The sequence below is a fragment of the Simochromis diagramma genome, unplaced genomic scaffold (genome assembly GCF_900408965.1).
Source record: "Simochromis diagramma unplaced genomic scaffold, fSimDia1.1 OVJJ01000565.1, whole genome shotgun sequence".
Classification (NCBI taxonomy): Eukaryota; Metazoa; Chordata; class Actinopteri; order Cichliformes; family Cichlidae; genus Simochromis; species Simochromis diagramma.
The window spans coordinates 1,625,952-1,770,130 of NW_024387304.1; the positions used below are offsets into that span (position 1 = coordinate 1,625,952).

Below are 144,179 nucleotides of genomic sequence, written 5' to 3' on the forward strand. Positions count from 1 at the left end.
AGTTAATTAATGCTTAGTTGCTTAATCTAGATCAGAGAATAACCAGGTATAGATTTAACAGATATAACAAAAAAGAGAAATACAGTAATGACTCTATGACAGGCCTCACACTGAGTCTGTGTGAAGACGGCCTTGGAAGGATGGGCGGGGTGATTGAGCGACACCAAGGAGCCACTAATCTAAAACAATGTATGACTTTTTAAATGTATGTATTTTAATAAAAGAAATTGTATTGAGCATATTGTGATCAACAAACTCAGTTTCAAAGACAAGTAAAAGAAAGTATTGTTATATAACTAGATTAAAAGGAGATTATGTAGAAATTGATTTTCATGTGAGAATGAACTGAGGATAGATCTAATTGAAGATAAATTGTATGAGCTTAATGAAACATGAAGTAAAATATAATATTATGTGACTGAATGTTCATATGTAACGGAATTTTCTATGTTAAGAAAAACATAGAAAAGAAGAAAATGTGATTAAGTGATTTTAAAATGTAAACTTTGTTTTAAATTATGCATGCGGAAAAGTCAGATAGTCAGATTATAAGGTGTGGCTGGAAATCAGGTGATTAGGTGTGACTGGATGTCATCATAGGTGAGGTGTCAACTCAGAGGATGTGACATCCAGTTAGAAAGCAGGGAGAAAAGATGACCAGGTATAAAACTTTGTGCAGAAGAGATAAGTGTATGGGCAGAAATCTGTGCCATCAGAAACTGAATTTGAATAAGTTCAATTTGAATTTGAATTGCTCAGATTGAATCTGAATTGTAACTTGAATAAATGCTTTTGAAAACTGAATTTGAATTAGTCTAAATTGAAATTGAATTTATACTTTGAAAATGAATTGATTTGCTTTGAAACTGCATTTTATCCTTTAAAAATTCAGCTCTCGAATAATTTCAGTTTCACTTCTCACCATTCAGTTTCAGTTCTACAATTCAATTTCAGTTCCAAAATTCAGTTTTTTGGAACTTACATCCGGTTCCGGTTCAAGCGCAGATTAATAGAACTACGTTTTACTAGCGGACCGAAAGTGTTACTGACGGGAATCTACAGCGTCTTGAGCTGAATTAAGACTTCAGAAGTCATTCGTCATGTCGAATGACCAGCAGATAAACTCTCAGGTTGGTAATAAATGTATTACATGTATAAGAACAAGCGTCATGTTAACAAATGATAGCCGTAAGGTAACTTTTATGCTTATTGTAGCTGTTAGCTCAAAACGCTAATTTAGCATAGTTTGCCCTGAATTCAGCTTTGACAAACAAATATGATCGACTGTTTCTAGTAGAATTCCAAAGTTGTCATCTTGGACCCTCTCAGAGTACCCCCTCTGTATGCTTGCAGAGACCCCTACAGTAGGGAAACATGCAAAACGGTGTCCAAACCTCTGTATTTTCGCTTTATTTATGTCTTACACAGCATCCCAACTCTTTAGCTAACTTAATAACTTTAGCTAAAGTGAATAGTTAGTCTAATTCATTAGTGCAGCATTACTGGATCACCTCTGTTTGAAATGATATAATGTGATATACAACTATCACTGAAACAGCAAACTTTGTAAATAAGCAAACAACACTTCTCATTCTCTAAACGTTTGGCCACAGCTGTAGATTACACTATCAGTGCTTGTTCACTCTTGACAATAATTACATTTCTAAATTCTCTTTGTGCATTTACAGGTGAAGTGATATAATATGATATACAACTATCAGTGTTTAACTACCATAATAATTCTTAGGGTACTGAGTGCATGCTTAATTTTTTATTTTTTATTTTAAACACACTGCTCCATTAATATGTTTGACAGGCTGAAGTTGTCGGGTCACCTCCTAAATCGACCATCTTTTACAGGTGTTTTGTGCCAGAAATGGAGTGTCCACTGAAGACTGAAGATACTGAATCTCTACGCCTTGCCATTGATCCCTCTTGTGCCTTCATCTAGACAAGAGACATTAACTTAACCACTCTCATATGCTCTGTACCTACATCACCTTCCCTGACAGTCGTAGCTTGGCTCATCTGAGGGTGAAATTATAAGAATGTGTTATTTTGCAAAGTGCTCTCTCGGGTTCCTAAATAAAATATGGCATTGAGGTCATTTCTTTTGAATTAATCCCTTCTTCTGAAATATAAGAACATCTCCTGGTTTTAATGGCACTTTGGATTTCTTTACTTTCTGTTCCACTTCCAAACCCAAATAGATGCTGACAAGCTGACACAGTAACATGGAAGAGGGAAAGACGTTGGAAAGGACTACTACAAATAAACCTAATGCCTAACAATGAAAAATGTAAAATAAGAACAATAATAATAATAATAATAATAATAAAGATAAAAGATGAAGTAACAAGTTTTTAGTTTTTTGTTTATTCCAAATGATCATCCAGATGTCTGTGACATGTGATGACAAACACCATAATGGAAGGCCTTAGTCATCACATGCTTAAACTCATCATATATTTTTGCATATGCTGAACAGGCAGTCAGACATGCTGTAACTGTGTGGTAGAAAACAGCATGAACACCATACGGCAGAGGTCTCAAACTCCAGTCCTCGAGGGCATGGAAAAGTTGCATGACACCGGCCCTCGAGGACTGGAGTTTGAGACCCCTGTCATATGGAATATGACAGGTGTGGTTGAACTGCATGAAGACTCTGAAGTTTCTCTTCTCTTCTGGCAGGACAGGAATGTGGCCTTGTCCTGTGAGCCACTGTAAGGATGTACTTAGAGTAGAACTGGACTGTCACTGGCCTCAGGCTCTTCACCCTTTTCAAAGACAAAGCAGTCATTTAGATAAAATATTAGATATTGTTTACCTGTAAATGCACAAAGAGAATTTAGAAATGTAATTATTGTCAAGAGTGAACAAGCACTGATAGTGTAATCTACAGCTGTGGCCAAACGTTTAGAGAATGAGAAGTGTTGTTTGCTTATTTACAAAGTTTGCTGTTTCAGTGATAGTTGTATATCACATTATATCATTTCAAACAGAGGTGATCCAGTAATGCTGCACTAATGAATTAGACTAACTATTCACTTTAGCTAAAGTTATTAAGTTAGCTAATGAGTTGGGATGCTGTACAAGACATAAATAAAGCGAAAATACAGAGGTTTGGACACCGTTTTGCATGTTTCCCTACTGTAGGGGTCTCTGCAAGCATACAGAGGGGGTACTCTGAGAGGGTCCAAGATGACAACTTTGGAATTCTACTAGAAACAGTCGATCATATTTGTTTGTCAAAGCTGAATTCAGGGCAAACTATGCTAAATTAGCGTTTTGAGCTAACAGCTACAATAAGCATAAAAGTTACCTTACGGCTATCATTTGTTAACATGACGCTTGTTCTTATACATGTAATACATTTATTACCAACCTGAGAGTTTATCTGCTGGTCATTCGACATGACGAATGACTTCTGAAGTCTTAATTCAGCTCAAGACGCTGTAGATTCCCGTCAGTAACACTTTCGGTCCGCTAGTAAAACGTAGTTCTATTAATCTGCGCTTGAACCGGAACCGGATGTAAGTTCCAAAAAACTGAATTTTGGAACTGAAATTGAATTGTAGAACTGAAACTGAATGGTGAGAAGTGAAACTGAAATTATTCGAGAGCTGAATTTTTAAAGGATAAAATGCAGTTTCAAAGCAAATCAATTCATTTTCAAAGTATAAATTCAATTTCAATTTAGACTAATTCAAATTCAGTTTTCAAAAGCATTTATTCAAGTTACAATTCAGATTCAATCTGAGCAATTCAAATTCAAATTGAACTTATTCAAATTCAGTTTCTGATGGCACAGATTTCTGCCCATATAAGTCGTTCTTCCCTTCATTTTCTGTAAAATGAGCATTTCAGACGATTGGACCTAATATGTTGACAGTTTGAAATGAAAGCCGAGCCCCAGAGGCAATCCCTGCCCAAACTGTGAACCTGCAAATTGGCTTTTTCTCTGCTCATTTTTTATATAATCAAGAGGATTTGGATTTCTAAATAACAGAAAAGACAGAGATAAGTGTGATCCTCCTCACAAGATCTACTCAGAGTTAGAGATGGCACGATACCACTTTTTTATGTCCGATACCGATACCGATATCATAAATTTGGATATCTGCCGATACCGATATGAATCCGATATAGTGTTTTTTAATCAACAAAACTGTTTTTTAAATATCTTGCTGCATTTTGTATAAGTTCATACTCAAGTTTAAAACAACAACTACACTAAAGCTATTCTGTTATACCTGTATGCAAAAAAAAATATTTCATAGTTCAGCAATACTGATCAATCTAATAAACTTAAACCTACACCATCCTCCCTATTCTGGTATTTTAAAGAGTACTTAGCATAAATATTAAGCAACCTAACTAATAGGGTTCCAACTCCCAGCAACAAAAATAAATAAATAAAAAATAGGGAACCACCCCTCACGCTCCACCTCATGATGCTTAATCGACGTAATCAACCTTAATTTGATGCAGTGTGAAAAAAAATGCACAGAAATCAATTATTTTTCAAGAAATATTAAATAGATTCAACATCTTTCTTCAACAAAATTGCAGACTGCACAGATGGTACCTTCCCAAAGGAAAAAGTACTATAGCTTACTAGGGTATATTAGACTTAATAGTTACTATATACAGTAATGGACTTCTATTCATTTTACATCAAATTAAAACTTTGGGTGTCAGATAATTATTTATTAAAAGCTAGACATTTTAAATGAGAATAAGAAAGAAAAGTATGTCTTTGTGCCCCTTTTTCCCTGTTAATGCCCTATCGGCCCCCCTGGCTAAACTTTGCTAGATCCGCCCCTGCACAGTTACCAGCGTGAGCTACATAGAAAAAGATCCTCGAGTAGAAAGTAATATTAAATACATTCTAACAACAGCTGATCAAGCTTAAACGTGCTGCTGTTGTTCAGCCGCTGATTTCCTCTTTCTGGTGCAAAGTGGGCCAAAAGCAAACTAGAGACACGGACTCGTGACAGAAAAGCCAATCAGCTGATCGTTAAGCAGTTTCAGGATTGAAGTAGCAGTAAGAAGAGGCAGTCGTTTGTTAAGCTTAACGCAGGAATGCTTTACAAACATTCAGAGATGGACTTACACACTTGCTTTACTTCTCTCGGGATAACTTTGTCGGAGATGAAATGCCGGGTTGCTAGCGAAGCTCCAAATGCTATCCAGACCACCGACAGGTCCTGCATGCCACAGCCGCTCTATCACGTGATGCATACTGCTCGACGTGCTAACGTTCTGAGGTGAGTTACGGCGTGTTGCAAGTTTTGTGAGGTGCTTTCGTGATATTTAATGGATCGGATTACATTTTTTATTTTTCTCCGATATCCGATCCAGTAATTTAGGTCAGTATCGGACCGATACCGATACGTAATATCGGATCGGTCCATCTCTACTCAGAGTACATTGATTAGATACGGGCAGAATAAATGCCATTGCCAGAGTATACAGTTTACATTTCATTTCAGTGTAAAAGGCTCAAACAACTTCTCTGTAAAATATCTACGTAATATCTATCAAACATGCCTTGCATCCTCAGAGTCACTAGCTGCAGCTATTGTAATTGGAAAAACATGGTTCTTGATCATAATGTCTGTGTTTAGACATTGTAACAATAACACAGCGCTGCCACTATGGTTTGCCAGAGATCTTATTTGTGGAGTTTGAGTGTTCTCACTGGAACAGTGTGGACTTCTTCCAGGTATCCTCCCATAGGACGTTCATGCTCTGTAATTTAAAATTACCAGTTACTATGAACATTTAAGGCTGTCTGTCTGCTTGTGTTAGCCCAGCAATAAACTGGTGATCTGTTCTGCTGTGAAAGCTGTGATAACAGACTGGATAACAACCTAAATTAACAATATATAACATTCAGTATACTTTATTTCACAAATATATTTTATATGATACAAAAATACTGATCGGTGTATTTTTATGAAAAATACAGAAATTGCAAGAAAGTTGAAAAATAACCTTTAATAAATTATATAATCAATATCTGACATAAGAATACTGCGACATAATTGATACAAAAACCCCTCAAATATTTTAAGAGAAATTACTTAGACAGTATCTTAGAAAAAGTGTCTTTCCTTCCAATGTTCATCTCAGATCAGTCTCCCATAAAAATATCTTTATATCAAAATCAGTGCATTTATCACCTTCAACTCATCAGTTTCCCATATCTTCATCCTAATCACTAAGGTTTCCCCACATTTTTTAGGGCCCACACACATAGCTGCCCCCACATCTAATAGGGATACTTATGACCAGCAGATCTGAGGAGAATGGGTGATAATTTTTTTTTTTTTTTTTTAAGTTTAATATAATCTTGTTAATGTCCCATAGCATGGAGGTTAGTCTAGCCTTCTCCAGTGGGATGGAACACAGCGACATACTTCATCACTGAAGAAGAAACCTGGTTCACACCTTCGCCTTCTTACTTCACAGGAAGGCCTGACGCAACTGCAATGAAAAAAAAAAAAGACAGGACAGGATTAGCTTCAAAACCACTAACAGTCCAGTGTAGGTCAGGATATGTATTGTACAGTTTTAGTTAGCTGTTTACATACACTCATAGGCATATATCATGCCTATATATACAGATACATACAACAGGGCTCGCAAAATCGCTAGCCCGACGTCCCGGGGCTAGCGATTTTTCCAGTCAGACTACCAAAATCTATCTCTGCCCTGCCCGTCGGGCTATCATAGAAAGGAAAAATATATGTCAATGATTTTGCATTCTTTCGGAAATGTAGCTGGGTAATTATGTCATTGGCATCGGTGAGCCACTGTCAATATGTGACATATTGAAATCGCGTTTGAATTTGCGCTTGTTTATTGCTTCCACTTTGCAATCGCATGAACTGTGTATAGAGAGCGACAGTACTGATTGGTGAGTGATGATAATTTGTGCACCAATTCCTCTGACATTGTCTTATCAATCGTTAGCTTACTATGCAAACATGACAAGTGAAATCTCCCACAGCAAGCTTAAACATGTGAGAGGTTGATCGTGCAGAGAATCGCTGAGCTTATGTGAGTGCGTGTGTAAAAGCAGCAGGATATATATTTTAGTTCTGCTGAGCCAAATAAGACAGGTCAGGGTGAAGAAGTGACAGCCAAAGAAAAGCTTACCACAAAACGGAAAAGTTATGACAAATCAGACTATAAGGCAAAAAGAAAGTGCAGCGTTATGGTTTCATGGACAAAAGAATTTCTGTGGCTGCAATATGACGAGCTAAATAACCAGGGCTGCACATAAGTGGTCCGCAGGTGCGCATTCGCTGTCAAAATAAAAAATGCGCACAAGATAAGAAGTTGCAGCGCGTGTTTGCGTACATAGGATTTTCTGGAGGAGGACAGACAATTGTTTAGAACTCTTAAAGATGTCGAAGAAGCAAGCTCCTCTAAGCAATTACTTTGGTGTTCCTCCACCTCCAAAGAAATGTCAGAAGGAGTCCGAACCGCAAAAGAAGCGCGTATTCTCGGAAAAGTGGTTGCAGGAGGTGAGCTGGCTTCAAACAAATGATGAACGCACAGAGATTTGGTGCAGAATGTGCCGTGAAAATCCCACTCTAGCGGACAAAAACAGTGCTTTTTATATGGACGCAAACGCGCGTTGCAACTTCTTATCTGGTGCACGTCTTTTATTTTGACAGCAAATGTGCACATGCGGACCACTTATGTGCACCCGTGTAAATAACATAATGTTCTGCCGGGTGTGTTGTTGGTTTTCCCTCGATTTCTCGATATTTCATTTTCTTATCGTTGCCCAACATTATACCGGTATTACCGTGAACTGTACGATATGGCCCAGCCCTACTGACTACGGATACTGACTACAGAATGGAGCAGTTGTCAGCCAGCTCCTCTACATGAATGACATCGAGCTGTATACCAAGAGTGAACATCGATTCAGTGATATAACCTACTAGGATCTACAGCAATAAAATTGGAATGTTGGACTGAAGAATTGTAGTCAGATGGTAACGAAGAGAGGGAACATAGTCTGAGGGGATTGCACTACCAGACTGAAGGATTGGAAACATCGAGGACAGCTACAAGTACCTGGGAATACCACAGGCAAATGGGAACCACAAAGAGGCTACTAAGAAAGCCACAACCACCAAGTACCTGCAGAGGGTTAGGCAAGTCCTGAGGAGTCAGTTGAACGGGAAGAAAAAGATCTGGGCAATCAACACCTGCGTCCTGCTGGTGATCAGGTACCCTGCTGGGATGATAGCCTGGCCGAAGGAGGAGATAGAAGCCACTGACATCAAGAGAAGGAAGTTCCTTACCACCCATGGAGAGTGTCACCCCATAGGAGATGGAAGGACTAGTGAGTCTCAGAACCAATGTTCAGGATGAGACAACAAACATCCATGAAGATCACCATAATCGGCTGTGTGCTTAGTAAATACCTCAGGCAGCAGAAACCTGAGAAATAAGAGAAGCAAGGAGAAGAATCATCATGGAAGGACAGGCTTCTGCACGGTATGTACCACCGGCTGATATAGGAAATGACTGACATCCAGAAATCCTACCAGTGGCTGAACAAAGCTGGACTGAAAGATAGCGCGTAGGGACTAACTATGGTAGAACAGGAACAAGCTCTGAGCACAAGATCCATCGACACTGGGATCCACCCAGCAGGGCGCAAGATGCTTGCAGGCAGGGAATACATGGAATGCCATAACCAAGTGGCTGGCATAACATCTGTGCCGAATACGGCCTGGAAGTCCCGAGTTCAAAATGGGAGACACCCCAACGGGTGGTCGAGAATGACCATGCTAAGATCCTATGGGACTTCCAGATACAGATGGACAAAATGGTGATGGTTAACCAATCATATCGGGAGATATGTGACACACATAGTGGGTAAAATTAAATAACTGTATGGCATGCTCAAAGTAACTAATGAGCATGTCAACTTTTTTCTATTGACATGACATGTTTTCCTAATGTCAATAACAACCCATCCAATCCGCACGTAACAAAATCAAACCATAGATGTCCATAAATTCAGATGCCCATAAATTATGTGTAATAATTAGAAATGACATAGGGAAAAGGTACTGAACACACAAAGAAAGGGAGGTGCAAAAAAGCACAGAAAATCATGGCACCGGCTGAAATTTATTATCAGAACTAAAATCAGCTGGTTCTGTCTAATGGCCTCCAAATAATGGCCTATAAAAAGTGCCTCTTTACCAAGACACAAGAAACAGCTCATGATGGGTAAAATCAAGGCCATCTCTTAAGACCTTTTCAAACTTAGTTTTGCAAAGCATACTGATGGCAATGTTTACACAAGAATTTCTCTTTCCATAAAACTATTAAAAGAGCCATAATTCAGAAGTGGTAAGAACATAATTTTACTATAAACCGGCAACAACCAGGTACTCACTGCAAGATTTCAGACAAAGGGTTTAAAAGGAATTATCAGAAGAGTTGTCCAAGAACTAAGGATCACTTGTGGTGAGCAACATAAAATCCTGGAATCAGCAGGTACAATTGTTTCAAAGAAAACAATAAGTAATATGCTAGTTGCTATGGCCTGTATGCACGCTCACTATGCAAGGCTCCATTGCTAAAGAGCAAAAGGGATGTGGAAGGGGGTTTAAATTTAGCTGAACAACATTTAGATAGGCCTGTGAAATACTGGGAGAATACAGTCTGGTAGGATGTGACCAAAACTAAACTCTTTGGATGCCATAATACTCACCATGTTTGGAGTTCACAATATACTGCATATCTACAAATATACTTGGGCTCATACAGTCCCAATCAAAAGTTTAAGACCACTTGAAAAATGGCAAAAAAAAAAAAATCATATTTTGCATGGTTGCATCTTAACAAGGTTTTAAGTAGAGCTTCTACATGCAACAAGAAGAAATGGGAGTGAGACAAAACATTTTTTAACAACCCCCCCCAAAACAGAAATCAAAGTTCCAAACATGACCTCAGTAATGAGTAGCTCCACCGTTATTGTTGATCTCTTCAAAAATTTGTTGCAGCATGCTTGATGCAAGCGTTTCCATGAGGTGAGTGGGGACATTTCTCCAAGTGGTGAAGACAGTCGCATGAAGGGCATTTACTGTCTGGAACTGTTGTCTATTTTTGCAAACTTCCATTGTCATCCATCCCCTAAGGTTCTCAATTGGATTTACATCAGGGGAACATGCAGAATGGTCCAAAAGAGTGATTATTCTCCTGGAAGAAGTCCCTTGTCCTGCAGGCATTGTGTACTGTAGCGTTGTCTTGTTTAAAAACCCAGTCGTTACCACACAGTCATGACGGATGCTCTCTGCAACATCTGCAACATCAGCAGCCGTTTGATGCTCCCGCACCTCCTGAAGCTCTATTGCTCCATTGAAAGAAAAAACACCTCCACTGTGGTGTGTGCAAAACATCTCAGGTGGGATCTGCATGTCATGCAAGTAACACTGGAAACCATCAGTACCATCAAGGTTAAATTTTTTTCTCATCAGAGAATAAAACTTTCCTTCACCTTTCAGTGTCCCATGTTTGGTGCTCTCTTGCAAAGTCCAAACGGTCAGTTCAGTGGCACATTTTTGCACAGATTTGACATTTTAAAGGTATGTGGTCCTAAACTTTTGATCAGCTGTTAGACAGCCTGTTTCAGTTTAAGCATTGTTTTAAATAAATTGCATGCTCAAAAAAATGTTTTGTTGCACTCCCATTTCTTCTTGTTGCAGGTTAAGATCCAACCATACGATTTATTTATTTTTTTTGTCTTTTTTCAAGTGGTCTTAAACTTTTGATTGGGACTGTATATATCCCTGTACATATGTGTAATAAATGTTCTGTGTTCTGTATCCCACAAGCCTGCAAGTTCTCACTTCAGCCAACACAGCTTTAAGACAAACACTTTCCTGTATGTTAAAAAGGTCAAAGGTTACAAATAGTAGCCCAAACTACTCCCTTTAGAGTTACCAAATGATTTATAGCCAATGCCAGATTTACCAGAGCTTTCAACACAACAGAACAATGTGAATGTTTAAATTTCTTACTTTCCATCTTGATGCAATTAATCTTCTTTGAAATTATCTGGATTTTTTTAGCCTAATAAGAAAAAAGTCAAATAACTGACTACTTAGCTATTTTGGATATAAAAAAAATGTTCATTTCTCAGTCATAATTGGCAACAGAAAAAGAGCTTACATATCTTAAAATGATATGTCCTAGCTCATGTTTGGTTGACTATAACCTAAAACGTAGGCCTCATTGTCCAAACAGACAGACAAGCCTTGTAGCCAAGGAAGTTTAAGGAACAAACAATGATCTAATCCTTTATTATACATACTTTATCATTATAAATTCTGCAATCGCCCATGCTTTTTCAGCTGCACAGGGTCTCACGTGGTGAATGACAGAATATTTAGTTGCTGTTACTTAATATGACCAATAAAGCCCCTTTGAAATACACAGATGAGTTCAAATGGACAAGCATAATTTCTTTTAGACACATGTTCATAGTTACATATGCATAATGATCAGATCCCAGACACTAGATTCCTACTGTTATGTGCTACTCATAAATCACACTCAGACAGGGTCACAGTGGGTTGAAAGTGGACCAGATGGAAGGATGTGTGTGTATGTGTGCACGTTTCCTCCTGTGCCATAGAGGAAATGGTTAACTGACAGCTAGGAGAAGTCATTAGCACACTAGGGTCTTGTGTTACACACAGTTGTACTGCAACAAACCCCTACATACAGGTGTGGGATCAGTGCCTTACACAGTGCCACTAACATCCTGAAGGTTTGAGTGTGTGCATTTATGTGTAGCTGTAGAGATCTTTTCCATAAAAGTGAAAAAAAAAATGAATTGCAAAGTACATCATTAATTAAAAAATACTTGGTACATACAGTAAATCTGCTAAAATGTTTATACCAGCATGCTTCACCTACCAAGTCAGTAAGGTAAGGAGTGAGGAGTCACAAAACACTGACCAGAAAATAGAAAAGAAAGCTTTTATTATTGCATGTAGAGGGCTGGGCATTCCTCGCTACACTGTACAGCATACACTACATTGTTAAGTTTCTAAACACAAACTTAACAATGTAGACATAGAAGAGCCACCTCCACAGGACAAGACTCAGTCCATCTGCATCTAAAGGACAAAGGTCACTCTTTCGAGGATGCCAATATTCACATTTTGGACAGAGAGGACAGATGAGTTCGAAAGAGGAGTGAAAGAAGCCATTTACGTCCACTGTGAGCGACCATCTTTGGTGGTTTACAACACCAGCTGTCTGCCATCTACCATCAGCTATAATCCAGTTTTAAGATCCCTTCCCAGACGCCTTAACGCCCACTCACATCCTGGGCCATCTGACCTCAGGAAATCACATGATAGGGTGGAGCTAGGTTTCACAATGAGCTCACCTGAAACCTTGGCTGACTGTGACCTACACCCATTTTCACACCTTGGCTCATGTGATTAGGTAGAGGATCATTAGGGGGTCCTTTTGTCCCTCTCAGGGGGATTATCCCACAGGGCTTAAATCTGGGACTCTACACCATTTGACCCTAGAACTGAAGAAGCTTCTCGGATGAGAGGTGAAACGTCTTCAAGCAACTTAAAGAAGTCCAGACGCTTTTCTTTCCAAGCTCCTCAGACAACAGGGTAACACAGCTGGGCCTAATCTGACATAACAAGACAGGGAAGAAGCAATACACTAACACAGGACACAGCTCTATCAAAATAAAACAGGAAACATGAGACAGAGACTAAGACGCAAACTTGACACTGTGATCAGTGAAGAACAGACATGAGAACACAACTAACTTGACATGACACATGGAACACAGGGGAGGCACAGTAACAAAACTAACAAATATAACCGGGGCATAACTAAGGAACCTCGAAATACAAATGACCGTAAGAAAAATGATACCAAATCAAAGTTTATTCAAAATCAGAAACTGTCATAAACACTGGGTCCCCAGACTCAGGACCATGACACAGCCACTATAAAACTTATGATTTTATAAAATATGATGCAATGCTGTCGATTAAATCAAGTATTAAGTGCTTAAAATAAACTCAATCTAAACATCTGCAACAGTAATATTAATCCATATAACACTGATGGTAACACCTTGCTGCAAAATAATAAAGATAGAAAATAAATACTTTTACTTTTGATCATTTATGGAAAATAAATTTATTGTAGCCATTATCTAACTCTCTGTGAATAGTACTCATGGTCATTGATCAATGGTCATATTAATAATAATGAAAGTGAGCTTGAAACTCATTGTTAGCTAGTGATCTGATCCTAGTTTTAGTCATTGTGCATCTGGACCATGTATAAATCCAGGCATTTTTCCTACTGAAAATGCAAATGATTTTTTGTGATTTGGCACTATATAAATAAAACTGAATCAAACTGAACTGAAAACACTGCATCCAGAACAACAAAAACAACTTTCTAGGAAACCCTTCCCTAGTTTATTGACCATGCATCAAAACTAATAACCTGATGTTTTCTTTGAAGTTATTTTGGTCCCTGTTGGTTTCTTCTTCAGTGTGCATCACCCGTCCCTGAAGCAATAAATCATTCCAACTTATACTGCTACCTCAAGCCTCAACCATAGGTACAATATCCTATTTTTGGACATCTGTGTTTGGTTTATGCCTCATGTAAAAGAGCTTTCTGTCATACTGTTAGGTTATCTGAACATAAATCTTGTCCAAATGTATATAAAGTCTCTGAATGTTGATCTAGGAAAACCTGTAGGCTTATAATAACTTTACAAACCTTTCCAAAATGATCTATTTTCTATCTATTTTTGAATATTTTGCATCTGGTGATCTCTTTTAGTCAAATCTGTCATGATCCTGGGTCTTTTGACCCAGCATTTTGAGTTTTAGTTTATGTTTAAGCCCTTCAGGTTTTCTAAGTTCATTTTTTATCATGCCTAGGTTGTTATAGTTCTTTGTTATTAGATTCCCCTTGTGTCTTCCACCCATGTTAAGTCTCCCTTGCCCTTCATGTGTTTCATGTCTGTGTCTTACGTTGTCTAGTTCAGGTTGTCATGTCTGCGTCTTATGTTTCCTGTTTTATTTTGAAGAGGTCTGGTGTTCCTGTGTTCATCGTGTTTAGTTTTACTCTTCCACTGTGACGTCGTTATGTTCATGTGTGTCAGCTGTCCCCCATGTGTTCCCACTTCTCTCATTAGCCTCCTGTGTGTATTTAGTCTGTGCGTTCTCATTCAGTCTTTGTCGGATCGTCTGTGTTGTTCCCATACCAAGTCCTGTGTTCAGGTTTTCATATATATATGCCCACCCAGCAGTCCTCCCTGTGTTCCAGAGGCTCAGGAGAGTTCAGTCCACAACCATCATCTCCACCATCACTACTGCATGCATTTCAGTCTATAGCTCAGTCATTAGCTCTGTTAGCAGCCCAGTCCAGAGTTCATTTTCCTGTGTTTCCGTTAGCTCAGCCCTTTGCCCACTGTGCAGCTCAGCCATCTCCCCAGTGTTCAGCTCCGTCATCTGTTCCACCACCCGCTCAGCCTTCTGTTCAGCCAGTGGTCTCTGCCCTTACTGGTCCTGCATCTGCGTCAGCTGGAGGGCCCTCGGAGCCTGTCTAGCCACCTGCCACGTCAGCTGGAGGGCCCAAGGAGCCCATCCAGCCACCTGCAGGGCCCGAGGAGCCCGTCCAGCCACCTGCCATGCCACCTGCGGCTCCGTCGCCTGGTCCAGCTTCTGCACCGCCTGGTCCAGCTTCTGCACCTCGGAATCGCCGGCCACTTTCCGGGCCACCAGCTGGATGTCGCTGCCGTCCGCACGGTCGGCCGCCAGAACTGTTTCCACGCCGCTGCCGCTCGCACGGTCGGCCGCCAGAACTGTTTCCACACCGCTGCCATCCGCACGGTCGGCCGCCAGAACTGTTTAGACTCTGGTGCTGCTGTCCTCCGGGTTGGCCCACTGAACTGAGCTTTGGACTGTCCCCTGTGCTTCTGGTGGACATTTTGTTTTGGACTTTGTTTGGAATTTAGTCTGTGCGTTCTCATTCAGTCTTTGTCGGGTCATCTGTGTTGTTCCCATGCCAAGTCCTGCGTTCAGGTTTTCATATATATATGCTCATCATCATTGCCATGTTTAGAGTTTTGTTTGTTTTTCTGTTTGCCAGGGTTTTTCATAGTCCGTGCTTCCTTTCTAGTTTACCCAGTTTAGGTTATTGCTTAGTTTGCATTGTTTTTGCCCTTTTATTTTGTACTGTTCTGTCTGCCTTAATAAACAGCTAATCATCAGTTAAGTTTGAGTTTTAGAATGTCTGTACCTGGGTCCATTCTTCACATTCCACGCAGTTTGCCTCGGCAGACTGTGACAAAATCTATGCGTCTAAAACTTTAAAAGACGTTGATTTAACGTGGCTGATAACAGTCTTTGGTGTATCTAATCGGTTATGTATAAGCTTAGATTTAATATTCACGCTGTTGATTGAAGACAAGGTTCTATCTATTCCAATCCCATTATTCTTGCCAACAATGTTATTTTAAATGAGTAAACGGCAGATGGAAGGTAGTGAACTTCTGACATCTTTCCTTACCTGCATGTGGCTTGGTGGAACCTCCTTCCTTTCAGGAAGCACTTATTTGGCGACTCATTGCATTCACAGGAGCACTTTGTCTTGTTGAGAGGCTGATGTCTTGGGCATGTCTTGCTGCATGTGCACTGACAGGTCTCCTTGTTGAATACATAGCTCTGTGGGCAGGATAGGCTAGGTGGCAAGTTGCAAACACACTGGCAGGTATTGCGATTCAAGTGATGGTTAGGACCACAGTCTTGAGTTTGGTGGCACACACACTGACAACTTTCCACGTCCAGTTTCTTATTGGGGCCGCATAAATCTGCTGAGAATATGTCTGTAGAGTTGGAAGAAAGAGAGACACTGATGAAGTTGGTTACTTAAACTTAGCATGAACTACATAGATCAGCACAAACTGATGGCCAAACATTCTACTTCAGGATTTTCTGGTACAGAGCAGAATTACTTTCTCACACAGATCCAGGTAGAATAGAATAGATTGAATAGAATTTTTTTTTCCATTAATAGATTTCCATTAAATACACTGCAGAGTCCTGGCCTGACGAGGTAGCTCTTCTGTGTTGTGCCATCCGCTTCGCCAGAGGTTGTTTGGTTTCCCCGCTGTATAAATCCTGGCAATCCTCCTGGCAATTAACAGTGTACACTATATTACTCTGTTTGTGTCGGGGGACCCGATCCTTGGGGTGGACCAATTTTTGGCGCAGCGTGCTTTGGGGTTTAAAAGCCACAGAAACCCGGTGTTTAGAAAAAATGCGTCTCAACTGTTCCGATACTCCTGACACATACAGGATCACTACAGGTTTTCTCTTAGGCAACGGCTGTCCATTTTTACAAGAAAAGGGAAAAGCCATCTCTGAATCGAGGAGGGGGCTTAAGGGTACATCTTTCTAGTGATGGGATTTCCGGCTCTTTTTAGAGAACCGGCTCTTTCGGCTCGGCTCACTAAAAAGAGCCGGCTCTTTCGGCTCCGAACCGGCTCTTCAGGTTGTTTTGTTGCTTTAATTAATTTATTATTAACAATAATATAAAATTATGCACAAAAGGAATTACTGATGTAAAAAAAAAGTGGTTTTATTTATATATGCTTAAATATAAATATATGCGGTGGCCCGTAGAGACAAAGCACGTACAAACTCCAAAACACATTTCTAGCGTTAACTGAACTTCCAAAACAGAGCTACCTAGATCACTTAAATTATACAATTGAAAGCATATGTGTATTGTTTGTATATTTATACACAAGCACTCATATATATATTCAAATGATTTAAAAAAAATTTTAATTTACCTGTTACTACCACACACCAAATCCGGTCGTTGGTACTTCCTGGCTTGTGTAGCCACTAGGTAACAAATGCTCAACACTGCGCCCTAGCATCCTGGAGCACTTCTGTTGTCTTTTGTACGTGTTTTGGAGTTTGTACGTGCTTTGACTCTAGGGTACCGTAAATATACTGTTAAATTATAATATTATTTTATGCCATGTTATACCCCTAATTAAACATTGTGAATTATTATGTAGTTTTAGTTTGCATTATTCTCCTGAATTAGAAGAAGCTGATAACTATTGCATTTGTTAAACTGATTTGCATTACATTAGACTGCTGATTTATTGTGGATGAATGATATTGTTTTATGATGTTATAAGAAATACTGTTTGCAGAAAGTCATCGCCTTATTTGTCTGATTAGAAGAGAACAGAGCATGCTGGAGTTTTCTGCCCCATCTCAGCAGGAGCAGATAAACGGGGAGCCAAGGTCGTAGCTTAGGCGGCGTGTGAGAGAAAAGCATGTGAATGTTTAGGCTTTTATGATAAGGTGGAGGCACCAGAGGCTATAAGAGTTTGATCAATGCTCCACCATTTTGAGATCTGAGGCTGTCTGCATAAAGTGTCCATCTCCCACGCGTGTGACTATTAAAATCATCGTTTGACTTAACCCGGCCGGACCAGTGTTGTTATTGTGGTTTTTCTCTTGTCTCCATCCCCAATTTTTGAACTCGTAACAGCTTGGGGGCTCGTCCTGTGGTATTGGGGTGAAAGTTAGAGGATTGGACGGTCCGAGGTTGTCGAACGGACAGGCACAAGCCAGTGGTCTGACATGAGTGGGCATAAGCCGGCTTATCCAAAGGTAAGGCACTACCTGTTGAATTATTTCCAAAGTGTGCCAAATTGGACATGATTAAATTAAAAGTCTACTCACTGAAATTACTGGTAGAGTGTCTGTTTTGATTTTGATGAGGATCCGCGTGTGTCTAATGCAGTTAAAGTCGGTTAAGAGTATTTAATGAAGTTGAAAAAGTATGAAAGAAATGCTGGGTTACAGTCCCAAGGAATTGAGTTAGAGTCTCAAGTAGTTTGGTAGGGAATTGGTCATGTCGTTGGTTAAAGTCCAAATTGGTTATAAGTGTGGACCTGTGTGATTATAAGTGAGGGAAACGGCTCCATTGACCTCTAGGTTGCACTTGCCTTAGTCAGACTCTTGTTTTAGGGTGTTGACTGTTGTTTCAAATTGTTATAAATTATTATAGGACGGCAGTCGGAAACTGCTAAGAAGCGCATTGCTCAGAGGTAACGCTTGCCGGGGTTGGGGACGCCCAATGCCTGTCCTCTTTGAGGGATAGTCAGTTGGTTACTGTGGAACCTGGGGCACTCCAGAACAACTAAGTGGTTTCACCACTTCACCGTCGGAAACGGTGTTATGTGCTTTTTTGGACACAGTTAAATTGAGCTAGGTTTTTTAGAAATTAGGCCAGAGACTGTTCCAGAAGTAACAGATACTGGTTGATTGATTACAAAAAAGTTATCTTTCTTCGGTTGGACCCGTTATGGTAAAATTTGTCGAAATTTGGTAGGCGCTAAATCTGTCAGGCCTGTCAGTGTTTGTAAATATAAGCCGTCTTTGTAATATAGAATGATAGAGCTTTGGGTGGCTGTGAGACTGTGTGTGACGTGCAGCTTCAGCGCTGCGAGCTATTTTTAGATGGTGTGTGAACATGCAAATGCTGCTGTGAAGCACACAGAGGACTTTTGCTTCCTGTTTAGCGTGTTTTTGAGTTTTATAATTATGATTTGCAAACAATGATACATGCCTGTAATTAAAACGCTGATTTTGCTGATTATAATTGTTGTGGATAGGCGTAGCTTTGGGTCACGTGGTGTCAGTAATAGTGATTGCTATATCACCTGTTCACGGCCCGAGGGAAATTTTTGTGAATGAGTGGGTGATGGGGGAAGTCGACTTTTGCTGACCGCTCAAGCTTAGAATGTTTTTGTTCACTGTTTTCTACGGATTTTAAGGATTTGACAACAAATAAAGGAGTTTTAACTTGGAACTTTGACTAACGTTTTAGACAGCGGGCGCGTCAACATTATTCCCCTATTCAGCTGCTCGGCGACTCAAAGGCTTGACAGTCGCCAATAATAATATTATAAATAAGGTTTTGAATGACTACGCTGAATGTTTGATGTTTGGCTGGGTTTTGATATAGAAGAGACAAATCGTGCATGATTTAGACCGGCACTTTAGTCGGCAGAGTAAGATTGTGATGAAAATGATATTAAATAAATCTCTTAGTGTGTTGATACAGGTGGCTACGGGCCTGGACCAACTGCCCCCACAAGCACAGCGGCCAAAGCAAAATTATAGTAATGGAAACCACACTCAGCAAGAATCAGCAGCTGTGGAAAAGACAGCAGCTAGCAGAGAATTAGAGGAGAAATTAAGAGAAGTTTTAACACATAAAATTGGGGCCAACAGACTTGTGGAGGTTGGGAAGGCGTCCGGAGCATCACAACAAAAAGGTGAAACAAAAACACACACAAGCAGAGTAATGTGAGAGAGAGGCACGTGCTAGAGGAATGCCTTGTTTGAGAAAAAAAAGTTAAATTAACCCACCTACAAACGCACATACACGCAATGAAGAAACAGCTTACATTCATGAACACGTGAAGATTTTCCAATAAGGTTAAAGCAGCGAAACTTAATATACACCTGTTGTTAAATAATAAAGTTTATCCACTACTAACAAATAAACTTTCTGGGTTGCAGGACAACAACTTAACTACAAAAAAAAAAAAAAGACACTGGTCTGAGCAACCAGTGAAGACACAACAAATTTAGTGGTAAAAAGATTCAAATTGTGACATGTTTTCTGCTGATTGATTAATACAAGTGATTACTGAATGAAAGAAAAGTCCATTTTTGGGCTTTTAAACATGATCTTAAGAATTTTAACATGTACCTGTGTTGTCCTGTCAGCTTGGCGGGTCATGAGTGGATTATATGGTGAGAAAAAACAAAAAAAGGGGGAGAGAAGGCTGACACAGGGCCTGGCCCCGTTGTTTCTCCCCTCTCTGAATAACACAGCCAACACAACATCATTTTCCTGTTTGTCTGTTTTTGTTTTGTGTTTGTTTTGTTTTTCCTCTTTATGTTTGATTACAGGCTGCTTTGTCGGCCCGGAAAGCCGAGGCTGACCCTGGACTCCTGCTCTCCCCTCTACCATCTTTGATGTGACCCTGACCAAATGCTATAGCAGCTGGACCCACAACAACAACTTGAAGATGTCAACAGTGCTGCAGGAAAACGATCTCATGCAGCGGAGACGGAGAGCGTTAAACCCAAGGCCCGTTTCACTACACGGGGGAGATTTCCAGACAGCTTCAGCTGACAGAGCTGTGACGAGACGCCCATTAAGCCCAGAGGAAAAGTGAGGCCGAGCAAGACAATGCTGACCTTAACAACTCTGCATTAAAACTGTGCAGGACAGTGACGGACCAACACTGATGATCGGGCAGCAAAAAAGGCGTGCCAGAGACAGGAGGAGTAACTGAGGTCAGGAGGCACCTCGGAATGAACAAAGGCACCAGGAGAAAATAAGCTGAAGGCACAGGTGTCGGGGCTCGGCCAGGAGCTGACCTCTGAGAAGAGCCGAACAGCAGAGCTGTAGAAGGCCGTGGAGCAAAGCAAGGCTCAGGAGGAGCTGGCTGATAATTAAACCCATCAGGCTTGGAGTCCCAGACACAGGACTTGAAATCAGGCCGGAGCTTGCTGGAGCAGGAGGTCGCCAAACCTGACGAAAAAGCTCCAACAGCAGGAGCAAGCCCTGAAGGAGCTACAGAAGCAAAAGGGTCAAGTTAAGGAGGAGCGGAACAAGGAGAAGATCCAGGGCACTGGAGAAAAGCACTGCCTCAATTGGGGCCAGAACCAGCATGGACAGAACTTTGAGCAGCAGCACCAACGGATGCAAACGGACTGAAAAGGAGGAGGGCAGGACCCCAGGGCACGCTTCAGGCCGTGGTTTACCCAGAACACCAGAACAGGAAAGTGATGAACACAAACACCCACACAAACACACACATCCACATGCACTGACTCAGAATGAAGAGAAACACACATATGCACATATGCACTCGTTGATTGAGTGAGAAATGACACACACACACGTGCAAAAAAATCGAAATGCTGATTCAATTCACTGAGAAATGACACACACACATTCACAAGCTTGTTCAATGAAGAGTGATACACACACACACGCTGATGCAATGAAGAATGCTTTACTAACAAATGTTGCACACAAACATCCAAATACGGAGTCGGTTACAACAACAAGAACCCATTGATTGTTTATTGGTTAAATGCATTTCATGCCACACAGAATGTGCAGAAAATAGGTTTAAATATTAAACAAATTTCTTTCAGTCAGAGAATGTTGCATATAATTAAATTTTTGCTTGATGCATAAAGTTAAAAGATTAAAACTAATAAAACAAGTTTTAAAAGGAGACTTTTCCATTTGATTACATTTTGTATGATGGATTATGCAGAAAAAGTAGAATTGGGCTGAAAGATCTATCACTTTATCACCTGTTCAGGTTGTAAATTGTGTTTTTAAAAAGTAACTAAGTAACTAAGTAATTAATTACTTTTGAAAATAAGTAATCAGTAAAGTAACTGGATTACTTTTTTGGGAAAGTAATCACTAATTAGTTACTGATTACTTTTTTCAAGTAACTTGACCAACACTGTTTAGCACTATATAATTTTTTTTTAATTTGAACTGAATTACACTGTGTATGTATCTGACTGAAGATAGATGGTAGATATTAATAACAATGACAACATGTTTAAGGCAATAATAAAAGAATTCAAAATGAACTGATTATCTGATTGTACAAATTTCAAATCATATAAGGGAAATAATTTTTTGAGAAGAATAAGTCAGCTAGGAGTGGCATGGTGGTTAGGACTGTTTCCTCACCAGAGATGGGCAGTAACGCGTTACTGTAATCTGATTACTTTTTTCAAGTAACAAGTAAAGTAAGGGATTACTATTGCAAAAACGGTAATTAGATTACCGTTACTTTCCCGTAGGAACGCTGCGTTACTAAAACCGTGATTTTTTGAGAGAATGTCTCATGACAGTGACGTAAGCGAGTGCGACGTTAGTGACAACAGCTGTGTGCAGATCAACAGTGGATAATATATCGAGTGCGGGAGAGAGTATGAGCGTGCAGCATTTAAAGCGTGGAAGTACTGACCTTACTTTGAGTTTGATTCCATAAAAAGTGACAAAAAATATTAGCGTCTGCTGTGCGTGGGAAGAAAACTTCTTTTTACAGCGAAAAAAAGCCCTAAACAAGCACCGAGTGCGCAACGACTTAATGGGAAATTCACAGAGAAACTTGCGGATTCTTCAACTGACCGCTACGCACACCTGCACCAGGGCAAACCACTCTGCACACATACATAAAAAAGACATCCTCATTATTATGAGTGAATAGTGTTATCATGTAAGGTTACTCTGAATTTCCTCTAATAGTTATATCTAATCTAATTGAATCTCTCTACTCTAACCTTAAATACCAACAATAATATTTCACAGCCCACAGGCTTCATTATAGTCATTAGATTTCTAAACAAGGCTACAATACAGTCAACTCACAATAACTTACATGACATGAAAGAGGTTGTATAGGAATTTTGGTGTTGTAGTTTACCTGCACTATAAAGCCTAGCTTTCTGCCATGAACCTGGCTGCAGATGAAAATGAAACTTGTCTTTTCGATTCTAGAACTTTGCAACTGGTCTCACAGAAACTGCTAATTTGTCCTTTTTTCAGTTTATTGAGTTTGTTGAATTTTTTGGTCTCAGTTGAATTTGCTTGTGTTGTTGTACATGTAGTGTTTTGTCAGTGACACCACTTTTGTAATTTTGCTCCGTACCCTGTGTCCAATTATTATGTGATTAAAATACATGCTTTCAATAGATATTTTCAAAAGTACTGCATGAACTGTTTAGATATTACAGCTGTATTTACATATTGTTCCCATTTTTAAAGGTTCAACAGTCACTGCACAACATATTGTTCAATGTAAGGATTGTTATTGATGCTTGGATGAAAATCTATTTCACTTATTGTTTGGCTGAAGTCTACAACCCTGTGCCATCACAAATGCAGTATCTCCTCCATTGAGACACTGCCAGGCCTTTGCAGTCTGCCATAGTGTCAAGTACTACCCAGTGGGGTCCAAACCCTTTTCTAGGTCTCCGCAAAATAAACTGGACAAGCTGAGAGCCAGGATTACAACACAATGAGAAATAAGAGAGCTCTAATTTTCACTGAGACCTGGCTTTCAGAAAAAGTTCCAAGACTGCTGTTCAGATACAAATTCACTCCGTAACTTAAGTACATGCCACACAGAAACAACTATTGTCACGGCTGTGGCAGCAGTCGTGTGGTGTAGTGAAGGAAGGACCCAAACTGCTGGCACTGGCTGTGATGCGAGTAAGCTTTATTGCAGAAAGTGAACACAACAAAAGTGAGGGCAAAACTAAAACGTAACCTAAACTGGGAACAGCTAAAGAACAAACCTAAAATCATACAAACACGGGATGAAGAGCAGAAATGGCACAGAGGATGTTGGGCAGAGAGACACAGAAATTACACTAGGCTACACAGACGACTTGGCTGAGGTGTCCTGTGGGAGCAACACCAGAGCTGGTGATACCACAAAGTAAACAAACTGATCAGGAAGACTTTATTGTTGGCTGCAAACTGGAAACCTTTGGAGATGTTTCCAAAGGTTCTGGCTCTGTTTCCTCAAGGACAGATTCTTTTAGATCATGTTCAATAGTTTTTTACAATATATTTATCATATAATGCTTCATCATATATATATTGTATATATATCATATATCATATATATATGTTATATATCATATAACACTTTTGTTATTGTGACGAAAGAATTTCCCAAATATTTGATAAATGAATTATTTTCTATCTCATCTTAAAGTCCTGGCAGAGTATCTCAACGGAGGAGATACGCATTTGTGATAGCACAGGGTTGTAGACTTCAGTCAAACAATGAATGAAAAAGATTTTCATCCAAGACTCGTGGCTCAGGGGGTTGGGAAGCGTATCTGTAACCGGAAGGTCGCCGGTTCGATCCCTGGGCTTTCTGTCCTGGTCGTTGTGTCCTTGGGCAAGACACTTTACCCTACTGGTGTTGACCAGAGGGGCCAATGGTGCAATAGGGCAGCCTTGCCTCTGTCAGTCTGCCCCAGGGCAGCTGTGGCTACAACTGTAGCTTGCCTCCACCAGTGTGTGAATGCAAAAGTTAATGAATAGTGGCATTGTAAAGTCAAAGTCAACTTTATTTGTCAATTCTGCCACATGTACAGGACATACAGAGAATAGAAATTTCGTTACTCTCAAACCCTAGATGAAATAGCAAATGAACATTTAAATATAAGAGTGATTTAAAAAATGCAAATAAAATAATTAAAAAAGTAAAAATTTAAATAAATACAATACAATTTAACAAGAAATCTATGCAATATACAATATACAATATTCAGGTAAGGGTAAATGACATTGAGTGTAAACCAGGCAGAGTAGTGCAAATAGGCAAATAGTGCAAATGGAGATTTAGTAATATACGGTAAGAGATAGTGTAACAACAAAGTCTTATGAGGTAATGGCAGTCCAATGCTCCACAAAGTGACTGGTAACTGGTGCAGGCCAGTGAGTGAGTCAGAGAGAGTGTGTGTGTGTGTGTGTGTATGTGACAGAGTTCAGTGAGATCATGGAGGAGAAGAGGGGAGAGGGGGCAGAATCGGGAGGGAGTTAAGCTTCCTGACAGCCTGATGGATGAAGCTGTCCTTCAGTCTGCTGGTCCTGGCCTGGAGACTCCGCAGTCTCCTCCCTGACGGCAGCAGCTTGAAGAAGCTTTGCATTGGGTGCGTGGGATCAGCCGCTATGCAAAGGGATTTTTTAGTGAGACGGGTGCTGTAAATGTCCTGGAGGGAGGGGAGAGAGACACCAATGATCCTCTCTGCAGCTCTCACTATGCGTTGGAGGGTTCTATGACAGGACGCATTGCAGGCTCCAAACCACACAGTGATGCAGCTCGACAGGATGCTCTCGATGGTGCCTCTGTAGAAAGTGTACATGATGGGGGCTGGTGCTCCTGCTCTTCTTAGTTTGCGGAGAAAGAAGAGACGCTGCTGTGATTTCTTGGCCAGTGCTGTGGTGTTGTACGTCCAGGAGAGATCCTCTGTGATGTGCACACCCAAGAACTTGGTGCTGCTCACTCTCTCCACAGACGCTCCGTCAATGGTCAGAGGAGCATGTTGGGTGTGCACTCTCCTGAAGTCCACAACAATCTCCTTCGTCTTCTCCACATTCAGAGAGAGATTGTTGTCAGCACACCACGTGGCCAGGCGTCTCACCTCACTTCTGTAGTCGGTCTCATCCCTGTTGCTAATGAGACCCACCACCGTTGTGTCGTCCGCAAACTTGATGAAGAGGTTGGAGCTATATGATGGAGTGCAGTCATGGGTCAGCAGAGTGAAGAGGAGGGGTTCAGCACACATCCCTGCGGGGCCCCCGTGTTTAAAATGATGGTGCTGGATGTATTACTGCCGACCCGTACTGCTTGAGGTCTTCCGGTGAGGAAATCCAACAGCCAGTTGCACAGTGAGGTGTTGAGCCCCAGCTGGACCAGTTTTTGAGTGAGCTGTTGGGGGATTATAGTGTTGAATGCTGAACTGAAATCTATGAACAGCATTCGAACATATGAGTCTTTTTTGTCCAGGTGTGTGAGTGCTGAGTGGAGTGCAGTGGAGATGGCATCATCGGTTGAGCGGTTGGGCCGATACGCAAACTGGAAGGGATCCAGGGAGGGGGGCAGGACAGTCTTGATGTGTTGCATGACTAGTCGTTCGAAGCACTTCATCAGGATGGGAGTAAGTGCAACAGGACGGTAGTCATTAAAGCAGGAGGGAGATGACTTTTTTGGAACCGGAATGATTGTGGTGGCTTTAAAACATGTGGGGACGACAGCCTGGATGAGTGATATGTTGAAGATGTCTGTGAAGACATCAGTGAGTTCCACTGCACAGTCTCTCAGTACACGACCAGGAATGTTGTCAGGACCCGGAGCTTTACGTGCATTGATCCTGCTGAGGGATCTCCTCACGCTGTCCGGGGACAGAGTCATCACCTGGTCACCAGGAGGGGGTGGGGTCTTCTGTGCAGTGGTGCTGTTTTGGGCTTCAAAGCGAGCAAAGAAAGTATTCAGCTCGTTCAGCAGGGGGATAGTGCTATCACAGGTCTGTGGTGGGGGCTTGTAATCTGTGATGGTCTGAATGCCCCGCCACAGGCTCCGTGAGTCTCTGCTGTCTTTGAAGTGATGAGATATTTTCCTGGAGTACTGTCTCTTAGCCTCTCTGATGCCACGGGAAAGGTTGGCCCTAGCTGTCCTCAGGCTCGCCTCGTCTCCATCTCTGAAGGCAACATTCCGAGCTTTCAGCAGCCTGTAGACCTCTCCTGTCATCCATGGTTTTTGATTTGCCCGGACAGTTATGGTTTTCGTGACTGTTACATCCTCAATACACTTGTTGATGTAGGCAGTAACAGTCTCTGCGTACTCCTGGAGGTCAGTGGTGTTGTTATAGGTGGCAGCCTGCTTAAACATGTTCCAGTCTGTGGTGTAAAGCGCTTTGGGTGCCTTGAAAAGCGCTATATAAATCCAATCCATTATTATTAAAAACCTTTAAAATGGGAACAATGTGTAAATAACTGTAATTCCTAAACAGTTCATGCTGTACTTTTGAAAATACCCTTAAGCCTCTGTGGGCATGTAGCTCTTGTAGCCTTTTGAAAAAGGCTACAACAAGGCTAACAAGGCTTTATCTATCCATGATGCCAGATGACTCACAACAATTAGTTTTACTGTAGGTATATGTTAAAGACATAAATTCTAAATTCAGATAAAAATTAGGTTATTGTACTTGGTACTAAACATTTTAAAAACATGGTATCTAACTAGATCCTTACTCTGGATGGCATTACGGTCTTTTTTGACCAGCATATGTCCTTCAATGTACACAACAAATATGCATATCTCTAAAATTAGAAACATTTTCTTCAGAGCCATAATGAAAAACTAGTTTATGCATTTATTACTTCTAGGCTGGACTGTTGAACAGTAGCTGATTTAATTAGAGTACTTTAATTTCTCATGAATTCGGTGATGAGGTTTGATTTTAAGTAGTGCAACTACATGCAAAAGTAAGAACCACACAGTACCATTAACACTGCTTAGTACTGCAGATTTAACTTTGTGGAAGCAGATGATAATCTTATGCCTACTGCATGCCTGTCACCAGCTATAATTGTTGTTTTTCTTACTCTCTCTTTTTTTTTTTTTTTTCAAAATTGCTTGGGTAAAATAACCAACTGTAACTTTGCAGTATTTTCTTAAAAAATGAAAAAAAAGATACACTCACCAGTGTGCTGCTGGGAGGGCTTTGTAGGGAACACTAGTGGAGGAAGAGGATTGACATGCATACTGGCAGTGATACTGATGCACCTACATTGCCTGTTGCTCCAGGTCTGACCAAGAGGACACGTCCTGTTGGCTAATGGACACCTTCAATAGACGGAGACAAAAAGATTGATAATACTTAGTTAATCCACATGTTCTGAAATTTTGTTTCCTTTTTTCTGTGTTAGGCAATATAGATGTGCTCACTGGTTCACTCAGAATGCAGCAAAATGCAGCATCAAAAGAAAAGCCCATCACACAAACCATTGTGCAAGGTCTTTCTGCACCTTTGTGCTAGCAATATGCAAGAAAATCCTGAATTTAATTTTCTTGAATATATTAAATGCTTTAATTCAACCTTATGTATTTTATATGATCATCGGTGATGAGCAGTCCTAAAACATTTGTAATGAGAGTGCCTTTGTTTATTTGTTCTCCCAAGTCTGGGTAATTGGTCAAGAGGAAAATAATAATTTGGACACGCATTATGTGTATATATGGACAGAGAAGAGACAGATTATGATGGAAACGTCATGGATTTAATTATTATAACAAATACATTCCTCCTAATAGATGGTTTATGCTTTTTCAGTGCTGGGAAAAAGTATTTGTATATTTATCACTCTAATAAATGTGTAAGATCACCAAAAACATCTTACTATTAGATTGAGATAACCCAAGTAAATATGAAATACAGTTTGTAAATGATGAAATACACCTTGACTTGGTCCCTAATGCTCAATGTAGCTCCTCTGTCGTAATTCCACCCCCTTCTCACTTCCTCTCTGTTTTTCAACTTCTGTCTTTAATTGATATTGCTGATCTCATCCACAAATCAAAGCCTTCTACCTGCCAGTTTGATCCTATCCCCACTGTCCTTGTCAAAGCCAGTTTACCCTCTCTCCTTCCCCTCATATCTGCTATTATTCACTCTTCACTCACAACTGGAACTGTTCCTGTTTCTTTCAAAGTTGCCGCCATTACCCCAATCCTGAAAAAAACAGGTCTAGATCCCAACAACTTTAACAATTTTTGTCCTATCTCCAATCTACCATTCCTCTCAAAAATTCTTGAAAAAATAGTTGCTTCACAAGTCCATCTACACCTAACTGATAATAACCTTTACGAACAGTTCCAGTCTGGTTTCCGTCCTCTGCATAGCACCGAAACTGCTCTTATAAAAATAACAAACAATCTTCTTATGGCAGCTGATTCTGGTCTCCTCTCCATCCTTATTCTCCTTGATCTGAGTGAAGCCTTTGAAACCATCTCTCATCCCATTCTTCTTAGTAGATTAGCTTCTATTGGTCTCTCTCATACTCCATTAGCCTGGTTTAAATCATACCTGTCTGACCGCACTCAGTTCATTCAATTAAAATCCTTCACTTCTAAGCCTTCTCCTCTATCTACTGGGGTGCCCCAGGGATCTGTCCTCGGGCCCCTCCTTTTCATCCTTTACCTTCTTCCACTCTGACACATTTTTCGTAAATATAACATGCAGTTCCACTGCTATGCCGATGACACCCAGATTTACCTCTCTAAGTTTCCCATCCATTTTAAAATAATCCTTTATACATTTAAGGCTATTCATTCTCTCTCTCCACCATACCTCTCTGATTTAGTACAGATGAACTTCACATCCCGGTGCCTCACATCTTCATCTTCTCTTTCTCTCTCTGTTCCTTCCGCTCATCTGATTACAATGGGGGGCGGGGCTTTTAGTTGCTCTGCCCCTCAACTTTGGAATTCCTTACCCCCTGACCTCAGAAATATTAGTTCATTCCCTCATTTTAAATCCACCCTCAAAACTCATCTGTTTAAAATTGCTTATGTTTAAACCTCTGTATGCTCTTAACTTTTATCTGTTATTCTTATTATTGTGTATATTTCCAGTTTTTGTGTTTTTATTTGTTGTACAGTGTCCTTGGGTGCTTTGAAAGGTGCTATTTTTAAATAAAATGTGTTGTTGTTGTTGTTGTTGTTGTTGTTGTGTGGATGCTTTAAGGCATCCAAACTATTGAGTTCCTGTTTGTCTTTATTCTTTATCCTTTATTCTTCAAGTTGCTGCTTTCCTTGCCGCTTAACTACTCCCTCAGTTTTCAGCCGTTTTTCACCGTTCAAACTCAACTGTTCTGCTCTTTCTGCTAATGCTTGCTATGACTTTTGGTAATTATTACTATTATACTTTTTTAACTTTTTAACTTCCAAAATTCTGCTAAAACTTGCTTGATTTTGAAACTCAACTACATCCTCATACTTTCACGTAGAAACACCATTCAAACTTTAAAACGTTCTCAAATTATTGGGCTATCCATGTACGATTCAGCTTTTTCATATCTGTTACCGTTTTAATTTAATGCCTCTTCAAGTTTTCAGTTGCAGCTTTGTGATTTTTCAGAAAATACATGCGTCGTTATGGTTGCTATGCAATTAACTTAGAGTGGACATTTGAGCTTTTTGAATTTTCTCTTCATGTCCGAACAACTTCTTGCTACTCGCTCAATTTCTACTCAAACCCCACAAATTATGCATCAAAACGTAGGTATTTTTGCTGGCTTTCAGAAAATGTCACTATCATTGTTGTGGGAGTTACAGGTTTTTGCAAATCTCCTCAGAGCAACACGAAGTCTGAATACTCTCCATAGACGGTCAATGGAGAGCTTGTTCAAAATCAGCGCTGGAATTCTCTAATGAGACGCATTTTCAAATCGTCATATCTCCTTAACGAAGCAAAGTTAAGACATGAGGCTTGTCTTGTGCCAATATATCTTCAGACACTTCTGAAGACACTCACAATTCAAGAATTTTTCATTAACCTTTTATCATTTGGCCATGAGCTCTCTCTGTGCCTGTGTGTGTGTAAAGGGCTGCACCAGGTGCAGCTGTTTAGGGGGGAAACAGGCAGCCTCTCTGATCGGTGGATTCAAATTGAGCAGCTCCAGGCTGTTTGACTGACCTGGAAACGTAGGTCGTGTCCAAATTCATGGGCTGCATCCTCCTGAGGACCCGGCCTTCGCGGTCTACGTGGGCCGGGTCCTCAGAAGGTCGGGTAGGCCGGAAGTAAACGGCTGGCAAAATTGGATGGTCTAGCCTTCTGATTAGCGTCACAGCTGTCTCGGTGGAGTTTAATAAACTCGGTCGTCTGCTCCTTGCTATCTAAAATATAACAGGACACTGGCGTAAATTCTCGACCGTCTCATACTTCTGTTTAATCAGTTTTCTGTTTGACGTTTAGTCAGCTGTGTAAAAACCAAGGAGGAACCCACCTAAAGTTTTATTTTATCTAATCTAATCTAATAATCTGCAGTGATCTGAAAATGATGTGCCGGGAGTTGTGCCGTTCTCGGCGGCTTCAGTGACTTTCGGGCTCCCGGCTAGCTATCGAGCTGGTGGGTAGCAGACATCTCCGAAAACGTCGAAGCACTTTTGCTAATATGCGATATCTTGATAAACCGAGCAGATATTTGATGTTTACACAGCTACTTTCTACCCTGAAAATATGTTAAAAGTTTATTTTGTGACCCAGAAATATTAGTATCAGTAATTTTAAAACTTAGTAGTGGCCGCCATTGTTGGAAACTAGAGTTTGGCTGGGCCGCGCTATGAATTCTGGGATATGGTAGGCCACGAAGGACACACCCGACCATCCTTCAAATTCGGGGAAAAGGAGGACGCATTTGTCGGCTGCATTCGGAGGAGTCGATGAATTGGGACAGCCTTTGAATAGAATAGAATAGCCTTTATTGTCATTGTACAGAGTACAACGAAATTGGAGTGCCACTCCCTTGGTGCAAGTTTCAATAATAAATATAAATGTAAAATATAAAAAGTACAAAAAAAACAATCCTAAGTACTCAAACAATAGTATGTACAATATATACAGGATAGCAGCATTAATATAATGACAGTATGAATAGCAGCATAATATAATGACAGTGACGGTATGGAATAGGTTCAATTGTTTTTGTGCTTATTTACTACGGTGATAGCTCTGGGAAAGAAGCTATCCCTGAATCTATTTGTCCTGGTTTTATGTGACCTGTACCGTCGGCCTGACGGTAATAGCTCAAACAGTTGGTTGCTGGGGTGAGAGTGGTCCTTGATGATATTGCCAGCTCTGCTGAGGTACCGAGAGTTTGCAGTGACCTCCAGGCTGGGCAGAGAGCAGCCAGTGATCTTCTGGGCTGTGTTGATGACCCTCTGCAGTACTTTCCTGTCTGTAGCTGAGCACCCTGCATACCATGTTGTTATGCCGTACGTTAGGATGCTCTCTATGGTGGCTCTGTAAAATGTCACCAGCAGCCTCTCCTCCAGGTTGTTCCTCCTGAGCACTCTCAGAAAGTGGAGACGCTGCTGGGCCTTTTTAACCACCGCTGTAGTATTTGCAGTCCAGGAGAGGTCATCAGATATCTGCACGCCCAGAAACCTCATGGAGTGTACCCTCTCCACACAGCTCCCGTGAATGTAAAGTGGGGCCGGGTCTGCTCTGCCCTTCCTGAAGTCCAAGATAAGTTCTTTAGTTTTCGTGGTGTTCAGTTGGACACCACTCAGTCAGTCTGTTGACCTCATCTCTGTAGTCCGACTCATCCCCCCTTGAGATGAGTCCAACCACTGTGGTGTCATCCGCGAACTTTATGATGGTGTTTGAGAGATGGGTAGGGGAGCAGTCGGATGTGTAGAGCGTAAACAGGAGGGGACTCAAAACACATCCTTGTGGAGACCCGGTGCTGAGTGTGATGGTGCTGGACCGGTGGGGGCCGAGTCTGACAGACTGTGGTCTATTTGTCAGGAAGTCCTTGATCCAGAGGCAGATGGGGGTGGAGAGTCCCAGGTGAGACAGTTTCTGGACCAGGATCTCCGGGATGATATGATTGAATGCTGAGCTGAAGTCCAGAAAGAGCATTCTCACATAGCTTCCTCGGTGCTCCAGGTGACTCAGCGCAGTGTGGAGCGCTATGGTGATAGCGTCCTCGGTGGAACGATTTGTCCTGTAGGCAAATTGGTGGGGGTCCAGAGTGGGAGGCAGACCGGCCCTGATGTGCTGACAGACCAGTCTCTCAAAGCACTTCATCACTACAGGCGTAAGTGCAACAGGCCTGTAGTCATTTGGGCTGGCCACAGCTGTCTTCTTGGCGATGGGGATGATGGTGGAGGTTTTGAGGCAGGGCGGGACGGTGTTTGATGACAAGGAAAGGTTGAAGATTTTAGTGAAGACTCCGGTCAGTTCGTCAGCACATGCTCTGAGAACCTTTCCATGTATTCCATCAGGACCTGCCGCCTTCCTGGGATTCACTGACCTTAGAACACACCTCACTTGGTGCTCCCTAAGTGTTAGTGTGCCAGTGCTGGGGGCGGGTGGAAGTGGTGTGGCAGCTGAGGGCTTGGTCGTCTCAAAGCGGGCGCGTCGCTGTGACGTCGGTTTACAAATGCGGCCTCAGGAGGATGCAGCCCATGAATTTGGACACGACATTAGAAGAAACACTATTAACAGCCCCTGCTCACTTTCTGCTCTCTCTCTCTGTGTGTTTGCGTGTGTGTGTGTGAGTGTGAGAGTGAGAGAGAGAGAGACCGTTTTTAGGCCGCATCTCATTAGTGGATTCAAATTAAATATATCCAGACTGGTTGACTGGCATAGATCCTGTATGTGTGTGTGTCTCTCTGTACATGTATTTCCATATGTGCCCATAGCTCTAATTTTGCGTATCTGCTGGCTGTTCTTTCCTGTTTTTCTAAAGTTTGTTAAAATTTGTTTTAGTTAAACAATAAGTAGTTTTGAGGAAAATTCACCTTGTTAAGCTGGTAATATTTGTTTTCCAATATTTCTATTTAAGTTATTAATATTCTGCTAACTCATAGTATTTCTGCTATCACATAGTATTTCGGGTATTTTTTAGTATTTATGGTAAATCATAGTGTTTTTTCTAAATCATAGTATTTCTGCTAAATATAGTATTTCTACTAAATATAGTATTTCTGCCAAATCATAGTATTTCTGCCAAATTATAGTTTTTCTGTTAAAATATCACGTCTCTCTTAAGTCACAATATTTTTGCTAATATGTTATGTTAATGCTCCATGTCAGAAATATTTTGCAGAAAGCCCATGTCTCTGTCTATGTTAGGAAGGGGTGCAGCTGTATTGACAGGAACAACTACACAGCCTGACAAAGCAGACAGAAGCAGCATCTCTGACTGGTGGATTCAAATTGGGCAGATCCAAGCTGTTTGACTGTCATAGATACAGTTGAAAATATAAAGCTGAAAAAAGCTGATGTCAGCATTTGAAAAAGGTTTTAAACTTGTAATAACTTCACAGAAGCACTGTGTGTGTGTGTGTGTGTGTGTGTGTGTGTGTGTGTGTGTGTGTGTGTGTGTGTGTGTGTGTGTGTGTGTGTGTGTGTGTGTGAGAGAGAGAGAGAGAGAGAGAGACCCTTTCTTGGCAAAATCTCATTGTAGGATTCAAATTGAATATATTCAGACTGGTTGACTGGCAGACATCCTGTGTGTGTGTGTCTCTCTGTGCACTTGCTTTTCCATATATGTCCATATTTGTAATTGTGTGTATTTGTTGGCTGTTCTTTCTTGTTTTTGTTTTTTTTGTTTGTTTTGTTTGTTTTTTTATTTCTGCCCATTTCTCACAGGTGAACAACAATTAGTTTTGAGGGAATTTAACCATGTTCAGCTTTTTTCAGCTGGTCATTTTGCTTTTCCAATATTTCCAAGTGAGTTATTACTATTCTGCTAAATCATAGTATTTGTTCTAAATCATATTAATTCAGCTATATCATAGTATTTCTGCCAAATCATAGTGTTTCTACTAAATTATAGTTGTTGTTTTTTTTACTAAATATAGTATTTCTGCTAAATCATGGTATGTTATAATATTTGTGCCAAATCATAGTTTGTCTGCCAAATTGCAGCATTTCTGCTAAATCACAGTATTTCTGCTGAATCAGAGTATTTCAGCTATATTGTAGTATTTTCCTAAATCATAGTATTTCTGTAATGTTTAAGTATTTTTGCTAAATATAGTATTTCTGTTATCTTATAGTATTTCTCCTAAATTCTTGTATTTCTGAGAAGTTACCATGTTCCTGCTAAGTTACAATATTTACAATATAAGTTCTGCTCTTTTATTATATATCTGCCAAGAATCACGTTTCTTTTAAGTTATTGCAGTTCTGCTAAGTCATTACATTTTTTGCAAATTTCTTATGCTTCTGCAAAGTTTTTACAGTTTTTGCAACTTTTCAGCTTTTTCAGCTAGTTTTAGCAAACAGCTTCAGCTTTACAGCATCCACACAGCATTTTCACAGGAAATGCCAATTTTTCTATTTTTTTTAATTCAATATTCTACACAGAATACTCCATAATGACAATGTGGAAAAAGCTTGCTTGAATTTCTTTCAAAGTTATTGCAAATAAAAACAAAATATATCATAAATAGGTAACAGTCTTTGCCATGACTCTCAAAATTGAGCATTATGTTTCCGCAGATCATCTACAACTTGATTTCAGTCTATCTGTGCTAAATTCAGTTAATTAGACATGATTTGGAAAGGCACACACCTGTCTTTAAAAGGTCCCATAGTTGACAGTGGATGTCAGAGCATAACCCAAACCATCAAGCTCAAAGACCTGTCAAAATACAATCTGAGATAACATTTTATAAAGCTCTTCTTTCAGCCCTTGGTACTTCTCGAGCTTCTTACTTTTCTTTTTTCTCATGTTGCTTTCACTTGGTATAGCTACATCTATTACTGTGGCTATCTTCTTCTGCTTATCCAACACTAGGTTAGCCATCACCACTTTGCCCATGTGTATCTGGAAGTCCCACAGGATCTTAGCTCAGTCATTCTACACCACTCTGGGGGGCATGTCCCACCTTGGCCTTGGGACTTCCAGGCCATACTCGACATAAATGTTCCTGTATACTATGGCGGCCACTTGATTATGGCATTCCATGTATGCCCTGGTTGCTTGCACCTTACTGTTATCTGCTGGATTGTCTCAGAGGCATCTTTACACAATCTGCACCTTCATCTTATTATCCCATCTGATCACTGGGAGGGCGTAGGTGTTGATTGCCCAGATCTCGTTCTTCCCGTTCAGCTGACTCTTCAGGACTTGCCTTACTCTTTGCAAGTATTTGGTGGTTGCAGCTTTCCTATCAGCCTTGCCATGGTTCTCATTTGCCTGTGGGATTCCCAGGTACTTGTAGCTGTCCTCGAAGTCGTACAATCCCCTAAGTTCTGACTACTTTCCCTCTCTTTGTTACCAGCCGACTACACTTCAACAGTCTGAATGACATTCCAATGTCATTGCTATAGATCCTAGTGGTTTGAATCAGTGAATCAATGTCTCATCCACGACTGGCATACAGTTTGAGGTCATCCATGTACAGGAGGCGGCTAATGCATGCTCAATTCCATAGTCGGTATCTGTAGCCAGTCTTGTCGATGATCTCACTTAAGGGGGTTCATCCCTATGCAGAACAGCAGTACGGACAGAACACCTCCTTGGTAAATCCAGCACTTGATGGTGACTTGTGCAGTTGGCTTGAAGTTGGCCTTAAGTGTTGTTCGCCACATCCCTATTGAGTTCTTGAGTAAGGTTCTTAACGTCCTGTTGATCTTGTGTAGTTCTAGGCATTCCAGGATCCATGGGTGGGGCATTGAGCCATAGGCCTTCTTCTAGTCAATGCAGGTGACGCACAGGTTGGTGAGCCTGGACTGCTCTGTCTACCGGGAGCTGGTGGCCCCTTCTGGTGTTCCTGCCAGTTCCTTTCTGTGGCCTGCTCATGTATTGAGCCATGTCCCTGTTCATCTTAGCTGCTATGATGCCTGATCATGTGGTACTGAGGCAGGTTATTGGCTGCTAGTGGGATGCGACCGGTCCCTGCTGGGGATCCTTGGGTAGTAGGACTGTCTGGCCTTCAGTTAGCTATTCCAGGTGTGTCTCATCTACTAGCAGCTGTTCCATTTGGCACAGCTGCCACTGTGATGGTTACTGAATCCTGTCAGTCCTGTTATCAGCTCACCTTGTGTGGTAAACAGGCCAGTTTGTTTGCTCTTTCCTTGCTACTTGTTCCCGTGTGATACCATACCTTTTTTTGTCTCCAGTGTTAACCCTGTCTGCCTCAGAAACTATTTCCATGTGCATTCACCAACCTCTGCTGGATGCCATTTATCTCCTGTTGCCTGGCATCCCAACTAAACTGTATGTTTAGTTAGGAGCCACTCCACACAGCCTTCCTGCTCTCACAGGAAGCCTGTGGAAAATGTTGCTAAACTCACCTCCCTCTCCTCCCTCCCAGATCTTGCCCAGCTTCTCACTGCCAGTTTCCATTTTCCCTGCTAGCACAGTCTCTCGTTCTAGTTAATGTAATCCTTGTGTTAAGTCAATCTCTGACTCTTGCCTAAGTAAAGGCTCATTCATGAGTTTTTGTTTGTTTGTTCATCTCTGTAAACATTTGTATCATTGTTTGTAAACATATCATGATTGAATAAAGTCTTTAACTGATTCATGTGCCTAATTTTTTTGCCTGGGTTCTGCATTTGTTTGCAATACCACAGTAATAAACATTACCCTGTATCACAGTATTTCATCAAATTCAAAATAATAATTAAAATAAATTGTACTTCTTCTCAGTTTGACTGTTGGATATGTTTTCTGTGTTCTATTGTGAATAAAACATTTGTTCGTGACATTCAGAACTCTATGCATTCTGTTTTTATTTACATTTTAACACAGCATCCCAATTTCTTTGGGATTGGGGTTGTAAATTATTGTATAATAAGAGACTAAATGGCAAACAGATGCAGAGGCGTTAAGACTTGTGGCAAAGGTAACCTTTTTCTGGCTGTAAGGGAAGGTATCAATTTATAATGATGCTACTCCTACATATAATGTAGAACACTTGTAAGCCATTATGTTATAAGTAACTACATATTGTTATTAATCTTTTAATATTTATGTAACTGAAAATAAACTGAACTGTGAATTACTCTGGAAATCAGATACCTAGTTTGGATTTTTAGAAAATGCCAACAAAAAAATATATTACCCTTGAAAATATTGTACATAGAAACACACATGATCAATTATAAACCACCTGAATGTAAAAACTGTTGATCTGAAATGCCATATTTAGGGGAACCATTGACTTAGACACAGAGATGGACAACAGTTGGTGTGTTTGCAGACAGAGAAATTGTTTGAAGTCATGAAAGCGTCTGGCAGTGAAAAAAGAACCAACATGGTTTCAATTAGAGCTGCAGTGGTTTGGATACGCAAGCACACATACAAAGTATTAGAGGGTGAAGTGGAAAGGGAAAGGAAAAGTTTAAGAGAGTGATAGAAAGAGAGAGATAGCTTTCTGGCGTGAGCAGAGGGGAATGGCTCGGGTGCATTCTTGCACTTCACCTAATGTGAAACATATCTGTGTGCTTCATGTTGATGCATGAGTTTTTGCAGCTATAACCTGTTTAACTTCACTGTCTGCGTTTGTGCACATATATGTGTCTCCATATTTGTACAGAAGAGTTACAACAACCTCCAGACATGAAAACAAATTCACCATCTACTGTTCAAATATTTATGGACTAAATGTAAAAAGTTGGTTAATGGGTTTGAAGTCTAAATATACGTGATTTATATTTTGTTAGTAGATCTTTGGGCAGATCATCATATTATACACTTACTACTTTTTACCTACAAACATAATCTTAACTGTCTTACTTTCCCGAATTTAAATCTAGTCTTGAGGTCTAGGAGACATAACTTCGCCTTCCATATCTGAGCAAGTCATTACTCTCCAATTTGTAGTGTATTAGTGTATTTCAAGCAGACACACACCTGAAGAGGGCTTCTTCCATTTCCTATTTCAATTTCATTCTCACAAGTCCCAGGAAAACTGTTGGCCATCACAAAATGTGTACGCAAGCCAGTTCTGTTCCTATGACCTCATAAATATAAGTGAACAATAATCATTCTAATTCAAAAAATTGAAGGAAAAAAGAAAGAAAAAGAAACGAAAGAAGAACAAGTTTTCAGACCATTAGAGCAAATATTAGAAAAACTGTGCCATCCATTCATCTATCCATCCACCCAATCCAGGCTTGGGTTGGGATAGAGGTACCTAAACCTTTGCCACGCCTGCAGTTGTTCTGGAGGGATACTGAGGCACTCCCAAGCCAGCCAAGAGATTTAATCCCTCTTTCCTGGGTCTCCTCCTCCTCCAGACCATATCTGAAACACCTCACCTACTAGGTGCTCAGGAGTAGTGATATGCGAATCATATCGTTCAATACTCGAGAATCACTTTACTGACTCGTGAATCATGATTCACAAGCCCAACTGACTCATTCACTGACTCATCCCTGTTGCTGTTAGCAAACTAATTTCAATAGTAGAAATATATCTAGCTTGTAATTAAAATTGTGCGGAAAAAAACAACAGCCAGTTTCTTAACAGAAACATTTCTGCTCTGAACTGGAAGAAAAAACCCTGAGTAGAAAGCTCACATCAAGACAATAGCTCTTCAGTTCACAGTAGCATCGCTCTGCTAACAGCACATTTGAGTTACTCACCCCCTCCCTTCCTGTGTGGAATGGTAGCATAAGCGAATCACTCACTCACTCACTCATCCCCTTCCTCTGCTGTGCTGAATCGTAGCATGAAAGAATCACTCAGTCACTCACCCACCCCCTTCCCTTGCTGTGCTGAATCGTAGCATGAACGAATCACTCACTCACTCACCCACCCCCTTCCCTTGCTGTGCTGAATCGTAGCATAAGCAAATCTCTCACTCACTCCCCCCCCACCCCCTCCTTTGCTCACAGCTTCTTCTTCTTGGTGTTAAGTGACGGCTGTGTGCAGACAGGAATAGGACCCAAGGTGCAGACTCCAGAGACAAACTTAAACCGAAACAGCTTTAATGCTGAACTCAAACATAACATAACTGGGAAAAAATCAAAATAAACTAACACCGGCAGACTGACAAAACACACAGCAAAATAAACGGTAGATCGCAACCCAGACACAGAGAAACACAGGGCTTAAATACACAGAGGGAGCAATCAGGGAATGGATAACAGGAGGGAAACACAGCTGGGGCAAATCAGGCCTAACGAGACAAGGGGAAGCGAAACCAAATACCTTAACATCAGACATGGACTTTCAAAATAAAACAGGAAACATGACACAGACTGAACTAAAGACACAGACTCGCACGCACTGCAACAGAGGGAACAGAGACGTGGGACTAGGGCAGACACAGACACTGACTGGACACGGGGATATAGCAACTAAGGATACACAGAGACGCGAACTAGACAAGGGAATACAGCTGACAGGGGAGACAGAGCAACTAGAAAAGACAGAGACATAAACCATAAGACAGAACTCAAAGAAACCAAAGACTAGAAATGATAAATAATATAACTCAAAAACCCTGGGTCAACGACCCAGGCATCCTAACAGTACCCCCCCCCCCCCTAAAGGGCTGGCTCCCAGACAGCCCAAACCCGAACACCAAAACAAAAAAACAACCCAACCAGGGTGGGCGGTGGGGGAAACAGGATGGAGGGCTCGAAACAAACCAAACAAGGAGCCAGAAACAAAAAAAGTGCAAACACCGGAGCCCAGAAAGCAACATAACAAAACACAGGCTCACGACAGGCGCAGGCGGCCAGGAAAAACAGTCCACACAAAGTTCAGGGGGGCGGCCCGGAGGCTGACGGCCCAAGAGCCCAGAAAAGAGTTCAGGGGGCCTGCCGGGCGGGAGGCACCGGCGGCGACGGAGCAGATCAGGAGGCTGGCCGGGCGGGAGGCACCGGCGACGACCGAGCAGGTCAGGAGGCCGGCCGGGCGGGAGGCACCGGCGACGACCGAGCAGGTCAGGAGGCCGGCCGGGCGGGAGGCACCAGCGACGACCGAGCAGGTCAGGAGGCCGGCCGGGCGGGAGGCAGGAGGCACCGGCGGCGGCGTAGTTCAGGGGGCCGTCCATGACGGCAACAACGTCCAGTACGAGCAGGCTGGACAGGACGTGCAGGACGAGCAGGCCAGACAGGACGTGCAGGACGAGCAGGACGAGCAGGCCGGACAGGACGAGCAGGCCGAGCAGGCCGGACAGGACGAGCAGGACCAGACGGCATGGGGACCTCAGGCGCAGACGAAGCTGAACACTCGGAGGCCGGACCAGGTGGAGCTGCAGAGGCCGGACCAGGCGGAGCTGCAGAGGCTGCAGGCGGAGTGGATGTTGAGGTTGCAGGCGGTGGAGCCGGTGGTGGCTGAATGGCCTCGCCAGAACCATCAGCAGACACTGGGATGTGCTGGCTGGGTCCGCCAGAACCGTCAGCAGATACTGGGATGTGCTGGCTGGGTCCTCCGGGACCCCCAGCTGACGATGCAAGAGGGTGAACGGGCCCCTCGGACCCTCCAGCGAAGACAGGAGGCTGAACGGGCCCCTCGGACCCTCCAGCGGAGACAGGAGGCTGAACGGGCCCCTCGGACCCTCCAGCGGAGACAGGAGACGGCTGGAGCGGTTCCTCGGACCCTCCAGCGGGAACAGACGGCTGAAGCGGTCCCTCGGACCCTCCAGCGGAGGCAGGTTGCTGGACGGGCCTCTCGGACGCTCCAGCGGAGGCAGGTTGCTGGACGGGCCTCTCGGACCCTCCAGCGGAGGCAGGTTGCTGGAGGGGCCCCTCGGACCCTCCAGCGGAGGCAGGTTGCTGGACGGATGACCGAGGAGAGGAGTGACGGTGGCGTTGCTTCCTTCTAGACGAGGGAAAAGGAACCGGTGGAGAAATGGAGACCTCCTCCTCATCCTCCGACCACACAGCCGCCAGGAAAAAGGCAGGCGAATGGACAGGCGAGCAAGGTCCCGGCTGGTGTGAGGAAGGAGAGGAAGCCTGTAGTGGCGATGAGGCAGAGTGTGCGTTGTCCTGGGGCGGCGGTGGGGAAGATGTAGTGAGTGAGAGAGCAAGCTCACCAGCCCTGACTTGCTCTCTCCAGGCAGTTATGGTGTTCCCCAACTCAGTGTCCTTAGCAAACTGGCTAAGCCGGGGGTTATATCGAATGATGGCCTCCACCGCACTCAGCCCAACTGCCATGGTCCTTAAATCCGGGCACTGGGTGATGCGGTCGAGCAGGCTCACCATCCGCTCCATCTCAGTGTTGTACTCCGAGGAAAAAGAGTCTGCGGGGTCCATGTTCTGGTCGCGATCTTCTGTTATGAGTGGCTGTGTGCAGACAGGAATAGGACCCAAGGTGCAGACTCCAGAGACAAACTTAAACCGAAACAGCTTTAATGCTGAACTCAAACATAACATAACTGGAAAAAATCCAGGCATCCTAACACTTGGTTGTTAAGGTGCATTACCACCCCCTGGCTCACAGCTCAGTGGACATTTAGATGAGAAAATATATATTTGACACATTTGAGGAAAATACTAATAAAATAAAAATAAAAATAAATAAAATACATTTTCCCTGTAGAAATCTAAATTTTTTTTGCTCTTTTTTGCTCTATAAAAATAGTTGTTTTTCTTTTTCAATCATCTTAGCAGTAGGATATACATGAAAAGAGAACCAAATTAAGTTTGAGTGAAAATGTAAATTTTTTGCACTCTCTGGGCAACTGACTCAGTGACTCAAGTGACTCAAAAAACACGATTCATTTTGGTGAGTGACTTATTCAAACTTGCTTCAGTAAAAAGAATCGAATTTATCATCACTACTCAGGAGGTCTCCAGGAGGTCTCAAATGCCTAAACCACCTCTACTGGCTCCTGTTTGACATTGAGGAGTAGCGGCTTTACTGAGTATCTTTTCTTATTTTTTTTCAACAAAAATAAGCACATTATAACAAGAATTAGGCAAGACAAAGTCAAGATAGTCGTTTACCAGCTCATATTTTAAAAAGCCTCGTAAGGCTATGTTAATGCAATTGGGTGATTTTCTCTCATTTCTGCATTGTAATTTGGAATCAAATGGATTTAAGGAAATGGCATTTCTTTATTTCTAAGCCAGAGCTGCTGAAAGTTCATCAAATTTTTTCACGCCAATGGACCATTGTTTTTACAGCAATGGTGGATCATGGAGCTTAGCAATATTTTTTATAAGCCAAGCTGTCTTGTTGGCTGTCTTGAGCCAATCTCTCTTTCGGCTTTGTCATGTGACAAAGTAAAAATACAGATTCAAACGGATGAAGAAAGACACAGGTGAAATGACCATGGAATGTACCAAAAACTGATCCTACACTATCTTTTGGTCTTTAGATAGAGATAAACAATGGCTTAGGTTTTGTCTGAAAATATACCCCTAATTTCCTTCGGGATTAATAAAGTATTCTGATTCTGATTCTCCTGATTATGAGAGTGATCTTGTTTTTATGGGGTTGTAAAAGAAACATAGTCCACCAATCTCCACTGTTTGGGCTGTTTGAATGGGTGCAAATACATTGAGATTTTTGCACATTACATGTAGCACATTAGAGCCTCTGTTGTGGTGGTTCATTGTCTTAGATTCTGGCATTAACACAATTACTATTTATTCCCTCTAAATAAACTAATTTGTAAGTATTGTTTCAGCACAGGAAATGTGGTTGCAGGATATGGAATTCAAGAGGCTAGAGTTCATATTTTGAGGCAGGAGGTAGTCAGTGGGGCAAACTTTTGACCAAAGGCTTCCTAGCAGGTAAATTTTCATGCTGGTTTCTGTCATCTAGTCACTTCTATGACTAGAAGTGACTGTCTTTTAAAAAACATACTCATGACAATCATAGATACTTTTTTTTTTTACCGTAGCAGGATAAAGAATAAAAATGGTACAGTGTACAATAAATAAACGCCACATTCCAAGTGCTATAGGCCTTATACTATGAGAATTTTTTCCTGAGTGAGTAAAAGGTAGGAGTGCAACCGAGCAGTGCAAATTGCATTAACACATAATATGTATACCATAAAGAAGAAACAACTGCAAAAGGGTATAATGCAGAAATACATGGGGGCAGGGATACCTCAGTAGGTAGAGTGGTCGCCCCATGATCGGAAAGTCGGGGGTTCGAATCCACTGAACGGCTACCCTGAGGGACCCCTGAGCAAGGTACCGTCCCTACATACTGCGCCCTGGGTGCCTGCTTAGTGGCTGCCCACTGCTTCACTGAGTGAATGGGTCAAATGCAGAGAAAAACAAGTAATTTCCCCATGGGGATCAATAAAGTATACATTATTATTATTATTATTATTACATGTATGAAAAAGTATGTGTGAAAACATTTGCCTAACAGGTGTGTTCTGTCGGGCATACGTTTCTGTGGCATGCCTGTCACAGAAAGAAGAATTATGTTACAGCTTTACAGAGAATGGTGGGAATGATTTCCTGGGGTGTTCTTTTTAGTAGCAGGGTTAAATCACAAGTGGGAAGGATTTCTGATGGCTCAGTAGTGTTGAATGGAGTGGTTGAGATGGATTGTCCATGAGGGAGAGCAGTTTGTTCAGTGAACAATGATAGTTTGCATGTGACTGGACATATGCAGACTGCACAAGTAACTTACCCCACCTTTTAGTGGTCATAATTTTGGCTTATATGTGTGCATTTAGCCAATTTATTATATAATATAATATGTAAACAAATAACAACATGTAATGAACATTAAATAAAAAGTTCTGATATAATGTTCTCCAGGAGAACTTTAAAATGATTTTGAGGGAGGCTGGGGACATTGAGTCCAAATGAACTATGTTCTGCACCTCTGTTTGAGGCTGCTGCGAACGAGTTGGGGCTACAAGGTGGTTGGTGCCTGTCATGGTGGTAATTCCTAAATGAGATGTGGACCAGCAGGCCAAGCGGAATGCAGCTAAAGTAATAGTTTAACCAAACCCCAGGTGAGGGAGGAGTTTGGTGAGACAAGGAAAAAGACTTTCAGCCTGCCTCAAAACAATTTTGGGCAAACCATCAGGAGACTCAGGATGGGAAAGGGGTGTTCTACTCACATGGTGCATAGTGTAGGTGGGATGTTGCTGACTTCAACTGACAAGACAGTCGGGCGGTGGAAGGGAGTATGGGGATGAGGGGGAAGACTTGCCCATCACTAGGGCAAAATCATTGAGGCAGTTAAACAACTCATTGGTGTTTGGGTTTCTGGGGTGAATGAGGTTTCTGCCAATACAGTTTCTGAAGGCCCAGAATGTTGCAGGGTTGTCCTGGTTGACGCAACTCTACTCCATCATGTGGCACTCTGGAGTGGTTCCTCTGGATTATCAGACTGCTGTGGTGGTCACCATCTTTAGGATGGGGTATCAGAGGGTTAACTACAGGGAAATTATACTCTTCAGCCTCCCTGGGACGGTCTATGGCAGGGTACTGGAGAGGAATGTTAATCCATCTTTCGAACCTCAAATAAAGGGGGAACAATGCGATTTTTGTTCGCTGGTTGCTGAACATTTGATTAGTTCTTTATCCTCTCAAGGATATATAAGACTGTGTGTGAATTTGCCCAACCACTCTACATGTCTTTTGTTGATTTGGAGAAGGCACTCAACTTGGTCCCATGGAGTATCCTGTGGGAGGAGCATGGGAAGCATGGGGTGTCTGGCCTGTTGCTATTAGCCATTTGAGCTCTGTAATTGTTGCAGGAGCTTGGTCCACATTGTCAGCAATAACTCATTCCTGGTGGGTGTTGGACCGAGTGAGGGCTGCGCTTTGACACCAGTTCTGTTCATAGAGAATTTCTAGGCATATCCAGGTAGATGGCCAAGTGGCTTCAGAATATTGTCTTTGATTTTGCAGATAATGTGGTTCTGCTGGGCTCATCAGCTGGTGGCCTCCAGCTCGCACTGATTAAGGGGAGAAAGGAAGAGGAGATTGACAGGTGGATTGGGGCTACGGCTGCAGTGATGAGGACATTGCATCAGGTTATTGTAATTAAGGGAAGAGATGAGTGTAAAAAAGCAAAACCCTACCCTAGCCTAGCTTATTATCACAAGATCTGAGTACTGAGATCTGGTGAACACAATAAATGAGATCCTGGATACAAGCGGTGGTAAATAAGCTATCTCCGAAGGGTGGCTCTCCCTTAAAGAAGGTGAGGAATTCAGCCATCCAAGAGTGGTTTAGAGCAAATTCACAACTCCTACACATGGAAAGGTGCCAGTCAAGGTGGTTCAGGGATCTGACTAGAATCCCTCCTGGATGAGGTGCTTCGAGCATGCCCCACCAAAGGAGGCCATGGGACAGACCCACGACACGCTGAAGAGATTACCTTTCTCAGCTGGCCTGGGAATGCCTGGAGGTGTCTGGGGAGAGGGAGGTCCTTGCTTAGGCTGCTGCCCCCACGACCCAGCCCTGGATAAGCAGCAGAAAATAGATGGATGGATTGATGGAAGAAATCTTAGTTCTCACCGTCAATCGTTTGACGAAAAGTACACCTCTGTTTCAGGTAATGCTCCACAGCGTAAGCGACTTTGTCTGCACCTAAGTAGATCACATTTGGCTGAACAAAGTAAAAAACATTTGTCACTATAAATATGCGGATTTGTGTTAAATTATTTGCCATTTTATTCCATTCTATAACAGCAGTGTTTTCAGAGGACACAAACTGGCAAGAAGAACTTGCTAAGAGAATTCCAAGGGTCAGCTGGTCATAAATCCCAGCATGCATCATGCAGGTATAAGCACAGGAACATACAAATGCCATAGTTAACCTAGAAAAGGTTAAAGGTCTTAAATAATCAGGCCCCATCTTATCTTAATGACCTTGTAGTACCATATCACCCTATTAGAGCACTTCGCTCTCGCTCTGCAGGCTTACTTGTTGTTCCTAGAGTATTTAAAAGTAGAATGGGAGGGAGAGCCTTCAGTTTTCAGGCCCCTCTTCTGTGGAACCAGCTTCCAGTTTGGATTCGGGAGACAGACACTATGTTTACTTTCAAGATTAGGCTTAAAACTTTCCTTTTTGCTAAAGCATATAGTTAGGGCTGGACCAGGTGACCCTGAATCCTCCATTAGTTATGCTGCAATAGACGTAGGCTGCCGGAGATTCCCATGATGCATTGAGTTTTTCCTTTCCCGTCACCTTTCTCACTCAGTATGTGTTAATAGACCTCTCTGCATTGAATCATATCTGTTATTAACCTCTGTTTCTCTTCCACAGCATGTCTTTCATCCTGTTTTCCTTCTCTCACCCCAACCGGTCGCAGCAGATGGCCCCGCCCCTCCCTGAGCCTGGTTCTGCCGGAGGTTTCTTCCTGTTATATAGGAGTTTTTCCTTCCCACTGTTGCCAAAGTGCTTGCTCATAGGGGGTCATATGATTGTTGGGTTTTTCTCTGTACCTATGAAGCGCCTTGAGGCGACTTTTGTTGTGATTTGGTGCTATATAAATAAAATTGAATTGAAAAATTTGCAATGTGTTGAATTGCAACACCTGCTGTAGATACACACAGTCCAGGAACCAATCTGTCACAGGCTGGGTCTCTGACCCAGCGCTCTGAGTCCATGTTTGTATTTGTCTCATTTTGTTATGTGATTAGTTTTGTGTCATTTCCTATCTGTCTTTAGTTTGGGCAGTTATTGTTTATTGTTCTTCTGGTTTTCTATGTTTTGGGTTCTTGTATTATTCATCACGCATTAGGTTTGTTAAGTTTGTGTTGTCATGTCTAGTTTTAGTATTTCCTGTTTTATTCTGACAGTGTCATGTGTTCTTTGTTCATTGTATTTAGCTTTTCTCTCCTGGTCCTGCCATTAGGTTTATGTCAGTCAGCTGTTCCCCCATGTGTCTCCACTTCCCCTGATCACCTCATGTATGTATTTAAGCCCTTTGTTTTCTGCATGCCATTGTCGGGTTGTCTGTTTACTCTGCCCTAGTTCTAGCCTGGTTCTGTTTATTTGACCTCGGTCTTAGTTATGATTTTCATCTGTTATTTATCATTAGTCTTAGTCATAGTATTTGCTGGTTATTTTCCATCACAGTCATAGTTTAGGTTTTGGTCTCAGTACCGTTTAGTGTTTTGTTTCTTAGTGTTTTGTCAGTTTATTTTGGTTTCCTGGTTTATTCCCTGCCGTCATCTTAATAAAGCATCACCTTTCTGTTAAAATCTTACTACTCCTCGTCGTCATCTGCTTTTGGGTCCTGTTTCCACGCACATCGGCGCACCCCGCCGTGACAGAACGACCCGACCCAGTATGGACCCAGCGGATGTCTGCGGGGATTTTTTTGAGTTCAGCGCACGTGTGACCATCCTCCAGGGACAATGGAACATCTATTCTGTATGCAGACAGGAGAGTGAGGCGGAGTCAGTGAAAGTTTGGCTTCGCCAGATCCTGTCTGCTTACCCTGTCTACACGGCAGAATTGTCGGAGGATGTGCAGGATTTCGTTCGCACTGTTTTTTCACTTCAACAACATCAGGACTGCGAACAGGAATCACTGCCGCTGCCTTGCGAGCCTGAGACAGTTCGTGTCGGCTCGCTGAGACTCGCTGCAGCGTCCCCACCTCACAGCTCACCAGTTTCCACGCCCTCATCACAGTCTCGCCATACTCCTGTCACAGTTCAGCGCGAGGTAGCACTGGACACCATAGACTTAGACCACGACGAGCGCCAGTCAATATTCTGCGCTCTGTTGGAGGAGGAGCTCCGGTGGAAGCCATGGCTCATTCCGGAGCACGAGCCCTCTTTCCGGGGAACTCGACTGGCTCTCGGGGGACCTCGGAGTTATCAGGGACTTCCACCCATCGCTCCGCCGTCTGCCACTTCAAAGAAGAAACGGCGCGCGCGCCACCGACGCTCCGCATCACGAACGCAAGGGAGTGACTATGTTTTGGCTCCTCATGTTTTTTCTCCGGAGGTTATGGAAACTGACACTGCTTTTCCGGTTCATGAGCCCGGCTGTAAAGAGACTGTTTGCACAGGAAATGCTAGCCATCAGGCTCAGCTAAGCTGTTGTGGGACTGCTATCCAGGCCGTTTTGGAGCCGGGGACGGAGGTGCAGCTTGTGCAGCCTTTTTCAGTGTTAGCTGGAGGGCCCGAGGAGCCCGTCCGGCCTCATGTTTCGTCTGCTGGAGGTTCGGGAGAACCGAGCCAGCTTCATGTTCCGTCTGCTGGAGGTTCGGGAGAACCCAGCCAGCTTTATGTTTCGTCTGCTGGAGGTTTGGGAGAACCCAGCCAGCTTTATGTTTCGTCTGCTGGAGGTTCAGGAGAACCCAGCCAGCTTCAAGCTTCGTCTGCTGGAGGTTCAGGAGAACCCAGCCAGCTTCTAGCTTCGTCTGCTGGAGGTTCAGGAGAACCCAGCCAGCTTCAAGCTTCGTCTGCTGGAGGGCCCGAGGAGCCCGTCCGGACTCACGCCACGCCAGCTGGAGGGCCCGAGGAGCCCGTCCAGCCTCCTGCCACGTCAGTTGGAGGGCCCGAGGAGCCCGTCCAGCCGCACGCCACGTCAGTTGGAGGGCCCGAGGAGCCCGTCCAGCCTCCTGCCACGTCAGCTGGAGGGCCCGAGGAGCCCGTCCAGCCTCCTGCCACGTCAGCTGGAGGGCCCGAGGAGCCCGTCCAGCCTCCTGCCACGTCAGCTGGAGGGCCCGAGGAGCCCGTCCGGCCTCACAGCTCGTTAGCTGGCGGGCCCGAGGAGCCCGTCCAGCTTCACAGCTCGTTAGCTGGAGGGCCTGAGGAGCCCGTTCAGCCACCTTCTGCTTCACCACCTGTGGCTGCAGCGCCACCTCCTGCGGCTCTCGTGCCGCCACCTGCAGGACCACCACCTGCTGCACTACTGCTTGCTGCTTCTATGCCTCAGCCTGAGGATGACGCCTCGCCTGGTTCTGCCACACCTCAGTCTGAGAACACATATAAACTCATTTCACCCAATATAGGCTGTGTGTTGCTGCAACTTACACAGCCTCCTGCCATGTCGGCTGGGGGGCCTGAGGAGCCCGTCCAGCCACCACCTGTGGCTGCCTCACTGTCACCTGGTTCTGCCTCTGCTAAGCCAGGACCAGCTCCGGTCTGTGCTTCGCCTGGTCCAGCTTCAGCCTCTGCTTCTGCTTCGCCTGGACCAGCCCCAGTTTGTGCTTCGTCTGCTGCAGCTCCGGCCTGTGCTTCGTCTGCTGCAGCTCCGGCCTGTGCTTCGTCTGCTGCAGCTCCGGCCTGTGCTTCGCCTGGTCCGGCTTCCGTGTCTTCATCTTTGCCTGGTCCGGCTTCCGTGTCTTCATCTTTGCCTGGTCCGGCTTCCGTGTCTTCATCTTCGCCTGGTCCGGCTTCGTCAGGGTCTTCATCTTCGCCTGGTCCGGCTTCTGCTTCTGCTTCACCTGTTCCAGCTTCAGCCTCTGCTTCGCCTGGTCCAGTTTCAGCCTCAGCCTGTGCTTTGCCTGGTCCAGCTTCAGCCTCTGCTTTGCCTGGTCCAGCTTCAGCCTCTGCTACGCCTGGTCCAGCCTCTGCTACGCCTGGTCCAGCCTCTGCCTCGCCTGGTCCAGCCTCTGCCTCTGCTTCGCCTGGTCCAGCCTCTGCCTCTGCTTCGCCTGGTCCAGCTTCAGCCTCTGCTTCGCCTGGTCCAGCCTCAGCATCAGCTCCTGCTTCGCCATCGTCAGGTCCGGCGTTGGCCTCTGCTTCTGCCTCGTCTGGTCCGGCTTCTGCCTGTGCTTCGCCTGGTCCGGCTTCGGCCTCAGCTTCTGCTTCGCCTGGTCCGGCTTCGGCCTCAGCTTCACCTGGTCCGCCGTCGTCGGGTCCGGCTTCGGCCTCTGTTCCTGCTTCGCCTCCGGGTCCGGCTTCGGCCTCGGCTTCTGCTTCGCCCTCGCCTGGTCCGGCTTCAGCCTCTGTTTTTGTGTCGGCCTCGCCTGGTCCCGCGGCTGTGTTACCGCCACCCAAGCCACGTTTTGCCCCTCGGAATCGCCGGCCGCTTTCCGGGCCGTCGGCTGGACTTCGTTGCCATCAGGGTCGGCCGCCTGAACTGATGAACTGTAACCTGCTGTGCTCTCGACCTCCGGGTCGGCCCCCTGAGCTCATGGATTTTGGACTGCTGGACCGTTGGCCTCCTGGTCGGCCACCTGAACTTTTGAACTTTCTTTTGTTTTGCTGTCAACCTCCGGGGCGGCCACCTGAACTGCTTCGCCATTCGCTCCTGTTTTGCCGGGTTCATGGTCGCCCTCCTGAAGACGGGTCTCGGCCTTTTTGTGCCTTTGTTGTGTTTGCTCTGTGTGTTTTCGCTTCTTTGTTTTTTGTGGTTTTGTTTCCGGCCCTCCGTCCTGGTCCCCCTCCGCCCGCCCTGGGTGGGTTGTTGTGGTTTTGTTTTGTGTTTGTTTTCTGGTTGTTTTCGGGCGTCTGGAATCCGCCCTTGAGGGGGGGGCTCTGTCACAGGCTGGGTCTCTGACCCAGCGCTCTGAGTCCATGTTTGTATTTGTCTCATTTTGTTATGTGATTAGTTTTGTGTCATTTCCTATCTGTCTTTAGTTTGGGCAGTTATTGTTTATTGTTCTTCTGGTTTTCTATGTTTTGGGTTCTTGTATTATTCATCACGCATTAGGTTTGTTAAGTTTGTGTTGTCATGTCTAGTTTTAGTATTTCCTGTTTTATTCTGACAGTGTCATGTGTTCTTTGTTCATTGTATTTAGCTTTTCTCTCCTGGTCCTGCCATTAGGTTTATGTCAGTCAGCTGTTCCCCCATGTGTCTCCACTTCCCCTGATCACCTCATGTATGTATTTAAGCCCTTTGTTTTCTGCATGCCATTGTCGGGTCGTCTGTTTACTCTGCCCTAGTTCTAGCCTGGTTCTGTTTATTTGACCTCGGTCTTAGTTATGATTTTCATCTGTTATTTATCATTAGTCTTAGTCATAGTATTTGCTGGTTATTTTCCATCACAGTCATAGTTTAGGTTTTGGTCTCAGTACCGTTTAGTGTTTTGTTTCTTAGTGTTTTGTCAGTTTATTTTGGTTTCCTGGTTTATTCCCTGCCGTCATCTTAATAAAGCATCACCTTTCTGTTAAAATCTTACTACTCCTCGTCGTCATCTGCTTTTGGGTCCTGTTTCCACGCACATCGGCGCACCCCGCCGTGACACAATCATCGTCATAATAGAATGAAACCACCACTGGAAAAGCAAAGGCTGTTTTATTCCTTTTCACACACAAACACACACACACACATATGCGCGTGCGCTGGGTTATTAAGTCAGATCTTGTGATAATTAGCACATACAGCTAATCTGTGTATGTACATTGACAGAGACTTACTCAGGCAATGCTCTTCTGATGATGCTGTGAACTTGCTTGTAGATATCCAGTTTGGACAGACAGCTGCACTGGGTGTGGTTGGCCACACTGATGGTCACTGGTTTCGTCCCTTGGGTGATTGGCACTCTGATCTCAAACAGCTGCAAAGAGTTGTAAAGAAGCAACGTGAATTAAAAGAATGTATATTGATGTGCACTGTAAAGAATAGCAATGCACATCCTATCAATTTGTCAAGGAGAGTATCTCAAAAAAGTCAATACAATGGTACATTACAATCTGAAATAGCTACTATGGTAATGGTCTATACTCATTCAGAAGATAAGGGCCTTCTCTAAACAACTATTCAGGAATGGAAACATAGTCTAAGGCCTAAAACCTATTAGCTTTATTTTTCTTTTACTAGTTTGGGGATCACAATATAACTAGAGAATAACTAGCCTGTGTTACATGTGGTTTATGTGTTTTGAAAATGAATTAAAAGAAAGAGAAAAAGTCTAAAGCCCCATACACTTATAAAATAATTTGCTTGCCAGACATCACTTGGTAGCTAGTGAACATTCAAGGCTCCAGTGGCGTAGGTAACCCTCAAATGGATTTACCACCCAGTCAAATGTCAATCAGTGCCATCCTTCACTCCCAAATATAGTCTGTTCAGCTGCTCCATCACACTTAAACTTGCACATCAAAGGTTCAGTGTGTAAAATATCACAGCTAGATCCTAGTAGGTTGCAGATCACAGTTAACTGAATTCTTTTTTCATACACCTCAGATTTCAAGTGCATTAATGCTGAGCACATTGGGCACTGTAAGACAAACACATTTCAGTCAGCCAAGAGAGATCAAGAACATTACATTTAGACTGTAACACCTGCGGTTGGCCACTTTGGATTTCCCTATAGCAGTGCTTCTACTGCTTCTACAAAGATCACCAAAAAAAATTTGGCTTCAATTCATTACCAGTACTTTGGTTTGGATCACTTTTTTCTCAGTATATAGTAGTATATCATATATATCATGTATCAAATCACAGAGTACAAATGAGTAGAACTGTCCAAACTTTGACTGGCACTGCATTTGCATCACCTTATCCCCAATCTCCTCTAAACTTCCTTTCATTGTGGCATTGTGTGATTCTGAGTGAGGCAGTTTAGCCAGCTTTACTTTGCTAAACAGTCAATCTGGTGAGCATTCTGGTACAGCATACCCAGTTACCAGTAAGTACTTTTCTACACTACCAGTTGTAGTGTTGTAAAAAAAAAATAAAAAAAAATATGATTCAGTGAATACAGTGAAGTATCTGTATAACATCTTTTGCCTGGTCAATGCACAAAGTTGCAATTTGACCGAGAGAGGACAACAGCAATAAGATGTTAGTTTTCACTGGCTGAAAGAGGGGCCAAGTGCAAATTATACTGCCATTTTAAAATAAGATTTGCTCTGATTATGCAGTATGAAAGCTCAATGTGTGGAGAAGGGCGTAGTGGACAATTTTAAGATACCAATTCCACAGCCACAATTTGTACAGCGGGAATGGCTTCTTAATTTTTTACAAGAGAGCAAAAAAGAGCAAAAAAAATGTTTTCTGTAAAGGAAACATTTTGTTCTCTCAGCTTTTGAACAATGACATTTTTTATTAAATTGTGCCTTTTGTATCAAAACAGTGGATTTTAATCCAATCAAAGATGTGCAGATTCTGCAAACAAGTGCAGAATTTCAGCTTTAGTTCAAAGGTTTAACAAAGCATTTGCATTATTTAGAATTTTTTATACATCTTTAATCACAAAAAAAGTATTTTTGATTGCAGACTCTGACAATGTAAACAAGGAATCTGAATTTGTGTTATTTCAGTTATTACATTATATATAGTATAGTCTGATGATGTCTAAGGCAGGAGAAGGAGGGGAAAAGAGGGGTAGGGGTACAATAAAATGATAGAGTGCAAATAGAAATACACAATATATTGCCAACTGGTCCTGTAAGAAAAGAAAACAAAGAAAGATACAGCACCAGGACCACAGAAATTAGAAAATACACAGATACATAAATCAAGAGTCTTGTTGTAGTGTGAGTGGGAGAGAGTTTGTGTTAGAATGCCTGTCTTTGTCACAAATGTACTTAATAACAAGGGTGGGAAGCCTCAACAATGCCCCCCAGAAGCCAGAGGCAGACAGACATGGAACCAGGACAACTGCACACCTCCAAGAGTACTGAAGACTCAAGGCCACACATCTTGGTGACAACCGCACACCCATTCCAGCAGAAGAAGGAGGGAGGCCCCGATGGGCTTCCCACGGCCAAAGGGCGAGAATCCCAGAGAGTCAGGGGTAACGGGCAGTCAACCCTGCTAGAGCCTAGCCACCCTGGTACGAGTCGGAAAGGACCACCCAGCACCCGGCAGCGTCAGAAGGTGATTTTTTTTCAGGGGCTCCTCCATTGTGTTTCTCTGAGTAGACCTGCAAGTTACATGCATAAGATGAAGCAGCATCAGAGGCAGCCCAAATCTTTATACCATACTTGGCAGGCTTAAATGGTATATACTGCCGAAATGGGCAGTGGCCCCGAAATGGCATCAGCTGCTCATCAACGGTGACATTGAGGCCAGGGTTGTAAAACAGTTGAGACCGGCCGCTCATTTGCCTCACACCATCCTGATGGCAGCTAGCTTGTCTCTTGAACGCCGTCAAGCTGTTCTATCATCACGGTCATCAAAACAGATGGTCCTGGAAATCATTTTGAAAGTTGTCAGAGACATCCTGGTCCAAAAAAGATCTCTGCCAGTTTCTTCATCCTGCAGGGATTCTGTGGTCTCCCATTTGGACCTGAAAACACCAGCAAGGATAAGAACCCCAAAGTAAGCATCCAAATCGGTTTTGTCCAAGACTTTCCATGTCTTTCCAAAAACTCTGCTTCCTTTAAATTGGTGCAATCCAGGATGATTTTCTTGATAGGGTATTGCATGCAAAGGTCAAAAGAAGACTTGATGTTTTTTGCATGACTGCCCAGCGTGTAGGTTCTGGTATCATTCGAATCACATTGGTTCATTTCGTAAGCAGGAAGACCATTCAATTTTGCCATCTTTTACCATCCATACGGTGTTATTTGCAAGCTGCTGACAGTCTGCTCACTGGTCTTGGGGCTGGCTGCTCCCTGCTGGTCTTGGGGCTGGCTGCTGGCGGGCTGGTCCTGAGGTTTGAAGCTTGCTAAACTTTAGAGCTGGCCGATGCTCATCGTCCTCTTCAATCCTCGCATTCTGAAACTTATTCCTTTGCATCACCATCAAAACCATCTGTCTCTTCCAATATCAACTATAAGGCAGTCTGAACAGAGAATTGCTTTACCATCTTGATCAGTTATGGTATGGAACCACAATGACAGTGATATTTATAGTGTCAGGTCCCCGAGATTTGTTCCCTCAAGACAGAGGGTGAAATGTGTGGGAATGTGGGTGCAGACAGGGTTTGGGTGCTCCAATTTTGCAACCTTGTGCGGGAACAGCACTGCTGGGTCACACCTGGGTCAATTCACAATGCTTTACTTTCTCCTTCTCTCTCTCTCTTTCTCACACACACACACACACGCACACACACACACACACACACACACGCACACACACACACACAGGCCCAGAGAGGAGGAAGAAGGGAAAATGAGGGTACACAGGACCTAAGATTTCCACACTTCCACTAGCCATGGGTCCAGTGGACCTGAAGACCTTGCCTGTTTCTTTCTGACTGCCCAGACTCATTCATGGCCAATTTACAGTACCATGCATCAGCTGCACATGCTCGCAGGTGCTGGAGCTCAAGCAGATATCAAAGACATTTAACAGGAACGACTACTCGGTCACTGAATCCCCAGGTGTCCGTGTCCATGTCTGAGTATAATCTAGGGTTAAGTGTTTTAAAGTATGTGTGCTCATATGTGATGCATCAGAAACTACAACACAGTTTCTCTATATGGTTAGTGGTAATGTCTTGAATGAGTTTTAAAACCTGCCAGTGTAGAGTGTCACATTTTAAATCAAATTGTGTTTACAGGTTCTGAAAAAACAAGTCTTATTTGAAGCATAGGGATTCTTTGAAATATCTTCTAGTGATTTATGACAGCATTAAATTTAGCACACTGGCAGCACCGTGGCACGGTGGTTAGCACTGTTGCCTCAGAGCAACAAGGTCCTGACTTTGACTCCACCATCTGGCTGCGGCCTTTTTGCGTGGAGTTTGCATGTTTTCCTCGTGTTTTTGTGGGTTCTCTTTGGGTACTCTAGCTTTCTCCCACAGTCCAAAGACATGAAATTCAATCCATCAATCAGTCTTTATTAACAGACCTTATGTCCATAGTTAAAACCATAATATACATAAAATTAATTTTGGTTTAATCAATTTAACCAAAAATCTATTTCAATATAACCTAACCCCAATTTTAAAATAAATGGGGTTAGGTTAAATGATGATTCTAAATTGCCCATAGATGTGAATGTGAGTGCAAACTGTTATTTGTTTCTATGTGCTAGACCTGTTCAGGGTGTACCCCCCTCCCTCTCGCCCTAGGACAGCTGGGATAGGCTCCACCCCACTCCACCTCTCAGACCCTGATAAGTAAAAGCGGAAGAGAATGAATAAATGATTTATGTCAACATGAAATTTATCATACTTGCAGTGATAACAGAGAAGCAATTTACTTTCATATTTATGACAGCTATTCATTAATCTGGGCTTAAAATAAACTAATGAAAAGTTGCATGAAAAAATGGCATACAATATACACCCAAATACAGTGAGCAACAGTTACATTCACATTCTTCTGTGGCATAGTTAACTTCCTGTGCTGAGTGAATCCACTAAAACAGTTCATCTGACAAAAACCTATCACCTCAGAATGCTACCCCCCGTTCATTCAAGCAGTTATAGGAAATGAATAACACAGCTGACTTAAAACAATAAGCCATCCTACAATTCATAACTGAGTCCATATAAACAGCTATGTGACAATTAGAAGGTGAGGGAATATACTCTTTGTTTCAAGGTGAGTGAAAATCCAATGAACCACTTGGTGCCTCTGCTTTAACACAAACTGTGTGACTTTTGATCAGCTGCAAGCCCTCTGTTTTATTTGGGGTTTTTTGCCCTTCCATGTCTGCATACAAACCCACTGCACCCACTTTGCTATGGTTAAGGAGAAACAAGTTCAGGTAAACTTTTGCAATTCTGGCACATTTTTTAAATATAAAACTCTTCTTGACTTTTCAGAATCTTAGAATCTGAAGGAAGGAACGCCTCAAAATTACAACATCAGAAACATATTTATGCTATGCTTCTTTCGGTTTGCAAAGTGCAATTAATCAATGGACATTTAAGTATCATACAAAAGTCCAATTTTTGTTGTGATTAATTCAGTCCCAACGGAGGAACAACAGAAGTCCTAAATAAGTTGATTGAATACATCAGTTAGAATGATATGTGCAATGTTTCATTTAAGAAATACTAAACATGTGCTTATACCAGATGTTTGTCTTAATCAGTTCGTTTTTAAATAAAACTTAGGTAAAAGTTTACAAGCAACTTAGTTATTTCTTATTCATCACTGGTATGTTGGAGACAGATACCATGAATATGAATATGAGTATAACTTTATAAAACAAAATGCATTTGAAACAAAATGTCTCTTGTGGCCAGTGAACTAAAATGTCAGCTAATCTTGCATTTAGGTCATTTTGAAACCTACACTCAAGATTATGTTTTTCTACTGCTGCTGTTGTTATGATGATAACCTCTCCAACTGTGCTCATTGCCACATAGTTTCTAATAGAAATATGAAACCAAAAATCAAAGCCTGGCTACAGTGTTTATTGCATCCCACAAAATGAAAAGGCTACAATAAAACAGAAAAAATATATTATTTGTGATTTTGTAGGAATTGAAGTACAGAGCAGCAGTCTTAAAATCACTGAACATCTAAGAAATGTGTCTAATTAGATACAACATGCATATATAAGTAAAAATGTAGTGAAAGCTGGGCCGCTAATGATGCCTGCTGAAAGCTTTAGGATAACAAACTCAACAACACAGTGCTATATACAACATTTGAATGTACATTTTGTGTTCTGTGCTAATTCAGTGGTGACGTCTGATTCAGTAGTTTGAGGCGTTGTTGTTATCTAAACAAGTTTAACTTTTGTTGCATATGGTACACAAATAGAACACAACAAAATACCCTGTTAAGAAATATAACATACAGGGAGTGCAGAATTATTAGGCAAATGAGTATTTTGTCCACATCATCCTCTTCATGCATGTTTTCTTACTCCAAGCTGTATAGGCTCGAAAGACTACTAGCAATTAAGCATATTAGGTGATGTGCAGCTCTGTAATGAGAAGGGGTGTGGTCTAATGACATCAACACCCTATATCAGGTGTGCATAATTATTAGGCAACGTCCTTTCCTTTGGCAAAATGGGTCAAAAGAAGGACTTGACAGGCTCAGAAAAGTCAAAAATAGTGAGATATCTTGCAGAGGGATGCAGCAGTCTCAAAATTGCAAAGCTTCTGAAGCGTGATCATCGAACAATCAAGCGTTTCATTCAAAATAGTCAACAGGGTCGCAAGAAGCGTGTGGAAAAACCAAGGCGCAAAATAACTGCCCATGAACTGAGAAAAGTCAAGCATGCAGCTGCCAAGATGCCACTTGCCACCAGTTTGGCCATATTTCAGAGCTGCAACATCACTGGAGTGCCCAAAAGCACAAGGTGTGCAATACTCAGAGACATGGCCAAGGTAAGAAAGGCTGAAAGACGACCACCACTGAACAAGACACACAAGCTGAAACGTCAAGACTGGGCCAAGAAATATCTCAAGACTGGTTTTTCTAAGGTTTTATGGACTGATGAAATGAGAGTGAGTCTTGATGGGCCAGATGGATGGGCCCGTGGCTGGATTGGTAAAGGGCAGAGAGCTCCAGTCCGACTCAGACGCCAGCAAGGTGGAGGTGGAGTACTGGTTTGGGCTGGTATCATCAAAGATGAGCTTGTGGGGCCTTTTCGGGTTGAGGATGGAGTCAAGCTCAACTCCCAGTCCTACTGCCAGTTTCTGGAAGACACCTTCTTCAAGCAGTGGTACAAGAAGAAGTCTGCATCCTTCAAGAAAAACATGATTTTCATGCAGGACAATGCTCCATCACACGCGTCCAAGTACTCCACAGCGTGGCTGGCAAGAAAGGGTATAAAAGAAGAAAAACTAATGACATGGCCTCCTTGTTCACCTGATCTGAACCCCATTGAGAACCTGTGATCCATCATCAAATGTGAGATTTACAAGGAGGGAAAACAGTACACCTCTCTGAACAGTGTCTGGGAGGCTGTGGTTGCTGCTGCACGCAATGTTGATGGTGAACAGATCAAAACACTGACAGAATCCATGGATGGCAGGCTTTTGAGTGTCCTTGCAAAGAAAGGTGGCTATATTGGTCGCTGATTTGTTTTTGTTTTGTTTTTGAATGTCAGAAATGTATATTTGTGAATGTGGAGATGTTATATTGGTTTCACTGGTAAAAATAAATAATTGAAATGGGTATATATTTGTTTTTTGTTAAGTTGCCTAATAATTATGCACAGTAATAGTCACCTGCACACACAGATATCCCCCTAAAATAGCTAAAACTAAAAACAAACTAAAAACTACTTCCAAAAACATTCAGCTTTGATATTAATGAGTTTTTTGGGTTCATTGAGAACATGGTTGTTGTTCAATAATAAAATTATTCCTCAAAAATACAACTTGCCTAATAATTCTGCACTCCCTGTATATTTGAGGCCTATTAGCAATGTAGTGTAGTGACTTCAGCAAGATAAATAGGAGAACCTCAAAGTGGCTTTGTACTAAATAATGGCCAATTATACTCATTTAATAATGTCAATTAGAATAAAAATCCTAATTCTAATAAAGGTCTGCTACCTCCTCCAGTTAAAGTATAAAGATACATCAATAAGTATTTAAAGAAGCAGAGTAGAATTTCCTCTGAGAGGCATTGCAGAGTGTGAACGTGCAAAAAAATCATCATACTTTAACACAAAATGTGTTATACAGGGTGGGCCATTTATATGGATACACCATAATAACATGGGAATGGTTGGTGATATTAAAGTCCTGTTTGTGGCACATTAGTATATGTGAGGGGGCAAACTCCTCAAGATGGGTGGTGACCACGGTGGCCATTTAGAAGTCGGCCATCTTGGATACAACTTTTGTTTTTTCAATAGGTAGAGGGCCATGTGACACATCAAATGCTAGCACAGGCATCCAGTATCCGTAGTTTCAGGTGCTGCACATCTCGTATCTTCACACCACAGACAATTGCCTTCAGATGACCCCAAAGATAAAAGTCTAAGGGGGTCAGATCGGGAGACCCTGGGGGCCATTCAACTGGCCCACGACGACCAATCCACTTTCCAGGAAACTGTTCATCTAGGAATGCTCGGACCTGGCACCCATAATGTGGTGGTGCACCATCTTGCTGGAAAAACTCAGGGAATGTGCCAGCTTCAGTGCATAAAGAGGGAAACACATCATCATGTAGCAATTTCAAATATCCAGTGGCCTGGAGGTTTCCATTGATGAAGAATGGACCCACAGCCATTGACATGTCAATGGCTGTGAACAAAGAGAAACTTGTAAATAACTCATGAAAGAATAAAGTTACGTTGAAACCAAGCACACCATTGTTTTTCTTGTGACATTACCAATAAGTTTGATGTGTCACATGGCCCTCTTCCTATTGAAAAAACAAAAGTTGTATCCAAGATGGCCGACTTCTAAATGGCCACCATGGTCACCACCCATCTTGAGGAGTTTGCCCCCTCACATATATTAATGTGCCACAAACAGGACTTTAATATCACCAACCATTCCCATGTTATTACTGTGTATCCATATAAATGGCCCACCCTGTACAGTCTCATTGTGTGCTTAGCTGTGCATGTCCTCATGGTGTTCTAATGTTTTGCACTCTGCTCCTTGTCCAGCTGCTAGAGAACTACATACTGCATGATCTGCCTCTTCAGGAAATGTTTAAAGACAACATAATCTAATCTGTACAACTTCCACATTTTTGAAACACTGGCCTGGATCAGCAGCAAGCAGTAACATTTACTTTACTCCAAATGAAACATTATCATGTTATATGAGACATCAGCCTCGAACGACTGCTTGCATGCCTCGGCTCCTTGTGTGCATTCTCCATGCGAAACATCATTGTTATCTGTCACAGCTGTCTGTGTTCTGAGCAGTGTCGGTCAAGTTACTTGAAAATAGTAATTAGTTACTAATTACTGATTTCTTATTTTCAAAAGTAACTAGTTACTTAGTTTTAAAAAGCATGATACAAAACCTGAATACGTAATAAAGGAATAGACCTTTCAACCCAGTTCTATTTTTTCTGCATATTTGAGTATATAAAACTGAATCAAATGAAAAAGCCTCTTTAAAAAAAAATTGTTAATTTGAATCTTTTAACTTTATGCACATTGCATCAAGCAAAAAATAACTTATATGCAACAGTCTCTGACTTGAAGAAATGTGTTTAACATTTAAACCTATGTTCTGCATATTCCAGCATATAAAATAAAATAATGTTTTTTTGTTTACACTCACTCTTTCAAATAGATGCAAGTAAAACACAGCAAAAAAATAAATAAAATCAAAGACTCAGCGGCACTGAGTCCTGTCACTCTTAAATCTATTGTCACCTGTTTAGCAGGAGTGGGGCCGGTGGAGGTTTGCCCTTTGTGGTCATGTCAGTGGGGGGATCCGGGGGTTTCTCTGTGAACGTCACATTCCCGTGGCAGCGTGCAGGGTGCTCGCTCAGATTTGAAGTTTAATTTTTCACTTTAGAAACAAGTTTTATTCCCACGCAGAGTGTACAGCAGACACTAATGTTTTTGTCACTTTTTACAGACTAAAACTCAGTAACCCGTTGCTGCCCATATCTGGTCCTGAGTGTCTTTTAATTTAACAGTGGTACTGAATAATTAAGCAAGTCACTTTGTCCCAAAAGGCTGGTTGACATCTTCCACCTACCCTACCATAATCAATGCATAATCGATTTCTATAATAATCAATAAGAACCACAACCAAAGCAGACGTGACGCCAGACCACCAACCTCTGACTCTCTCCCCTACCGATGTAGGAGCGGTGCTGAGCAGGATCAATGTCCACAAGGCTGCAGGTCCTGATGGCATCCCCGGGCGTGTTCTCAGAGCGTGTTCTGGGGAGCTTGCAGGAGTGCTCACAGACATATTCAATCTGTCCTTGGCCCACGCTGTGGTACCGGCCTGCTTCAAATCCACCTCCATCGTCCCGATACCCAAAAACTCCAACCCATCTTGCCTCAATGACTACCGCCCAGTAGCACTCACCCCCATCATCACTAAGTGCTTAGAGCAGCTGGTCCTAGCACACTTCAAATCCTGTCTCCCCCCCACCCTGGACCCCCACCAATTCGCATACCGCCAGAACAGGAGCACAGAGGATGCAGTCTCCATCGCACTGCACTCTGTCCTCTCACACCTGGACAACAACAACACCTACGCCAGAATGCTGTTTATAGACTTCAGTTCAGCATTCAATACAATCCACCCCTCACAACTCATCAGGAAACTGACAGACCTGGGCATCAGTTCCCTCATCTGCAAATGGTTACTGGACTTCCTGACCAACCGCCCCCAACATGTCCGGCTGGATAACCGCTGCTCATCTACAATCACAATGAACACCGGTGTACCACAAGGCTGTGTGATGAGCCCTTTCCTCTACTCCCTCTTCACCCACGACTGCAGACCTGCTGATGGTTCAAACACCATCATTAAGTTTGCAGATGACACCACGGTGATTGGCCTCATCAGTGACAACGATGAGGCCGCCTACAGGGAGGAGGTGGATTGTCTGGCTGAGTGGTGCGACACAAACAACCTGCTGCTTAACACCGAGAAGACCAAGGAGCTCATCGTGGACTACAGGAGGAATGCTGACCCACATCCACCCATCCACATTAAGGGGACGGCTGTGGAGCGTGTGAGCAGCTTCAAATTCCTGGAAGTCCACATCTCCAAGGATCTCATCTGGATGACCAACTGCTCCAAGCTGGTCAAGAAGGCTCACCAGCACCTCTTCTTCTTGAGGACTCTGAGGAAGAACCACCTGTCCTCAGACATCCTGGTGAACTTCTATCGTTGCACCATCGAGAGCATCCTGACCAACTGTATAACAGTCTGGTACGGGAACTGCTCTGCCTCGGACCGGAAGGCGTTGCAGAGGGTCGTGAAAACTGCCCAGCGCATCGCCGGAGCACCACTTCCTGCCATGAAAGACATCTACAGGAAGTGGTGTCTGAAAAGGGCTGGGAAAATCATCAAAGACCCCAGTCACCCATCACATGGACTCTTCACTCTCCTGCCCTCTGGGAGGCGCTACAGGAACCTCCGGACTAAGACCACCAGGTACCGGAACAGCTTCTTCCCCACAGCTGTCAGACTCCTGAACTCTGCCTCCTGACATCTGACCCACGTTAACACATGGACTGAACATACACACACCCACAATGGACAACCGTACCCTCAAACACACAATAATAACATGGACTGAACCACCACTCACAACCACTAGCACTTTATATAGCCTCTGTAGGAATTATATCTCACTTATCTTAACTGCACTACTGTATAGCTCTGTGTAAATAATCATTCTGTACATTCGATAATTTTTAACCCTACAACTGTTTACAACTTGCATAGTTCCCATTTCTGTATAGCTGTATATCTCAGATTTCTGTAAAGTTATCTATTTCATATTCTGTATAGTTTTTCATATTTATATCCTGTTCATATCCTGTACATACAGTGGGGCAAAAAAGTATTTAGTCAGCCACCGATTGTGCAAGTTCCCCCACTTAAAATGATGACAGAGGTCAGTAATATGCACCAGAGGTACACTTCAACTGTGAGAGACAGAATGTGAAAAAAAAATCCATGAATTCACATGGTAGGATTTGTAAAGAATTTATTCGTAAATTAGGGTGGAAAATAAGTATTTGGTCACCTCAAACAAGGAAAATCTCTGGCTCTCACAGACCTGTAACGTCTTCTGTAAGAAGCTTTTCTGTCCCCCACTTGTTACCTGTATGAATGGCACCTGTTTGAACTCATCATCTGTATAAAAGACACCTGTCCACAGCCTCAAACAGTCAGACTCCAAACTCCGCCATGGCCAAGACCAAAGAGCTTTCGAAGGACACCAGGAAAAGTATTGTAGACCTGCACCAGACTGGGAAGAGTGAATCTACAATAGGCAAGCAGCTTGGTGTGAAAAAATCAACTGTGGGAGCAATCATCAGAAAATGGAAGACATACAAGACCACTGATAATCTCCCTCGATCTGGGGCTCCACGCAAGATCTCATCCCGTGGGGTCAAAATGATCATGAGAACGGTGAGCAAAGATCCCAGAACCACACGGGGGGACCTGGTGAATGACCTGCAGAGAGCTGGGACCAAAGTAACAAAGGTCACCATCAGTAACACACTACAACGGCAGGGAATCAAATCCCGCAGTGCCAGACGTGTTCCGCTGCTGAAGCCAGTGCATGTCCAGGCCCGTCTGAAGTTTGCCAGAGAGCACATGGATGATACAGCAGAGGATTGGGAGAATGTCATGTGGTCAGATGAAACCAAAGTAGAACTTTTTGGTATAAACTCAACTCGTCGTGTTTGGAGGAAGAAGAATACTGAGTTGCATCCCAAGAACACCATACCTACTGTGAAGCATGGGGGTGGAAACATCATGCTATGGGGCTGTTTTTCTGCCAAGGGGACAGGACGACTGATCCGTGTTAAGGACAGAATGAATGGGGCCATGTATCGTGAGATTTTGAGCCAAAACCTCCTTCCATCAGTGAGAACTTTGAAGATGAAACGAGGCTGGGTCTTCCAACATGACAATGATCCAAAACACACCGCCCGGGCAACAAAGGAGTGGCTCCGTAAGAAGCATTTGAAAGTCCTGGAGTGGCCTAGCCAGTCTCCAGACCTCAACCCCATAGAAAATCTGTGGCGGGAGTTGAAAGTCCGTGTTGCTCGGCGACAGCCCCAAAACATCACTGCTCTCGAGAAGATCTGCATGGAGGAATGGGCCAAAATACCAGCTACTGTGTGTGCAAACCTGGTAAAGACCTATAGTAAACGTTTGACCTCTGTTATTGCCAACAAAGGTTATGTTACAAAGTATTGAGTTGTATTTTTGTTATTGACCAAATACTTATTTTCCACCCTGGTTTACGAATAAATTCTTTACAAATCCTACCATGTGAATTCATGGATTTTTTTTTCACATTCTGTCTCTCACAGTTGAAGTGTACCTCTGGTGCAAATTACTGACCTCTGTCATCATTTTAAGTGGGGGAACTTGCACAATCGGTGGCTGACTAAATACTTTTTTGCCCCACTGTAGCTTGTACTCACTACAGCCTGTACATACTTATAGTTATAGAATATTCACAACATACTTCATACCGTGTACATTATAACATACCATAATAGACCCATTTCTGTAATATACTCACATATCTATATTATTGCTAATATATATTGTAATATATCTATATCACTAAAGCACTTCTGGATGGATGCAAACTGCATTTCGTTGCCCTGTACCTGTGTATGTGCAATGACAATAAAGTTGAATTCTATATTCTTTTCTATTAATCTGAGAAAATATCTTATGCTGACCCAAGCCACTCTGGATGTCATTCTAAGAAGATGGAAGAAATGAGATCCACAGGTTTAGTGCCCTCGATGGGGAAATGCAGAATAGAAAACATTTGTCTGCTACGCACAAGAGATAGAGAGAGAGATGCAACAGCTGGCTATGAAAGCTTGTTTCCTACGCACTCCTGGCATATGCAATGAAAACAGTTCTCCAGTCTTTTTGAGGGATATTTGAAAGCTCTTCTTTGGATGTTGGCTGACTTTTGGTTTCGATCCCTGTCAGGATGATCCTGCACTGCTTAAATAACGTTAAGGTCCATCAATATGCTTTTAATGTATTGGCAGTATGTTTGGGATCACTGTCACGTTACAAAAGAACAAAAAAAAACAAATCACACACTTTCCAGATGGAAGTGGATCCAAATATGACAATACTCAGTTTTGACAAGATCCCCAACACTGCTGGCTGAAATGTAGCCCTAAACCACAAGTGAGTGGCTGGAATATTTTTCAGTCATTACTCCATACAACCTGCTGCCACTGATTTTAAGTCCAGTTCTTCTTTGGCATACCTCAGTTTCTTCTCCTTGTTGTTTTCCTGTAAATATGAGATTCTCGGTTTCAGATTCCCAGATTTCTCCGTTCCTATGTAAGGTTTTTGCTGGAGTTTTTCCTTTTTACTAAGACCATGACTTTCAGATACTATTCATCTAATTTAGATATTTTTTAGGCCTACCACGTTTTTGCATTTTTTCAATTTCCTCACTATTTTTAAATTCACACCTTATACCATGCTGGCAAGGTTTGGGGTAACAGCGCTTTGAATATGACTATTTTATGCCTATCAAGCTGTGTTATGTTTTGCATTTTTCCTAGATTCAATTAAAGAAATGGGAACAAATGTGTTTTAGTGAGAGGCCTGTTAGGTTTTGTATTGTTGATTGTGATTTATGCTTAGAAATATCTACTTATATATGCTTAGAGTTTTATAATTAGTTGTAGATTGGTAGAGGTTTGATCCTTGATAGTCTGCAAACTTTGTGTGCATTAGAGAGCACTCTGGGAGCATGGGAGAGGTCGTACCTTCTCTTATTGTTTTATGGTAGGATAAACGTAGCTATATCTGTTTTAGTCTAAGTGCCTTTTGTTTAGATGAACTGCTGGACTTCCAGACCAGCAGGTTTAGGGAAGTCTTTATGGGGTCACACTCTGACCACACACACACACACACAGAGTATTTTTTGTTCACATGTATACCTATGTAAGATGTTATATGTTAATGACCCTATGCATATTCATGTAACCACAATAAAAGGAGTGCTATGGGGAACCTGGCTGAGAGTCTGATGGAGGTCAAGTGGTGGAACGAGGCAGGTCTCCCTCATGCATGAGTAACACGAAGAACTTTGCCTACTTGGTGTTCAATGCTTTTGCTGTGTTTTTAAATTGTCTCGTTCCAGCGGTGGGCCTGTGCTAGACAGACCCAACATTAATTCAAAGCCGGATCCCTAGAATTGACATTCACCGAGGGGAAAAAGAGACACGCCGAAAGACGTCAGCCAAGACGTATAGAAGTTCCTGTAGTAAAGTCCCGAGACGTGAGAATTTGTCATCGGGCCGGTGGATTAGCTGTCTGTTTTTTCTCCTCACTGGATGGTGATTGACGGGATTCGAGATTAATGCAAGAACAGCACCAAGTAAGTACTGTACAAAGAAGAGCGCTGTAGCTGCGCGGGTTCACGCGAGCACGGTCGCGCGGGTTTCACGCGGACCTGAGCCGTGCGGTTAATCGCAGGCTTATAAACAAAAGAGAGCGACGCCTATGCCGTGCGGTTTCACGCAGGCAGGTGCAGCTCAGTGACTGCGCGGATACACTCGAGTCCAGGAGCTCAACGGCCGTGCGGGTTCACGCAGGCTGGGGAAAGTTATAGGCCTATTTGTGTTGTTTGTGTACGTCTGTGTCAGTTGTTAAAAGTAATCTGCATTAAGCTTAGGGTTGCTCAAATTCAGTACAATGACATATGAGGTGAAGTGATATAGGTAAATATTTTAACTAAGGATGTGCATAGAGGCACTTGACCTGTTTGAAAGACTGTCGTCTTATTATGAGCCATTGTTGAGATATAGAGCACACCTGCGAAAACAACTAATATGCTGAACCCTGTATAAAACAGCTAAAACTACTTGATGGAGAAGCTGAATTGAATATGAAAGTGCAAGTCTTTGCCACTGTGTGGGGCAAAGCACGCAACCACTGTGTGAGGTTGCGTTGCGGTCTCTTCTGAGCTGATGAGCAAGCTACACATTATCAGATCAAGAGCTGGCTGAGAACTCCTCAAAGAGAGGGAAACAGAACTATGATAACTGTGATAACTGGAGTGTGCAGCGTTTCCGTGAGCAGTTTTTCTGCATCTTGACTCATGTGTGTAGAGTGTTCATAGCATCAGCATCATGTTTTTGTTATTTGTTTTGTTGGGTTGAAAATAATTAAATAAACTTGTGATCATATTTATGGATCACCATGGCACATATCATCAGTCATATGATTTATTTACGCAGATGAAAAAATTGTGAATGTGTCTGACGTCACAGTGTTTTTGTGCGCTGTGTAAAAGTAATTGCCTCCAATTGTGAGAGCGGTGATTCTGCAGGTCACCAGCTATTGTAAAGAAGAAAAAAAAGAGTGAAAAAGAGACAGAATTTACATTGTAGATGAAAAATAATCATAGGAAAAAGGTTTTGTGTTGATCAGCCAAGAACAACTACAATCTCATTTTCTGCTTTTAAGAAAGGACTGTTCACAAAAACAGAGAGAGAGAGATGTGTGTTGATTAAGCAGTGATGATAATAATGAAAATGTCTTAGTTTGTCACTTTCAGGTGAAAAGCAGACCTGAATCAATTTTCCACATGCAGCAGTCGGAAGAAAGTTATAGTTTAACATCATTGGAAACATTCAGGCCAAGTTTCTGGCTGACTTATTTACAGCACCATGTGTCTCTCAACCTCACAAGCGAGCTCTCACTCCTCCCTGAAGACAAGGAATGCAGCTCCAAAGAGCAATAACATGGCAGATAAAGAGACAGCAGCAAAGTCCTGAGCAAAGAGACCCAGCAAGCAGCAGCAGTGTGGACAAACAGCATCAGAGAAGAAGAGCAAACCCACCATCCTGCCTGATTGGATGAATGGCACTGTGTTTCCAACAAGCTGCACCTTCACTGTGCATGTGACAAGAACATTTGAGGAGAACTGAGGAGACTGTTGGAGTTTGACATTTGCCACCTTTGGAGTAAAATGGCAAGAAGAGACAGTGAAGGGACTCATACCAGGTCCCCCCCCCCTCGATCTACACACAGCTTGGAGTGATCACACACCTGTTCCTGATAACCTTGTTTGGCTGCCACTACTTAAGGGATTCCACCATCTTTGGAGAATCATTGGAGAACTAACAGTTAGTGAGGCCCCCGTTCTGTCATCTGTGATCACTCTGGTCGTCTTTTTCTCTAGAATAAATACCCCTGTCTACCTGTGCACAGATTCCTGTGGCAAAAACTGTTAGTGAGAGTGGTGAGTGGATCTGTTTTTGTGAGAGAGATTCTGTGGAGAGACTGGACCCTTGGAGAACCTTGCCCTGTGGAATCAGGACCATCCCTGATATTGTTCTTGTGTTTTGGATTGTGCTTTACCTTCACCTTGTAAATAAACATTCTGCAATTTGAGTCCTGTTGACCTAGTGGTCCCTTGATAGAACAAATCAGGAATTAACATGGACTCAGAGTTAGTTTGTAGGATCCTCTCAATTCACAAAGCTTAGCTCAGAAAACATAAAAATGCTCTGGAGAGCAGAGCACAATTGTTCAAAAGCTTGCCAAATTAAAAGGTATGATGAAACCTCCAAATTTTGAACCAAATGTTAACCCTACTCCATCTCTGAGTTCCACACAGGTACTGCATTTGGAGCTTCTGCAGAAGCCACTTTTTCTGGCGAGCTAGAAAATAGTGGTGGATATCTCACACAGTGTTTTTTAGCTTTTCGGGAACGCAGTAGAACTTTTTCCTCAGGCTGTGTAAAATTGCCTGCATGGTTGAGCTATTGCCTGCAAGTGCTTTGAGAGCTCAGGCAGAGTATAAAAGCACTATATAAGAACCAGTTTATTTACCATTTACAAGCCCTGAGATGGGCTCAAGCTGTCCTCAAGTCTAATCCAAAACTCTTTTTTGAGCACTTCATCGCAGAGTATAAAATTTCTGACAAGGGATTGAACCCTGATCAAGGAGTCGAGGATTGTGGTAAAAGGCAAATTACCTACAAAGGATCTTAATGACTCACTTGATGCCTTACTTTCTGTGTGAATGTATCAGAATGGATGACCACATATGGGAGCATAGGAGAAGACACTGCAACTGCCATGGATCATCGGCCGAGCCATTTCTGGAACTGAAGGGGTTGCCCTGCAAGAGCTTGGCCGTAGAAGAAATGAGTCAGAGGAATTCTGGAACATTTCATTGATGCCTGACCTGTGCCACCAAAAAAGCAGAGCCTGTCAGTAACTGTAGGGATATTGGTGGGTAAAATAAACAAAACTAACTGTCAACTCTCAGACCCACTCACTTGAAGCATTAGTTGACTCAGACACCGAACAGACTTTTATTGATCAGACTCTGGGTAATGATTCAGTCATTCCCCTGATCACACTTCCCAAAGGATTACAAATTTCTGCAATAAATGGCACGTGGCTCCCACAAATAACCCGTAAAACTCAACCTGTTTCTCTCTCTCTCTGTCTGGCAATCACCCAACACTGAGGCAGGCAACACTGCCCTGGTTCTCAGACACCCTTGGCTCAGCACACATAACCTGAACATTGATGGAACACAAACGGTATCTCCAGTTGGAGTCTCAGGTGTCATCAGTCCATTTAAGTAACTGGTATTGCCGTTTGGGTCGACTAACCAGCTGTCTTTCAGACCCTAGTCAGTGATGTCCTGTGTGACTTCATCAATCACTTCTTTGTGTACCATAAGAACGTTCTGATTTTTTTCTAAGTCAGTTGCAGAACATGAATGTGATGTCTGCCTTCAGCAGCTTCTGGAGAGCCGCCTGTATGTAAAAGGTGAGAAATGTGAAATTCATGTCGAATCAGTGTCATTCCTTGGGCTTCATTGTTGAAAAATGCCAGTTAAAAGTAGATGCCGTGAAAGTGCAAGCAGTGATTGTGTGGCTAGTTCTCTCGAACAGGAAACGGTTTGGTTTTGCAAACTTTTAGCGCTGTTTCATTGGTGATTTCAGTAAAGTCACATTACCATTGAGTCAGGTGAGCTCTATTTTTTACCAGATTCAACCTTATCTTAACCTATAGACCCAGTTCCCGTCATGTCAAGCACAAAGTCCTGTCCCGGAAATTCGACACCTCTGACAACTCCTGACAATGTTGCCATCCTCCTGTATCACTGGTTTGTTCACTTGGCAGACTGATCACTAATCTGAGCTAACACAAACGTAAAATTTACATGTCACCCTGAGAAAAACCGCACCATCTTTTTTCTGCAACATCTATTTGGAGGCCATTTCTTGCTAAACATGTCCAAGAATATATTTCTGCCTCTGTGTGTGCAGAAAATAAATCCTCCAGCTCTCTTCCTGCAGGGCTGTTAAGACCCTTTCTCATGCATGATTGCCCGTGGTCATACATTATCCTGGACTTTGTTACCGGCGTTCCTCCATTTTCAACAACCCTAATACTGTTGTACTTACATAACTGATTGCTTTTTGAAGGCTGCTCATTTTATTGCTCTTCCAAATCTTCTTTCTACTTTCAAGACTGTAAATAAGTAAGTAAAGTTTATTTATTAAGTGCTTTTCACAGACAGGCAGTCACAAAGCGCTGTACACAAAGATTAAAATAAAAAGTACAATCAATAGACATTATGCACAATGTAAAGGATCAAATATAAGTTAAATAATGTGAAGAATATAAAATACGTAGCTCAACAAAAGGCTTGTTTGAATAGAAAAGTTTTTAACTGCTTTTTAAAAGAATCCACAGAGTCAACCAAACGTAACTGGTGGTAGACTGTTCCACAGCCTTGGTGCAACAGACTGAAAGGTTCTATCCCCTTTTGTCTTCAGTCGTGTTCGGGGAACAACCAACAGACTCTGAGTCTGTGAGCGGGGACGACGAGCAGCAGTGTATTTTGTAAGAAGCTTGGATAAATAATCTGGGGCCGTTTAATGCTCTGTATGATAAAACAATTCTAAACTCTATTGGTAGCCAGTGTAAAGAATATAAGATGGGAGTAATGTGAGCACGCTTGCTAGAACGAGTTAGTAGTCTGGCTGCTGCGTTTTGTATTGCCTGGAGGAGAGAGAGAGATGATTTATCCAAGCTGGTAAACAGGGAATTACAGCAATCTAAACGCGATGACACAAATGCATGAATGAGTTTTTCCAGTTCAGCTGACGAGACCATATGTCACAGTTTAGAGATGTTTGTTAAGTGAAAGAAACACTGCCCACTTGCTCACTGATCATGTACTCTGGCTATACGATATCCCCTTGGACATAATCTTTGACTGTTGGCCCTGGTTCACCTCGCAGGTATAGAAACAACACTGTTCAGCAATTGCAGCCAGGTCAGTCTTTCATCCTCAGAGTAAGTGTCAAACTGAGTGAGTAAATCAGGAGCCGGAAGCCAGCTTTTGCTGTGTCACTTCGGCTACTGGACGGTCCCCATTTGAATCATCACTTGGGCATCAACTTCCACTATTCCCCACTACAAAAGGTGAGCTCTATGTCCCTTCCATGCAGCACCACCTTCACCACAGTCGCACCTTCATATCCTCCAGGTCAGAAATTGGTTTTCTACCAAAAAATGTTTCATTGCATACTGAGTCAAAGAAATGATCTCTCAACTTCGTTGGATCTTTTGAAATTAAATCCATGACCAACCCAGTGTCTGCTCACCTGAAACTGCCTTGTAACATGACGATTCATACATTTTTCCATGCCTCTCAGTAAAAACCACTCTGTTATGTCTAGGCCCCCCACGAGCCCAGTTCAATGACAGCCAGCCAGCCTTCCCTGTAACACGAATCCCAGACACTATGGGAGAGGCTTCCAATATGTGGTTGACTGGGAAGGTTATGGTCCAAAAGAACACTCCTGGGTGTCGCAGATAGTCAGGGAATTCCACCGTAGGCATCCCAACAAGGTTGGAGTGTCGCCATGAGGCCCTGTGGAATCAGGACTTTTGCTATATTATTATTGTGTTTGAATTATTGGTTTATCTTCACTCTGTCCTCAGTAAACCTTTCGATTGAGTGCCTCCTGCCTAGTTACCCCTTGACAATACACAAACATAGAACATAGAAAAAAACATAGAAGCAGGTTAAGATGTACCTGATGTTAACACAGAAATGCCACCAAATAATGAACCAGTTAAAATTGGATTCACCAGGCTTTATTTCTTCATTATGAAAGCAGGTTTAAAGTAAAAAACCAAAAATGCAGCGACAAACTACAATACGGGATAATCTGTGATTTATTATAAACTTAGTATAATAAAACCTTAACTTTCAGTTATTTTTGTATCAAAGAAAACTGTCATTACACAAGCAGTTCAAAGGATTTGGGTTTTGTTTTTGTCTATTTCCACACTTGTACTTCCATATCTTTTTTGTTCTCCGCAGGCAGAGTCATGGCTGAAGCTGTCATCTCAGCCTGCCCTGTGACCGCACTGATGACTTTTGCACTTCTGCTGAATCTGAGTACAGTACTTTACTGGGTAGATGGTAGAATTCCATCAGATCATTTAACCTCCTTTGGCACTACGTGGATCCCAATGAAAACCTGTTATCACTTCACAGCTTTCCTTAACTCCTTGTTTCAGTCTGTTCCACAGCTCCTCGTTTCCTGAAATCAAGCTCATCTGCTGTTCTGATTTACCTGCTTGTCTGAAGAGCTCAGTAGCCATCATCAACCTCCCTCACCTGACTGCCCACTCTCTGGCACTACATGCTTTGCCATTCATCCATTCTCTTCTGCTTATCCTTGGGGGTGCTCTAGTCTATCACAGGGTGAGAGGCAGAGTAATCCACCAGCCAACCAGACTCCCCCATGGACTCAAACCTGGACCTCCCCGTGGATAACTCCATTCCTTTGTCCTCTGACAACATTTTCATTCCAACGTTGACCTGGAGTAATCTTGCCTCTTTTCTCTCACAGATAGGACTTCCATGCTGCCCACCAGTTCCCAAGGCCATTAACTTAGTGCTCAATAAAGCTTTTAAATCACTATCAGTGTCCTGAATCTGTCTATTGTGTCCAAACATTGTAGGTAAATGGCCTGTATTTGTATAGCACTTTACTTGGTCCATAAGGACCCCAAAGCGCTTTACACATTCAGTCATCCACCCATTCACACACACATTCACACACTGGTGATGGCAAGCTACATTGTAGCCACAGCTGCCCTGGGGCGCACTGACAAAGTGGTCTTAAGGTGTGCTGACTGGGGACTACTAATGCTTATCAATAATAATAATAGAAAGAAACATTTTAAAAGATATAAAACAATGTGCTTACATTTTTGCTGAGGTAACCAGTGGAGATATTCCTGCATTGTTTGTCCTCAGAGTGGCAGCATCCTCCACATCTGTAGACGGACACACATGGTGGCTTATAGAAGACGTTGGTAGGAGCACCAAACTCTCTCCCCACATCAATACACACTTCTCTGGGAGAACACTGAGTCTTCCTCCATTCTGACTCTATACCTGCACACAGAGAGAGTGTCAGACCACTGTTACAGTGACTTGTTGTTCTTCCTAATGTAGTATTTATCATGTATATTGTGGAGAGAAAAGCAGACCTAATAACAATCATTTGAATAGTTACATTTTAGTTTTATTACAGTGGCTATGATTTCTGTGCAAGATGTCAAATCCTAGTTGACTCATTCAATCTCAAATGAGCACGGGCCTTGGATTAGATTTAGAACTGGATACATTCACTAAAGCTTAATTATAGTAATTCTAGATGATCCAAAATCAAAGAAGACTCACTCTCCTCTTTATGAAACTGAAAGAATTAAGAAGTAGAATTTGAAGAAAGAACATAATAAACAAAACATAAACATACTTTTCAGGATATCCAAGTTGAGGTAGACAGCAGCAAATGTTGGCTCTTCTGTATCACCCAGTGGCCTAAGCTGACGGACCTGTGACTGCTGGGAGAGTTTGGAGGATGAAGATGCAGCAGCAGAAAGTTTGGATTTACACTTCACAGCAGCCCAGTATGAAGGATAGATGAGACTCATCAGCTCATCTACACTGGAGGCTGAACGCAAACTCTGTTCCAAGTCTGGCGTTGGTGAAGTGTCCTAAAAGTGAAAACAGACACCTTTACTCAGAACACTGCTTTCACTGAGAATTATTACATATTTTATAATAGTCAAATGAAGAGGGCTAGAAACACTTTTCTACCTAAATGACTGATCGTAAAATTGTATTTTTGCAAGCTAGAAATTTCAATGAGGTAACAGTCAAGGCCAAAGACTGGTTTCAAATTTGGATCAACACAGTTCAAATCAATATTGGAGTTAAGGCAAACATCCCAAACTAATTCATTTCAAATTGTCCAAAGCATGCCCTAAAACTTAAAGGTTATTTTCTTAAACGCAAATAAAAATTTCCTACTTTTTAATGTCAATGTTAAATACCCCTAAATTCTTCACAACAAAATCTTTAATCACGAGTCTCAGAAATATGACTCTGATAAGACTATCAGCCTAATGACTCAAAGCCTTTTTCCTATGTAACCTATGTATACTGGGGACCTTTATTCATTTTTTATATCACCTGTTTTTGTGGGAGCGCTTTAAATGGCTTTGACTTTATGACTTTTATGAATATAGAAAAGGATTCTTCAGCATTCTTCAGCACTACAGCTTTCTTACAGTTGGAAGACTCGAGGGTGAAACCACAGGAACACTGGGAAAAAAAACTTTTCTTTTCTACTACAAAAGTATCTGAAGTAACAAGACATTTTTGTTGCATCAACAACAAATAAAGTTTGTGCAAGATCAGTGAGGCAGTTCATCTTATTGGTTTACCATGAGCAAACACTTGCTTTGGATATCACAAATGAAGAACACGTGCTAGTGGTTACTCACTGCCAAATGTCTGTCAGTATAACGAGGATCTTAACCAAAGGGCAGGAGGGTGGGAAGAATTACAGTATGCATCACTTATAAGGTTTCCAGTCTGATGGAGTTGTTGAATAGATAAAGCAGTTTACTGCTGTGAACGTAGGCAGCCATACAACATATTTAAAACACCTTAAAAAAGCCCACTGAAAAAAGAAACAATACAAAACAAAATGCAAAAAAAAAAAAAAAAAAAGAAACGGAGAACTGGAGCATCAATTCTACCTCAAATAACACTGGAGCTGCTAGTCCAATACTCCGTCAGTCAGTTTGTGCGTTTTGGGTGACTTTGACATATCAATGCATTAGTCCACAGGTGAGCCCATTTTAAATGGCTAAACTCCATTTAGCTTTTCAGAAGTGTTTGGTTAACTCATTCTTTTGGCTGCTTCTCCAAGCTTGGGTGTCTGTGCAGATCCCATCTTCTACTGCAGATAATATGCTGTTTATGGATGACATATTTTGATTTTTCATTTACTCTGTGGGGTACTAAAGACTTCCAGTCTATTGGTGGAAACAGACTGGAAACAGTCTTTAGTCTTTTTTTTTTTTTTTTTGCCTGTCCCGTTTCGTTCTTTTGCCATCAGAATTGTTGTCTAAAGGCAAAGAAAGATGCCCAACGGATTTACTTTACCAAATGGACCATCCCAGCCTTGCCGTATTGGTCTATTTGATTCACCTTTGCTTTTATTGTTTATTTTATTTTCATTTGCTGAACATGGGACAGACTTGACTGGGGAAAAGAAAAGGGAGAAAGAAAGAGGGAAAGAAAAAGAGAGGGGAAGAGGGACGGTGATAAAGGGCAAAAACCAACAAAACAAACAGACAAAAAATACATATATCAATCACCTGGATCACCTGTTGAGAAAGAAAAAAGAGAAAACAAGCAAAAAGAGAGAGCAATATAAAAAACAACATCATCGCAATGATCTATGTGAATATAACAGTAAATACTAAATATTAAATATTATTGTGCAGCACGTAAGATCGACAGCGCACAGTGTGCATTGAGGTAGAAGCCAAAAAGGGTGTACTTTGTGTCTGTGAGAACCCGTCTGTACACCTGTGAGCGTGAGCGAGCTTGTATTTAAAAGGTTCCTTCATGTAATGATCTGCTAGAGGGTGTGGGGAGCCATAGCCCCGTCCTTCTGGGCATGAAGCAGTTATGGAGGAGATCAAGGCCATCAGAGGCCCCAAGAGCAAAGGAGACCAAGGAAGACCAACAGAGGGGCAACCGCGCCACTATCCCGGAAAGAGCTGAGGAGAGCCCCAGATGAGGGGTCACTCAGCAGCTGCGGAGCAGAAGCCAGGGGGGGTTGCAGTGACGTGCCCGTGAGCTCCGCTGGCAGCCAGCTGTGCCAGAGTGACCGAGCCCCAGGCCGAGAGGCCGGGGGTACCCCACGCCCGAAGGAGCCCGAGCGAGCCCCAGGCTCCAGGCCCCGACAAGCAGCCACCAGGAGTGAGACGGTGGGTACCTGGACGCCCATCCCCAGACACAAAGAACCACCAATGCACCGCCACTGGCAGGGGGAGTGGTGGGGGGAGATAGGCCTCCATACCATTGAGGGCCTGAGATGTCCCCAGAGAGGTGGCGTCTGATACCCAACCTGACATATAGACACAGGCATACAGGCACACACAGATACAAACATCCATTCCCACCCTCATGCTCTCATATGCACTTACTCCACACTCAACCAACGTGGAGACAGAAATAAATAGACACTGTACACTCAATCACACTCCCCAAGCGTACTCTATACCCCAGGTCTAGGTACCCTTGCCCCTGGAGGGGGAAACTGCACCAGACCCAGGTAGTGTTACCCTCTTCCCTGGGGTGGAGAGAAGCAGACAGCCCCGACTCCGCAGCAGCAGGGAGGCACCACACTCCAGACCCCAATTGGATGACCAACTCCTCCTCCCAGCCCCCCCACCCCAACAGGCAACAGAGAACGGGGGGGTGTGAAGACTCCAAACCTCCCTGTACTGTTGATGCATGTGTGTCCTAAGGTGCATTTAAAACCCAGGGGGGCATGGAGCTACCTGCCAGAGAGCAGCAGGTAAGCGCATAGCCCCTCCTGATAGCCCTCAATGTCTACATGTATTTAAAATTGAGAGGTGGGCAACGACACCAGGGGTGAGGTTGTACACCCTGATGGTCTTCTGGACGACGTGTAGCGTGCCCACCCCCAACGTCCGATATGTATGTGTTATGAGAGTGTGAGTAATGTGAATGTCTAAGTTGTGGGATAAAATTAAGGCACAGGCAGCCAGAAGGGGACAGAGGGGGGGGTGTCCCCTCTGCACCCTGGTGACACACCTTTGCCCTAAGGTCCTGCATGTGTGGGTGATTGTGGTGGAGCGGGAAGAGGGAGGCAGCTGGAGATGGGGAGGAAAGGAAGGGAGGGGCAAGTGGCCCCTCCCTGGGGCCAGCTTGCCCCTCTGTCCCCAGTAGGCACCCCCACACTCTGCAACCCACCAGGGAAAGGGGGCCCAGGCCCATCCGGACCGGGGCCCAGTTCAGCAGTGCCGCCCGGCCCCACAGAACCCGGGGCAGCCCACCCGACCCCACCACAGAGAAAACTGCACCCACCCCATCATCCACTTATCTTCCAGACTACACAAGACCATAGACACCCAGGCTGAGTTCTTCCTCCACCTCTCCTATATCTCTCTCCACCTGCAGAGTCAGTTCCTGGAGAGAGGAGACCTCCTGCAAGATGTAACAGCCCCCCCCACTAGTTGAAGAGCCCACCAGGTGGCTCGATGCACCGGTGGCATCCTGCACCAGGGCTGAGCCCCCATACACCCACCCGCCCACAACCCCGGCGACACACCAACCAGGATCCAAGCTCCCAAGGCCCAGCCAGGGCCCCAGCCCGGAGACGGAGCACCCCCAGAACCCCCCACCTGCCCCGGACCCACCCAGGGAAGGCCAGGCTCCCAGGTCAGTAACCCACGTCCGTCAGCGCAGACCATCCCCTAGCCCCGCTGCACGCAGCCACGAGGAAACCATCACCTAAGAGCCAACAGAGCCCTTAACAGGCCATGACCGCAACCCCGGGTTGAGCCCTCCAAGGAAGACGCTTCTGGGGAATCCCCCGACACCCCAAGCCTGTCCTCACCCTCACACCAATCACAACAGTGAAGGTGGGACCAAGCTATGACCCCCTACCCCAATAGGTGATGGAGCTGATCAAAGGAGCCCAGAGCAATTGATCTGATGTGGTGGCAGAGGCTGTATCAAGACTAATGTAATTTAATAGATAATTTCTATATTGGTTAGAATTAAGGTTATTTTTATTTTTCCAGTTCATGAGGACTGTTTTCTTGGCTATGCATAGGGCACTGAAAACCATATGGGCTATATTCTTTTCTGTAGTGACATAATCTAAGCTGCCCAACAAACACACTAAAGGGGAAGTTGGAACGTTACATTTCAGACACTTCGATAAGTCTTCACATATCTCGCGCCAAAACTTCTGAACTGGTGGACAGAACCAAAGAGCGTGGATATAATTGTCCGGTGTAATGGTTTGACAGTGTGAGCAGTTGTTGGTAGACGTAAAGCCCATCTTGAACATCCGATGACCTGTATAGTGCACTCTATGTAGTATTTTGTATTGAATTATTTGAAGACTGGGATTTCTAAATAAATGAAAGGTTTTTAAGCATATCTGAGACCAGAAGTTTTGGTCTAAGTTAACTGATAAATCCGCTTCCCATTTTGCAATAGGAAGTGATACAGGGAGTGCAGAATTATTAGGCAAGTTGTATTTTTGAGGAATAATTTTATTATTGAACAACAACCATGTTCTCAATGAACCCAAAAAACTCATTAATATCAAAGCTGAATGTTTTTGGAAGTAGTTTTTAGTTTGTTTTTAGTTTTAGCTATTTTAGGGGGATATCTGTGTGTGCAGGTGACTATTACTGTGCATAATTATTAGGCAACTTAACAAAAAACAAATATATACCCATTTCAATTATTTATTTTTACCAGTGAAACCAATATAACATCTCCACATTCACAAATATACATTTCTGACATTCAAAAACAAAACAAAAACAAATCAGCGACCAATATAGCCACCTTTCTTTGCAAGGACACTCAAAAGCCTGCCATCCATGGATTCTGTCAGTGTTTTGATCTGTTCACCATCAACATTGCGTGCAGCAGCAACCACAGCCTCCCAGACAAGGTTCAGAGAGGTGTACTGTTTTCCCTCCTTGTAAATCTCACATTTGATGATGGACCACAGGTTCTCAATGGGGTTCAGATCAGGTGAACAAGGTGGCCATGTCATTAGTTTTTCTTCTTTTATACCCTTTCTTGCCAGCCACGCTGTGGAGTACTTGGACGCGTGTGATGGAGCATTGTCCTGCATGGAAATCATGTTTTTCTTGAAGGATGCAGACTTCTTCCTGTACCACTGCTTGAAGAAGGTGTCTTCCAGAAACTGGCAGTAGGACTGGGAGTTGAGCTTGACTCCATCCTCAACCCGAAAAGGCCCCACAAGCTCATCTTTGATGATATCAGCCCAAACCAGTACTCCACCTCCACCTTGCTGGCGTCTGAGTCGGACTGGAGCTCTCTGCCCTTTACCAATCCAGCCACGGGCCCATCCATCTGGCCCATCAAGACTCACTCTCATTTCATCAGTCCATAAAACCTTAGAAAAACCAGTCTTGAGATGTTTCTTGGCCCAGTCTTGACGTTTCAGCTTGTGTGTCTTGTTCAGTGGTGGTCGTCTTTCAGCCTTTCTTACCTTGGCCATGTCTCTGAGTATTGCACACCTTGTGCTTTTGGGCACTCCAGTGATGTTGCAGCTCTGAAATATGGCCAAACTGGTGGCAAGTGGAATCTTGCCAGCTGCACGCTTGACTTTTCTCAGTTCATGGGCAGTTATTTTGCGCCTTGGTTTTTCCACACGCTTCTTGCGACCCTGTTGACTATTTTGAATGAAACGCTTGATTGTTCGATGATCACACTTCAGAAGCTTTGCAATTTTGAGACTGCTGCATCCCTCTGCAAGATATCTCACTATTTTTGACTTTTCTGAGCCTGTCAAGTCCTTCTTTTGACCCATTTTGCCAAAGGAAAGGACGTTGCCTAATAATTATGCACACCTGATATAGGGTGTTGATGTCATTAGACCACACCCCTTCTCATTACAGAGATGCACATCACCTAATATGCTTAATTGGTAGTAGGCTTTTGAGCCTATACAGCTTGGAGTAAGACAACATGCATGAAGAGGATGATGTGGACAAAATACTCATTTGCCTAATAATTCTGCACTCCCTGTATTGATTCATCTGTTTTAGAAAATATTCTGTATATTTTGGATAGTAATTTGGGGGTTTTAAGAGTAAGAAATTGTACCACACTTGATGGTGTTTGTAGTTCAGCTTGACCGGATTTAAATTTCTTTTTTACTATGGATTTAATTTGTTGATATTCTAAAAATCTTTCCTTTTTGATCCCATATTGTGTAACTAGTCTGTCAAATGGAATAAATTCTGTTCCTTCTAATATATGTTCTAAGTATTTGATTCCTTTACCACTCCAATCTGGAAGGTTTATCATATTATTGTTTTGTAATATGTTAGGGTTGTTCCAGATAGGTGTACATTTGCATGGGATTAATGAAGACTCCGTCAATTTTAGAAACTCCCACCATGCTGCCAGAGAAGAGCTGATGTTGACGCTTTGAAGCATTCATGTCGTTGGATGTTTGAGCTGATAAATGGTAGGTCTGAAATCTCTTAGATTATTGCAAAGTGCTTGTTCTACATCTAGCCAAGGTTCGTCTAAGAAGGTATGTTTTAACCATCCTGAGATAAATTGAAGCCTGTTGGCTAAGAAGTAGTGCTGAAAGTTAGGTAGTTCTAATCCTCCTTTATCCTTGGTCTTTTGTAGTGTTTTTAAGCTTATACGTGGGGGTTTATCTTTCCAAAGAAATTTGGACATACATGAATCTAGAGATCTGAACCAATCTTGTGGTGGTTTAGTTGGGATCATTGAGAATAAATAATTTATTTTTGGTAAGACCATCATTTTTATAGTGGCAACCCTTCACATGAGTGATATGGGTAGACATTTCCATCTAGCCAGATCACCTTCTACTTTCTTTAAAAGCGGGATATGGTTTAATTTAGTTAGATCTGCAAGCTTGCGAGAAACATTAATACCTAAATATTTTATATTTCCCGATTGCAGTGTTGTAGAAGAAGAATTATGGAAGGAGCAATTAATTGGAAGGACTGTAGATTTTGACCAGTTAATTGAGTAATCTGATATTCTTGCAAAAGAGTTTATTAATGCAATTACCCCAGAGATATTGGTTTGTGAGTTTTGGAGAAAAAGTAACACATCATCCGCATAAAGGCTGATTTTATGTTCCACATTCTTGCATTTTATGCCCTTAATTACTGTATTCTGTCTAATTGCTGCTTCTAGTGGCTCAATAAAAATTGCAAACAGTGAAGGGGAGAGTGGGCATCCCTGCCTGGTGCCCCTCAGGAGACAGAAGCTGGAGGATATTTGGTCATTTGTTTTGACACAAGCTGTTGGGGAATTATATAATATTTTTAACCAGTTAATGAAAGAGGATCCAAAATCAAATTTGTGTAAAGTTGCAAATAGAAATGTCCAGTAACTCTGTCAAACGCTTTTTCTGCATCTAAAGAAAATATTGTAGTTTCGATGTTTTTACTGTATGAGTAGTCTATCAAATTAAGTAGTCTACGTGTATTTGTTGATGAGTGCCTACCTTTTATGAAACCAGTTTGGTCAGGATGAATTAAGAGGGGGGTTATTTTCTCTAGTCTCTTTGAGAGAGCTTTGCAGTTTATTTTAAGGTCTACATTTATAAGGGATATTGGACGATAGCTTGAGGGTCTTTGCCTGGTTTTAGCAGTAGATTAATGTTTGCAGAAAGCATATTTGATGGAAGTCTGCCCTTTTCTTTGATTTCCAACAACATTCTGTAAGAAATTGGGGCTAGAATCGTCCAGAATTCTTTGTAGAATTCTGCAGGAAAGCCATCTGGACCTCGAGCCTTATTATTGGGCATACTTATCAGGGCTTCCAGGAGTTTTATTCCTAATTTTAATAGTTTGCTGATGCGATGACAACAAATATGTAAAATCAGGCTCATATTTGACGGGAATCATAGGAATCAGAAAACATGAGGGTTCACAAATTCACTTCTACAATGTCTTAGTCACATTGTACTGCATACATATTTCATTCAATTCAATTTCATTTATATAGCTTTAAATTACAACAGCAAGTTCTTTATATTATAAGGTAGAGATCATGCAATCACAGTACATATGTATGCATATATATGCATACATATGTACTAGTGGTGCAACGGATCAAAAATCTCACGGTTCAGATCAGATCACGGTTTTAAGTCACTGATTGGATCAATTTTCGGATCAGCAAAAATAGAAAAAAAAGACAAAAATTCGACTCGCCATTTCCTTATTTAAATATTTTTTGCCTATTAAAAAACATTCAACTGAAGACTCATTCCAGGCACTTATATAAAAACAAATTAAGGTGCAATATGGACATTATGGACCATGCTGGGCATCCTCTGCATCCTCTGCACACAGCCATAAACAACCAGAGGAGTCTGTTCAGTGAAAGGTTGCTTCTCCCAAAGTCAAGGACCAGTAGACTTAAAAAGTCCTTTGTCCCACACGCCAGCCATCAAACTGTTTAACTCCTCGCTGGAGGGGAAACAGGGACAAAGGAGGGGGGAACAAGTAAGCTGTAGTGCCTTTTCACTGTGCAATAGTTTTTGTTCATATCCAACAGTTTCAATACTTGAAATGTGCCATTCCCTTGTATTCTTATTCCTATTTATTCTATTTATCCATTTTGTATTCTCTGTATTTATATATGTGTATATATGGTATATTTCTGCTCACATTCTGCAACTTCTGTCGGTGCTGTGCTACTGGAAACTGAATTTCCCGGAGGAACCCACCCGAGGGATAAATAAAGTTTTATCTAATCTAATGTAATCTATAGGGCAGTACAGGGCTTTGTATCTACCACTACTTGTGAGTATTTATTATTTAATCTGCTCTTTCACGTGATTCAGTTTATTTTGAAAAGTCTCAGCAGGATCTTGAGCTTTATTGTGAAAGGTTTTTGTGGAACATAAACAAGCGGACACGCAATGGTGTTACCGTCGTTGTTGCTAACGACAACGCATAAAAACAGGCGCTTGTCCGTCTGTAGTGTGGTTATATTAAATATAAGAGAAAGAGAGAACTTTAAGAAATTAATATAGCCACTACAGTGACCATCAAAACCATGAAAAAATATTGCCATAAACAGTTTATTTTGTGGCACCACAAAACAAACGATAGCATAAAATGAAACAATAGACTTTTTTATATTGTCAGCCGATATATATCATTATATCGAACAGCCCTACACCACTCTACATTTAATTATTAATTATTATGAATCTCCAGCTCTCTTCCACAACGTGTAGCTCCCCTGTTGCTCCAGGTGGGACACGGTAGGTGTCTGGTGATTCCCACCTATAATATACAGATATAATAGAGTCTCTCTGGTAGAGGACCTGAGCTTAAAGGATAGACTGCCCACAGGGGCAAGAGGGGTATTTTTCTGATGTGTGTGTGTGTGTGTTTAGAATAATATTTATGAATGATCACAATGTAAAGAATCAGACTGACAGTAACAATACAACTGTTTTGTGCAAGCAACACTGTACACACAGACATGCATGCATTTATATATGTTGTCATTTAATAATTATAAGGAACACACAGCAGAAAGTGGAGCACACACTTTCCTACTAGAAAAATGTAGTAATGTTATCTTACATGTCTCTATATACTTACTGGAGTTTCTCCGTACAGATTTTTTTTCCTTTCTCCTAATGTTTATGTCTCCATATGTCTGACTTTTGTTTTGTTTTTGTCTAAATCCCCAAACCACCCACCCTCTGCACACACACACAAACAGACACACACACACACACACACTCTGACCCTTTACGTGGGAAAAACTTTTCCCAGCTGTCGCATGAATTCCATCCATCCATCTATTTTCCTACTTTTACCCAGTTCAGGGTTGCAGGACTGGAAGCCAAAACAATTGAGAACAAAATACTCCTAAATAAGACTTGTTTGTCACCTGATAAAGGGCACAGTTTCCTGCTCTGACTTCAGAGCAGGAATCACAAAGCTGACTGGGAACTCAATAGAACTGACATCAAATCAGCCACCATTTTGGTCTTTCCTGCTATTTACTGTTTCTAGAAGATTTAAACATTTGATGGTTAGAAACTACTTTGGAAAATCAACACAGACACTGCCATATTCAGCCAAACATTTTAATATGGTTGGCATTATATTAAAGCACCCTATTGATCATTTTACTTGTGTTAGCCTATTAACTTCTAAATGTGCATGTAGTAAACTGCTGTAATTTTCCCGAGTGTGGAATACATTCTTAGACAGATATCAAAACACAATCATTCATATCTGACTGGATCCTTGAGGTTAATTATCCAGCAAAGTGAACAGCTCACAGCACGGATTTTTGTTACAGATAGGGGCTCTTTAGCTTTTACCAGCAAGCTTTTTCAAATTTTCTAAAAGTTCCAAATTTCTGTTACACCAGATGTCCTTCAAGTATCACACTCCACTTTGTTGACCTAAAGCTGAACCAAGAGTTCAATGCAGTTTCCAAGATTTTAAGCAAACCAACTACCCTGGGAAAAATAAGTAAAAGAACTTGTGTGATTGACTGTGTTTAGTATGCACATGTCTTATGAATAAGCTGTAGTTTTTCAAATTAATGATCTCGAAATGCATTTCAGTGTAGTTTATTCACAACAAGAGTTCATTCACAAGATCCAATTTATGGCAAAAGTCATCCCAAGGCAGAACAAGGAGACAATGTAGAAGAGAGCCAAAGACTAATAATACCTAACGATAATAACTGATAATAACTAGTAGAGAGTGTCTCTGTCTTCTGAATCCAAACTATTCGAGACTTGTTTGTGATGAGAATGATTTTAAATTAAATTTTGGTTCTCAACAAGGAGTCAATGGAGCCAATACAGGAGAAATACGCCCTTGCTAGTCTCTGTGAGTATTCTAAGGTAATGCCATCCAGAGTAAGAATCTGGTTAGATACCATATTTCTAAAATTTTCAGGGCCTTGTTCAATAACCTCAGTTTGATCTGAATTAAGAAGTTAGCGGCCATCCAGGTCTTTATGTCTTCAAGACATTCCTGCAGTTTAACTAATTGGTGTGTGTTATCTGGCTTCATGGATAGATAGAGCTGGGTGTCATCTGCATAGCAGTGAAAATGTATACTATGTCTTCTGATGATACTGCCTAAGGGAAGCATGTATAATGTAAACAGAATTGGTCCTAGCACTGAACCCTGTGGAACAGAAACAGAATAATGGATTGGATTTATATAGCACTTTTCAAGGCACCCAAAGCGCTTTACAATGCCACTATTCATTCACTCTCGCATTCACACACTGGTGGAGGCAAGCTACGGTTGTAGCCACAGCTGCCCTGGGGCAGACTGACAGAAGCGAGGCTGCCATATTGCGCCATCGGCCCCTCTGGCCAACACCAGTAGGCGGTAGGGTAAAGTGTCTTGCCCAAGGACACAACGACCAGGACAGAGAGCCCGGGGATCGAACCGGCGACCTTCCGGTTACAGATACGGTTCCCAACCCCCTGAGCCACGGTCGCCCAAGACAGAAGACAGCAGGAGCTTTGATACGAATGGAAACACAGAAGAATCAGTTGAGAAGCCAGAGGCCTGCATGCGTGTCAGAGACCTGAGGTAATATTTGTAATTATGAGACTCAGAGAATTCAGAGAATTGAAAATTGTACAATTAGAAATCCCAAATGAAATAACAGGAAATGTCTTTTTGTATATGCATTTAGTTGTGTCAAATATTCCAACTCAACAATCCCAAATAGACTTGAGTACATGTGCATGTAGTAAAACAAAGGACAGCAAGCTATGGAAACTAATTGATGATTTACTTAAACAAAAAAGTGCAAAGTTCACTTAAAATAAAGAAAGTCAGTTTATATTTTCTCATCCTCTGGTAAATATCATCATTTTATGGCCTTTCTTGGCCTCCTGTAACACTTTGAGTCATATTTGATGAGAACATGTCCTAAAATGTGATTATTTAACAAATATGTAGGACTGCTTTCTTTCTTTCACACGGTGATTTGCATATGCACAATTTACCCAAAGAGAATACCTTTGGGTAAATTGTGCCATTGATTATGAAAGTAAAACTGTAGATTTTGATCTCAGAAACTGTCTAGCTATATAAAAGTTAGACAAATTCAACACAAAATTACTTAAGGTTTATTTAAAGTTATTTTACAACATCAAAGGCCAACTGTGTCACGTGAGCACATCAAAAGTCAATTTTCTTAAACAAGGCCTAGCACCACATGAACACATGTTCAGAACAAAATGAAATTCAAATGAAGACAAAATTAACTGGAATTTTCTTCACACATCTGGCCTACTCCATAGCATCCCACTTGTTGATGCTACCCACTGCTCCCTTCTGGGTGTACTGCAAAGTTTTTTTGGTGTGTTTTTTTTTTGTTTGTAAATGGACCGATTCTTATATAGCGCTTTTCCACTCTCCCAGAGTACTCAAAGCGCTGTATACAACATGCCTCATTCACCCATTCACACCCACTTCTAAACACAAGTGCAAACTAATCTACATTCACACTACGATGAACGTATCGGAGGGCAACTTGGGGTTAGTATCTTGCTCAAGGATATTTGACATGCAGACCGAGGGAAGCCAACGATTGAACCACCAACCTTCCAATCAGTAGCTGATCTGCTCTACCACCTGAGCCACAGCCACCTATGTTTGTTTATTTTTTGTTTTTGTTTTTTTATGCACATCTTCTCTTGGGATGACTCCATCACTTTCTTTGAAAGTGAAAATGGGCTTTCCATTCACAAACCTATTACTACTTCACCTTAAAAACTTTGCACCAGTGTCGGCACCATCAACCTTCTCAACTAATCCAACGCGGTTGTAGGATTTGGTTTTGCCTGCAAAGTTCACAATGACAATCACAATTACTTTCAGATTTAGAAAAGTTGAAGCTCTACGCTCCAAGTACCCAATTTTGCTTCTCTGTGAACTATCTGCATTTTGATAACTGATAATGAGCATTTCCTGGGTAAATAATTATTAATGTTCTCTACTACTTTTTCTTAAATGCACACTTAACCCAACCTGATTTTGCCTCTGATATCTCTGCCAGCTGGATCAAAATATCATTCCTTTGTGCATACTCAAATACTGTGAACTGGCTTTTGAGAATGCACAAAGTAAAGAACACATAAAAGCTGCTAGTGCTTTTAAATGATCTGCCAGCTCTTTCTTCATATTTTTGTCAAAGACTTGATTGGCAAGTCCAGTTCTTTTAGTTCTGCTAGTGGAAAAGAAATAAGGCTATATTCTTTTTAGCCTTATTTCTTTTCCAACTAGCTTTTTCTTCTCCATGTATCATTTTAATGTCATCCTGAATATGTTCATTTTCCTTGCCACCTGATGAATGGACTTCCCCTTCTCCACCTCATTCACTGCTCTCCATGTGCTCTAAAGGAGTGGAAGCCCTGCCTGTCCTCCCAATTAGAACTCTGATCTATTTTTATTTTCATTATTTTTCTTTTCATATTATTACATTAAAATGTGTTTAAAATATTCATAAGTTGGGGTGATTTGTGCCACTGCCACACTTGCCTTACTCTGAAAGGCAAAAATCAGTTTTTGAACTTAAGTGTGCTTAATTCTCAAAGAGGCTCTCTTCTTTGCAGGATGAGTAAAGTGGCTGACTCTTCAAAAATGAGCGGTCACATGACCAATTTCTTCTTTGGTTCCCTAGAAATAGTGGGTGGCACCCCACTTTCCCCTACTGTCTTATGGATTACTGACTATGTAAGTCAGGTAGCACGTGAGACTTGGCAGTGCTCTGATTTGCTCTTGTGCAGTGTGTGGACTGTGCTGTCTCCATTCCTGTTCACCTTATAAGCCACAGACTTTTAGTATAACTCTGGGTCATGCCACTTACAAAAATGCTCTGATTCTGTAGGGCTTGGATGCATCAGTCACAGACAGGAGGAGGGGTACAGAGCATTGAGTGTATGATTTTTGTTGAGTGGATTGGGAAGGGAAAATTCTCAATATAAATAAGACCAGAGAGATGGTGATTGACTTCAGCCTGCGTCTATTCTGAGAAAGGATTCTCATGTGGTATGGGAATACGAGTAACTTGGCATCCTCAATGACAACAGGAGGACAAACACAAGGGATAAGCAGGCTTTATTTCTCTAGGAAGCCAGTATCCTTCAATGTGTGCAGCAAAAAGATGAAGATCTTTTCTCAGTCACTAATCCTGAGCACAAAGTACTTTGCTGTGGTGTGCCAGGGAGCAGCTTGGGAGCTGGTAACATCAACAGACTAAATAAATTGGGTAGGAAAGCTGGCTCACAGAAGGAGGCCACAGAACAAATTTCTGTCCAACATGGACAATCCTGACCACACACAACACTGAAATCTTAATAGTTTTTTCCCCACCCTGCACACTAAGACATGTTATTGCACTTTTTTGATATTCAGCAGGGGATCACTTCAAGTTAGACTTAAATTTACACACTTAAGTTTGTTCACTTTAATTTAGTAAGCCATTTTAAATTGTGTTTTTATACATTTAAGCTTTTACTTACACTATTTGTCTATTTATTCTTAAGTGTGCTTAATTCTCAAATTTATTCTTTGTGTTTAATTGAATTATTTAATTGTTTAATTTATCTTGAACAGCTGTAACAGAACAGTTTCCCTAATCTGGGATGAAGTACATTTCATAGTTACTTTAACAATCATGTAATTTCTCTTCCCAAACATAAAAATATGTCACATTTAAAAGTCTGTCACACTATTTTTTTATTTATTTTTTTTAAAGATAAATCAGATAACATCTGCTTTCCAAAACTCATCAACCCACACAGTGGCTACAGATTGAGTATGCTGCTTTTCTGCTCAAGATTTTCTAGCTGAAAAAAGAAAAGAGAGAATACAACACAGCAGCCACAGTTTTAGTAAAGTATAGGTTAAATCTGAATATATCACAGGCAGTCAAAAAGAGCTCATCAGTGTTACTTTTAACCACATTTGCATTTGAATGTCATTAAAGTAGGGAGCGTGGGCTTTATGTGAACCTTCCAGTGACTGTAGAAATAAAGCAGGTGAGTGGCAGTTTATGTGGTGCTTTCTTAGCAGGTAGTAGCTGTGAAACAGCAGCAACAATGTGTGACACATGTAATGCTGAGCTGCTGAAAGCTGTACTCACAGGCAGACAAAGGCCTGTCTTAGTTTTTATGTGTATCAGAATGGATGACAACGTGCGGAAGCATAGAAGACGAAGAGACTGTAACTACCATGGATCATCAGGTCAAACCATTTTAAGAACTGAATGGGTTGCCCCCAGAGAACATGGCCTTAGAGGAAGTGAGTCAGAGGAATGCAACAAGCGGCTCATGCAGCACCAGCCTATCAACCTGTACTTGGAGGAAACAGCTGCTGCTGGTGTGTTTTCTATAAAATTGCCTTACCATTGACCAACTTGTTTTTCATTGGAACAACTCTGCCTCCAAAAGCGTTTGACAGCTTCAAACTGTGTTTTGCCTCATTCAACTTGAACTGACAACGCTGTTCATAGGGGAGGTGGATGTCTCCGACTCCAGTTTGTTAAGATCTCTTGTGATGCCTAATCTTCAAAGTCCAGTAGCATTGTGTCTGCTGCTATTGCTTTATGTCTATCTGCCATTGCTTTATTAATTACTAATTTGCAGTCTCAAGAAACCTTGAAGCTGGAATTTTTACTGACAGAACAAGTTCCAGATACTTCCAGTTCAGGGAAAATCACCTAAGAATAATAATATTTATAATGCAGAGATCACAGAGAAGTTACTCTGGTATTCGGTTAGTAAAGACTTCTGTTGTTCCAGACAGTTATTCACAGTTATTCACTAAACCATGTCCAGCACACAATTCTGATATTGTTCAAGTTGTGTCAGATGTCATACACTCGTACACTTTCTGTACTATGAAACTCAAATAGCCACAGAGAGTTGCACGCAGCATGTTATATAGTACTAGAAAATGCCCTGACTGCATTCTTTAAGATAAGGCTGTTTTTTGGGTTGTTTTTTTTTTATTTCTTAATGTCACCAAATCCCATTGAAACACCAGAAGCAGTATCTAACAAATATTTTGTATAACTAACACCTGTTAACTTTCATCTGAAGGATCAACATTGTTATTGAGCACACATTTACTCTGGATAGTTTGTTGGTATGAAGAATATGAGCAATTTAATTCGATAATAATTATCTTCATGTCTACAATGATTGTCTAGTGACATTATGTTTTTTATGTTGTGTTAATGGGATTTTTCAGATGTTTAATTAATATGTGCTAAAAGTAAATACTAAAGAAAAGGGTTGACAATCAAAACTTGCTTGCTTAATAGAAGTGTGTATACTGTACCTAAATATTAGCCACAATTACGTCGACTATCAAAATTGTCGACGACTGATTTAATAGTCGACGTGTCATTTGAAGCTTTGTAAGATCACAAAAGACGCAGGAATAAGTAGTAGGATTTAAGAGTGTAATAACGGACTGAAACAGAAGATGGCAGCACCGCATTTACAAGGATGCCAGCTGCCGTTAAACCTCGAAGAAGAAGAAGTAGCTCTGTCCCAGAATTCATAGCGCAGCCCAGCTCAGTTTCCAACAATGGCGGCTGCTACTTAGTTTTAATATTACTCTTATTATTCTTTCTGGGTCACAAAACCTTTAACATATTTTCAGGCGAGAATGTAGCTGTGTAAACCTCAAATATCTGCTCAGTTTATCAAGACACCGCATACTTTCAAAAGCGCTCCGACGTTTTTGGAGACATCTGTTACCCACTAACTCGATAGCTAGCCGGGGGCAAGGCTCACTAGAGCCCGTGAGAACACCGGACTCCCGGCAAATCGTTTTCAAACCCACCGCCGTCTTTCGCTACTCAGGTTAAACATATATAAGTCACGTAGATAACTTAAAAATGTTATTGTTTGGCTTTTTTTAGTATTTTATTTGTTCCTGAGTAAATCAGTTTGGCTGAGATTAAAGTTATAGTTTTTACACAGCTGAATAAACATCAAGCAGACAGCTGATTATCAGAAGTGTGAGATGCTCGAGAATTTACATCAATTTGTCCTGTTATATTTTAGATAGCAAGGAGCAGACGGCTGAGTTTATTAAACTTCACCAAAACAATCTGCAAATTTTATTAAAATTTAATAAACTATCATCTTGTCTTTATTTTTAGTTAGCACCTTAAACACTTAAAGCTGTAAGCTAATGCTAGTTATATAAGAGCAGATGCAACTTTGTTAAGAGTTGACAGAAATCTCTTGTCATGTTTTAACTCAAGGATACTCCTTGGTCACACTGGCATACCCTCCCCCCTTTAGCACTGATTTCCAACATGATGAACAACATAAGCTTACAGAGATCCACATTATGAGGCAGTCTCACAACCTTGATATGAATTTGCATGCTATCTAGGACCCCTTTTTTTTGTTTTTTCACTGCCTATCTTAGCTGGCATGGGGTAAGAACTGTGCTTGGGGTAACTAGCTCAGTGTACTATGTAGTATAATGAAAGATGGACCCAGTGTGTCATAGCATGTGATAGTGTGACGTCCCTGAATGCTGCCTAGAGTCACTATGTGATATGGCGGGACAGAATGGGTGTCTTAAGAGTATTTGGTTTAGCATAATGCCTACTTCTTTTACACCATTGTTCTATGTGACATAGGACTGACATTTCAGCTGTTGTGATTTGGTGCTATATAAATAAAAAAAAAATGTATTCCCTCCATGAATCGAAACCTTGGTGGAGGGGTTTGTGTGCCCCAGGGTTCCCAGGAGCTATGTTGTCGGGGGGCTTTTGCACCCTGGTAGGGTCACCCATGGCAAACTGATCCTGGGTGAGGGACCAGACAAAGACTAATTCAAAATACCCCTATGAGTAGAACATTGACGGAACAGTTCACGCTGCCAGGATAGAGTTACCAGGGCCTCGCCCTGGAGCCAGGACAGGAGAGGGTGCCAAAGGGTAAGCGTGTGGTGCTGGTGGGCACAGCCCTAAAGGGACATGGGTCCCATCCTGAAGGCCCACCACCCACAGGGGGTCAGGTGCAATGTTTGTTGAGCAGAGGCCCTGGCGAACATCCCTGACTACCAAAACTAGTGATTGGGACATGGTGAGTTGGATCAGGTGGCGAGGGAGGATGCTGGACAGACCTGGCACACCTAAGTATATAGTGACACTACTCTAGGAATGCCTAGCAGAGGCCCCAGTCCCCAAGATCTTTTCTAGGTGTAGAATTGGAAAGGAGGTTTACCCCAATTGGAGAAGTTTAAGTATCTCAAAGTATTGTTTATGACTACATCTGACTACAATGTCTTCTGGGTGTTTTTTTAAATCGACCAGTCATTTTATTTTTTCACAGTGGTAAGGTTATGTATATTTTCAGCAGGTAGTACGTGGAACCAAAGGGTACATATCTCTGTACTGAGGCAGAGTAGTAAGCCTAAGCTGGATAAATCACAAAACATTCCTTCAAAATGGTTGTTAATTACACACTACATTCTTCTGCAGACTCCAGGGGTTTGTGAAATATGAGTGAGAGATACAGACAGACAGCAGTAGGGGGGGAGATTGGTAGAGGCTAGACAGAAACTAAGAGATGAAAGAGAAACTTTGTGGTAACTGGTTCAAGATAAAAGCTTAAAATCTATCCTTAGTCCTATAAGATGAAGTAAGTGATGGACCAACATAAAACCACATACAGGATGATACTGAGACAGATTCAGTGAGAGAGTGAGGGAAATACACTGTTAATTCACCATATCTATTTCAGAATTTAGGGTCATTTACAGTTTCTATGTTACAGATCAGTGTAAACCATAAACTCATTTAAAAGATAACAGAAACAGCAATATTTGACTTGCTTTTTCATCCCTACTTCTATTCTCAATTTGTCAAGATTTCCTGGAGTGAAAATTAATACCAGAAACACAACTTGCACTGTTTCTGTTCAGTCAGATGGAAAATCTAGTGCTCAGCATGAACAAGTGTAGTAATATAAGCATGAGATGTTGTGTAATGACCTCTGCAGGAAACATACTCTAAACCCACTCCTGAGTAAGACCACTTTGTTATGTAAAAAACTGGCATGTTAACACAGCTTTAGACTTTGGTTGGAAAATTTAAATTTCAAAACCTCCACTCATCAGTCTATTGGTGAAGAAAATACTAATGAAAATAGCAGGATGTGCATTAGTGTTCATTTCAAGTTTTATACTTCTACCTAATTAACAGAAATGTTCACGTTTCATTATACAAACCAATTTTTAAACCATGTGTCAACTTTAATAATTCTTTTTCACTTACTGCAACCAATAAGTTCCCACTTATTACCTCTAGTATAGACATCAAACAATTGGTCAACTGTCCACACAGAAGGTCAAAAATACATAATTAAAGAAAATGTTTCTTGAGCACATGAGGAGACAGAAGATAAACATTATTAATTGAAGACATCAGATTTAAAAACAGGCGTTATTGTGATGTGGACTTTTCAAAGCTCCACCATGCCAACATCTGAGGTCTAAAGAGGCAAATACAGGCCAAGAAATGGAAAAATAAAGTTGTTCAAAGAGGAAAGATAAGAACAGCATGGAAAAATTTGACAGCATATGCCAAAAATGCTCTGGCAAACATGTGCAAACATGTGCCAGTAGCAAATGTAAGGCCAAATGCGGGGTGGTAGCTAAAATATGTTTTTAGCTACCCACACAGAATTCTCATTCTCAATCTCCTTTTCAGCTCAGCTCTACAGTGTTTCAGCATCTTTCAGCTCACTCCTTTTCACTTTTAACACAAACTAGAGATGGCACGATGCCACTTTTTTTTATGTCCGATACCAATACCAATATCATAAATTTGGATATCTGCCGATACTGACAGGAATCCGATATAGTGTATTTTTTAATCAATAAAACTGTTTTTTTTTTATATCTTGCTGCATTTTGTATAAGTTCATACTCAAGTTTAAAAAAAAAACAAAAAAGCAAACAAACACTAAAGCTATTCTGTTAAACCTGTATGCAAAAAATACACTGCACCCAAAATATTTCATAGTTCAGCAAGCAAGCTAGTTTGCATCTCTTTCGTCCACTTTTGTCTGTACGCAATGTTACTCTCCACCTCGCCTCTTGCACTGAACACAACTCCCCCTCCCCCATCGCTTCACCTGCAGGCAACAACAAGATGGACACGGCAGCTATCAAAGAGGAGCTGGTCGGTAAAAAGAAAACATTTGGAGGTTACCATTTTAGTGCTGTTAGCATTAATCTCGTTAAAATGACGTTAATGCCATAATGCGGCGAATCACCGTTAACGAGTTACCACGGATCGCCCCGTGCCTGGGGCTGGATGGCGTCACTCGAGGCTGTCAGTCACACAGTAGAACTTGGGAGCAGAGCAGCTGCGAAATCTGTCTTTGTTATTATGCTCAGCGTCTTTAGTTTACATTTTGACTGCACAATTGTGAGCTTTTTGTTATGCACAAAAACAACATTTTTTTATTTTATTTATGGATCATTATTTTAATAAATGCTGATAATTTATTTCTGAGTAATCTTTCATGTACATCTACACTGTATGTTACTACAGAGATGTGTGAGATCTGGGACACAGCTTTGATAAGAACTCTCTTTTTGTTCTTACTTTATGGCTTAAAAAAAAAATCGAGATATATATCTTATATCACCATCCAGCTAAAGAATATTGAGATATGAATTTTGGGCCATATCGCCCAGCCCTAATACAGAGCTAATAAACTTAAATCAATCAGAAATCAATTATTTTTCTACAATAATTAAATAGATTCAACATGTTTCTTCAACAGAATTGCAGACTGCACAGATGGTTCCCAAAGGAAAAAGTACTATAGCTGACTAGGGTATATTAGACTTAATAGTTACTATATACAGTAATGGACACACATTTTACATCAGATTAAAACTTTGGGTGTCAGATTCAGATAATTATTTATTAAAAGCTAGACATTTTAAATGAGAATAAGAAAGAAAAGTATTTCTTTGTGCCCCCCTTTTGCCCCCCTGGCAAAACTTTGCTAGATCCGCCCCTGCACAGTTACCAGCTATCAGCTACGTAAAAAAGGATCCTGGTGTAGAATTTATTTAATATTACTTTCTAACAACAGCTTATCAAGCTTAAACGTGCTGCTGTTGTTTAGCCGCTGGCTTCCTCTTTCAGGCACAAAGTGGGCAATAAACAAACAAAAGAGACGGAGTCATGAAAAGCCGATCAGCTGATCATTGATCAGTTTCATGATTGAAGTAGCAACAGGAGAGGGAGGGAGAGAGAAGAGGCAGTCTATATCGGTTGTTAAGCTTAATGTGGGAATGCTTTACAAACATTCAGAGATGAACTTACACACTTGCTTTACTTCTCTCTGGGATAACTTTCTCTGAGATGAAATGCCAGTTTGGTAGCGAGGCTCCAAATACTCAACCAGACCACTGAGAGGTCTCGCACGCCACAGCCGCTCTATCACGTGATGCATACTGCTCGACGTGCTAAGATTATGAGCTGAGTTACACCATGTCGCAAGTTTTCTGAGGTGCTTTAGTGATATTTAATGGATCGGATTAATTTTTTTATTTCTCTCCTATATCCGATCCAGTAATTTAGGTCAGTATCGGACAGATACCAATACGTAATATCGGATCGGCCCATCTCTAACACAAACATATGACTTTGACACCCACAATGCCATTGTCTGGGCTCATCCTGTGATTACTTTTTCAATATTTAACAAAAAAATCTTTTTATTTATTGGTATATTAGCCAAACTTGTCAGCATTTATAGTGGCAGTATGAATAGCCATTCATGTAAAGTTACAACTACATTACTACAACATCTATGAAAACACTGATCTTTCCAACTTCAAGAGTTACGCACAATCTGTGGCCCTGCTCATAATAGTCAGCTCTTCGATGATGACTGACTTGTACCTTAGCAATGCTGCCAAACCAGCGGTCTTTCACCTTCTTTCAAAACACAGAAATAAAGGAGAGGATCTTCAGACACCCACCAGATTTAGATTTAATGTGAATTCAAAAAAGGCAAACAAGCATGAGTGTGCCCACATGTCAAAGCCTTTTCAGTTAGAATGATTTGAATTACAAATCTCTTCACAAATGTAGCTCAACTTCTGACGACGTGATTAATTGTACATATGAATACAAAGCATTTTACTGTATCTTAAAAATCTCCGCATCTTAGTTTGGCTCTGATTTTTTGCTTACCTGTATTATTAAATCTTCACTGGAAGCTAACCTGTGGCTCTGACTGTCACACATGTCTGGGGTTGTCCCGTATTGTTGCTATAACAATGATATCACAATGACACTTAAAATAGTTTATCAGTATTATCGTGGACAATATGCTATAGTACAGCTCTAGCCTCTACCAGGCAGAGCAGCAACTATTATAAGATGTTGGAACAGAGGTGGCAACTGACTGAAACTCTGTCTGATTTACGGTAACAATACCTAAACCTCAAGACAATCGAAGAGCTTTTGCCAGTTCCTCTGGTAGGATCCACTGAGTCTTTGAATGTGCCACTGTCTACTTGAGTGGTTAAAGTTGTAACAGTCTCTGGCCTGCCTCCTCTAATCAGAGGGCCTTTGAAGTCCACTGTGGCAGGGGTGGAGCAGTGGGTTCAGGGTGTGGTGTCAGGGGAGGCTAATACACATAGTTGACCTTTATCATCTGATCACATCTCCTCATTTGAGCATCTGCAACAGGTTTCTAGCTGTCTTCTCAGCTGCTGCAGAAACTGTTCAAAACAAAAAGACAAAAAAAAAAAAAAAAAACCTCAACATGTAATAAAGGACCCATGTGTGCATGGGTAATTTATTGACACATTGGTGCCAAAACCCAAGCTGCAGTGTGGTGGACCTGCAATCAGCCAGCTGAGGCGCTGGCCCAGATGGTGGCCGAGCTGACATGCAGCAGGAGCAGGCTGCAGCGGTTTGCCACCAGTTTGAACAGCTGCAGGAGTATGAGCCCTGAACAAAGGTGTTGGACAGTCTGGTTGCTTAGGCTGGTCGCTGGCGCCACTGCAGTTCACACCGGGCCCACCAGTATGCCTCGGCGGAAGGAGATGACCTCCAAAAAATGAAAGTCAACACGTTCTGGACCTAATCACCGCCTCACTGACCAGTCAGAAAAATAATTGACAGATTAGTTGACTACCAAGATAATCTTTAATTGCACCCTTACTTAATATAAAAGCAACTGAATGCCTTCTAGCCAGAACCACACGGTGAGAGTAGTTCCACTGAAAGTCTCAGTAAAAACTAATTTCAATGTGCTAACATTTAGCACGCTGTAAATTAATGCCCAGTATGCTGCCAGTAACAACAAATTTGGCCTTTAATGTGTTTGTTAAAAGTCCCTAGCACATGCAGTATTGCAATTTGTGGTTAAAAAAAAACAAACAAAAAACAAACGTTCATCTGTTATTCCAGGAGTGGGTTTGTGTAATGTGTTATTATTACCCTGCAACACTATTTATATTCTGAAATTGTTTTTGTGATCAGTAGGTTGATAGGGTTTAACTTAAAATATATGTATAAAGCTATCAAGCAAAAAAAATAAAGTTAAAATCTTGTGAGCCAATGAAAACGTGGAGGAGAGGTAAAAACAAAGAGGAGCTAACAGGAAACTGGTAAAGATAAATGACAACAAGATTCACTGGAGAGGCTGACTGGGAATCCTTCCTTCAAGACCAAGCCAAATGTAGTAAGTCAAATGAATCAGGGAAGGATGATACACAAGTGTGCATTATAATGTCTCACACACACACACACACATGCACACGCACACATGCACACGCACATACGCACATTCCTTGCAAGGAGTTAAACATGTTTTTTCTTCTAGATCACATCTTAGAACACGTGTCAAACTTAAGGCCCGCCAGCAAAATGTGGCCCGTCATGTTATTTTATGTGGCCCATGAGAGCATGTGCATGATTGTCTTAAAATAAGTTTACTATATGGTGTTTAAAAGCGCACACTGACTATAAACTACATCTCCCAAAATGCATTTGGATTGTTTGAACCCCAATGCCCCCGGTAGCAGGGGCAAGAAGGAGAACTTCTAGTTTGACGTGATGTACCGCCAGATCTGATTTTTAAAATACAGATGTGTATGGTATCCACAGAAACATCAGAATCTCAGCTAAAAGCTCATAAAGCCATTTCAACGACCACCAAACAGCAAAAACAGCAAACAATTAAAGAGCAGGTAAACAGATTCTGCAAAAAGATCTTACTTTGGCTGTCTTGCTGCCACCACGATAAAATTGCACTTCCTTCACAGCTCTACCTCTCAGGAAAGTTTATGTTTTTCACTTTCTACAACAGAAATCTGTTTGTTTTATGACTACAGCTAAAAAAGAACAATATCAACAAAAAAATTGAAAGTTTGAGCAATGACCTACCAGAAGTTTAAGAGCTTTTTCTTTAACATGTAGAAAAACAGTTAAATAGGCCATTTGTTTACACTCACATAAGAGGAGTTTCACTTGTCTGGTCTGCTTAAGATCAAATCTGGCTGTATGTGGCCCACAATGTAAAATGAGTTTGACACCCCTGTCTTAGAAGAAAAGATACCTAGTAGGGAGCGCTCCAATAGAGGCTCCAATATTCATTACGCTTCACAGCTTAATATATAAATCCCATGGATGAGCTCCAAAGCAATGTGTAAAACTGTAGGAAACAACAGCAGTCCTTCTTCTGTAGGCTCAGTGGGCACTGCAAAGTTGCACGTGAACATGAACTAGTTCTCCATCTGGTGAAGGTTCAACTTAAAGTAACCCATGGCAAGTTTCCAGAAAATAATAAGAAATAGCAGTGCCAGCTGCAGTCCAGCACTGTGGAGTTGGAGTTTGCCTCACTGACAACAGCTGAATGACTTTAAGGACTGCCACCCGAGCAGCATTGTCAGCCTCAAGGAAACAGAAGAAAGGAAGAGCTTGGGGTAATTTACTTGGACAACATTGCTCAGTTAAAGTCTGAGCAATCAAAAATCTGATTATGTTAAATTTGGTGCTTAGCAGCAACTAGCAAGGGAAAGAAAACACAAGAAGCCAGTCTGTCTTGAAAAGGTTGACAGCAGGGATGACTTGGTGAAACTTCTCAGAGTAACAGCCAGAGCTACAAGAGAAACTCATTATTGCAGCTTACAATACCCTGAGATCACATGACTTCATGCCACTGCTCAGCATTTATCTCTGCCACCTCACCCTCATCAGACACAGTGAAAGGCCCCCCACCCAGACCCACACACACAAACACCCTTGACCCCTGTGACACCTGCCTCCATTGGCTCTTTTCTGTGGCTAATTTGAAAATACCTCTTCCAAATCCCTACTGCTACCCACCCCTGCTGCCCTGAAAAATGTTCCCTTCCTCTCCTCCAGTTCCTCTGTTCATTCAGTTCAATCTGTGTTGCTGGCAGCTTTTTGGTGGTGTATTAGTCCAACTATTGCTGTAATACTCAACAGGTATGTATGTATGATCAAGGGCGATCGTGGCTCAAGAGTTGGCAGTTCGTCTTATAATCGGAAGGTTGCCGGTTCGAGCCCCGGCTCGGACAGTTTCGGTCGTTGTGTCCTTGGACAAGACACTTCACCTTCCGCCTAGTGGTGATGGTCAGAGGGGCCGATGGCAAGATATGGCAGCCTCGCTTCTGTCAGTCTGCCCCAGAGCAACTGTGGCTACAACTGTAGCTTGCCTCCACCAGTGTGTGAATGTGAGAGTGAATGAATAATGGAATTGTAAAAGCGCTTTGAGGGTTTCGAAAAGCGCTATATAAATGCAATCCATTATTATTATAATAGCAATTTAACACAAGCCAGTTAAGATCCTCTATGTAAAAAAAAAAAAAAGATGCTGGTTTATGAACCAATGCATGAAATCAGTGTTTCTGTGTTCCTTGACCTCTCAGATCCAGACGCTTGGCAGAAAAAGACTAAATCAAACTGAGGAGCCAGGCTTCTCATTCTGATTACTATTACTAACACCTTTTGTTTTCTCTTGTCTTTATCCAAAGACTGAAACTTGGAATGAAAACAGAGATAACTGAGAAAATAAAAAAATGGATACTTTTACTGTTTGTCAGGATTTTGTGGAACTGAAAAACATTTGGAAGAATGTACACCGGTAACAAATGAAATACATCCAGGCTTTTATCTGCTAATGGACCCTACTCATCCCAGAATGTAATTAAGTGTTTTTTTATTAGCCCTGCCTGTCTAACTGTCTGACTACCAATTTTAAAACTAAGAACCTGTTCCATGATAACCAATGGTACTGAGATGAGGGGGAAAAAGTGTTGAATCAAGATGGAATGAACTATATACACTGATCACGCACATTATGACCACCTGCCTAATACTGTGTTGGTCCCCGTTTTGCTGGCAAAATCTCTCTGACCCATTAAGGCATGGACTCCACAAGACGTCTGAAGGTGTGCTGTGGTACCTGGGACCAAGATGTTAGCAACAGATCATTGAACTCCTGCCAGGTGGGGCCCCCATTGATCGGACTTGTTTCTCCAGCACATCCCACGGATGCTCGATTAAATGTCTATGGGATCCAATCGATATCTGTGGAATCTGGGGAATTTTTGGTTTGTGGCAGGACACGCTATTCTGATGAAAGAGGCCATAGCCATCGGAAAATACTGTTTTCATGAAAGGGTGTCCATGGTGTGGAACAATGTTTAGGTAGGTGGTACATTTCAAAGTAACAGCCACAAAACCCAAGATTTCTCAGCTGAACGTAGCCCAAAATATCACACTGCCTCCACTGTTGCTTTCGGTTGTGGACAGAGGTCAGCATGGGACCGGTCTGCCACTGTGCGGTCCCATACGCAACAAACTACAATGCACTGGGTATTCTGACACCTTTCTATCAGAACCAGCATGAAGTTTGCCAAATCAATTGGACTGGCCCACACAAGCCAGCCTTCACCCCCACATGAAATCAATGAGCCTTGTCCCTGTCACTGGTTCACTACTGTTTGCCACTGTCCCTTCCTGTTAACATAGCCCACCCACAAATAGATGAAGAGATCATTTGTGTTTCAAAAAAACTTGAATATTCTTGTCCATTCAGTTACTTGTGCAAATAAATTCTCTGCAATATGCAAAGACTTCAACTTGATTTAAAAATAAAAGTGAACCTTTAGGCTAAACAAACAATATCCCACATACCGTAGAAGAGAAGAAGCTACTTTTGGCTGCTCACAAGAGGTCACCACAGTGGGTTGCTCCCTGAGTTTGGGATTTGGCAGAAGTTTATGTTGGATATAGATAGTTGTCAACAGAAAAACAGCTGTACCAGCGTGAACAGCTGGGATAGTTAGTATTGGTGTTAACTCTTATGATGAGCAGTTATTTCCTTTAAGAGACCAGTAAATAAAGTTACATGTGAGACTTACATTATTGACTCCTCTAAGCTTTCACTTAATATTCTAGGTCTCTTAAATACTAATACTAAACTAGTCAAAGTCTGAATGGCTGCAAATCATAAACTTGCTTTTCTCCTGATTTTTGGTCCCAGAATCTTTAAGAAAACAGGGGCAAGAGAAGACAGAGAGAGATCACCAGTCCATCTTTCATCCATACTAACTTTCAGTTGGACAACAGCGGGATTATTTCATAGTCTTTGGAAGTCCACTCCCACCCTAGCTTAAAACACAGTTAAAGAATGCAACAACAAGGTTTTCTTTCTATATTTACTCTCGATTTTACTTTTTAGATATTGCTGTATTGTTCGGATACACATCTTCATGCATGAGTGACACGTGTGTAGAGTTCTGTCTATTCTAAACTAACAAAATGTCAGTGAAGACAACTGTCTGCATTCTTAAGCAACAGGAACCAGAGTCACATAGGGAACCCTGCACCTCATTCCTGATCCCTTCATGAACGCAAAATGAATGAGATATTCAGCTGATCACGTTAATCCCTAAATATCCACAGCGTGAACAAAGTTGATAATATACTGTGATTCAGTGGGAACGCCACCTCTGAGTCACTGGACGTCCTCAGTGACTGCATCAGCTGAAACTTTACTGTAGGCAGAGACGTGCGCTCCTTTCAAACAGCTTCACACTCACCGGCTCATCCAGCTGCTCCTGCTCGTAGTATTCATAATAGTCGTTGTGACTCAATGCGCTGCCCAGCGTGGTGTTGAGAAGGTATGCCAGTAAAAGAGAAAATCCTCGTAAGTGCATGTTTATATGAGCAATTCCTGAAGTGTTTATGATCCGAGAATCGTAAAAAATGTGGAATTTAAAAAAAAAAGAAAGCTCCCCAGTATCTGCGCTCCCCTCTTTCTGTCGCTGAAAACACACGCTCGCTCTCTCTCGCTCTCCTTTGTCTTCTTGGCAAGGTCCAGTACTTTCTCCTTGGAGGGCCTGTGTGTGTGTGTGTGTGTGTGTGTGTGTGTGTGTGTGTGTGTGTGTGTGTGTGTGTGTGTGTGTGTGTGTGTGTGTGTGTGTGTGTGAAACCCGCTGTGGATGAAAGCCCGGTCACATGGAAACTGATAAATCCGGAGGGTCAACAGAGGCTGTCCCGGCAATTAAGAACGCCAAGGCGCACAATTACAGGAAAATAGGCTGCCTTCAAAATAAGAGCATACAAGTCTGGAAAAACAGCTCAGAGGATGGCAACAGTAATCGATCATTTCTACTGACCTCTGTCACCAGGTGACAGAAACTGCATCAACAGTTTGTTTTTGTTTTTGTTTGGTTTTTAGTTCTTTTGTAGAATGCTATATAATACAAATAAGTTATATGTGTAGAATAGAACTGAAGAACGGAAGAACAGCCCTTTATTGTTATTGTACGTGTACGACGAAATTATGGACAGAGTCACAGCTGAAACTCTTACTCCAAAAATAAAACATTAGCATATTCATTCTTTCATGGTTGTTGTGGTGCTATCACGGTTAAACTCAATTATGATTTGATGGGAAAAAGTTGTTTTGCAAGCTTTTGATAACTAATTTAGTCTCAAGATTTGACAATATTTACTATAATTTAAGCATGGGTTTCTGCAGTAATGCAGTATTTTGCAGTTGTTCGTGGGAAAATCAAAATGACACCAAAAAAGTAAGATGCATTTATGGTAATTTCACTGCATTCAATAACAGTGAGATAGCACAGGTTTGAATGTATTTTACAAGTTGGGTTTTGAATAACCTAACTTCAGCAATCAGGTAGGGTGGTCAACACAAAGTAGGAATGTTTCTATGGTATGTTTCTATCCCCAGTGGGGATATAAATAATTTAGCAGAGGCAGGGATCTAATTTTTTAATGTTTCATTTTCAGGGCTATTCATTTTTAATGCTCTTAACTTGTACTTTCTGCCTTGACCAAAAAATTTCCTACGTCTAGGAGTTAATAAAGGTTTATCTTATCTCTTATTAACCATTTTGCCCTTAAATTGAAAGAAAACAAAGGAAAAATATCTGCCATAACTTATTAATGCTACAACACATTTTGATGAGGAACTGAAACTGAAGGTCACATAAACATTATATACTGTTGGACTGCAGGTCATTGACCCTGGTGGCCTGTCAAACTAACCAGCTACCTTTTAAACTGGCTCATTCATCATCACACTTTTTTCTTATTTTTTTCTAAATGACATATTACATTAATATGTCATTTATGTCATCAATTATGTTGATGCAATATATGTTTTCAATCCTACATCACCCACGTCTGAACAAAACAGAGTATCATTGTTCCGGGCATTCTAGAGTGAATTCATGCATGCGTTGCATTTAATGAAGCCATTTACAATTGTACACCTCAGCATTCTGTTGGTACTTATAAAGATGCAATTATTATTCCTTGTGTGTGTTGAGCTTGGCAGAGCCTCAGTGCTATCACAGCTGCATGCAAAACCTACAAAATCATTCATCTGCAAACTTTTTAATAGCCTGTAGGTCCATGGTAAGACTACTGCCACAAAAACCTAGCAGGACAAAGACTTCTCTGCTTAATGTCAATGATGGACACCAAATGATTTAGGAAGCAAGTCAATATATCGTATATCATTTAATATTGTATAATGACTTCAAAAATGTGCCTTGAGTGGTCAACAGTCCCATTATATTAAACTGGTTGCTGGTGTTTATGCTGGTCTGTGGTCTCCTTTGCTGCTGTTGTGGTGTGGCTGGTGGCCCTTGAAGACTGGTTTTCTGTGTATCTTTTACTGTGTGTCTTTAACAACGCACTGGCCCCACCCCTGAGTGGGATCTTCTGTGGGTGTCATCCTTCCTACACCTGCTTCATATTTCTCAATCGAGTATATCAAACGTTGAGCTCCAGTCATTCAGTCAAGACTGTAAATGTTTGACTGAATCCAAACTTTGCACGCTCTCAAAGTAAGCACTCACCTGTTCTCTGACCTGCCCACTCTTACTCTGGATCATTCATAGATTTGTGTTCAGTCAAAAGCTGCACAAGTACTCTCTCCATGCCTTTGTAAGCCAGCTATTTAAGAAAGACCAACTCAGTAAATTCCCCCCGCCTGTGTTTGCACCTTATCACCGCTGGATATTTGCTAACTCTCTGTGTCTTTTGGCAGAGCTCCTGTGCATCATTCTTTGGAGCTGTGGAATATCCCCTGCATCAGCCCACTAACTTTCAGCCAGCGCACAGTAAATAAACCCACTGCTTTCTGAGTCTGGTCACTGGGTGTGTAATTAGCTTCATTATAATAGATGCAGATCTACCTTTTAATAGATTGGTGCATTATCAATTTAGTGGTTGATATTTTTTCCTCATTTATGGCCACAAGCGGTGAGTAGCTATTTTCAAAGCGTTGATAATAAGATTCTCCTGAACGGTTTCTGGATTAAGGCTTAAAAAAAGCTCATAACAGAACCACTGCTCCTCAGCATCAAAAAGACCTAGCTGTGGTGGGTCAGGTGTCTGAATAGGGTGCCTCTTAGGTGAGTAGGTATTTAAAGTTAATGGGGCAAATAGAGCCAGGCATTGTAGTTTTGATGTACTGTTTTTCAAAAAGCACTTATCAACCAACTCAAACTTTTCAGGTGGCTGGGTCATTATGGAAAAAATAATTTATAACCTTAGTTGTTGTTAAAAGTAATGCAGTGAATTACTTAATTTAAAAAATAATTGATTATATCTGCAGAAGTGTAGAGTCCACAGTGAACAAAATGAGCTGCTTCAAATTTGGCGAATAGCATTGACAGATAGAGTGACACTTATTATACAGGCCTCAGGCTCTAGGCCCAAAAATGACATATACACAGAGACACAGAAGCACATATACACACATACTTAAAACTCTGGTGAAGGGTAAAGGCAGTACTGTGCAGGAGGTCTGTCTCCATGTTGAAGTCTAGCCAAGATTCTTTTATAGTGTGTGTGTGTGTGTGTGTGTGTGTGTGTGTGTGTGTGTGTGTGTGTGTGTGTGTGTGTGTGTGTGTGTGAGAGAGAGAGAGAGAGAGAGAGAGAGAGAGAGAGAGAGAGAGAGAGAGGCCACTCTACAAACATTTAGGGGATATGAAATACTTCAGCATGGCCAGCATTCCAAAGTATTGCGAGACACACCGCAGACTAGAGTCATACAAAGCAACAGTTAGCTGGGGTCAAAACTGAGACAGAAATACAGACTCCTGCATATGCATATTTATAAGTACGCTTTGTTTTAGATCAATGCATGCAAAACTTTCTCCACCGAGGTCCAGGGTCATGTTCCTTCTCACCAGGTGGACGAAGTCTCACAGATACCGGGGTAAGCGAGGTGGGTGGCTAGTGAAACTAAAGGCCTGGTTGTCCCACTCTCCCAAAGATTCCCTGTCCCAAAAGGAATTGGTTTCTCACATCTGTCTCTGTGGACTCCTGGTTGGTACCTGTCATTGGCTTGGATAAAGGCCCACTACATGTGCGCCAGCAAGGAGCAAATCTCCCAAACCTGCAGCCTTTGACATTGTGACAGTGTGTGGTTTGTATCTCCCCATTTAAGTTGGATGCTGAAGCCTGATGGGAGAGCCGTGTGTTGTGAGGGGTTGATGAGGGCAGCTGAAAAGCTGGGCAAACTCGAAGTCCAAGCAACACTGTGAATAAAAAAAACACTCGGCTTGCAACACTGTGCTTTTCTGGCTATTCCAGTCTGCATGCCAAATATTCTTGGGCAAGATGGTAACCCCAAATTGCTCTCTGCTGCATTCATTAGAGTATGAATGTGTGTGAATGTTAGATAGAGAGCACTTGCCAAGAAAAAAAAGAGCTTGTATGACCGAGTGTGAATGGGTGAATGAAGCATGTGTGCTTAGGTAGCGTAGAAAGCACTATATACAGGGAGTGCAGAATTATTAGGCAAATGAGTATTTTGTCCACATCATCCTCTTCATGCATGTTGTCCTACTCCAAGCTGTATAGGCTCGAAGGCCTACTACCAATTAAGCATATTAGGTGATGTGCATCTCTGTAATGAGAAGGGGTGTGGTCTAATGACATCAACACCCTATATCAGGTGTGCATAATTATTAGGCAACGTCTTTTCCTTTGGCAAAATGGGTCAAAAGAAGGACTTGACAGGCTCAGAAAAGTCAAAAATAGTGAGATATCTTGCAGAGGGATGCAGCAGTCTCAAAATTGCAAAGCTTCTGAAGCGTGATCATCGAACAATCAAGCGTTTCATTCAAAAGAAGCGTGTGGAAAAACCAAGGCGCAAAATAACTGCCCATGAACTGAGAAAAGTCAAGCGTGCAGCTGCCAAGATGCCACTTGCCACCAGTTTGGCCATATTTCAGAGCTGCAACATCACTGGAGTGCCCAAAAGCACAAGGTGTGCAATACTCAGAGACATGGCCAAGGTAAGAAAGGCTGAAAGACGACCACCACTGAACAAGACACACAAGCTGAAACGTCAAGACTGGGCCAAGAAATATCTCAAGACTGGTTTTTCTAAGGTTTTATGGACTGATGAAATGAGAGTGAGTCTTGATGGGTCAGATGGATGGGCCCGTGGCTGGATTGGTAAAGGGCAGAGAGCTCCAGTCCGACTCAGACGCCAGCAAGGTGGAGGTGGAGTACTGGTTTGGGCTAGTATCATCAAAGATGAGCTTGTGGGGCCTTTTCGGGTTGAGGATGGAGTCAAGCTCAACTCCCAGTCCTACTGCCAGTTTCTGGAAGACACCTTCTTCAAGCAGTGGTACAGGAAGAAGTCTGCATCCTTCAAGAAAAACATGATTTTCATGCAGGACAATGCTCCATCACACGCGTCCAAGTACTCCACAGCGTGGCTGGCAAGAAAGGGTATAAAAGAAGAAAAACTAATGACATGGCCACCTTGTTCACCTGATCTGAACCCCATTGAGAACCTGTGGTCCATCATCAAATGTGAGATTTACAAGGAGGGAAAACAGTACACCTCTCTGAACAGTGTCTGGGAGGCTGTGGTTGCTGCTGCACGCAATGTTGATGGTGAACAGATCAAAACACTGACAGAATCCATGGATGGCAGGCTTTTGAGTGTCCTTGCAAAGAAAGGTGGCTATATTGGTCGCTGATTTGTTTTTGTTTTGTTTTTGAATGTCAGAAATGTATATTTGTGAATGTGGAGATGTTATATTGGTTTCACTGGTAAAAATAAATCATTGAAATGGGTATATATTTGTTTTTTGTTAAGTTGCCTAATAATTATGCACAGTAATAGTCACCTGCACACACAGATATCCCCCTAAAATAGCTAAAACTAAAAACTACTTCCAAATACATTCAGCTTTGATATTAATGAGTTTTTTGGGTTCATTGAGAACATGGTTGTTGTTCAATAATAAAATTATTCCTCAAAAATACAACTTGCCTAATAATTCTGCACTCCCTATACACTGAACAAAATTATAAATGCAACACTTTTGTTTTTGCTCCCATTTTTCATGAGCTGAACTTAAAGATCTGAAACATTTTCTACATATACAAAGGACCCATTACTATCAAATATTGTTCACAAATCTGTCTAAATCTGTGTTAGTGAGAACTTCTCGTTTGCCGAGATAATCCATCCCACCTCACAGGTGTGACATGTCAAGGTGCTGATTAGACAGCATGAAAATTGCACAGGTGTGCCTTAGACTACCACAATAAAAGGCCACTCTGAAATATGTAGTTTGATCACACAGCACAATGCTATAGATGTCGCAGTTTTTGAGGGAGCGTGCAATTTGCTGACTGCAGGAATGTCTACCAGAGCTGTTGCCTGTGAAATGAATGTTCATTTCTCTGCCATAAGCCATCTCCAAAGGCGCTTCAGAGAATTTGGCAGTACATCCAACTGGCCTCACAATCGCAGACCACATGTAACCACACCAGCCCAAGACCGCCACATCCAGCATGTTCACCTCCAGGATGGTCGACCAGGTGGAGACCAGCGACCTGGACAGCTGCAGCAACAATCAGTTTGCATGGTAAATGGAATGGCCTGTACTAGTCCCTCCTAGGGACCCCAAAGCGCTTTACACACCCAGTCATCCACCCATTCACACACACATTCACACACTGGTGGAGGCAAGCTACAGTTGTAGCCACAGCTGCCCTGGGGCAGACTGACAGAAACGAGGCTGCAATATCGCGCCATCGGCCCTTCTGGCCATCACCAGTAGGCGGTAGGTGAAGTGTCTTGTCCAAGGACACAACAACCTAGACTGTCTGAGCCGGGGCTCGAACCGGCAACCTTCCGATTACAAGGCCCATTGCACACCATTTGCCTCACAAGGTGCAACACATCTCCATCCTGGGTCACCAGGAGACTCATGTTGAAGGGGGGGGGTACTGTCATGGTCCCCATGTCTCTCCAGCTGGCTCACGTTGGGCCACAGTGTTGTTTTTGTTGTTTCTCCATACCTCTCTCTCCTCCTCTCTTTCCTTCACTCTTCTCTGTCTGCCTGGGCAGAACTCAGGTGATCTGCACCTGCCGTTAATTAGTTCCTGTTTTCCCTGGCCGCTATTTAAGGTCCTCTCGTGAATCACTACCTTATCGTGGTGGAGGGGTTTGTGTGTCCTAGGGATCCCAGGGGCTATGTTGTCCGGGGGCTTTTGCCCCCTGGTAGGGTCTCCAATGGCAAATTGGTCCTGGGTAAGGGACCAGACAAAGAGCGATTCAGAAGACCCTTATGAGGAAAACATCAAGGGAATAGTTTACCCTGCCTGGAATAGGGTTACCGGGGCCCTGCCCTGGAGACAGGCCCGTCGAGGGTGCCCGAGGGTGAGCGTCTGTTGGCCGGGCCTTAGTCCATGGGGCCCGGCCTGGCACAGCCCGAAAAGGGGACATCGACCCATCCTCCCACAGGCCCACCACGCGCAGGAGGCGCTGTAGGGGTCGGGTGCATTGTGTGCTGGGCAGCGGCCAGGAGCGGAGGCCCTGGCGGACTGATCCCCGGCTACCAAGACTGGCAACTGGAACATGGAATGTCACCTCTTTCGTCGGGAAGGAGCCTGAGTTAGTGCGTGAGGTTGAGAGGTACCGGCTAGATATAGTCAGGTTCACCTCTACGCATGGCTTGGGCTCTGGAACCAGTCTCCTGGAGAGGGGCTGGACTTTTTCTCAGTCTGGAGTTGCCCCTGGTGACAGGCGGCGGGCTGGGGTGGGTATTCAAATATCCCCTCAGCTTGCTGCCTGTACTTTGGGGTTCTTCCTGGTGGATGAGAGGTGTTTTGTTATTGGACTTCTGTGCAAAATCACAGTTTGGCCATAACGTGCCACAGAGTGTCCATAAGTGCAGGTGGCACCAGGACGCTCTAGGCCGCAGGCCGATGATCAATTTTGTAATCGTATCACCGGACCTGCGACCATATGTTCTGGACACCCGGGTAAAGAGAGGGGCTGAGCTGTCAACTGATCACCACCTGGTGGTGAGTTGGATCAGGTGGCGGGGGAGGACGCTGGACAGACCCGGTGCACCTACACGCGTAGTGAGGGTGTGCTGGGAATGCCTAGCAGAGGCCCCAGTCCATGAGATCTTCAATGCACACCTCCGGCAGAGCTTCAACAGCATTCCGAGGGAGACTGGGGACATTGAGTCCGAATGGACCATGTTCAGCATCTCCATTGCCGAAGCTGCTGCATTGAGCTGTGGCCGCAAGGTGGTTGGTGTCTGTCGTGGTGGTAATCCCCGAACCAAATGGTGGACACCAGAGGTGAAGGGAGCCACCAGGCTGAAGAAGGAATCCTATTGGGCTTGGTTAGCCTGTGGGACTTCGGAGGCAGCTGACAGGTACCAACAGGCCAAGCGGAATGCAGCTCGGGCAGTGGCTGAAGCAAAAACTCGGGTGTGGGAGGAGTTTGGAGAGGCCATGGAAAAAGACTTTCGGACTGCCTCGAAGAGATTCTGGTAAACTGTCAGGCGTCTCAGGAGGGGAAAACGGTGCTCCGCCTGCACTGTGTATAGTCCTGGCGGAGCACTGCTGACTTTAACTGAGAAAATTGTCGGGTGGTGGAAGGAATACTTCGAGGACCTCCTTAATCCCACTGACACATTTTCTGAGGAGGAAGCAGAGTCTGGGGATGAGGGGAATGACCAGCCAATTTCCGGGGGCGAGGTCACTGAGGCAGTTAAACAACTCCTTGGTGGCAGAGCCCTTGGTATGGATGAGGTCCACCCTGAGTTCCTGAAGGCTCTGGACATTGTAGGGCTGTCCTGGTTGACACGCCGGCGGTACCCCTGGACTGGCAGACCGGGGTGGTGGTCCCTATCTTTAAGAAGGGGGACCGGAGGGTGTGTTCCAACTACAGGGGGATTACACTCCTCAGCCTCCCTGGGAAAGTCTATGCCAGGGTGCTGGAAAGGAGAGTTCATCCGCTAGTCAAACCTCAGATACAGGAGGAACACTGCGGTTTTCGTCCTGGTTGCGGAACACTGGACCAGCTCTTTATCCTCTCAAGGATACTTGAGGGTGCATGGGAGTTTGCCCAACCAGTCTACATGTGTTTTGTGGACTTGGAGAAGGCATTCAACTGTGTCACTCGGGGTGTCCTGTGGGAGGTGCTACGGGAGTATGGGGTGTCTGGCCCATTGCTATGGGCCATTCGATCCCTATACAACCGTTGCATTGCCGGCAATAAGTCGGACTCATTCCCGGTGGGTGATGTGCTCCGCAAGGTCCGGTCCGTCGTGGTGAAGAGAGAGCTGAGTGTAAAAGTGAAGCTCTCAATTTACCGGTCGATCTACGTCCCTACCCTCAACTATGGCCACGAGCTGTGGGTAGTGACCGAAAGAACGAGATCACGGATACAAGCAGCGGAAATGAGCTTCCTCCGAAGGGTGGCTGGCCTCTCCCTTAGAGATAGGGTGAGAAGTTCGGCCATCCGGGAGGGGCTCAGAGTAGAGCCGCTGCTGCTCCACATCGAAAGGAGCCAGCTGAGGTGGTTCAGGCATCAGATAAGGATGCCTCCTGTGCGCCTCCTGGGTGAGGTGTCCCGGGCATGTCCCACCGGGAGAAGGCCCCGGGGCAGACCCAGGACATGCTGGAGAGATTATATCTCTCAGCTGGCCTGGGAACGCCTTTGTGTTCCCCCGGATAGGCTAGAGGAGGTGGCTGCGGAGAGGGAGGTCTGGGCTTCTCTGCTTAGGCTGCTGCCCCCCGCGACCCGGCCCCGGATAAATCAGAAGAAAATGGATGGATGGATGGCTATCTAAGGTTACAGCTTGGAGCAGCTGATCAATGGAATGTTGAACCCCCTGAGTTCGTAAAGCCTGGCTAAGTCTAAGTTTCCTTTTGCGATTGCTTGGTGTAGTGTTAACACTCGCTTCTGTACGTAGATTCCCTGGACCTGTTCGTGTTTCCTTCCCTGGACCCCTTGTGCAGCAATGTGGACTGGAGTGTGAGAGCTGAAAGGTGTGAGTGGCAGAAGAGGAGTGCTGTCTGAGGAGAGAGTTACGGAGCATGTCTGAGCGGAGAAGAGATTAGATCAGCAACTACTGAAGATTTGTGTGTGTGGATTTCCTTCCCCTTTCCTCCCCGGAGCCCTGGAACCCCACTTGTAAATATTCTTGCACCCGGATGATTGTGTAAATAAATTGTGAACTTTTGTTTTCCAAGCTGTGTCTGCACCTGAGTCCGTTCAGTCCTGTGTGACATAATATTTAGTAATTCAGACTGGACAGTTTTACTCTTTGGTGAAGCTGAGAATGCTTTACTGCTTTTTTTGTGAACTTTTATTCCCTAATTATTTTTTGCAAATTTTTGGTTTCTTTGTTGGTGATTTGGGAGCAGACAGAGTCCTTGAGGGCATGAGGTTTTAGGGGGGAAAATAAAAATAAAAAATAAGCTGGAAAATAAAAATAAAGTTGATATCAAGCAATGATGAGATGGTCCTGCTGTTCTGTTTAAACAAGAAAGGAAGAAACTGAGAGTCTGAGTTCATCTGAATCTCAGGAGAAGGCAGCAGCTGGTGGTTTGAGACAAGCTGTATCACCACCACTTTCATACATATTTTACGATGTCAGAGGGCACTTTGAACTCTTCTTGGAAGTGTTGGGACCACATCTGAGGACACAGAGAAATAATTTCAGAGCCCCACTGACCCAGAGCTGTGTCTAGCTGTGCGTATTGAGTACCGGAGTGCGTTTTGAGCTACAAGTGCAAGTGTTGCCAAATACAGCCGTCTGTGTAGTCAGATCTGTTTACACAGATCTGAAAAATCAGGCTAGGTTAAAAAAATAAATAAATGCCACATATTCATCCAGTGAAATCAAAGCTGCATTAAAAACAGTTGACTCTGAAAATTATTTTTTAACACGTGAAATATTTGCACAGATTTTAGACTCCTAATGTGCAAAGAATGGAAGCCTCCTTCCTGGTTCATCCATCCATCCAAGCTCTTCCACTTATCATTGTCGCATACTGGGGGATTTAATAAATTTGGCCAGATTTCTAGAAATGAATGCTGCTCTAGCTCAAAGTCAAGGTCAAGGTCAAGGTCAAATTTATTTATATAGCACATTTCAAACAGCCGATGCTGCACAAAGTGCTTAACAATATAAAAATGGTATTAAAAAGCAATAATGTAATACAATAATAACAATAAAAAACAATAAAAGGACAATAAAAGAATTAAAACAATAACTAAACTAATTCAAATAAGACCAAAATGCTTGGGTCATAGTGTGTTAAAAGCCAGGGCATAGAAATGTGTCTTTAGTAATGATTTAAATTGCTCAAGTGTTTGTGCAAATCTAATATTTAAGGGGAGACTATTCCAAAGTCTGGGACCTGCCACAGAGAAGGATCTATCACCACGGGATTTGAGATTAGTCCGTGGGATGGACCGCATTAGTTTTGAGCTAGACCTCGTGGTTTTTCCAGGAGCATAGGCAGAGAGGAGCTCAGACAGGTAAGGAGGGGCTCGGGCATTAAGTGATTTAAAAACAAAAAGTAAAAGCTTAAATTGGATCCTGTAGGAAACAGGAAGCCAGTGTAAAGAAGCTAAAACTGGGGTTATATGCTCTCTCCATTTGGTACCAGTTAGCAGGCGAGCAGCTGCATTTTGAACCATCTGAAGATGATGGATGGTGGCCTGATCTAGACCATAATACAATGATTTGCAGTAGTCTAATCTGCAAGTAAGAAAAAGGTGAATAACACGCTCAAAGACGTTGGCCGGGAGGTATGGCTTTACCTTGGCTAGCTGTCTTAACTGAAAAAACAGGACTGAACTACTGCACTCACCTGCTTATTCAATTTAAAAGAACCATCAATGTAGACACCGAGGTTTTTTTACATGTGTTTTACAATACGAGGAAAGGGCGCCCAGAGTGCTGTCGATATGATTAAAGTTGCCAAAAATGACAACCTCAGTTTTATTTTCATTTAGCTTTAAAAAATTTAATGACAACCACTGTTTGACATCATCAAGGCAGCGTAATAAGAGCTGCGGATGGTCTGACCCTGCTTTTAAAGGTAGATATATCTGCAAATCATCAGCAAAACAGTGAAATGAAATGCTGTACCGCGAGAAGATGGAGCCCAATGGCAACAAATAAAGTGCGAACAGGGCAGGACCCAAAATAGAGCCTTGAGGTACACCGTATTTAAGAGGGGCTATTTTGGAGTTGTGGGGGCCCATATTGACATGAAAAAACCTTTCTGACAAATAGGACCGAAACCACTGTAGGGCAGATCCTTTTAGGCCAGCATGAAATTCTAGCCGTGATAACAGGATGTTATGGTCGACCGTGTCAAAAGCTGCTCACAAGTCCAACAATAAAAGGGCAGCAGGGCTGCCAGAGTCCAGAGTTAAGAGAATATCGTTAAAAATCCTTAAAAGTGCCGTCTCAGTGCTATGTAGTGATTTAAAACCAGATTGAAATTTTTCAGAGATCATATTAAAATCAAGGTGGGCCTGCAACTGTAGGTAGACCACTTTCTCCAAGACTTTAGATAGAAAAGGAAACTTTGAGATAGGCCTGTAGTTGGACAGAACAGTTGGGTCCAGGTTTTGTTTTTTAAGAAGAGCTGAACTATTGCTTGTGTAAAGCATGATGGGACGCAGCCTGTAGCAAGGGACGTATTAATTAATCTCAGGATGAAAGGCCCAACAGTATTAAAAGTGCTTTTAAGCAAGCTTGGGGGGAGACAATCAGAGGGGCAGTGTGATGATCTTAGGTTACTAACTACCCCGGTCAAGTCATTAAGTGAGACGGGATCAAACTGCTCTAAGACAGCTGAGCACACAGGAGAAAGACTTGGATCTGAGGCAGCAGACAACGAGACAAGGGCCCTAATCGATAGGATCTTGTCATTAAAAAAAAATGCTAAAAAGAAAAAATCATCGCACATACTTGGTGAAGAAATGACTCCAGCATTATCACGTGAACTAAGAAAGCGATTAAGAACATTAAAAAGTACCTGAGGCCTGTGACTGTTTACTGACACTAAGTTTGAGACAAACTGTGTCTTTGCAGTTTTTAAAGCTTCTTGGTAAGCAGAAAGACGAGTCCTTAAAATCTGTAGGGAAACGTGCAATCTGTCCTTTTTCCATCTCCTTTCGGCGCGTCTGTAGTCACGTCTGAGGGAGCGCGTATGTTCATTCAACCACGGCTCTGATAAATGCTTAGCGCTCAGTCCTGAGCAGAGCAATAGAGTCCAAGATATCAGTGCAGGTAGAATGAAGAATGTCCGAAAGGTCCTCAACACTTTTACAGTTGGAGATCATTATTCCAGAATCCATAAAGGCAGCAGAAAAAGCGGGCGCTGTTAGAGCATTAAGCGCTCGCTTTTTGCGCGCTGGGACGTACGGCTTATCTACCGAGCAGCGCAGCGTTAGAGTGAACAACACAGGAAGATGATCGGAGATGCGCAACTCGGATATTTCCATGATGCACACATCCAGCCCGTGGGAGAGTACCAAGTCCAGTGTGTGACCTTTTTCATGCGTGGGACCGGTAACCCACTGGGTCAAGTTAAAAGAGTCAATAATATTTAAAAAGTCACAGCAGACATGGATGTTAAAATCACCAAGGATTAAAAAATTGTTGAATTTAAGAATGATTCCAGCCATAAAACCTGAAAACTCTTTGATAAAATCCTTATTAAACTTGGGAGGGCGGTATATGAGGGCACACAGCAAAGGCGCAGCAGAGTTCAGGTGTAACTCAAACAGCTGGAGTTCAAAACTAGAAAATGAGTCTTGCTGTAATGTTTGATGGCAATGAAATCGAGCGTTGAACACGGTGGCTAAGCCTCCCCCCCTACCAGAGGACCGAGGGAGGCTGAAGAATGAGAAATTAGGAGGAACCAGTTCCAACAAAGCTACAGACTCACCGGGTTGAAGCCATGTTTCTGTCAGAAACAGAAAGTCCAACTGTTGTGACTTTAGGAAGTCATTTAATACAAACATCTTGTTTGCTAATGATCTTACATTTGGTAGAGCCATTGGATGTGTGTAGATCCTAACATCAGATGTTCCAGCTCGGTTAAGTGTGCGAAGATTTCTGTGGTCCACACCGCATTCACGGGTCCGGGGCCGCTTAGGGAAATAGAATGCTGAGAGCGGGAGATCAAGTGTCGTGGGAGCTCCAGGGACAGCACGCAGGATCCATCTAAAGATGCACTCTGCTGGTCCAGTAGTTCCACGAGAAGCACGGAGAAGAGGCTCGGACTTTGATGAGTGTACCAGCCCGCTTTCCTCGTTTCCTCGGGCGCTTCTTCCAGGAAGTGGTGTAGGAGTGTTGGCACAGATAAACCGGGATACAGGGCTCAAAAAGTGGTGGAGGAGGCCCATAATCATCTCCTGTCTCCATTTGTTTAAAAGCCAGGTCATAGGATGCTTTGATTTCTAAGAGTAACTGGCGATTGTACACACGCAGAGCGAGGGCATTTAATATAAAATAGAAAAGGATAAGGCTAGCGAAAGCCAAAGCAAAGCTAGCAGAGTTGACAGACGTGTCGCCGTGCATACTGCTGGCGCCATCTTCAGTGCGATGGATGCCATCTCTCCTAACATGACCACAATTTTGGTAGAAATTTTCCGAATTATCTGTAAAACACATATTTTCTTGGATACTACTGGTATAGCCAGCAATGTAAGGAGAATATGCAGAGTTAGGAGTGGGTTTCAATAATTGATTTATTGATTAAAATCGATTTTAGCTTTAATAAGGTGATATCGATTCATTAAAATCCTGAATTGATTTTTAAATATACATGTATTTTCCCAGAAACACCAGAATCTCAATGTTGGGTCTGTGTTTCCACAAGCCCCGCTAATTCTAGAGACTTATTCATCATGAAGAAAACAAGTTCTCTCTCTGCCTGCAAAATTTTAATATTTTTTTTTAAGTATTTAATAATCCTAGAGTATAAACTACTGCTAGAGTGAGTATAAACTATTGCTGCCATCATTACTCTCCCTGCTGTGGAGACATGGCAAAGCCCATGGCTCCAAAATAGCAGCAGTCTTATACAAATTATTAGGCAGTATTGGTTTATCACACAGATAATAAACACCAACCTGCAACCTCGCTCCCTTGGTGAGCCACAACTGTTTTCCTGCAGTAGGGGAGTGGCCCTACATGTCTGCTGATGTTGTACTGCTAAAATGTTAATACCATGTTCTCCTAAAGCTGCCTCTTTTGCGATGTTATCTGCAAAAACATTCCCTAATGCAACTGCATCTTTCCCTCACATGTGTGCTGCACATTTACAAACGGCAATCCTACTGGGTAATAACACTGCCTCCAGCAGATTTTGCAAGAGTTTGGTGTGTTCTACAGCTTTCCCTGTAGAGGTTGTCACACCTCGTTTCACTCACTGCACTACAAAGAAATGTAAGGTAGCAAATGCATACTGCCTATCAGTGTATATTGTCTCTCTGCAGCTTTACACATTTCCGTTAAGGCTAGCATCTCTGCTGCTCGAGCAAATATGAAACATGTTAGTTGCCCTGCATAGATAACTCTCTCTCACTATCTGCTACAGTAAAACCTGTTTTAGCCTGTCCCTCTGCTATTGTAAAACTCAAACCATCAACAAACCAAACCTTTCCCTCAACGAGTGGCACAGCTATTAAGTCATCTCTCGGCTTACACTTCTTCTCCACGTGCTCTCTACTCTCATGAGAAGTGCCCTCTTCTTTCGTTGGCAAAAAGGGTTTGACAGATTCAGAATTGTGCACCACTTTATGGTTATGTATGGTTGTGAGAGTAACAGTAACATTAAAGACAAGTGTCTTAATCATAATAATAATAATAATAATAATAATAATAATAATAATAATAATGGATTGGATTTATATAGCGCTTTTCAAGGAACCCAAAGCGCTTTACAATGCCACTATTCATTCACTCGCACATTCACACACTGGTGGAGGCAAGCTACGGTTGTAGCCACAGCTGCCCTGGGGCAGACTGACAGAAGCGAGGCTGCCATAACGAGCCATCGGCCCCTCTGGCCAACACCAGTAGGCGGCAGGGTAAAGTGTCTTGCCCAAGGACACAACGACCGAGAGACCGGGAATCGAACCGGCAACCTTCCAGTTACAGATACGCTTCCCAACCCCCTGAGCCACAATCACCCCGAGGTGACAGAAATGTAAGTTTAGTCTGCAGTAGTAGACATCTACCTCATGTGGAACTAACAATGTCAAAAGGTGAAATAAACTATTTCCTGAAACATTGTACAGCTTAAGCTGCTGCACATACTGATCTCATGCATGGAGGTAAAGCACAAGCAACTAGAGCTAATCTTTTAGGATAGTAAGTTACTGGCTTCACTTATGGAAAAAGTGCTGTTAGTTATTTCACAGTCACCTGGCATTTGTGCTGTTCACAGAACCACAAGTTGTTAGGTGTGGCTGTGTGCAGGCAGGAATAGGACCCAAGGTGCAGACTCCGGAGGCAGATGTGAACTCAAAACAACTTTAATGTTAAACTCAAATACAACATAACTGGAAAAATCAAAATAAACTTACACCGGAGGAATGACAGAACACACAGCTAGGAAAACGGTAGATCACGACACAGACACAGAGAAACACAGGGCTTAAATACACAGAGGGAGCAATCAGGGAATGGGTAACAGGAGGGAAACACAGCTGGGGCAAATCAGGCCTAACGAGACAAGGGGAAGCAAAACCAGACACATTAACATCAGACATGGACTTTCAAAGTAAAACAGGAAACACATAACACAAACTGAACAAAGACACAGACTCGCACGCACTGCAACAGAGGGAACAGAGACGTGGGACCAGGGCAGACACAGACACTGACTGGACACGGGGATATAGCCACTAAGGACACACAGAGACGCGAACTAGACAAGGGGATACAGCTGACAGGGGAGACAGAGCAGCTAGAGAAGACAGAGACATAAACTATAAGACAGAACTCAAAGAAACCAAAGACTAGAAAGTATAAATAATACAATAAACTCAAAACCCCTGGGTCAACGACCCAGGCATCCTAACACAAGTCCATCGCTGGACCTCTTCCGCGCTGTCACTTTTTGGAGCTTGGCACGCTCCCTCAGGTTCCATTTTCCAACGCTGCTGAAGATTTAAGGCAGAGCTCGTCGTACACCTTAGTTGTCTTCCTCAATGTCGAAACTCTTTCATCTTATTTAAGATTTGCTGTGCAAAGTCTCCTCGTGACAATCCTTTGGAAGCCCAGTAGCACAGCTCTCTGTGCTGAAGTTGATCTCCGATCCTCCTGAAGACTCTCTCCAGGTGTCAGGGACCAAGCGGTAAAGCATAAAGGACACAGGTGGTTTTAATTCAAAAAAGGGGTTTTATTGACCCAAAAATATGAAAATATATTTAACAAAGCCAAAACTTAAACAGGCAGACCAATAAAAGAGGTCAACTCAATAGACTAAACTCAAGATAATAATTAACAAAACCTCAAACAAACATATAACAAACTGACCTGCTGAAATGACACACGGGGGAAACTTAAATACTGGTTTAGCTAAACCAAATGACACACACGGGGGAAAACAAGATGGCTGCCATATAACCAACTAATACAAAACAATTAAACAAACATGAAACACCCCCCAGGCAATGAAGCATGTGGTGCAATCCAATTAGGCTGTCAGTGGTACTTCAGGTCTCCCAGCCCTTTGCCACACCTTTTGCCAGACAGGAGGAGAAGCCAACCCCCAGGTAACTCAAACAAAGAAAGATGTATTAATATAACATAAAACAGAACTTTGACCTAGCAAGGTTAATATGTGTGCACGCCATATAAACATTGGAAGGTGTGATGGAAAAAGAAATACATTTAATAAAGAAACAATATTGAACAATAAGTAGAATATTTTAAAGTAGTGACTGTAAATTAAACTAAAGTGAATCAACGGGTGGTGAGGTGTGGAGCTTACCATGTGTGGCATGCCATCACACACCTCCCCTCTTCAGAGCTCTCGCTGGAACAGCGAGAGAGATAGTCAGCAGTAAGGTTCTCCTTGCCTGGTACGTGGTGGACAGTGAATTGGAATGGCTGTAAGGCCAGGTACCAGCGGGTAATTCGCCCATTTGTGTCCTTCATCTGCTCAAGCCACTGGAGTGCTTTGTGATCAGTTTCCAAGGTGAAGTCTCTTCCCAGTAGATAGTAGCGGAAGGAGTCCAGGGCCCACTTGATCGCTAAGGTCTCCTTCTCTACTGTGGAATACCGAACTTCCTGTGAAAACAGTTTCCGGCTGATGTAAGCCACTGGATGGCGGCCTTCCATGGTTTCCTGAAGGAGGACAGCTCCCAGGCCCCGATCTGAAGCATCAGTCTGTAATATGAACGGTTCATCAAAGTTGGGACTGTACAAAACCGGTTGCTTACTTAGTGACTGTTGTATGTCATGAAATGCTGCCACTGCCTCCTCTGTCCACTGGATGTGATTGGGGAAACGTGATCCGGTCAGGTCTGTGAGCAGAGCTGCCCTGTTGGAGAACTGAGGGATGAAACGACGGTAGAAACCTGCCATGCCCAAAAAGGATCTCAGCTGCTTCCTTGTTTGGGGCAGGGGGGATGATTCCATGGCCTCGATTTTGCTGACCTGTGGCCTGATAACCCCCTTGCCGATGACATGCCCCAGGTATTCTGTCTCAGCAGCGGCGAAAACACACTTTGACGGATTCGCCGTCAACCCAGCTGAGTGCAGGTGGTCCAGAACAGTTTGCAGGTGTTCCACATGCTCCTCCCAGGTGTTGCTGTGGATAACAATATCATCCAAGTAAGCAGCAGCAAAGTCAGAGCAGTCATGTAATACCTGATCCATTAGCCGTTGGAAAGTTGCTGGAGCTCCATGTAGTCCAAATGGCAAGACTGTAAATTGGAAAAGCCCCCATGGTGTTCTGAATGCTGTGAACTCTCTGGACCGTTGAGTGAGTGGGACCTGCCAGTAACCCTTACACAGATCTATTGTGGTCAGGTACCTTGCTTTTCCCAGACGTTCAAGTAGATCATCAATTCTTGGTGTCGGGTAGGAGTCAAACATGGATATGGAGTTCAGGTACCTGAAATCAATGCAGAACCTCATACTCTCATCCTTTTTGGGTACCAAGACCACAGGGTTGCACCATTCACTCTTAGATCTTTCGATGATCCCTAGGGATAACATCAAATCAATTTCCTTCTTCAATGAAGGCAACAGATGTTCCGGGATCCTGTAACTTAATCGTCTCACAGAGGCACCTTCTCGTACCACAATATCATGTTCGACAATGTCAGTTCTCCCTGGATTCTCTTGAAAGACTGCTGATTTACACATTTATCTCACCTGCTGCTGCTTGTCCTCTGGGAGATGGCTGAGATCATAATCCAGAGAGCCAGCAGGTGGTAGATATTGCTCATCTGCCTCATCTTCTTCAGGCACTCACCGTATGAGCATTGCATGTGCCTTGTGTTCAATACGCTCCACCCACTCCTTCAGAAGGTTTATATGCAAGACCTTGCTGGAGCGCAACTGCCCTGGGGTGGACACCTCATATGTGGTGGGTCCCAGCTTCCTCATGACTTCAAATGGCCCCTGCCACTTTGCCAACAATTTGTTGTTGTCACTGGGGAGGAGCACGAGCACCTTTTCTCCTGGCCCAAACACACGCTGACGAGCAGATTTATCATACCAAGACTTCTGCTGCTGCTGGGCCTCCACCATATGTGATTGAGCAAGTTCACTCATTTTCTCCAACCGTTCTCTCATCTGAATGACATAAGACAAAACGTTCTTGGGTCCCTCCTCCGCCTTGTCTCCCTCCCAGATCTCCTTTAACAGAGTTAGAGGGCCACGAACCTCATAACCATACAACAGCTCAAAAGGGGAAAAACCTGTGGAGGCTTGGGGGACTTCTCTACAGGGAGTGCAGAATTATTAGGCAAATGAGTATTTTGTCCACATCATCCTCTTCATGCATGTTGTCTTACTCCAAGATATATAGGCTCAAAAGCCTACTACCAATTAAGCATATTAGGTGATGTGCATCTCTGTAATGAGAAGGGGTGTGGTCTAATGACATCAACACCCTATATCAGGTGTGCATAATTATTAGGCAACGTCCTTTCCTTTGGCAAAATGGGTCAAAAGAAGGACTTGACAGGCTCAGAAAAGTCAAAAATAGTGAGATATCTTGCAGAGGGATGCAGCAGTCTCAAAATTGCAAAGCTTCTGAAGCGTGATCATCGAACAATCAAGCGTTTCATTCAAAATAGTCAACAGGGTCGCAAGAAGCGTGTGGAAAAACCAAGGCGCAAAATAACTGCCCATGAACTGAAAAAAGTCAAGCGTGCAGCTGCCAAGATGCCACTTGCCACCAGTTTGGCCATATTTCAGAGCTGCAACATCACTGGAGTGCCCAAAAGCACAAGGTGTGCAATACTCAGAGACATGGCCAAGGTAAGAAAGGCTGAAAGACGACCACCACTGAACAAGACACACAAGCTGAAACGTCAAGACTGGGCCAAGAAATATCTCAAGACTGGTTTTTCTAAGGTTTTATGGACTGATGAAATGAGAGTGAGTCTTGATGGGCCAGATGGATGGGCCCGTGGCTGGATTGGTAAAGGGCAGAGAGCTCCAGTCCGACTCAGACGCCAGCAAACTGGAGGTGGAGTACTGGTTTGGGCTGGTATCATCAAAGATGAGCTTGTGGGGCCTTTTCGGGTTGAGGATGGAGTCAAGCTCAACTCCCAGTCCTACTGCCAGTTTCTGGAAGACACCTTCTTCAAGCAGTGGTACAGGAAGAAGTCTGCATCCTTCAAGAAAAACATGATTTTCATGCAGGACAATGCTCCATCACACGCGTCCAAGTACTCCACAGCATGGCTGGCAAGAAAGGGTATAAAAGAAGAAAAACTAATGACATGGCCACCTTGTTCACCTGATCTGAACCCCATTGAGAACCTGTGGTCCATCATCAAATGTGAGATTTACAAGGAGGGAAAACAGTACACCTCTCTGAACAGTGTCTGGGAGGCTGTGGTTGCTGCTGCACGCAATGTTGATGGTGAACAGATCAAAACACTGACAGAATCCATGGATGGCAGGCTTTTGAGTGTCCTTGCAAAGAAAGGTGGCTATATTGGTCGCTGATTTGTTTTTGTTTTGTTTTTGAATGTCAGAAATGTATATTTGTGAATGTGGAGATGTTATATTGGTTTCACTGGTAAAAATAAATAATTGAAATGGGTATATATTTGTTTTTTGTTAAGTTGCCTAATAATTATGCACAGTAATAGTCACCTGCACACACAGATATCCCCCTAAAATAGCTAAAACTAAAAACAAACTAAAAACTACTTCCAAAAACATTCAGCTTTGATATTGAGTTTTTTGGGTTCATTGAGAACATGGTTGTTGTTCAATAATAAAATTATTCCTCAAAAATACAACTTGCCTAATAATTCTGCACTCCCTGTATAAGCAAAGAGTAGATATGGCAGCCATTGATCCCAATCGTTACCACTGTCGTTGACAAACTTCCTGAGCATCTGTTTCAATGTCTGGTTAAACCGTTCTGTCAGCCCATCAGTTTGAGGGTGGTATGGTGAAGTTCTCAGACTCCAGATACCCAACAACTGATAAACTTGCTTTAACAAAGTAGACATGAAGTTAGTGCCTTGATCAGTTAGTATTTCTCGTGGAAACCCAACTCTTGCAAAGAACTGCACTAAACAAAATGCAATGGGCTTGGCCTTTATAGATTTTAAAGGGAACACCTCAGGATATTTTGTGGCATAATCTGTTACAACAAGCATGTAACGATTTCCTGCTTTGCTCCTCTCAACAGGCCCTACAATATCCATTCCAAGACGCTCAAAAGGAGTGCCGATGACAGGGAGAGGTTGGAGTGGAGCTCTATGGGGGATTTTAGCAGATGTTACCTGACACTGTGGGCCACTTTTACAAAACTGAGCCACATCTTTGCTAAGACCGGGCCAGTAGAAATTATGTTTGATGCGAGCTGTGGTCTTGTGTTTACCAAGGTGGCCAGCCCACGGAATAGAATGCCCTAAGGTGAGAATGGCGTTTCTAACCTTCTGGGGAACCACCAGCTCCAGCACAGATCCCTGCTGACGATAGAGAATGTCATTTTGAAAGATGTACTCACTGTTAAGAACCTGCTCCACTCCAGGTTCCTTTTCTTTGGCCTTCCGGAAAAGAGATATTAAAGATTGATCAGATTTTTGGAGTTCAGCGATTTCAGTTGGAATATTAAACCCTAGGGGTGACGATGTTGGCTCAGCGTCTGTTAGTGTATCCACAGGTGAAAATTTGAATTTCTCCTGCCTTCTTTGTCTGCGGGTCTTCCGTGGCTTCACCACAGTTGTCTCAAACTCCTCATTAAAAAAAAGGCAGGGCACTCAGGGTCTCAGAGTGGGTACTGACTTGCTTAGCCTGAGCTCTGGTAACGGCTACATTGCACTCCTCAGTCTGCTCAGACTCCAACAAATCAAAAAGCACAGGAAGGTCACGCCCTAACACGGCAGAGTAAGGCAAACTGTTCACAACACCCACATTCAGCGGATACATCTGTTCCTGAACTTTAATGTAGATGTCAGCTGTCGGATATCTTTTCTCATCTCCATGGACACAACAGATTGAAATTGTATCACTGGTGCGAACAATATTAGGTGGGGCAAAATCTGAGTGAATAAGAGACCGAGAACTGCCAGAGTCAAGAAGGGCATTGAGTAGAACCCCATTCACTTCAATCTGACTCATTTTGATGGATTTGTCACTCTCCTGCTCAGGATCAGCATTAGAACGGGGGGCAAAGCACATTTGCACCATTTTAGCAGAATTTCTTGGGCACATAGGTTTCGTATGGCCCTCTAATCCACAAAGATAACAAATGAGCTTCTTACCAGAGGCCTTTGGTGGTCTAGTGGTAGACTGAGGGGTCTTACTGGTGCTTGTATTTGCTGAATCCAGATGGTTTTGCTGAGGTATCTTCCGGGTGTCCCTCGATGCCTTCCATGCATTATGGCTCCATGCTTGCCCCTTCTTTCTGGCAGCAACAAACACATCAGCTAACCGAGCCGCTTCCATTGCTGAACCAGGGTTGTGTTCTCTGATCCAAACCTGAAGCTCAGGAGATAACATTCTGAGAAACTGCTCCAAGATTATAGTTTCACTAATGTCATGAATAGTTTTACCCTTTGGCTGGATCCATTTCCCATAAAGCTCCTTCAGTCTCGCATATAGCTCACGAGGGCTTTCATCTGGTTGAACATCCAGGGATCTGAATCTTTGCCTATATGTTTCAGGGTTAATGTCATATTTTGACAGAATAGCTGATTTCACTTTATCATAGTCTAATGAATCATCAATGTCCATGTGAACATAGGCACCTCTAGCTTTACCAGTAAGCAAGGGTATCAAACGAAAAACCCAATCTGATTTCTGCCATCGATAAGCTGTAGCCATACGTTCAAATGTGATCAGGAAATGTTCAATATCATCAGCTTCAGTTAATCTTTCCAATCTGCCCTCTATTTGTAGGGGAAACTGAAATGCTGGTAAAATGGCTGGATTGGAATTAGTCGTAACTGGTTCAGCCTGGGCCTGCTGATCAGAGGAAGAAGGATGAATATCAGACTCTAATGATTCAGAGCGAGCTTCTGCAGGATCTGATGGTGATGTTCTGACTTGGATTTCTGACTGCAGAAGTCTAAACTGATGTTGAAAGGCTTTAAATCGCTGTTCTTGTCGTGCATTTAACTCACTCTGTTTTGCATCCTGGACGTCTTGTTGTTCCATGTGAGCATGTAGAATATTGACTGGATCAGACAAAGTAGGCTCCTTTTCCACTCTCTCCACAACTTCAGTGACTCCTGAGGCTCCATTTTCCTCCTCTTCGCAGGTTTGCTGAGCAGATCCCTTTTTTTTTTTTTCCCCCCATTCTTGCCACCATGATGCATTCTTCTTCCTCATGGGGAAAAACAGAAGAAAGAAAAAAAAAAAGAAAAGAAAAAAGACCTGTGTCCAATACTGGATGATCCCACTGCTGCCACCAATTGTAAGGGAACAAGCGGTAAAGCATAAAGGACACAGGTGGTTTTAATTCAAAAAAGGGGTTTTATTGACCCAAAAATATGAAAATATATTTAACAAAGCCAAAACTTAAACAGGCAGACCAATAAAAGAGGTCAACTCAATAGACTAAACTCAAGATAATAATTAACAAAACCTCAAACAAACATATAACAAACTGACCTGCTGAAATGACACATGGGGGAACTTAAATACTGGTTTAGCTAAACCAAATGACACACACGGGGGGAAACAAGATGGCTGCCATATAACCAACTAATACAAAACAATTAAACAAACATGAAACACCTCCCAGGCAATGAAGCATGTGGTGCAATCCAATTAGGCTGTCAGTGGTACTTCAGGTCTCCCAGCCCTTTGCCAGACAGGAGGAGAAGCCAACCCCCAGGTAACTCAAACAAAGAAAGATGTATTAATATAACATAAAACAGAACTTTGACCTTGCAAGGTTAATATGTGTGCACGCCATATAAACATTGGAAGGTGTGATGGAAAAAGAAATACATTTAATAATGAAACAATATTGAACAATAAGTAGAATATTTTAAAGTAGTGACTGTAAATTAAACTAAAGTGAATCAACGGGTGGTGAGGTGTGGAGCTTACCATGTGTGGCATGCCATCACACCAGGCCTCAGCTTTCATCTTGTGGACAATCCTCTCAGTCACTCCTTCTCGTCATGGCACCTCACGACATCTACAAATTGAAAAAATGACACTCCTCTCGCCACACGGCTTTTGCCATGTGTCAACTCCCCAATGAGACATGTACAAGAATGTTGCACAGTCTCCCTAAAACAATCTCCAGGGTTTGTCCCTTGGAGCAGCTTCACTCCAAGCTGTAACCCTGTGTAAAAACATTAGTCAGCAATTAAATGTTAACACTCGCTGTGGAAAAAGTAACAATGGTCTCATCACAGTATGTCTCAAACTGTATTAATATCTCCCCTGTAATTTTCACATTTTCTCCAACATTTTCTCAACAACACAGTGTAATTTCATCATCAACATATAGCCTGTAACTACAGTTTTCTTCACACAAAATCTCAGTAATCCTGTGCTAGAAAAACATCAAGTTGTGTCCTGCTGTAAATCACATGATTAACCATCTGCTGTAAAAAGAAATGTAAATGTTAGCGCTGCGCAGGTGTATACACTCTTTCTCACAGTAATCTCTGTGAGCAACACAAGGTAGTGAATGGTACCTGGTAAATTCACAGACAGAAAAATTTAAACTAAAATGGTTAAATTTGCAAAGTTCACATAGTCATGTGACCCAAATTTCCTCCTGTGGTCTCCTGCTCCTGCAACAGAGACACACACAGAGATACATCCACACCTTTGTCAGGTGGGGGTTAACTTCACACAGTGGTGTTAAGTCAGTCAGTCTTGTCAGCTTTTGTCAGTCAGTCAGTTCCCCATTTATTTTAAAATTCTTACTCATTCACTCAGTGATTCCTTCTTTTGCTAATTGTGGAAATTATCGTCGCATTCGTTTCCACGCTCAGCAAAACGACGTCATTTCAAAAAGAAAAAGAATTTAGACTGGATTTCCTCCTTGAATCCTTTTGGACAGGAACTTGTTTCCTAATTGTCCCAAATAAGTGGCTTTCTCCTGAGCCCATTTTAATTTTGGAGAAGCTCACTTTGTAACAGTTTTTTCGACGACGCTTCGGTTCTAATTGTGCAGATCTGCTCAAACAGAGATCATCAAACAAAACTTTCAGTGCACCATGAAAGTAACAAAATAAAAGGAAAGAAAGAAAATAAAGGAAAGCGAAGGAAAGAAAGGCCTTGTTTAAGTCATGACACGTGTTCTTCATGCCAGGGGTAAAACAATGGCGGCTACCTCTTCGTTTTATATATTGCTTTTATTAGTGTTTCTAGGTCACAAAATAAACTTTTAAGATATTTTCAGGCGAGAATGTAGGTGTGTAAACTTCAAATATCTGACCGTTTTATCACGACATCCCAAATTAGCAACAGTTTTCTTACGATGTTGCTGATAGCCGGCTAGCTAGCTAGTGCGGCTAGCGGCTCTTCGCTAAAAAGCACCTGGGCTTGGCTTACAGTGAGGCGGCTGACACTCGTTTCACCACCCGATGGCTCGCCAAGAGACTGTGTCTCAGCTGGACTTATTTTTCGTTTATATGGGCTGATGATTTATTTATTCATTTTAGTAACGGTATAAACAGTGAAAGGTGGTTGTCCAGATGCTGGTCGATGTGGGAAAAATAACTGAGTTGTTTGGTGGTGGCTAACGTGGAGCTACAACAGAGGGAAGCTATCCACCGGTGTATGACAGAAAGGGCATGCGGGAAAAGAGACATACGAGGCGGCGAGGCGGCCGCCGATCAACCGGTGGTGGCTAACGCGGAGCTCAATCGTGGATCAGGGAAACCGAAGGCAGGAGAAGCAGGCAGCGGCCGGTCGGAGCATGAGGTGAACTGAATTTCAGGTAAGAAGTTATGAACTGCACTCTATTTGGGTCAGATATAAACCGAGTTTAGGTGTAGTTTATTTTCGTTGTGCTGACTTTTTACAATCACAATAACTCGTACTGCGTGCTATCTAGCACGACGGAGTTTCTATGCAGCTGTGCGCGCTAAGTTACTGATGTTGAACTTTATGACAGCCTCTCCTGTCATTCTCTCGCCTGTTGAACCTTCAGTCATGAAACTGATCAATGATCGGCTTTTCTCTCTTGTTTGTTTATCACGCTAAACAACAGCAGCACGTTTAAGCTTGATCAGTTGTTGTTATAATTCATTTGATTTTAATTTCTAGTATCAGCTGATGTTTGCTGGAGCCACAGCTGTAAAAAAGGGCTGGTCCAAACCAGGTGATGTCCTTACTGAACCATCAGAGCTGAACTAGTGATGGAGAAACAGGTTTACCTTTTAGGTGACATGAATGAGCTGAAGGGAAGTTATTAACTGTTTCTGAGAGATGAATAACACCAAGCTCCCTTTTCTGTGTAGCTGACAGCTGGTAACTGTGCAGGGGCGGATCTAGCAAAGCTTTTGCCAGGGGGGCAGGTAGGGCATTAACAGGGAGAGGGGGGCACAAAGACATACTTTTCTTTCTTACTCTCATATAAAATATTTACCTTTTATTAAATAGTTATCTGAATCTTACAACCAAAGTTTGTATAATAATACATAAGATTGGCTGTAGACCATTGTTAATCATTCAGAACACTGTGTAAAAATAACAAAAAACAAAAAGTGAATGCAAAAGTGCACAAATATTTATTTTACGTGTTTGATGTGTGTGGCGGGGCGTGGTCTGCAGTGCCGCTGCAGGGGAGGTGGACCCACCTCAGCGACATCTGCAATCACGCCTCTCAGGCGTAAAGTCTGTGCTCTCTTGGCTGTTTTTTTTTTTTGTATGTGTCGGGCTGTGAGATGAAAAGCTACAGCCAGCTGTGTGGGTACAGCAACTATGTGTGAAAAGTGGTCCATAACGTAATGCTTCAAAGTGTGTTCATGCAAACATTGTCGGGTCTGCTCATGAACCTCTGCGTACAGCGTCTGCAAATCGGGGCTGTACGAGGTCACCTCATCTTTACACAAAACTGTAAGTTTTCATCTGTGAGGCGCGAGCGGTGTTTGGTTTTACCATAGTTCATGGTGGAGAATGGCTGCTCTGCTGAGTTTTGCTCTCTGTAGCCGTTTGAATGGCAAACTACACTGATTAGCGGCGGCATAGGCACACTTAAAATTTCTTCTGAAATTTTTGCTTTCTAGTTTAATTATGCTGCTTCTGTTTCACACAGTAGCAAGCAGGGACTGATGTGTGTGTCTCTGAAAAAGACTGAAACTGCCAGCTGGAAGCCTGTAGCATGTGTGATCGAGAAGGCCATACAACATTTGCCTGAATCACAGGAAACAGTGTAAAGCTGTCAAACAGAATAAAAACCAATAAGAAAACTGTAATAACTGTGTGGGCTGTCCAAGTGTCAGGGAACCCTTGGATGACTTGCTAAACTGGCACCCAACTGTTCCCAACGTGTGTAGCATGACGGCCCACTGCCTGTACAACCGTGCGAATGTTGATGCAGGTAACGGTGGAATTGGCTCGAGCAGCTAAAGCAACTGCGGCAGGCTCAAGTAGAAGCTCAGTGTTGGAAACCCTGGTTCCTCGGTCTAAGTCTCTGCTAACTCACTGACTTTGTCCATCACATTGCACAAAATGGGGGAAGCTTGAGATCGAGACATTTAAATGGATGGAGGCTGAATGGGCAGTGTGTCTACTTCCCCTGCTATCTTGGGAGACTCCAACAGTAGCATTGCAGGGCTTTGTGCGTGTCTGCAAAGCTGTGTTAGATCGTATAGAACCATGAGAACAGCCATCACTGCTTATGGGGTTCTTTTCCAGAGGCAGGCACTGACCATTTGACTATCCCCAGAAACTAAAAAAAAAAAAAAGGGGGGGGGCAAGTAATTGTAGCTAGGATCGTTAAAGGGAGACATCCACAATGCTGAAGCTGGTGGTCCTTGAACAACTAACTGGGAGCCAAAGGAAAGCCATCCAGTCCAAGCATTAAAGAAAAGGCATCTCACTCCCAAGGAGATACACACTGGGTTATGGTGGAGTTGAGCTGTACATAGGCCCTGGTCTGTGATATTCTGGTTCAACGTGAGGTATTGTTGGAGGCAGAATGACTGGAGATTAGGTGTGTACATTTTGATGTTTACAAATGTCGAAGTGATGTCAGATAAAATTAAACATAAAGGTAAAACACATCGAGTTAGCTTCCACCTTGCACACCCCTTAATTTGGGGGATAGATAGGTCCTTGATTCACTTCACAGAAGATTTTCAACTGGAGCAGTCTCACTGTGACACCAGACTCAGCCTTGTGATAAAAGTAGAAGGTCAAATTATGCCCCAACACAGTGCAGTCAAACCCCAATTTTTTGATAGTTAGGGACAAATTATTCGTAGTGAGGCATGACAATCGCACTGGAGACAAACACCTATTTCTTGGTGCCCAAAAGCCATCTGGAATTAAGCTTCTAGCCAGCTCATTATAACCCAATGGCTGGTCACATGGGGTATGCTAAAAATCTGGACTGAATTATGGGCCGATTTTAATGGCCAAGCATCCTGGGGGATGTTTGCTGGTGGTGTGCATATTGCGCAGAGTTCCAATTAGTGTACCAGTTGCCCATTCCAAATGCACCTTTGTGGCCATTAACATTAATAGAGATCCTGTGCAAGTGCAGTAGTGTGGACCTCATTGGACCATTTCCCCAGAGTGCACAGGGATATCATCTTATTAGATTCTGCAACATGATTTCCCAAAGTAGTGCTGCTGCGCAGAATTTCCAAAAAGAGTGCGGCATAGACACTGTTTCAGGTAACGTCCCGAGTTAGTGTCACAAAAGAGACAGTGACTGACCAGAGTGCCTCACACTTTAGAAGAGTTGTATCAATTGCTGAACAGGTGTATACCACCCTGAGACTGATGGGCCGGTGAAATGCCTGAATAAGACTTTGCCGTCCATGATTCATCAATTTATTCATGAGGATGAACACAAATGGTATCACTGATTAGACCTTCTGTTGTCTGCAATCCAGGAAATGGCCCAGGCCACTGAATTTTTTTTCCCTTTGAGCTTTTGTTTGGCTTATGTAAATATTGGACCAACATGAGGAAAACTGGGAGGAGGGTCCAAGTCAGAGTAAAAACAAAACTCAGTATGTCCTGGACTTCATACACTGGAAAGGTTATCGTGGGAAAATTGCTCCAGGAATGTCAACACTGCCTGTACAACACAGGAACTAGAATCAATTAGGCAATTTACACTGGGAGATAAAATATTTGCTTTCTTCACCAAGCTCAAAGTTAGTAAAAGTAACTGGTAAGTAGTGAGTGGGAGATATTGATTACAGAGATATTGATTATATGATATTGAAGTGGTGGGTTCAGCCAAGGGTGGAGCCACATTACCTTAACCTCCTGAAATGCATGCAGAGAGCAGAGTCAGTTTCTCTTGTGACGATGGTAAAGGACAGAGATAAGCTGGGGCATGATGCGCCACATTCAACCATTCCTGTCTCACTCCTTTGTAATCACGATCACATGCCAGACAGTGGCAAATGTTGCTACACTGCAACAGCAGTTTGCAGATGTGTTCTTAAATTTTTCACAAATTGTTCAGAATGAATTGGCTGTGATGCAGAAGCTGGGAGTAATAGATGAATGGTGCATGGTGTAGCACTATAGTTCCTATGGTGAAGAAAGTTGGGTCTATGCGGTTCTGTGTAGACTACCACAAGGTGAATAAGGTGTCACATTTTGATGCTTTAATGTATAATATGTTTAAACTGCAGTATATCTCAGTTCAGCCATACAGCTCTGAGAAGAGGCAGAACAACTCTGCATGGATTATTTGGGTGCAAGGGCAGAATTTAGAAGGAATGCACTGCATCAGATGGAAGTACTGTGTTCCCTCGTTTATCACGGGTGTTACGTTCTAAATATAACCCACAATTTTTTACAAATATTATAGATGTTTTAAGGCCGTAAAACCCCTCACTACACACTTCATACACTTTTCTCGGACAGGCATCAACATTTTCACACGTTTCCCTCTTGTTTAAACACTCTCAAAGTTCAAACCTTCATAAGTCCAGTATTATAGAATCAAACCAAAGCTCAAACCCTGTTTTCAGGTCCAGAACATGGGAATTGAGCAGCTGCGAGAGAATTCAGCATTAATGAATCAATGGTAGGGAAGTAGAGGGAGCAAGAAGAATGAGTTGAGCAAAGTTTGACTGTTTGGTTTTACTTAATGCGCCTTGTAATCCTTTGACGTCGACACTGTTGTGTTTGTTTTATTCTGCTAGCTACTTGTAATCGGAAGGTTGCCGGTTCGAGCCCCGGCTTGGACAGTCTCGGTCATTGTGTCCTTGGGCAAAACACTTCACCTACCGCCTACTGGTGTTCGCCAGAAGGGCCGATGGCGCGATATAACAGCCTCGCTTCTGTCAGTCTGCCCCAGGGCAGCTGTGGCTACAGCTGTAGCTTGCCTCCACCAGTGTGTGAATGTGTGTGTGAATGGGTGGATGACTGGGTGTGTAAGGCGCTTTGGGGTCCCTAGGGGGGACTAGTAAAAGCGCTATACAAATACAGGCCATTTACCATTTAATGTTATTTTACTAATATGTTAATATAGGACAAGGTTCAGTTAGCTCTGCACAGAAACAGCTGGTAAAAAATGTCCTCCAAAGAGCTCATTTTTACTTTAGTACTTTGTATGCATTTCAGCACCTGTACCTTTTTACTTTTACTTGAGTAAAGAAGTTGAATTAGTACTTCAACTTTTCCCAGTGTATCTGTACTTGCTCTTAGCTTAAGAATGTCTGTACTTTCTAAAAGAACCCAACATTAATATTGATAGTAGGGTTAGTAGTCAAGAGCATTTGAGTTAAGGTGCACAAGTGTGAGCAGTTTCAGGTCTGACTAGATGAGATGACAGTGCTGGCACTGTCATGTCACTGGAAGGCCACTCTAGTGTTAAAGTAAAAACAAACAAACAGACAAATAATACTCCAGCTGATTAATATCAGAATCTCAGGTGCTTACTTGTCCCTGGCTACAGCCAGCCTGCAAACAAAACTACTACAAAAGGCTCTCTCTTCCCACACTCTGGGAACCAGTGGAGGTTTTAGTGCCCAAAACAGTAACTTGTATACGAGCAGCATTGTATAAGAAGCAGAAGGACCTCCATTACTTCTTTTTCCATCATATTTCCCACCATTAACTATACAGAAATTCCCCTTATATGGACCCAAAGATGAGTGCAAAAGAAATAAACAAACCCTGATTTGTTTCTCATAGAGTAAGTCCAACTAAATTTGTCAAATGGGACAAGTAACGCAGTTTCTCTTTCTCTTTCTCACATGCACAAACATATACACACAGTGACCAGATGGAAGGCATAGGAAAGCATGTTAGCCATGAGATAAGCCTCCTTTGTTAGCTGGTTGACACTTAGACGCCATTAATTAGACTGGGCCCAAGGAAACAGGCCATTGACTTAACTAATAGCTGGTTCTTTTGTATCTCTCTGTGTGTTTGTGTGGTACAATCTCCTATTTCTCTAAATAACTCCAACTTGTAATTTTACTTTAGACATGGCATTCCAGCTCGCAATGGAACGGTTCGCAGTCGAGTGTGAAGCAGAACATGTTCCCTCTAAGCCTGAAGGGAAAAAGAAGGAACACACATGTAAAGGAAGCACTTAAAACATGTGGTTATCCTAATTGGGCGTTTATAAAGTCAGCAAAGATGCACAGAAAAGAAGATCAGAGACCAGCGAGGGAGGATAAGAAAGACAGACGCAACAACATTGTCATCCGCTATGTAGCCGGTGTATCAGAGAAACTCAGGAGAGTTTTCTCCAAGCACGACATCCCAGTGTACTTCAGACCCAGCAGCACACTCAGACAAAAACTGGTTCACCCGAAAGACAAAACTCCTAAACACAAACTTAACAATGTGGTGTATGCTGTACAGTGCAGCGAGGAATGCCCAGACCTCTACATCGGAGAGACCAAACAGCCACTTCACAAGTGCATGGCACAACATAGAAGAGCCACCTCCACGGGACAAGACTCAGCAGTTCATCTGCATCTAAAGGACAAAGGTCACTCTTTTGAGGATGCCAACGTTCACATTTTGGACAGAGAGGACAGATGGTTTGAAAGAGGAGTGAAATAAGCCATTTACGTCCACTGTGAGCGACCATCTTTGAACAGAGGCGGTGATTTACGACACCAACTGTCTGCCATCTATAATCCAGTTTTAAGATCCCTTCCCAGACGCCTTAACGCCCACTCACATCCTGGGCCATCTGACCTCAGGAAATCACATGATAGGGTGGGGCCAGGTTTCACAATGAGCTCACCCGAAACCCTGGCTGATTAGGACCCCCACCCGCTTTCACACCTTGGCTCATGTGATTAGGTAGAGGATCATCAGGGGGTCCTTTGTCCCTCCTTGGGGGGAAACTCCCACTGGGTTTAAATCTGGGACTCCCCACCAATTGACCCTTAGAACTGAAGAAGCTTCTCGGAGGAGAGGTGAAACGTCTTCAAGCAACTCAAAGAAGTCCAGACGCTTTTCTTTCCAAGCTCCTTAGTCTACGTTGACCTGCATGACTGAGAACCTTCATAGACAAAACATAGGTTAACAATTTAAAGCAGTTCTGCAGCAATGGAGGTTGCTCAAGCCTTAAAAGCTGGTGCTACTAATTCCTACAGGTGTTTCAACTTTTCTGGATTGCTTACAACTCTCTCTGTCTGCTACAACTGCTTATTTGTACTATACTTTCATTTCAGAGAGCAATGAGACATTAAACTGCATAATATTCCCCAAAAAAACTGCAAAAATTGGGGTGTTCTAAAACTTTTGATCAGTAGTCTACATCCCAAGATACTAATTATTATGTTTGGAATTTTATATAAAATATTCAAATCCTTTTTTTTTAATATATATATATATATAAAAAAAAGTGATGGGAGAAGGGAGCCGGAGATCGACAGACGGATTGGGGCTGCAGCTGCAGTAATGCAGACGATGCACCGGTCCGTCGTGGTGAAGAGGGAGCTGAGTGTAAAAGCGAAGCTCTCAATTTACCGGTCGATCTACGTCCCTACCCTCACCTATGGCCACGAGCTGTGGGTAATGACCGAAAGAACGAGATCGCGGATACAAGCGGCAGAAATGAGCTTCCTCCGAAGGGTGGCTGGCCTCTCCCTTAGAGATAGGGTGAGAAGTTCGGTCATCCGGGAGGGGCTCAGAGTAGAGCCGCTGCTGCTCCACATCGAAAGGAGCCAGCTGAGGTGGTTCGGGCATCTGACAAGGGCGCCTCCTGGGTGTTCCAGGCATGTCCCACCGGGAGGAGGCCCCGGGGCAGACCCAGGACACACTGGAGAGATTATATGTCTCGGCTGGCCTGGGAACGCCTTGGTGTTCCCCCGGATAAGCTGGAGGAGGTGGCTGGGGAGAGGGAGGTCTGGGCCTCTTTGCTTAGGCTGCTGCCCCCGCGACCCGGCCTCGGATAAAGCGGATGAAGATGGATGGATGGATGGATATTCAAATCCTTTGAAGAGTCATCCTACAAAGTCTGTCTATGATCAATCCAAGAAAATTACATAAACTTCTTCAAAATGACATTGCAGTCATGGTGAAATTTGGGCTGGTTCCAGTAGGGCTGCTCAATTAATCGAATTTTAATCACGATTACGATCTGGGCTTTCAACGATCATTAAAAATGACTGAGCCGATTATTAGCCCCTCCCTCATTTATCCGCGACACCTTAAAGGCCGGTCCGTGAAAATATTGTCGGGCATAAACCGGTCCGTGGCGCAAAAAAGGTTGGAGACCGCTGATTAAGAGGACCCGAGGGAAGCTCGGAAAGCTAAGCAGAAGTTATTTGGAGAGGAGAGTGACTGCCGTTGGTTGAAAAGAGAGGTAAAAAAAAACTTCAGTGGTGTTGCACACTATTTTATATTATTTTTTTAAAGTCATTTTAAAGCCGGTCAGAGCAGCACGCTCCGTTTTGTGTAACTATTTTTAAATCCCTGTAGAACCTGAACCGTGTAAGCTAGCGCAATAATTTGTTTTGCATATGAAACCAGAGGAGTTGTACTTACATCTTATGCCATCAGCTTGTCCTCGGTCACGGTTTCCTTCCACATAAAGCTTTGCAAAAATTGCATAAAAAGCCCTTGCAGGAACAAAAACATAATATTCCAGAAACATGCTTTGCTGATCCGATCAGCTGTTCCTAATACTTCCCACAGTGAAACAGACATCAGCGCGAACTATCGCATGTCCGCCATTTCCTGGCCGAAACCGGAAGTGACGTCATTTTTGCAGAAAATGTAGTTTTTTACTTGTAGGCCTTAAAAGCCTATACTAGTGTTTTTATAAGTCATGTTTGACTTTTCTGAATAGTTGCTGGGATGCTTAGAACTCGAATTGCACTGCTGGAAATAGTTTATTTTGATGCACATGCTGTTTTCTTTGCAAATTTGCATCATAGGATTGTTTTTTCGTTTTTCCTGCAGTATATAAAAATTGGTGTATCTCCAAAATAAAACTATGAAGACACTCAAAATAAATTTCCTGTTGTTGTAAACTATTTTTTGCAACTTTTTTGTATTTAAAGTTTTGAGGGATAAACCTCTTAAATTTCTCCAAGTAGAAATATATGTAAAAAAACAAAACAAAAACGATTTTCAATTTTTTTGTAGTTTATTGCACTTTTTTGCAATTAATGTAGTTACTATGGACTTAATGCATACATATTATTAAAATATGGGCTATAACAGTTGTATTGATGTATAGCAACTTGAAATGCTCCCACAAATGGCACTACAACATGTAAAAAAAATAACATAAGCTCTGGCGGACTTGGTTCTATAGTAGGTCTTAAAGGGTTAAATAAATATCGTCAAATAATCGAGATCTCAATTTCAGTGAAAATAATCGTGATTATCATTTTTGCCATAATCGAGCAGCCCTAGGTTCCAGGCATTGAGCAAGAACTGGAAGACACAAGAACATAATTGATGAAGAAGTAATTGTTGTTGACAGACTCATTTTGTTAGTTATGAAAAGTGAGGGATTGGGCAGATGCTGGCCGATATGTAGAAATAACTCAGTTGTTTGGTGGTGGCTGTGGCGGAGCTACCATAAAGGCCAGCAGGTGGATGAGGGAAAGGGGAGGCAGGAGGAGGAGAGACCCGAGGCAGCTGCCAGTCAGAGCATCAGGTGAACTGAACTGAAGTTATGACCTGCAGTCTATCTGGGTCAGATATAAACCAAGTTTAGGTGTAGTTTATTTTCGTTGTGCTGACTTTTTACAGTCAAGTTCTTCCACACTCACTCGTCCATGTCTTTATGAACTTTGCTCTGTACATTGGTGTGCATCCATGATGGAACAGGAAGTGCCATCCCCAAAATGTTCCCACAAAGTTGGGAGCATAAAATTGTTCAAAATGTGTTGCTATGCTGAAGCATTTAGAGTTCCTTTTACTGGACTTAAGGGACTGAGTCCAACTCCTGAAAAACAATCCCACATCTTAATCCCCCCCACCACCAAACATTACAATTTGCACAGTGCAATCAGACAGGTCCCATTCTCCTGACAACTACTGTCAGAGTTTTACCCCTGATACTGCTGGATAAACAGAAACTCACTCAGGAACGAGGTCACACAGAGCTCAAGTTTTCACTCGCGAGAGGGAAGCAGTTGTCTCCAACCCACTTCAACTTGCTGTCCCCCTGCAGGTTGTTTTTATTGGTTACACACATGAATATTCATAAAGTTTATTGCTGTATTACCTATGAGAAATTACTATATCTGGTTACAAAGTGTAATTGTGCAAGCATGGTTATACAATGTGTGGTTATATGATGGGAGTGCAGCTCTCCCAGGATGTTGTCAGTATCTCGTCCCAGCCAGGTGGCTTCCTTCATTGAGTAGAATCTGTTCTTCTCAAGGCCGCTTGTTCCCCTTATCGAGGTCGTGCACGTACTCATATGCGTGGGTTACATAGAGAGCAAACAGAAGCATTCTAGCTTTTTAAATGGAAACCTACAACACATACATTAAACCTAACAACTACCACAGCCAGACTCATCCATTAGATAACCAGACAAGGAAGCGTGATCCATCACTACACTGCTCTAGAGTACGGTGTCGCCATGCTTCACGCCATGCAGCCGATGCTTTGCATTGCATTGGGTAAGAATTAGATGCAGCTTCATGGCCATGGAAACCCATTCCATGAAGTTTTCAGTGCACTGTTCTATAACTAATTTGAAGGCCATATGAAGTTTGGAGGTCTGTTATGATTTGCTGTAAGAAAATTGGCCAGCACCTTAGCATCCCGCTCTGTGATTTTAACGAACCTACCACTTCATGGCTGAGTTGCTGTTGTTCGCAGTTGCTTCCACTTTGCTATAATACCACTAACAATTGACTGAAATGTTTTGTAGCAAAGAAGTTTTACGACTGGACTTATGTTGCTGGTGGCATCTTATCACGAAACAACTCATGAATTCACTGAGCTCCTGAGAGCGATCCATTCTTTCAAAGATGTTTGTAGAAGCAGTCTACGTGCCTAGGTGCTTGATTTTATGCACCTGTGGCCATGTAAGTGATTAGAACATCTGAATTCAATGATTTGTATGGGTGAGGAATAGTGATGTGTCGGTCGCGAACGAAATGGCTCTTAGAGCCGGATCTTTGACGTGAACGGCGCGAGCCGGCTCCTTATTGGGAGTGTTTTTTCTTTCTCTCACCCTCTCTCTCGGACTTTTTTTCTGCTTCACTCTGCACGCAAGCCCTGTGCTTTGTGCTGGGAAAAGGGGGGAGGGGCGGTAGTTACACTGGCAGTAGCACAGGAACAGAGCGGGAGGGAGAGAGAGAGAGAAAGAGAGCCAGGGACAACAACGTCACATTAGAAAGGTATAGTAATCATCCACAACTATTTTCAGTTGCAGATGATAAAGGATTCAGAAAGTTTATTCATGCAGGCCCATATGACAGAGAATGTGCATCTTCTGTTTGTTTTCATATTGTAATTTCTATTTAATTGTGTTGTGGTTTGCAGTGTTTTGTGTTGTTTCACTTTAAATTTGTAAAAGGAAAAAGGTGAAAATTTAAATATTTAAAAGTTGAAATGTGAATAGTTGGTTTTTGTATTATATGATTTCTTTATTACATTTTATGTGGAGTGAATAAATAAAAGTATATTTATGGTGGCCCCTAGAGTCAGAGTACATACAAACTCCAAAACATGTACAAACTCCAAAACACGTACCAACTCCGAAGCACGTACAAAACACAACAGAAGTGCTCCAGGATGCTAGGAGCAGTGTTGCGCGTTTGTTACCTAGTGGCTACACAAGCCAGGAAGTACCAACGACTGGATTTGGTGTGTGGTAGTAGAATAGAATAGAATAGAATTCAACTTTATTGTCATTGCACATGCACAGGTACAGGGCAACGAAATGCAGTTTGCATCCATCCAGAAGTGCTTTAGTGATATAGATATATTACAATATATATTAGCAATAATATAGATATGTGAGTATATTACAGAAATGGGTCTATTATGGTATGTTATAATGTACACGGTATGAAGTATGTTGTGAATATTCTATAACTATAAGTATGTACAGGCTGTAGTGAGTACAAGCTATGAACAGGCTATGAACAGGATATAAATATGAAAAACTATACAGAATATGAAATAAGTAACTTTACAGAATCTGAGATATACAGCTATACAGAAATGGGAACTATGCAAGTTGTAAACAGTTGTAGGATTAAAGATTATCGAATGTACAGAATGATTATTTACACAGAGCTATACAGTAGTGCAGTTAAGATAAGTGAGGGTGTAGATAGTTTCTACAGAGGCTATATAAAGTGCTAGTGGTTGTGAGTGGTGGTTCAGTCCATGTTATTATTGTGTGTTTGAGGGTACAGTTGTCCATTGTGTGTATGTTCAGTCCATGAGTTTAATGTGGGTCAGATGTCAGGAGGCAGAGTTCAGGAGTCTGACAGCTGTGGGGAAGAAGCTGTTCCGGTACCTGGTGGTCTTACCGTGTGTTCACACCGAACGCGATAGAGGCGGGCAGAGCGTCAGGCTTACATGTAAAGTCAATGGAAAGGCGCGATGACCCGCGATTGCGGCTCCCGCGAAAATTCGGAAGCAGATTTGCGTCGCGAAAACGCCAAAACGCCTGAAACGCGCGTGAGTGTAGCGCGTTTCAGGCGTTTGACTCGCGAAAAAAACCACGCGCGTGAGTTTATGTGTTGCATTTTGTGCATACACGCGTTTCGCGTCCCCCGCTCGAGTTGGAAAAATCTGAACTCCAGCGTCAAATCGCGCCGCGACAACCAATCAGGAGCCTGGTGACGTGGCTGTTACCTAGTTCAAAGGGGCAGATCCAGCCAAAGCCCTTTATTCTTCAATAGAAGGAAGACTAATCAATGCCGTAGCAAACAACCCGGAGCCGTGACACCAGCTGCTTTCTGGACCGAGACAGGAATATAAAGGACGAGCTTGGAGGAAGATATGTAAAGAGATCGGGCAACCTGGTAAGTTCATTCATTTTTCTTAAGTTTTCTCTAAAGTTTTCACTGACCCGGGGAAGCCGCACAAAAGCTAGCAAGCCACCGCTATTTTCCCACTGACGTACAAATACCGTTCTGCTTTTAGGCATGTTGTCATTGAGGAATATATTTTATTGTTTATTAATAAACAGCACACAGTGGTCCCGCTGTTCATCCGTCACTGCCTCTTTTTTTTAATTTTCTTTTTCTTTTTTTTGCACAGTACAGCATTGCATTCTGCAGCCTGATTGACAAATCTGCTCCGTGTCGTGTCTCCTGCGCTTGCCAAATTTATCATGTTTGGTTTTGATAACCATCACGTCCAATAGAAAAAACAGCACAAAAACACCCATAACTATGACCCTCATTCGGAAATAGACACCTGCACCGCGAGGGAAAAAGGCGCACGAAAGTGGCGGGCAGATGAAGACAAACCGCGGCATATTAATACTTTTACGTTTTGCAATCTACAAAGGTTTGCACTTTGAGAATCAATTGTGAGAACTGTGACCAATGTTCATGTGTGTGGGGAAAACAGTGTATAAATTGCGTGACCAGGGGCTAGTTATTCTGAGAACCCCTGCTGCAATAAATGAGGGACCCCTGTATATACTTTCTCTATGATTATTATATTCAACCTGTTAACATTTAATACTGTATTGATAGAACCAACTGATTCTGAAGCAGAGCATCCCCTGTTGATTCTCCTGGCTTCCCAGTCCCTGAGCTCCTGCTGCTGCACCCACAGGTATGTACAGCAAGCACTGATACCTTTGGGATTGCCTGTGATCACCTTTACTAAAAATCTACAACCAATCTGATTATATCCTGTTTTTGTTTTTTTCTCAATGTTGAAATTAAAATCTAGTAGCAGCCTTCTCATTTCTTTGTGTTTTGTGCTGTTTTACAGGCCCACAGGGGAGGACGGCTCCGAGGCAGATGAGGGACGGGTCCCAGGACGGTCCATCGGTGGTGGAGCTGGAGCCACACCAGTCTCCAATGGAGCATTTCTTCCTCAGCCTTGTTCCTGCTCTGGAGAGCAGCTGGTCCTTTTTATTCCTGTCTCTCTGTAAATACTTATATTTTATATATTTATGTTTAATGTATTTCTGTGTGAGAATTTTAATATTATTTCAAATAAATTTTTATAATGACTAATGTCTCAGTTCTACTACACAGCAAATGTTGGCACACGACTTGACACATGTAGAATTTATTTCATATTATACTAATGACAAAATATACTGATACAGTGGGATGCAGAAGTTTGGGCAACCTTGTTAATAGACATCATTTTCCTGTATAAATCGTTGGTTGTTACAATAAAAAATGTCAGTTAAATATATCATATAGGAGACACACACAGTGATATTTGAGAAGTGAAAAAAAGTTTACTGGATTTACAGAAAGTGTGCAATAATTGTTTAAACAAAATCAAGCAGGTGCATCAATTTGGGCACCACAAAAAAAGAAATGAAATAAATATTTAGTGTATATCAATGTGTGTGTCTCCTATATGATATATGGGGTGCCTTTGTCTGGACGTGCTTCCCATCCAGAGCTGCACAGCACAGAGGGAAGTTCCAGCGCTCCTGGAGTCCCTCTGTGATGGACCGCCAGTCTCCAGGTGAAGGCACAGCCATGAAGTCGTCCACTAGACAGTCCCAGATGGCCGTCGCTGCCTGGGGGGTGATCTGACACACCGACTCTGTAACTGAACGCTTGGTGCTGAAGGAGTCCGCGGTGACAAGGAACCTGGACAAAATTGTTCAAAATCAGTATTATGTTTACTGCAGTTACAAAATACATTATTCAAATTCCAAAATACTTTGGTGATGTCAGATTTAAATTACAAAACATGAATCTTACATAAAACATTTTGTAATTATAAGGATAATTACAAAATGTATATTAGATAATATCTAAAACAGTTGTGTTTTGTTTTAACTTTAACATATCATAATTTGATTGGTAGCAACTTTCACAACTACAGTGAGCCAATCACTCATAATTCCTAAACATGTCAATCAGGTAGGAATGAAGTGAGACATTAA

At 42.5% G+C, this 144,179-nt stretch overlaps 2 protein-coding genes and 1 long non-coding RNA gene across 5 annotated transcripts; 1 reads left to right on the forward strand and 2 right to left on the reverse strand.

Moving 5' to 3' along the window:
* Positions 1 to 5,405: 5,405 nt before the first annotated feature.
* On the reverse strand, positions 5,406 to 103,581 carry vegfc (vascular endothelial growth factor c). Of its 3 annotated transcripts, XM_040004157.1 has the most exons (7): positions 103,061 to 103,573; positions 74,560 to 74,800; positions 74,005 to 74,195; positions 51,672 to 51,811; positions 27,423 to 27,565; positions 15,622 to 15,937; positions 6,291 to 6,492 (listed from the first exon to the last, which is right to left on the reverse strand). In XM_040004157.1, the coding sequence occupies exons 1-7, from the start codon at positions 103,175 to 103,177 to the stop codon at positions 6,384 to 6,386; spliced, it is 1,257 nt and encodes a 418-aa protein (XP_039860091.1). In that variant the 5' UTR covers positions 103,178 to 103,573; the 3' UTR covers positions 6,291 to 6,383. The 3 variants fall into 3 exon arrangements, with proteins under 3 accessions (XP_039860092.1, XP_039860091.1, XP_039860093.1); XM_040004158.1 differs by lacking the exon at positions 15,622 to 15,937 and having other exon boundaries at positions 5,406 to 6,492; positions 103,061 to 103,574; XM_040004159.1 differs by lacking the exons at positions 6,291 to 6,492; positions 15,622 to 15,937; positions 27,423 to 27,565 and adding an exon at positions 42,024 to 45,806 and having other exon boundaries at positions 103,061 to 103,581.
* LOC120716615 lies at positions 19,053 to 20,699 on the forward strand. The gene is made up of 2 exons (XR_005692005.1): positions 19,053 to 19,423; positions 20,067 to 20,699. It is a non-coding gene; the product is annotated as an uncharacterized LOC120716615 (long non-coding RNA).
* Positions 103,582 to 125,219: 21,638 nt separating the features above from the next.
* On the reverse strand, positions 125,220 to 126,459 carry LOC120716610. Its single transcript, XM_040004156.1, has one exon. It carries the CDS (start codon positions 126,344 to 126,346, stop codon positions 125,261 to 125,263), a length of 1,086 nt encoding a protein of 361 aa, XP_039860090.1. The 5' UTR covers positions 126,347 to 126,459; the 3' UTR covers positions 125,220 to 125,260.
* Positions 126,460 to 144,179: the final 17,720 nt, after the last annotated feature.

Excerpts from the sequence above, each read along its gene's own strand:
- vegfc (XM_040004157.1), bottom strand. The coding sequence starts at position 103,177 with ATGCACTTACGAGGATTTTCTCTTTTACTGGCATACCTTCTCAACACC. Across the intron at positions 27,566-51,671 it reads ATCAGAAGAGCATTGCCTGA|GTGTCCATTAGCCAACAGGA; the intron begins GTAAGTCTCTGT and ends CGTCTATTGAAG. Across the intron at positions 6,493-15,621 it reads TTCCACCAAGCCACATGCAG|TTGCGTCAGGCCTTCCTGTG; the intron begins GTAAGGAAAGAT and ends TTTTCATTGCAG.
- LOC120716610 (XM_040004156.1), bottom strand. The coding sequence starts at position 126,346 with ATGGCTACAGCTTATCGATGGCAGAAATCAGATTGGGTTTTTCGTTTG.